Here is a 142,764-nt window from a genome sequence, read left to right on the forward strand (position 1 = left end):
ATCACGGAATCACGGCTCATTTTGCCGTTTTGTTCGGTGGCCCGATCCGAAACCAGACTCTGGTCGTTGGGCAAATTGTATTCCTCCTCCTTGGAATTCCGCTCACAGAGGCCTTCCCGGCGTGGCCGGCCCAGCAGGGACGCGCCGCCGCAGCTGAGGAGAGAACGCGGGCGGGGGGCTGCAGGCCGGCGCGGGGGGCGCGACGCCGCCGGCGGGGCGCGAGGGGGTGTGTCCGCGCCGCGGCCACCGCGGCCACCACGGCGGGCGTCCGGGTCCCTCGCGCGCCTCGGCCTCCCCGGGGGCTCCTCACGCCGCCCCTCGCCCGCCGGCGGCCGGGGCCTGCTCCCCTTGACGTCATGCGGGCCGAGGGCTCGCTCGGGCGGCGTTGCCGCGGGCGCCGAGAGGGGGCCCAACTTCGGGCTCCAGTCCGCCGCCGTGCGCCCCGCGCCGTGCGCCCGGCTCCCTGCGCGCCGCCGCCGCCACATCTGGAAGCGTTCAGCGCGTCTGCCTCCGGCGCGCCGGGCGGGCGGGCGGGCGGCGCGGGGCAGGGGCGGGCGCGGGCGCGGCGGGGCTGGGCCGGGGGGAGTGAGCGCGGCGCTCTCGCGCGCCCGGTGTCTCCCTCTCGCTGCCTCTGCAGAAACAGCTCCTGCCAGAGCGGCGCTCGGCGCGGCGCGGCGGGCCCGGAGCGGCGGCGGCGGCTCTTCCTGCCTCCGCGCCCAGGAGTTGCCGGCTCCCTTTGACAGCAGAGAGCCGGGCAGGGGCCTCAGGAGGACTCGCCGGCAGTGGGCAGAGGCGCCTCGGCCCCTGCCGGCCCAGGCGGGCCCCGCGCGCCCCCCGCCCCTCCTTTCCGCCTCTTCTCGCCCTGCCTCTCCCGATTTATTTTTTCAAATGGTGTAGCCGCCAGAGGTGCGGTGCTCAATTCTTGGAAGGGGCCCGGATGTACTGAGGATGCATTACAATTTCACTCGAGGAGGCAGTAGTGGAAAGGAGCAGTTTTTGGGGTTTGATGCCATAATGGGAATCAGGTAATCGTCGGCAGGGAAGAAGAAACACTGCAGACCACGGCTTCCTCGAATCTTGCACGAAAGCCGCCGGCCTCGGAGGAGGGATTAATCCAGACCCGCTGGGGGGTGTTTTCACATTTCTTCCTCTTCGTGGCTGCTCCTCCTTTGAAAACCATTTTTGGTCCATGGTCAATGAGAATACGAGGATGTACATTCCAGAGGAAAACCACCAAGGTAAGGCTGGACCCCGCCGCCTCGCCGGGGCTCCCTGCCTTCTCCACCGGGCTCCTGCTCTCCCCGCGCTCCCCGAGGCCCCGGGGTCGGTCCCTGCAGAGTGGCCCGGGGCCGCGTCCGCCAGGGGCGCCTCCGCCTCGTCGGAGCGCCCGGGAGCCCGGCGGGACCGGGGCCCGAACCGCCGCGCGAGACGGAGCGGAAAATTCCCGCCCCTCCCCCCCCGGGCCCCAGCTTCTCCAGAGCATGTGTTTCCTATGAAATTCCAGGCGAGGGGGGAAAAGTTCCCCAAGTGGCCGCCGCCGCCTCGCTTTCTCGCGTTCGCCTGGAGAGCCCGGCTGCCTGGCCAGCCGCGCGGGGGGCAGAGGGCGCCGGCGCCGCGGAGCCCAGAGGCCCGGGGTCCCTCGCCCGGCTCGGGGCGCGGCTGGGAGCGCGCGCGCGCGCACCCCGCGCCGGCAGAGCCCGGCGCCCACGGCCGCCCCTGGGGCGCCCTGGCGCTGCCCGGCGTCCACTCTGGTCCAGGCGCCCCTGCCCTGGGCGGCGCGCTCCAGGTGGCGGGTGGGGGCGGCGGTGCAGATGTGAGCCCCAGCGCGCCCCTCTCGCTCCCCCTCCGTCGGTCCCCTTCTTCCTCTCTCCCTCCCTCCTCCGCCGCTCACCTACACCCACCCACCTCTCCACTGCCGTTGACCCCGAGCGCGCCCACGCCGCGTGTGTTCTCATTCGCACCCATATGTGGGCTAGCACCTGAGGATGGAAGCGGCGAGGAGCCGGGCGGTGTGTGGGCTTTGCTGTTTCGTGTTTGAAGGGGATCATGGAAGGGTGTGCCTGGCTCACGCGGCTCCATACTATTGCCCAGTGTTTTCCGAGCATCTCCATCCTTGGCCGCAAGTGTCACCAGCTCCCCCTGTGATGGTGAAAGGCAGTCAGGTAACTCCCTACTTCCTGGAAACTTTCTCCCTCGCCGCTCTCCCCCCATATTAACAAGTTATTTTCTTTGACGTTGCTCAGCATTTAAGGTTTTGAGGCGGGGGAGTGCGGACAGGGTGGTCCCTCGGGGCTTTCTGGCAACCTCCAGGCGTGACATCTCTTTCTTCTCGCCACTGCTCTCTCTCTCTCTTTGGTGTAGTCTCGCCCTTTTCTCTCCCAGTTCCCGGAGCCTCCCTGTTTCCACTCTTCCTCTTCTCTTGCCCTGAAAGCCTGTCTGTCACTGCTGGTCTCTGTTCTTCCCTGGGTTCTTCCAAGTGATCCTCCGAAGACCAGCCTGGTGGAAGGAGTTGTCTCCAGGTCTTTCTGTCCAGCTTTTCCCCTCTGTTTGCTCCCAGCTCCACCTTCTGGGGACAGGGCCTTCACTCTTTAGAGCCAGAAGCTGCCAGCCGGCCTGCCTGGTCTCCATCTCTCCTGAGACTGATTTTGGGGCCAGTCTTCTCTGCTTTCCAGCATGGGTGGCAGCATGGGGATTTTGGCCTCCTTTGGAAGAAAGAATCTTGTCAAGGGTCATGGGTTCTGGGGTGAGACAGGACTTCGGGGTCACAAGGGCAGCGTCCATGTTTGGATTTCTCTACTGGTGACCCCATCCCTCACCTGCTCCCCTGTCCCTTCTGTAGCTGATGGGGTAGTGAATGGTTTAGGAGGGAGGGAGGGAGACACAAAAGAGAGTGGTATTTGTGAAGAGTGGGGATGCAAGATGACTCCCCTCCAGGTTCTGAGACTGCGTGCTTTACCCACCTCCTCAGTCTAAGCAGCATTGAAGAGGCGAGCTCTGTAGTATTGCCCTAAGTATCACTGTCAATGGCAATGTACTGTGGTAATAATAATGATTATTCACAGGATGATAATCGTAACTAGTTTACAAGGACTCCTCTTAGGGCAGGATTAAACCCCTTCTGATCCCATTTCCTTACTGTGGTTGTTTTCTTTTGCCCCTTTGCGTCTCAGCATCTCCCCGCCGTATGCTGGGAACCGACATTAAAAGTAGGAGTGCCAACCCCAGAGAGGTTCCTGAGAAAGGTAGAGGGGAAGGGAGCAAGGGAACCAGTGGCTGAGAGCTCTACCTTTCCAGCAACATGCCAACAAACACTATGGCAACCTGAATTCCAGTTCTCTCCCTTGAAGCTGCAGTGATTATATAATTCATGGGAGCAGTTTTGCCTCCATTTCTAGATGCGGTTCCCAGGTGGAAGAGCACCAAGATCCCTGTCCCCCCTCTGCTCTCCATCTTCTCTTCTTTAGTTGGTTGGCATTGCCCAGGTTTTTGGGGTAGGAGAGGGGAGGAGGGTGGTGGAGGCGGGGAAGGCAGACCTAGAAGAGGATGAACATTGACAAGGAAGAGGTTGCTGTGGCTAATCACTAAAGGGAGTGGGTGAGCTGTAATAGGGGTTAGAGTTTCAGGAGACAGAAGAGGAGTCTAGGACTGCCTCAGAAGATCAGTAATGGTGACGAACCAAAGAGTCGAGAACCAAAAAAGTTGCCAGTGGCCGGGGCTGTGCATCCGTCTCTTCCCAACATACTCCAAGACATGGAATGCACCAGTCCTTGCACCCTCACCTTTTCTGTGGAGTGTGTGCATGTGTGAGAGTGTGTGTGTGTGTGTGTGTGTGTGTGTGTGTGTGTTTTGAGGGTTGAATAGGAGACTGGAGGTCAGTGCCTGGGAACAGCCTGGAAGTTCATGGAAGGACGAGCTTCTGACCCTGGGTTTCAGGCTGGAGTGGCACACTCAAGCCTTGCCTCGCCTCTGGTGCCCTGTCTGCTCTGGGCCTGTGCCAGCCTCCCACTTTTCTGGGCTGATTTTCCATTGCAGGCTCCAGCTAGCAAATGAGTGTCTTAATAGTCAACCATTGAACAAATAAAACACCAGAATGTCCCTTATCTGCTAGAGACAAGGCAGAGGGGAGAAACATGTGTTCTCAGAGTGAAGACACACTGTGCTTTTCTTTTAACTACTTAGCAATTCAGTAGAGTAAGAATCGCTGTAATAAGGTAATAATAATAATGATCACAGTTAACTTTCTTTACAAATGGTCAGAGAACAATGTTGCTCGCACATCAGCTTGAGCAGGTTAAAGAAAGCTGTGGCGTTAGCTTTGCTTTTTCTTGATCCTGCATGGAGAACACTGGAGAAAAGGGGCTTTTGGAGTTCAGCATATGATTCCTACTATTGGTCAGGTACTTTTTAGTGTTTCAGAATATGACAGAATATATTAAAAAGAGTCAAGTTTTCATTATTTCCATAGAATACACACTAACAGTATTTATGTGTGTGTGTGTGTGTGTGTGTGTGTGTGTGTATACACGCATGGAATAAGGAAAAGCTGTTTAAAATAGATCACACAAGAGGCTAATGCCCTTCAGGGACCTGGGGTGTTGAGAGGGGAGTATTGATAACGCAGTCTCCTAAGACTGTTTAAACATTTCTTCTTCATAGTAAAGGGAGACTTGTTCTTACAGGTAGATGCTGCAGGCAAAGTGCTTTGCAAATGAAATGATGAGCCATTAGCCCCCTGGGACCATGTCTGGGTCTTGGCAATGACCTAGGACTCTTTAATTTTTTCCTCAACTAAAACTGCTTGAGTTGGGTTCTTCTGTAAGACCTACCAAAGGGGTCCAAGGAGCATACCGAATGGAGATTTCGAGGCCCAGCTAATCTTTGGATCCCTGCTTCCTAGGACTGGCCGCTGCTCAGTCCAGGGCCTTGATGCAAGGTTGAACAAATCAATGCCTGTGTGAATGAATGAATGCGACCTGGCCAGACCTGCAGTAGATGTGGCTTCTGCCTCTTCCAGTAGGTGGCGCCACAGGGCTTAGGAGTCAGGAAAGGGGCTTCAGGGTCCGGCTGGTGATGAAAGGTGTAGGGGGAGTTTGGAGCTTGTGACCTGTTGGAGCTGTGCTGCTTTCATCAGGCCCACACCTGCCCTGGCACAGGCAACCCAGAAGACCAGTGTGTCTCCACACTGGAGGCCCTCGCGGCATCACGGAGGGACCCAGGTCCCACAGTGACCTCTCCACCCTGTTGTGGTGAAAACCCCTTTGGAGACCCCCCAGTCCATTGCAGGCTCTTCCCACAGCCGTCTGTTTCCTCCCAGCACAGACTGCATCCCGCCGAGCCTGGAGGGAGCCTTTTGGGTAAATCGCCGAACTGGGTATGGCCGTATGTGAATTTTCTCCCTGATTTTTCGCTGATGGTTTAGTAACCGGAGGGCCCGGTGGTGCCCAAGCCCAGTGGAGCATGGGGTGACCTGAAGCCATGGGATCTGGGAACCCAAACCTGGGCAGTCACGAAGCTTGTCAGCCAAAGGCAGGAAGACGTTTTCCTAACTTTAATAGGGAAAAGAACACAGAAACAACCGGGTGCACTTCACAGTTGATTTCCGTTTGTGAGTCTGCCTGGGTCTCCTGCTGGGTAATGGCAGAAAAGCTCAGGAGATCCAGGTTAGGAAGTAACTGAGATTTGTTCTAATTTCCAGTGATGTTTTCCAGCGCCTGGCATTTTCTTTTCCGTTCCTTTCTTCACTTGGTTTTCTTAGTTGCGTGGCAAGTTCCATGAGGTCTGAGAAGCCCTTGGCACTGTATTAAGAAGGGGTGAGTGGCTGGCAGCACTTTCTTCCTTTTACAGTAATTCCTCCCGCCTGACACAGCAGCTACTTGTTCTGTAGGAGGTACAGGTCAGCCGGCGTCATCTCACCTCTTCCTTGCCGGGACCCTGAAATCAGTGCTCAGCATTCAAATTCAGCAGACAGTTGTATTCTCCAATATGGACTACAGAAAGCTGATAGACTGTTTGGGAAACACCTGGAGACTTAACAACAAGCCTAATGAACAAAATAATCACACTGATTTAGTCTGTTTCTAGATTCCATCCTCACAGTTGCCTAGGTTAATGTTGGGCACTGTGGAGGAGAACAGAAGATTGGTTAAAAAAAGGCATGGGGAATTGTTTTGCAACATATCAGGTGCTAAATATTTAGCGACATAAGTGCTAAACATTCTGATAATGAAATAACACTCTGAGCCGTGGCTGTCATTATTAAAATAATTTAGTAAACACCTGTTTACATGTACCTCAAGGTTAGATACCGCGTAAAACAAGGAAAAGTGACAGGATCCCTCGGGGAAGATGGAATGGAATGTTTTTCAGTGCCATTTCAAAGTGGGGTGTGTAGACTTAAACTGAGCCCCCTGTGGGAAAAGCAGAATGGAAGGCTGAAATAATGAATGCCATCATTTGAACCTAAACCTGGGCGTTCCAGAAGAGCTCTTCTCTGTTTTAGTTCCCAGACGGGGTGCTTATTTGTTCAAGACCAGGCTTTCCTGAGCCCATGTACACACGGGCCTGGACCAGGCGGGAGGACCCTCTTGGCTTCTGTAGTTGAGGAACCCCTGGAGGCAGCTGTTTATCACGGCAGGAAGGGAAGTGGGCGCATTCTCTACTGCCCCCTTTCCCCTGCCGAATTCAGGCAGGACCCGCGCAGGTCCCTGGAGAACCTTGCTTCCGTGTTCTGTGTGGACAGGACCCCAGCTGGGAGATGGGGAACCCGGGATGACCCCACAGAAAAGCAGAGCTGTGAGATGGCTGGAGCTTCCAAGAGCTGAGGTGCAGAAGATGAGGGGAAGCCAGAGGAGCCCCAACCCACTAGGGTGTCTGGGAGGGTTTGGGGAGCAAGGTCATTGGGGCAGTCATTTACTCGCTGTGGCACTGAACTGAATTTAAGTAGGGATTGTAGGGACTGTAGGAGAGAAGTTTGGGCCTGGAGCTCAGGAGTCAGACAGAGGTTGAACATAGACCCTTCCTTCCCCGGAAGCCGAGGGAACTAGAGGAAGGGTTCATCTGGCTGAAGCAGAGGGTGAGCAAAGCGAGGGTTAACTGGCAAGAAACCTGAACCTCTCAGCCCCTCCGCTCCCCAAAACCCCACAAAACAGTTCTCTCCAAAACACCCTCACTTTCAAATGGGCTTCTTGTGCTATATACCCTTTGTATATAGGGGGCGGGAGCTAGGCTCTGGTTCTTTAAAGGGTTTGTCAAACAGAGAATAAATGTAATGTGTCTTTGGGAATTTACTTTCTAGGATCAGGACATTTTATGGGTAAAGGAACCTTAGAGACAATCCTCATTTCCAGTCGAGAAAACGGAGGCCCCTAAAGGGTCACCGAGGCAGGGATGTAACTAAATACAAGCTCTTCAGTCTCTTTATCCTCCTGCTTTTACCACACTTGGTGCTGGCTCCCTGAGAGAGCCTTGTTAGTGCTTCTGGCTAAATTTTGCTTGGTAGATCTCTCAACCTCTCTATTCTTCCTCCCCCTGCCTCCACCTTTGTACTGCCTTAAAATAATTTCTGCGATGTTAGATTTAGGAATGGAGTTGGAAGGGTGGGGTGGGGGAAATCTATCATTGGAAAGGTTTAAAAATACTTTCTTAGACTACAGAGTAGAAGTTCATACATGTCCACAAGAAACTCCTGCAAAATTCAGATCACGATTTTGTCTGCAAACAGATCTGCCTCTAAGCCTTTTTTATTTGCTCACTTCCTCTCGGCCCCAATCTAGGCTTGTTTCAGCCCCTTTGCGAGAGTGGGATGGGGATGGGAAGCCAGGCTGTGCTGGTGAGCTGCTAGGGACTTCATGGACCAGCTGGCATTACCAGTAACCGGGGTACATGGACCAGCTGGCATTACCAGTAACCGGGGTACGGACACACAGATTAGCCCCAGGGTAGAGACTGTGAACAGGCTGCCACAGACTCCACCTGAGCTGGGCGAACAAGGGCATCTTTCTGTTCGCATGTCAGGGCTGGTCTCCTAGGACCCCCGGCCTACTCCCAGGAGACATTCTCAGCCCATGGAAGAGAATCACCAGGACCTGCTTCTGGCATTCCCATCTTCTTTGAAGTGTTCATTGGCTGACTTGTTTGATACTCTTTCAAGTCATCTCCAAGAAACTGGAAGGCCTCTGAGACTGACTCGATCTGGCTTGAAGACGGAGGCATGAGCCAGGCTCATGCGTAGAGATGTGGCCTTTGAGTTCCCTGGAGGAAGCCACCATTTCAGAACATAGTGTTGTGATAATTTCATGAAATATTCAAGCTGCCAATTTGCCAACAGGGGTTTCTTTTAATATACTCGGCTACACTTGGTGTTGCCCGCTTGAACCTAGCTGAAAGGAAAATAAAATAATCTTGTCTCCTGTCCTTTGGAGAACCAAGCCAAAATCTAGACAGTAAATGAATGTTCTTCTCCATATTGCCTGTGGGCAGAAATGTTGACTTGATTACTCAATTAAGCTCTGTTTACTTTATAACCATTGTGTCATGTTCAGTCATTTATATTCCTTTTTTTCTTCCAAAATAATCTAGGTTGGGCTAAAACCTTTCAAAGACATTAACAAAAGTAACAAAGTGAATAGCTAAAGAATAAATAAGGCTGTAGGCTAGAGAAATGACTTGGGTCTTGGGTCACATTCTTTGACTTGATCTCTTTCTCTGAGAGTTCAGAAGGAATCAAATCCCCCTTTTTTTTTTAATCTGTAAAGTGGAGATAATCATCCATATCCAATTCACTTCGTAGGGCAGCTGTGAGGATCCAAATGGGAGAATGAGTGTGTATCACTGTTCAAACATCAGCTAGTCTTTTTCTCCCCATCAGAGAGCAGAGCACCCGAGTTTGGAAAAGCAACACCATGAAGTAACATTCGCAGCATTTCGAACAACTTTGGAGGTGGTGTTGGAGGGCTGACATTATTCAATATTTTAAAGGTGAAAATGTAAAACAAAGAGAAACCAGAGTCTGAGGTGGTCTGACTGATACCAGAATAATCAAGGAGGAAGTGAACCATTGGTTGACATGGGCCTGGTATTTTGCCCTCCAGAGAGTCTAGAAGCCTGTGGCCAGTAGGCTCCCAGGACAGTGGAGCCAAGTGAACTGCTGCTGTTTCCAAGCTGAGGGTGAGGACGTGGGGATGCATGGTTCCCAATGCCCGGCAGCCGTCCCCCTGCCATGCTGCTGACCCCTCACTGCCACCACACATGGCTGCCTGCCTTCGGCCTCAAGTCCAAAGCCATGCTGGCTGGAAGTCCTCTGATGGCCTGAATATCTGAAAATAGGGCCATTGAGGGCGGGAAGGACACCACCTGGCAAACCAGTGTCTCCTCCCTTTTGAACGTGAATTCCCCAAACCGAAGCACAACTTCCCAGTACAGGAGGACGGGCTGGAAAATAAAACTTTGCTTCACAAGTAAACTTTGGGTTTGGAAAATAAACTTATTTATTTTTTCATAGCAGAAGTGCTGCAGGTTTGGAGATAGAGGGAACAGTTCTGTGCAGCTCCCTAAGACACTGATCAGAATAGGAAAGGGCTTTACAGTCTAAGTGACAGGATTAGTTTTAGTTCCCAAAGCAAAAATAATCCCATCATCAAAAAGTAAGCGTCTCTACTAAAAAATACAAAAAACTAGCCGGGCGAGGTGGCGGGCACCTGTAGTCCCAGCTATTTGGGAGGCTGAGGCAGAATGGCGTGAACCCGGGAGGAGCTTGCAGTGAGCCGAGATCCGGCCACTGCACTCCAGCCTGGGTGACAGAGCGAGACTCCGTCTCAAAAAAAAAAAAAAAAAAAAAAAAAAAAAAAAAAAAAGTAAGCTGGGAAACTTGCACATTTGTTTGCACCTTGCTCTACCCCCAGCTCTGGTCCTGTGATCTGTGGAGCCATATATGTTTTAATTTTTATCTAAAGAATAAAAGCTATATTGAGGTATAACATCTACCTTTTTATAACTTTAAAATGGAGCAAGAGTAATAGCCACCATTTATTGAATGCCTGGCATGTGTCAGGCAATATTCTTGGTGCTTCATGTGCTTAATATGTTTTATCTTTACACTAATCCTACCACGTGGGTATTAATTATATTTTTTAGATAAGGAAACTGAGGAACAAAGATCTTAAGCAATGTGGCCACAGCCACCCAGACAGTGTTGGGGCTGGAAATTAAATTCAGGTCTGTCAAAACATTTGTTCTTTCTGTTACTTCTCCCCATGGGGAAGAGCAGAAAGAGGAGCCCACTATCCATCTATCCTGGGAAAATGACCTTGTCCTCGCCTTCTGGAACCTTGGCTTAGATTTGCCTTGTGGAAGCTCAGAGCAGGAATCCTTGTTCTTACTTGATGGCTGTATGTGGTCCCGGTACCCCACCTCCCCTCCTGGTCCCATCCTCTGGCTTTCCCCTCATTCCCAGGGTTTCTGCCAGGGCCCTCCTTGAGTCTTCAGATGTCCTCATAGGCCTTCACAGACCACCTAGGTCAGTATATCTTGTCTCTCGGGGGACCCCTTTGTAGGATGGCCTTGCTTCACCACCCATTCTTGGCACATTTTCTCAGTCACTCCCGCCTGGAAAACAGACACTCTCCATTCTCCAGCGAGATTCCTGTGAGTCCCAGGGACCGTCCCTGTCTCTCCATTCTCAAACGGGATTCCTGTGAGTCCCAGGGACCGTCCCTGTCTCTCCATTCTCAAACGGGATTCCTGTGAGTCCCAGGGACCGTCCCTGTCTCTCCATTCTCAAACGGGATTCCTGTGAGTCCCAGGGACCGTCCCTGTCTCTCCATTCTCAAACGGGATTCCTGTGAGTCCCAGGGACCATCCATGTAAGCTGAGCTCTCCAGACTTCATGCATTATTTATTTACTTATTTTGAAATAGCAGCTTTGTTGAGGTATAATTCACATACTGTAAAATTTACCCCTTTTGATGTGTACGATTCAGTGGTCCACCTAGTTCCCCAATATTTTCATCACTCCCCCAAAAAAACCCTTTACCCATTGGTAGTCACTTTTCATTCCCCTCTCTCTCCAGCCCTTGGCAACCATGAATTTACTTTCGTCTTTATGGATTTTCATGCATTATTGACAGCAGTAGTAATTCCTTGTTTTTGTTTGTTTGAGGCATAGTCTCGCTCTGTCACCAGGCTGGAGTTCAGTGGCACGATCTCGGCTCACTGCAGCCTCCGACTCCCTGGTTCAAGCAATTCTCCTGCCTCAGTCTCCTGAGTAGCTGGGACTACAGGTACCCGCCACCACGCCTGGTTAATTTTTGTATTTTTAGTAGAGACGGGATTTCACCATGTTGGCCAGGATGGGTCTCGATCTCCTGACCTCTTGATCCACCTGCTTGGCCTCCCAGAGTGCTGGGTTTACAGGCGTGAGCCACTGGGCCCGGCCAACAGCAATAATAATTCTACAGTTGGAGTTTGCTGTGTAGTCTGACTGTTGGCAACATATCTCACAAATTTCAGACCTAGATAGGTCATAGCAATCTGCATGATAAATGATGAAATTGAAAGGAAGCACGTGAAATTGGTTAGGGAGCTGGCTGTCATTTGGAGGTGGGATTAAGCATTTTCTTTCAATTACACAAGAAAGTGGTTTTAGCATTTTTCAAAAGTATCTCAGCATAATGTCTTCAAGGTTCATCCATGTTGTACCATGTGTCAGGACTTCGTTTTTATGACTGAATAATATTTCATTGAAAGCACATGCCACATTTTGCTCATCCATTCTTCTGTTGATGGACATTTGGGTTTCCACCTTTTGGCTATTGTGAATGGTGCTGCAATGAACACCAGTATTCAAGGATCTATTTGAGTCCATTTTTAATTATTTTGGGTTTACCTAGGAGTGAAATTGCTGGCCCTGCAATATGACTTTTTAGCTTCAAGAGTCCACTTCCTTGTGTAGTGCCCCAAGTTTGAAGCCCGTGTAGATGAGACTACAGCGTTAGGAAATCCTATTGTGTCAGTAGTGAGGGTTTGGTATTTACTGTGGGCTCACAGTTCCTATATCAGAAATTTGACTTTAATTGGTGTTTCACAATCTGACAGCTGCCTTTTGATGAGGAGTGACTGATACTGCCTCTGTTCAAAACAAAACAAAACAAAAAAACAAAAAAACAAATACTGTCTCTGTACCACACAGTTCAGCGTTCACCTCGTTGCTGACCTGGCTTTGCAACTCAACAGGAAATTGGTATTTGGCAAGACAAAGCTATTTAGTCTGTCTCTGTCTCTCCCTCTGCCTGTGTGTCTTGTCCAGGAGCACCCATGCCTGTGGTTAGAGATGTGGGCCTGATAAGCCTGAGGACTGTGGTAGAGGGTGGCTCCCCCCATGTGTGGCTGGGCCGAGTCCTCCCTGGACTGTGTGGGGGAGGCTGCTCTGTGCTCTGTGCTGGCCAGGGGCTGCCTGCCCTGCCTCAGGCACGACTGATTAATGAGGGATCTTTGCCTTCAGCCTGAAAGTTGCCTTCAGGGGGGAAAAGCAGCTCCCCAGGGCTCTCACCTGCTCCTCACACATCTAAAGTCTAGGCAAGAAAGGCAAAAACGTGAGAAGAAAGGTAAATAGTCCGGGGAGAAAATCAGGAAAGGAGGAAGGAGAGAAGGAAGCGAGCAGCGGGTAGACAGCCAGGGGAAACAGCAGCACGTGGTAGGCTCTTGGCTGTGGATTGATGCCCCAGTTAAATGACTCTGGAAGCCTCTTCTCATTTGGGATGGGTGTTTTCTTGGTAATCATTTTACCTAAGAGTGGTAATATCATCAGCTGCATTTCTGTCTTAGCATGCTGAACTCTGCTAATCTGAGGAAGAAACAAACACAGACACGGATGCCTCGGCTGAACCCATTAATCAGAGACTGGGGTATGGGCAAAAAAGCACACAGGCTCACGGAGGTGTGTGAAGCTCAGAAGACTTTGCACTTTGAAGGCCAATGCACTTAATTTTTTTTTTTTTTTTTGAGATGAAGTCTCCGAGTCTCGCTCTGTCGCCCAGGCTGGAGTGCAGTGGCCGGATCTCAGCTCACTGCAAGCTCCGCCTCCCGGGTTTACGCCATTCTCCTGCCTCAGCCTCCCGAGGTAGCTGTGACTACAGGCGCCCGCCACTTCACCTGGCTAGTTTTTTGTATTTTTTAGTACAGACGAGGTTTCACCGTGTTAGCCAGAATGGTCTCGATCTCCTGACTTCGTAATCCGCCCGTCTCGGCCTCCCAAAGTGCTGGGATTACAGGCTTGAGCCACCACTCCCGGCCCAATGCACTTAATTTAATCCAACCTACTATGAGTAAATTCCTCTCCTGTGGGCTCTGCCCTCACACCCCCTCACTGGCCCTGTTCACAGGTCCATCTGGGCCACTGTCCAGAGCTGGAATGTTGCATTTCTCCAAGGTGGAAGCTTCTGTTGCCATATCTGGCTGCCTGAGACATCCTGGGGATTCGAGCTCTACATCCAAGTGGATTTCAGTGACTCAGAGCTCATATTTGGTCTGCCATGAATAGGATCTTGTGCCTCTGGTTTTTAAATTATTTAAAAGGCAAAAATTTTGACCTATGCCCAGCTGTCTGAAAGACCAGGAGATAAGAAGCCTTTTCTAGGATAAATTGACTGTGAAATATCTCTGAAGATGGAATGTCTCATGCCAGTTGTGATGAAAACAATTCTAGATAGTTTTTTTTTTTTTTTCCTCCAGAATAGGAATGGTTAGTCATTAACAAAAAGTGATTGAGCATCTGCTATCTGCAAGGCAGTTTGCTTATAGGATCTCTGGATTCAAGAGTACCTTCAAGGTTATAGCCCTCAACTATCCCTTCCTTCAAGGGAAGTATCTATTCTACTAGGAGGTGAGATGCATGCCTAGACACGCAGACACCCACAACTGTAACAAAAGGTGGAATCTGCTGGGTGTTACAAGGATATAAAGGTAAAGGCTCACAGATTTAAAGAAGAAGGGTGATATGGAAAGATGGAATAAATGGAGGACGTGTTACATGGAGGTTGTGACTGAGCTGAACCTTGAAGGGTGGACAGAAATGGGGTGGAGAGGAGAGGTGCACATTCCCAATAGAAAGGATGGGATGGCCTGTAATGTATTCACAGGGATGTGCATTGAATTTCAAAGGAGTAGTGAGTTGAGTTTGGCTGGAGCAAGGTTTTGCAAGGGGGGAGAAGTGAGAGAGAAGGTTGGAATGGCAGGAAGGGGATAATGCGTGGAGCACGCCGTATTGGGCTGAAGAGTTTGCGTGGCGTTTGGTAGGCAATGGAGGGCCGTTTGAAGTGTGTGAGTGGAGAGAGAGTGTACTCAGAGCAGCTCTTCCAGGCAGCAGAGGCTAGAGGATGAGGTAGGGGAGTCGAGGCTGCAGGTAGAGGGGCAGTTCTGAGGCTGTTGCCACTGTCCAGGCGAGAGAGGGAAGGAGTGATTTTCCCGGCAGAAAGCCAGAGACAAGGGAGCCCCGTGCTGTGATCTGGATGGGGAGGGTAGAGGTTGTCTTCGGAGGCAAGTAGAAGTTGCCCAGCATGCATGCAGAATTACAGTTCTGTCTAAGAAGGTGCTATTTGAAGCTGTGGAGATGGAGCCATTAGGGAGAGAGAGCAGAGGGAAGGAAGGATGGAGAGCTGAAGACAGACAGGAGGAGGGTAAAATGGAGGAGACTGTGACAGAGCAGTCAGGGAGGTGGGGGGAGAGCTACTACTGCAGGGTCTGGAGGATCAGGGCAGGAGAACGTTTCCAGGAAACTGTCATTGCTGAATGGGGTCGTGGAAGGGAAGATGGGAACTGAGAAGCCCACTGGATTGAATGATTGGCTTGGAGAGTGGGTTCAGATGACTGTTGTCCAGCCCAACTGTGCAATGCTGAGGTGTGATGGTTTTGAAGTCGGGGCAGCACATGGGGACCACTCTTTCAAGAATTTTGGCTGTGAATAAAAGGAGAAGGGAGGGATTTGTTGGCACATGAGAGATTGGAAATGCAAGAGAGGGGAGCAGATTGGGAAGCAGGCAGTAGGCAGTGGCATTGGGGATGGGAGTGGAAGCCCCAACCCCAGCAAAGGAGGTAGCGCTCTCTCTTCAGAGGCAGCCATGCAGTAAAGCAGGGGATGAGGAAATGGAGAGGGGTATGGGGGGAGCTGGAAAGGAGGACAGGAGAGGTCTCAGGCAGGGGTGCTGAATGCTGGGAGGGATGAGGCACCTGGAGTGGGGCCTGAGCTTGAGGAGACTGGAAGAGGGAACAGTCAGTGGGAAACACTGTGAGACACCCAGAGAAATCCGCAAGGGTGCGCAGGTTCCAGAGGGCACCGGCCAAGGTCTGGAAGCATGAGTTAGGGGCCAGGAGTGATTGGCGTTCCTAGAGAAAGCTTCCCCAGAAATGAGTTTGGCAAAGTGAGACAGCTGCTGAGTAGGTCTGGGGGCAAAGGGTTCTAGCTCTGTAAGGAGGCGTGCCAAGCTTGAGCCGGTGTGGGAGAATCGAGGTGGCCAATGGGATGCAGGAGCCAGGATGCATAATTTTAGTGGGAGTCAGGGAGTCTGAATCCCCCAGCCTACCTCCATCCCAGGTGGATTAGTCATCAGAATAGCCGGTGGGCCCCTTGAGCTCTGAGTGGATGCATAAAGGGCCAGGTGGGCTTCCTTTGGGGAGCATAACAGGAGGAAGATGGCAAAAGCCTGGGTGGTGGAGATGGTGGCAGTTTAAGGATGTGGGCTTAGGATTGTGGACTAGGATGCGTGTGTGTGTGTGTGTGTGTGCGCGCGCGCCTGTGTGTGTGTGTGTGTGCCTGTGTGTGTGTGTGCGCCTGTGTGTGTGTGTGCCTGTGTGTGTGTGTGTGCCTGTGTGTGTGTGTGTGTGCCTGTGTGTGTGTGTGTGCCTGTGTGTAACAGTAGGCACATGAAGACAAACTTTACTGCTTTCATGGTTTGGCCTCCAGAGGGTCTTCTGGGTGCTGACACCAAAGCAGAGAGAGAGCTCGTAGTGTGGAGCCCTGAGGTCATATTTGTAACATGGATGGAAGGAAGTAGGGGATGTGAGGACTGGTGGAGGTGGACCTGAGACACCAGGCTTCCCACAGACTGTCTTAGGCATCAAGGACAAGGAACCTGCACTGTTAACCCCAGTCAGGGCACAACAGTAGAGAGGAGGAGTGATAGGGCAATCGAGACCACAAGTGCCAACCTCAGTACACTCGCTGGGAGAACACTTACCTTCACACTCTTCCCACCCCTGTCTCTCCATACCCCTCCATCCAAACCAAGCCCAGCTTCCCAGCCTATGATACTGGCTCTCTGGAGAACCAGTTAGCCTTTGTGGAGTGTTAAGCCCTGCGATTTTATATCCTTATAATTATATCAGAATATCAAATTCCTGAGAACAGAACATTTTATTATTTTTTTCTTCATCCTCTCCCCTGTTATAATCCCACAAGAAAAATGTTACAAACCACTGGAAAGCCTCTGGTTGGATCCCATTTGAGCTTTGCAATGCCTAGATTTCCCTGTAATCAAGAAAAATATGATATCCTGAATGTTTCATGAAAGGATGTGAGTATTTGGTGCCAAGGACAATAACACTCTTTGAATGCCATGGAAATATGTTCTGCTGAGTGGCTCTGAGCTTACCGTGGGTGCAGGAAGGTGTGAATGACCAGGAGGTACCCCCTAGACTCTGCCTGAGTCCCTGTCACATATGTAGAGGACTCTGGTGGGGAGCGGTCTGGTGTGGGGGTTGTGAGTGGCCTGGAGGCCTTTCCGAGAGGCAGGCAGAGAGGCGGTGGCTGCAAAGGCCTAGTGTCTCTGATTTGGGGATGCTGGTCTTCTGCACCTCACTCAAATTCTCTGCAGCAGCCAGAGCCCCTGCATCCGTTCTTATATGTTGGCATTGTTCCCAAAGGAGGCACAGTTGTTGACTTCTCATAGATGCCAATTTGCATGATGTTTGGAGTATTAGCTTCTCATGGTGAAATGCATAGACAGTCCAGTGGCCCCAAGTCCTTGCCTTTGTTCTTCCATTTTTGGCTAGGGAAATAGCACTGGTCTTCTGTGTGCCTTGCCTGGAAACAGTGTGTTATGGCAGCCCTCATAGGAGTTGGCATGGCAGGCCCTGTGGCCACCATCTCACCCTGTCTGGCCTCATCTGGAAACCTACTTGCAGAGTTTGGCCTTATTCTGATGAACCTCGAGGGCAGCAGTGACCCCAGCTTGATCTCTTGCTGGGTCTGGGCAACAAAAGGCTTTGGGATTTTTCCTTTTTTCCACTCCAGTGAAACTTAGGCAGAATGCAGTGTTTTCCTCTGAGGGTATCAGTTGGGGAATGAACTCAGAGTCCAGATGGACAGGGTTCCACAGTTCCAGCTGCTGCCACATTCAGACAACTGGTCCTCTGCATTTCTTTGGAGTTTGACTTGGCTCTAATAAAATGAAGGAGAAAGAAAATTTTGAGGAAGAAAATGACCAGAAGAAGAATGTCCTTGAGTTGGGGGAAGCCATGGAATGGGCTGGTTTCTCGAGAAGTGGACTCAGCTCTTCTTCAGAGACCTGTAGACATCACAGCCTGCGGTCCCATGCATCCTTGGCCCTCAGACTGGCACAGCTAGCACTCCTCCTAATGATTTTTCCTGGGTCTGTCTGAAAGAGAAAAGATAAAATGGCAATCAGGGTCATCAGCTTACATCTTTCAGACCCAGAAGGAAATGAACAGAAAATTTAAACCAAAGATGGAACGTTATGGAAAGGTTCCTCTAACACTTGGGGGCCAAACCCTTATAAGTTATTTGACTTGCATGTAGTGGGTGTGCATGTACATGTGTGAATGTGCATTCGTGTGTGTCAGACAGAAGAAGCAGGGAGGAGGAGAGAGCAGTGTGACCGAGTTTGTAACCCCTGAAAGACAGCATGTTGTCACAAGATACAGCCATATCTGGGGGCAGGAATTTATGTTTAGATGTATTGTCATCTGTCACATTGACACTTTGATCAAACCATGTAATTTTCCCATGTCTAGGATTCTGCTTCTGACCTTCCCACCTTATGAATCTATTTATTCTTGTAACCCTATTTATAATGACTGTTGCTTGAGTATTTCAAAAGGATTGATGGAAATATGGCAGGAGAAAACTTTGTATCTGGTCCTTTTTGTACTATCAGCTGCATTGGGACATTATAGCATAGGCTTAAATGCTTAAAGAGTATTTATTTTCTTTTCTTTTTTTCTTGAAACATGGCATCACTCTGTTGCCCAGGCTGGAGTGCAGTCATCCAATAATGACTCACTGCAACCTCAAATTCCTGGACTCAAGCAATCCTCCCAAGTAGCTGGGACTGTAAGTGTCTGCCACTATGTCCGGATACATTTTAAATTTTTTGTAGAGGCAGGGTCTCACTATCTTTTCCAGGCTGGTCACAAACTCCTGGCCTCAAGTGATCCTCCTGCCTTGGCCTCCCAAAATGCTGGCATTATAGGCTTAAACCACCATGCCCAGCCTTAAAGAGCATTTCTGAGCTAAGTTCACACTAAGAAAGAATGTCTTGGGGGTGGAGCGGGAAGAATATAAAACAGTGCTGCTCCATGACTTCAAAAATAGTACCAGGGACAAAGGACTTTAGGTTTTAAAGGAATGGGGATGTCCCACATTTCCATAGCCTTGCATATGAAACTACTGAGAGAGTCTTGAATTGGGGACGCTTTATCTTACTTGTGGTAGATGTGACTAAGAAGTCACACCCATTTTCAAAAAAGTCTTTGAGAGGCAGCTTTATTGCATCTTGCATTCCTTTTCTTCTTTCTGGGTTTCTTTCCTTAGCACTGAAACATATATTTTGTAGTTCTTTCAGCAATGGTCTATGAGTGGTAAACTTCCTCAGTCTTTGTCTGAAATTTTCTTTTATTCCTTTTGGCTTCTCATTCTAGAATGATAGTTTAGTCACATACAGGATTCTGTGATAGCAGTCTGTCTTCAGTGGTTTAAAGATGTTCCATTATCTTCTGGGTTCTATTGTTGCTGATGAGAAGTCTGCTGTCAGTCTAAATGAATAATCAATATTCTGATTTTTGAAAAGATATATTAGTGTTATGCAGTTTTACAGTGGTGTGTTAATTACATAGACTAAAAAAATATTGCTGGGAGTTGGTGAGATACTTCAACTTGAGGATTCATATCACTCACTGGTTCTTAGTCATTATCTTTCTTTCTTTTTCTTTCTTTCTTTCTTTCTTTCTTTCTTTCTTTCTTTCTTTCTTTCTCTCTCTCTCTTTCTTTTTTCTTGTCTATTTCTTTCTTCTCTTCTCTCTTTTCGCTCCTTCCTTCCTTCCCTCCTTTCTTCCCTCTCCTTCCTTCCTTCTCTCTCCTTCCTTCCTTCTTCCTTCCTTCTCTCTCTCCTTCCTTCCTTCCTTCTTTCTTTCCTTTTCCTTCCTTCCTTCCCTCCTTCCTTCCCTCCTTCCTTCCCTCTCCTTCCTTCCTTCTCTCTCCTTCCTTCCTTCTTCCTTCCTTCTCTCTCTCCTTCCTTCCTTCTTCCTTTCCTTTTCCTTCTCTTCTCCTTCCTTCCTTCTCTCCTTCCTTCTCTCCTTCCTTCCCTCTCCTTCCTTCCTTCTCTCTCCTTCCTTCCTTCTCTCTCTCCTTCCTTCCTTCTTCCTTTCCCTTTCCCTTCCCTTCCTTCCTTCTTCCTTTCCCTTCCCTTCTCCTTCCTTCCTTCCTTCGTTCCTTCCTTCCTTCCTTCGTTCCTTCCTTCCTTCCTTCTTCCCTTCCCTTCCCTTGCCTTGCCTTCCCTTGCCTTCCCTTGCCTTCTACTGCCTGCCTGCCTTCCTGCCTTCCTCCTGCCTTCCTTCTTCCTTCTTCCCTTCCCTTCTTCTCCTTCTCCTTCTCCTTCTCCTTCTCCTTCTCCTTCTCCTTCTCCTTCTCCTTCTCCTTCTCCTTCTCCTTCTCCTTCCTTCCTTCCTTCCTTCCTTCCTTCCTTCCTTCCTTCCTTCCTTCCTTCCCTTTCCTTCCCTTTCCTTCCCTTTCCTTCCCTTTCCTTTCGACAGGGTCTCACTTTGTTGCCAAGGCTTGAGTACAGTGGCACAATCTTGGCTCACTGCAGCCTTGACCTCCCAGGCTCAAGCAATCCTCCCACCTCAGCCTCCTGAGTAGCTGGGACTACAGATATGCAGCACCATGCCCAACTAATTGTTTCATTTTTAGTAGAGATGAGATGAGGTCTTGCTCTGTTGCCAAGGCTGATCTTGAACTCCTAAGCTCCGGTGATCATACCACCTCGGCTTCTTAAAGTGCTGGGATTACAGGCATGAGCTACTACCGCTCCCAGCCTCATGATCTTTTCAAATATTATCTCTCCCCTAGTCACTCTATGTTATTCCCCCTGGAACTCTATTATTAAAACATGTATTGATCTTCCTCATTTTACTCTTTCTTTTAAATGTTCTTTCATATTCTATATTTTGTTTTCTATCCTCTGCTACATTCTGGATACTTTCTTCTGCTTTGCTTTCCAGTTCACCAGTTTCCTCTTCATTTGTATCTGCTGCTTAGTCTTTAAATGCATTTGCAATTTCAATGACATTTTATTCCTAGAATTTCTACTTTTTCAAATATTTTAGTTTTTACATAGAGTATCTTTTCCCCTTTATAATTTCTATTGTGAATGAATTCACAATATGTGCATGAATTCTCCATTCCTTGGTGCTCTGAGCATGGCCTGCCATAGTGCCAGAACTGGAAATTTGAACCTGTGTTTTAGAGACCACTAATAATACTTCTGCTACCATCCCAAGGATGTTGTGAAGACACATGAGATAATGGATGTGGACATGCTTTGAAAGTATTTGTATATTTACTGGAAAGGGGTTATAATTAATATACCTCTGCTTGGCTTGTTAAATAATTCTCTCTTGAATTTAATAAAGCTATATTTGTAAGGCGAAACTACAAATTTATGCAACAAGATTATATATATACACAAACATATATACACACACATATATACATATATGTATGTATATACGTATATATACACACACATATATGTATATGCGTGTGTGTGCGTGTATATATACGTGTATATGTATATGTATATATGTATTTGGAGACTGAGTCTCGCTCTGTCACCTAGGCTGGAGTGCAGTGATGCTATCATGGCTCACTGCAGCCTCCGCCTACTGGGTTCAAGCAATTCTCCTGCCTCAGCCTCCTGAGTAGCTGGAACTTTACAGGTGCACGCTGCCATGCCTGGCTAATTTTTTTGTATTTTAGTAGAGACGGGGTTTCACCGTGTTGCCCTGGCTGGTCTTGATCTCCTGAGCTCAGGCAGTCCGCCCACCTTGGCCTCCCAAAGTGCTAGGATTACAGGTGTGAGCCACTGCACCCGGCCTGACAAGATAATATTTAATAACTTACCTCATTTATTGCCTCCTGTTCATGGCACCTATTGATTTCTAGTCTGTTCGATGGAACTTACTTATTTACAGAGTGTTTTAAACATTCAAGATGTTAGTCCATGGTTTTTCCTTTTCAATGTTTTGGTATATAATTTGATATAAGAGGTATACATTAGATCTACATTAAAATATATTTTTGGTACATTAGGTATCTGTTAGGTAAATTAGGTTAGGTATATTGGGTATATGTCAGGTATATTAGGCTAACTCATTCTACTGCTTTCATTTAGGGAACCAAAGACAGGGCAGACTGTCAATCAACAATCAATCAATCCATGTTAAATGTGTGCTTACCGTGAGCTTGGCACTGCGATGGCCTTTGGCAGAGGGCATAACCAGGCATAACCAATTTTGACAGCCATGTATTAAGAGTCTACTAGATACCAGACAGACGCAGTGGTAGATATGTTGATGAATAAAACAGATGAGCATCTGCCGTGCTAGAGCTGACAGTGGGGCCACCGGCTGGAAGTGCATCACACGTTCTCTGTGGTGGCAACACAGGCCATTGTTAGACCAAACTTGTTTGAGAAGTGAGTGAATCTTTCAGCTCTGAAAGTCTTGTTCTGTTTTCTATGGAGCTCCAGTGCACAGGCAGATACCCTGATCCATCAAGGACTAAGTGCTTAAAAAAATGTAGTCCAAGAGATCAGCAGCTTTTGGTATAAGGGGGTCAAAGACAGGATGAAACATGGTATTTTGTGAGGTTGAGTGGCTATCTCTGTCACTGGAGTTTGTCTTTGGTTGTCATCTTACAACTTCTGTGCCCTTCCATTGCTGTGGAACGTTCTCACTTCACCCTCAGGGGTCTAGGGCTCTTCCCTTGTATCTCTCCTTCCCTCTGCCGAAACATGCCCACAGAGAAAGGGCCCTTGCTGCACTGTTCTTGCTCATCCTCGCAGTGCAGTGCTGGCTGTGTCTTGGAGGAGCTGGGCTGGCCCTCCAGGGCAACTTTGCCAGGAGAAAGCAGAGGTGGGAGGACAATGGTCTTTAGGATGCAGCCGAAAGCCCCGCCGGAGCAGAGCCACCTGGAACCTGCTCAGAGGGAGGCTGGAATCAACTGTTTACATTTTTGTATACATTTAAGTCATTTTGTCTTCCCTCTGAAGTATTTGCATGTTCAGCCTTTTCTCTAATTGTGAAATGAAAGACTTTGTCTCCTTTCCAGGAATTTCAGGCATCAGCAAATAAGTTCAGGAGGAATTAGTCAGATGAAAATCATTCTGTGGATGGTTTTGCCGAGTCTATGACTTCCAGTTACATCCGGCAAAGGAGAAATCTAAGATGACAAATAGATTTCAGACCCTGTGTGGATTCAGGACTGGTTGTGGCCACCTGGAGGGCTGTGTTGAAAGGATCCTGAACCATTGCGTAAGGAACTAGGGGAAAGTGTTCAGTGATGGATTAGTGATGTCTGCCATAGGCCTAGGCAGGAGTGAAGGCAAGTGGCACAACTGCATTTTTGGCCATTCCTCAAAGAGCCAGAGAGGTGCTTATCTCCATCAAATAGCCAATTCAATGAAAAAAAAATCTGCTGAAGTATGTGTTAGGATAATGTAGGAAAAAGCATCTACCCATTAAATAATTATATTCTTCCCTTTTTATTCAGCTAGGTTGGTAAATCATAGACATATTTTTAAAGGGGAATTAATCTGAGAGCTTCTAATTTCTGGTCTAGCTTTCCTGAAGAAGTCAGTAAATAGTACTTTATAGTTTTACTGCACCTTCATTCTAAGGATTTTTCAAAACATCTCACGCATGTTGTGTCATTGCATTGTTTACTTGACCCCATGACAGATTTATTTCCAGCATACAGGTGGGGAAACTGAGGCTCGGAGATGCTGTGACTTGCCGAAAGTTGAATGAGCGGGTGCGGGCGAAAGTCTGAGCAGGTGCAGGCTTGGCCCTGCTCTTCTTCCTTTGCACCATGAACTGGTTGTGACTCCTCTGGGGTCTCCTCTGGGGGTGGAAATTTCCATCCAGGGAATCCTGCTGTTGATAGGCTCTCTCAGGGGGAGGGGACCGTTAGCGCGGTGACTCAAAATAGCTGTCTCTTCCCTGCTGAAGATGTTGCCGTTCCCGCAGCAAATGGATGAATTAGACCCCCCTGCTTCGATAAAATACTTTAGGATTTGTAGGGTGGAAAATTTTGTTTGGAAATGAAAATAGCCCATAGCCATCTATACCCTGAAGCTGTCAGCTAATGCCGTCTGAGTCACCCCTCCCCATCTTCTGGCACCTGTGGGGGGCCTCCCTGTGGTCCACCTCGCGGGGTCTGAGCTTGGCCATATTTGGCATTCTAGAGCCTGCTGGCTTTGGAAGTGCCTTTCAACCTGCCAACACCCACATGGGGACCCGGATCAAGCCATGTGTTTAAATGACTGGGCTGTGGAGGGAGCTCCAGTGGAGACGTCCAAGGGATGTAGGGCCATTTACTTAACATAAATCAGTTTCCTGAGTGTGAGTGTCTTAATGCATTCCTTCAGTTATAAACAGTTTAGAGTCATGACAGCCAACATCTTTTCACCCCCACTCTCCTTAGCCCAGGCCTCCATTTGGATTTGTTTCTACAGCCAGAGACTTTGATGATTGCAAGGGATGATAGGGAGGCCATTCTGAAGACAAATAGCCATTGTTTATGGAGCCCTTACTCCTGGGGTGGCAGCCGCTCACTGGGTGCAGGCAGGAGCCCTGCTCATCAGCTCCTGGTAAGCACTACGCTAAGTGTGTCCCATGCACTGTCTCGTGTAATCTTCCCCTCCCATTGATGAGGTGGGGACCTCTTACATTTTACACTTTATGGAAAATTTTACATTTATGGAAACCCATTTGACAGAGGAGAAAACTGACGTTCCCAGGGCCTAAGTAATTTGCTCAAGGTCACAAAGCTAATGAATGGGAGAGCTGGAATTTGAACTTGGGCAGCTTGTTTTCTGAGCTCTGGCTTCTAAAACGCTCTGCCCTGTTTATGTTATTTCCTGTCTAATTTGGATGCTTTGTTGTTGGGCTTTTGAGATCTTTCTTGCTTGCTTAAATAGCAGTCCATAGGTTGGCAGAATAAGCCTGTGGATCCTACCCTGGCCTCCCCGAGTCAGGGGAAAGTTTGGGGCAGGAATGTTCACAGAAGTGGCGTCAGTGCCATGGATTTGTCCTTGTCCCAGCCTCCGATGTAGAACAGTGGAGCCAGGTTCCCAGAGTCCTGGCTTGTGCTATGCCCCAGGTTTCTCCTGGGAGCGGATGTGCCAGGGCTTGTTCTTGGGAGTCTGCCTGCACCCATGGAGAACTGACAGTCAGGGAACCCATTTTGGTATAAACAGGGGTTGGTATATTTAGAAATAATCTCTAGAGACTGTCATATGTGCTTATCTGCATGCTCAGAGATAAAAGTCAGGGAGGTGGGTCAGTAAGAAAATGCTGGGGTTGACATCCAGTTGACACATGGCTCTTTCCCAGGGACACAGGGCAGCCTGATACATAGGGCCTATTTTAGGGTCTTTCATTATCAGTTTGGAATTGTCGCTGTCTGCACTGCAGTAAAACAAGACTCGCCTGGATCTGCCTTTCCTGACTTGAGAAAAAGATCCTTACACAGGCTTCCCTTCGATTCCCATCTTTCTCCAACGTGCTCGCATGTGCTAGGGCTTTTTGTTTTCTCTCTGCAACCCACCCGCAGATGTAACCTTCTGATTCACTGTCTAATTTAGGGCAGAAACTTGCAGAGCAATGTCAAATGGGTCTGTTTTCACTTCTGGATATTACACATGCTTAATGTTCTTGCTTTGAAAACATTCCAAGAGGATACGATAAATAAAGGGGCTCGTACACATCCAGCTCAGTGGCCACGTGGCTCACATGGGTCTGCTGCTTTTGGGAGGGAGCCATGTTTCTTCTTCTCCCCTTGTTTCCCTTGCCTCCCTCCCTCCCTCCCTACCTGCCCCTCCTTCCTCCCTTCACTTTTCTCCCTCCTTTCTTTCTTTGTTAAGCAAAATAATTTTTTCATTCATGAGCAAAAACAGTTTTCCAAGGGATGTGAAAAGGCAACAGAGATGGCATCTCTAGCACCCTGTATTTTTCAGTCACAAAATTATTTGCCTCTGGCTTTTTTCCCAAGTTCGATTCCCATTTATTCTGTAGTCAACTACGCTTGTATCGGAACCACTGCTGTTTTCTGTGCGATGACACAGTTAAAATGAGCCTCTGCTTTATAGCAGGGGACTTGTCAGATGGGTCACCCTGTTTGGAAGGCCCAGGAGACCTCTGGCTCTTTGAACACGCAGTTGCTGTGGGTGAAGGACACTGGGTGCTGCTATGTGGTACTTTCTGCTGAGTGGGAAATTGAGAGATGGAACATGAACCAGCTACCCCTGGAATCCAGGAGAGGGCGGAAGCACTGGCTGGCACGTGGCCTGGGGCGGACACCATGCTGAGCTCACTAGCTGGGGCTTCATGTTTAGCAATGAGTTCGAGCAACATTCATGACAACACATTGCCCACTTAAGTTTGATTTAAGATGTGTACCGTTTATGATCAACTGGGAAATTTAATTTAGGTATAGCTAATAGCTGTATATGTGAGTATGTGTGTGTGTGGTAGGTTGGTGAGGGTTTCAGGCATTTTGTTTAAATTTGAACATTAGCTAACCTTCTAGGTAAGTGTTTCATAATGGGGTGTCTCACATACAAAAATGACATTAGGGTTCAGACTTTGCAATTGATTGCAGATCTCTCTTTTCTAAATGTTTTCTTCTGTCTTTTTCAAGAGAACGGGGAGATCTTAATGTATGGGTATTCCGAGGTACATAATGTTTTATATCACAGTTTTAAATTTGTATTACTTTTTAAAGAGGAAGTTGAAGTAGTATTGGCTAGACAGGGTTGAGTTGGGATTTGCAAGTAAAAATAGCCTTACTTTATTGAGTATCTAGTGTATGCCAGGCCTTATATCAGGAACTTTAGGTGAATTGTATAACTTAATTCTCACAACAACCCTGTGTTGTAGATATGAGTGTGAACAAAGGAGAGAATAGGTGCAAAGTAGCTAATGCTATGGCAGCCTGTAGAAGTTTGGAGCTGGATATAAGGTATAGGGTTTGGGGCTGGGGAGGTAAGCGTTATGGCCTCAGGCCTATAAGAATTTGGGGAGCTGGAATGGAGCCCTTGCATAAAGCCCAGAACCTTAAAGAGCTTCCTGTTCAGGGAAGGGAGATGAGAAGACTCTGTTTACTGCTCTGGAGTCAACAGCAAGGAAGTATTCTCTGTGTCCTGGGGGTTGTTGTGTCACCTTTGAGAAGGTGAAACTCTCAGGCTGTATCACTCACATGTGTGGCACCTGAATTCATACTACTTGCATACTATAGGAACTTTAGGGTAAAAATTAACATAGAAATGAAATCTAAGACATTGATAGATGAATGGATAGAGAAAATGTGGTGTATACATACTGCTGTGGACTGAAAAGTGTCCCTCCAAATTCATGTGTGGAAGCCCTAGCCTCCAATGTGATGGTATTTGGGGAGGGGGCCTTTGGAAGGTGATTAGGTTCAGATGAGGCCAGGAGGTGGGCCTTCATGATGGGATTAGTGCCCTTAGAAGAAGAAACACCAGAGAGCTTGCTCTCACTTTCTCCCTGCCACGTGAGGACACAGCAAGAAGGTGGCCATCTGCAAGCCAAAAGGAGAGTCCTCACAAGAAATCCATCGGCTGGCGCCTTGACCTTGGAGTTCCAGCCTCCAGAACTGTAAAGAAATTTTTGTTTCTTAAACCAGCTAGACTATGGTATTTTGCTATGACAGCCTGAGCTGATTAAGACACATACAGCGGAGTATTATTCAGCCTGAAAAAAAGAAGGAAATCCTGTCATATGCTACAGCGGGGATGAACCTTGAGAACATTGTGCTAAGTGAAATAAGCCAGTCACAAAAGGACGAATACTGCATGATCCCATTTATACAATGTATCTAAAGTAGTCAAACTCTTAGAAAGTAGAATGGTGGTTGCCAAGGGCTGGAGGAGGGGTAAAGAGGGGGTTGCTTAATGGATATAGAGTTTCAGTTACACAAGATGAAAAAGTTCTAGAGATCTGATCACAAAACAATGCACATAGAGTTAACACTAGTTTAACTGTACACTTAAAAATGGTTAAGATCGTTGTCTTAGTCAGTTTGGCTGCTATAACAATTTACCATAGACTGAGCGGTTTAAACAACAGGTATTTGTTGCTCACAATTCTGGAGGCTGGGAAGTCCAAGATCAAGGTGCTAGCAGATTTGATGTCTGGTGAGGAACTGCTTCCTGGACGACTGCCTTCTCACTGCCTCCTCACTGGCAGAGGATTGAGAACTGAAGAGCACTCTCATGGCTCTTTCTATAAGGGCACAAATCCCACTCATGAGGAACCATCTTTATGACCTAATTACCTCCCAAAGGCTGCACCTCATACTGTCACGTTGGGGGTCCGGTACTTCAACATATAAATTTTAGGGAGACACACATTTAGTCCACAACAATGGTAAATTTTATATTTTTTGCCTCAATAACAAGAACCCCACAAAACTAGATCTGGGATAACTGAGACACAGAGGACCCTTCAAAAATAATCACAAAAACTCTGAAGCCTTCTTCTACAGCTCAGGACCCTTTAGACTTTTATAAAATAAGCAGTCCAGGCTGAAGACAAGCTTACAATAAAAAATAATAGACACCTCACAACAGAGTTGCGGAAGAGTCAGCAGATATAACAGATAGAATTACTACCTTGAAAACTAAAGTCACAGGACAATTTGAGGAGAATATAAAATAACTTTGTTTAGGTTGGGTGCGGCTCACACCTGTAATCCCAGCATTTTGGGAGGCTGAGGCAGGCAGATCACTTGAGGTCAGGAGTTCGAGACCAGCCTGGCTAACACGGCGAAACCTTGTCTCTACTGAAAATACAAGAATTATCTGGGCATGGTGGCACACGCCTATAGTCTCAGCTCCCTGGGAGGCTGAGTGGGGAGAATGTCTTGAACCCAGGAGGCGGAGGTTACAGTGTCCCGAGATTGTGCCACTGCACTCCAGACTGGATGACAGAGTGAGACCCTGTCTCAAACAAAACAAAACAACAAAACAAAACAAATAAAATAACCTTGTTTAAAACAAAGATAAAGGAAGAAATAGAAAGCATAATAAAATATTAGTGCTGTATGAAAAAGGAGATTTTTAAAAAGGACCCAATTGTATTTTTAGAAATGAAAAACACATTTAAATAAATAACTTAATGGATGGGTTAAACATTAGGTTAGATATGGTAGAAAGTAATATCAGTGGATTGGAAGTTAGATCTGAAGAAATTGCATAGAATATAGCCTAGATATTAAAATATTGCATATATGAAGGAATTGAAAGAATTGGTGGAAAGAATGAAAAAGGTTAACTTACATCTAAATGGAGTTCTAGGAAACAGTGGAGAGAATGATGAAAAGGCATTACTTTAAAAGATCATGCCAAGAATGTTTCGAAATTTAAGAAAGCTATTGATTTTTAGATTATAATAGCACACTAAACATTGAGTAGGGTAATTAAAAATATATCCGATCTAGACACTCAATGTAGAAAACTGCTTAAATGTCAAAGAAAGTCTTAAAAGCAAGCAGGGAGAAAAGACAGATTATTTCTGTGCAAACATCAGACTTCATCAACCAACAGAGGCCAGAAGACAATAAAATAATATCTTCAAAGTGTTCAGTGAATATCAAACTAGAGTTTTATACAAAGCTAAATTATCATTCAAGAGTTAGGATGAAAAGACACTTTTCAGCCAGGCGCGGTGGCTCACGCCTATAATCCCAGCACTTTGGGAGGCCGAGGTGGGTGGATCATGAGGTCAGGAGATTGAGACCATCCTGGCTAACACAGTGAAACCCCATCTCTAGCAGAAAATACAAAAAATTAGCCAGGCATAGTGGCGGGCGCCTGTAGTCCCAGCTACTCGGGAAGCTGAGGCAGGAGAATGGCATGAACCCGGGAGGCAGAGCTTGCAGTGAGCCGAGATTGCGCCACTGCACTCCAGCCTGGGCAACAGAGCAAGACTGTCTCAAAAAAAAAAAGGAAAAAAGAAAAGACATTTTTCATATAAACAAAGGTTGAGAGTATTTACCTCTAAAGTGATCTGTGCAGAGAGAACTACCAAGGGACATGTTTAATAAAGAAGCATTATTTTTTTTTTCATGAACCTGGCATTGCAAATGTATTTTTTAAAAGAAGGTTAAGATTTAGGATGATTGAAAATTAAGGTGGTTTTAGACATTGAACAATAATAAGGTGGAAGGTTAGTGAGAGATGGGGTGGGTGCAAAGATTAGAATTTAATGTATTCTAAGGTCTTGGTATTTTTCAGAGGAATAATGAACTATTATTTGAAATATTTCATAATTCAAAAGAAAGAAGAGAGAAATACCCAGACATTGACCTTTGGGCACCATCATTATCACTAGAATAACAACTAATATATGCGGAGTTCTTACTGTGTGCCAAGATCTTTTATGATGTTATTCCATTTAATCTCACAGCAGCCATATGAAAAAGGCAATGCTGCCATTTTGAGAGGTAAGAAAACAGGGGGACGGGGGGATTTTCACTTCAGTGCTGCCATCACTGAGGGTAATAATGCACAGCAATAGTCTGTGTTCGGTGAATGTGGATGAACCAAACCAAGCTGAGGTTAAACTACAATAAGCACCTTGCTCGTGTCCCATGTTAGAAAAGTGATGAAACCGTGGTTCTAACTCGGGCCTGGCTAGCCTCAGACTCCCTGCTCTTCTCCACAGTGTCTGCCCCTTACCGTTTCCTTCTCTGAGTAGACGACTGCAGGATTGTCAGCCCCTGGCCCTGCACTTCTTGTGAGTTAATGCCCCGCTTTTCCCCTCTCACACATGCTGTGGTCTGTGTGACTTGTCCCATTCAGGCCCTGATGTCCTAGTGGTGTCTTTTCAGGTGTCACACAGCCTGGCAGAGTCTCCTGGATCCCTGCTTTGCTTTCAACAAGCCTGGGCCAGCTGTCGCTCCCCAGTTTCTATGTGGCAGTCAGACAACACCCCCAGCCTGGTGTTGCTAGGAAATGCAGGAGTGATCATAGCATTTGGAGAAGGGGCCCTCTCTCCTGCCTCCTGTACACACCTGCCTTTACCATCTGTTCAGGACGCTCCTGGCACCTTGACCCTGCCACACTGAGATGCTCCACTGTGTTCTAGACTGTGGACCTTAGAGCTTGGGTTTTCTTAATGGAGGAATTATCAGGGGGAAAACTGGAGTCTGGGGTTGCTAAGCTACAATGGACCCTGTTCTAGTCACACACTGGAGAAGAGGTGCCGAGAGTGGGATGTCTCGCGTTCGAGGAATTTTCATTCAGTTTCCTATATTTTCAACAAAACGCCTATCTCTGCCCAAGTCTACTTTATATCGTATATTTATATATAGATATGCACACACATATGTATACATACACACACTGAAGAGTTAACTTGTTACGTCTGTGAAAATAGTTTTTTGGTGGTGTTTGTGTTTTGCCCCTTTGGTTTGTTTAATCATGGACTGTGCTGTTTGGTTTCCTGAATTGCCAGTTAATTTCAGGCTAAGGCAGTTAATCAGGTAGTCCCACATGGCCTGGCTTGAACATAGAATGAACAGGGAGCTCTGAATGCATTTAGGTTCTGATTACTGGCTACTCACACACTGTCATCATTCTTTGGAGGGTTTTTCTTGACCTGAGCTCAAATCATTCCATACCAGAGGGATTCCTGATTTAAATTGTCAGTGTTAGCAGGCCTGGTGGACAGATGGTGTCTTAAAGGCAAACAGAGGCTCTTGGTTTGCTGCTCATGGAAGCCATGGACTCCTCCAATTTCTGCTTTTCCCCCACAGAGGCCCTGCCGTAGATCCCAGCATTGCCAGGGCAGCCTGTGTTGTTGAGGACTGTGTCCTGCGGTTTGGTGGCCAAGAGCATTTTGGCTCTCCCAGGGGTGTGCCAGAGGATCAGGCTATCCCTTTCTTAGGGGCACAGTCAAGGTGGCTGGAAACCGTTGCACCTTGCCGTCGGGGGAGCTGGGTTTATGCTGTGACTCACCCAACCATCTCAGGCTGTGCTCTTGGGAAAGTCTTTGATCCTCAGTTTCCCCAGCTGTCGATCGATGATATTTATCTCCACATTGTAAAGAGAATTTATGATACAGAAGAAAATGCCATGTAAACTTTAAAACAATACAAATGTAAGGCATTGCTACTCTTAGTGCTTGGAGGATGTTTTGTGGGAAGTTAATGGCCCTTGCTCTACCATATTTCAGTGCCAAGAACCACAAGAGCTGTCAATAAATATTGATGAATGATGAGGTGGAGAAGCCATTTGACTCTGTGGAAGCCCGTGCTTTATATATTAAATGCATTCATTCATTGAATCATTCATTGAGCAAATATTTATTGAGTTCCTATGAAACAGGAGGCACTGGGAATAAAACAGTGAGTAGAACAAGTGGAATCATGACGAATGTTTCCTCTGGCTTTCAAAGAGTTAGAAAAATTAGGTGTGTTGTTTTCGTAAAATTAAATTATTCTATATATATAAAGGATTTTAAAACGCTGATAGTGTATCTGTCCTCTTTGGTGTTAAGAAGCCTCTTCTTTTGTGTGATGATGGTGATGGTTGATTTTCTTTTTTTTTTTTTTTTTTGAGACGGAGTCTCGCTGTGTCGCCCAGGCTGGGGTGAGTGGCGCGATCTTGGCTCACTGCAAGCTCCGCCTCCTGGGTTCACGCCATTCTCCTGCCTCAGCCTCCCGAGTAGCTGGGACTATAGGCGCCCGCCACCTCGCCCGGCTAGTTTTTTGTATTTTTAGTAGACACGGGGTTTCACCGTGTTAGCCAGGGATGGTCTCGATCTCCTGACCTCGTGATCCGCCCGCCTCGGCCTCCCAAAGTGCTGGGATTACAGGCTTGAGCCACCGCGCCCGGCTGGTGATGGTTGATTTTCAAAAAACTTTTTACATAGTAAAATTTAAAAAGGTATTGTTACTTGTCCTTGAAATCCATCTCGGGGATGACTAATCCCGCCCAAATCCTCACCCAGGGAAGGCCTGTCTTTAGCATTCTTTTTTTTTTTTTTTTTTTGAGACAGAGTCTTGCTCTGTCACCCAGGCTGGAGTGCAGTGGCCAGATCTCAGCTCACTGCAAGCTCCGCCTCCCGGGTTTACGCCATTCTCCTGCCTCAGCCTCCGAGTAGCTGGGACTACAGGTGCTCGCCACCACGCCCAGCTAATTTTTTGTATTTTTGGTGGAGACGGGGTTTCACTGTGTTGGCCAGGATGGTCTCGATCTCCTGACCTCGTGATCCGCCTGCCTCGGCCTCCCAAAGTGCTGGGATTACAGGTGTGAGCCACCGCGCCCGGCCTGTCTTCAGCATTCTTAACAAGTGGTCATCTGGTTTCTACTTGGATAGTTCCAGGGAAGGGGGCCTCACTAACTTCAACACACAGCCGCTGGAATGTGAAATAGCCATGATCTTTTGAATGTTCTTTTTTATATTAAGTTGAAATCTGCCATCCTATAACTTCTGCCCATCAAGCTTGAATCCTCAGTCTGGAGCAAACAAAATGTATTTACTTCATTTTCTTAGAGCCCTCCAGGTTTTTGAAGCAGACTATTATGTTTCTTCCAAGCATATTTTCCAGACTTCTTGTCCCCACTTTCTTCACCCAAGTTCTCTCATGGCTTCGTTCCTCACCCTCTTGCCTCTGCTGGTCAGCCTCTACCTGCCAGAGTTCCTCTTGGAGTCTGTTCCCCAGAAGGGACACAGGGCTTCAGCTGTGTGCTGCCTTGGATGGAGTGCTCAGCCTGCTGCGTCCCTGATTCAGAGCCCTGAATGCAGATGAAGGAAGAAGTAAAGATTGCATTTGCCTTTTTGGCAGCTATGCTCTACTGTTGACTCATATTGAGTCGCAGCCTACTAAAATCCCTAGGGTCCTTGTCATATAAATTGCTGATAAGACAAGCCAGGGTTCCACCTACCCTATGTTTATGCAGTGAATTTTTTCATCTAAGTATAGTCCTTTACATTCGTGCTTATTATATTTCATCTCGTTAGTGTGGACCATAGTTTCAGCTTGTTGAGGTCATTTTGATTCTGACTCAAACTTCCAATTTACTAGCTATTCCTCCCAGATTTGTGTCAGCAGCACATTTGAAAAATTTGCCTTCATCCAACTTTTTAATTTAGTGTTTGAAAGGCTAGAGCCAAAGACAGAGCCTTGGGTCACATCAGTAGAGACCTCCCAGTGTAAACGTATCGGTGAGTCAATCCCTAGGCATCTGTGCATAGAACCAGTGCACCTACGCATGTGTCAATCATCAGTGCATCTATGCATGTGTCAATCATCAGTGCATCTCTGGATCAGCCAACTGCAGACCCTCCTGAGTGTATTAGCCACACTGGTGATGTGAGTTCTATTTTCAGACTCTTCTACTTCTCCTTTTTTTAGGCAATGTCCACCTTTCCCATTATTGTACCACCATTGGTAGGATTATGACTTTCAAATTTACCTTTTCAGCCTGGATATCTGTCTCAAGTTTCCATTTTTAATTTTTTAATTGGATAGCTGCAGAATGTTTTAATTTTTCAAAGTAAGTCCACTATCTCCATGTCCTCTGAAACCTTCTTCTCTTTCTGTGACCACTATTTCAGGGATGGTGCCACCAAGTTGGTCAAGTCAGGTACCTGGAAGCCGTTCTCAGTGCTTTTGCTTTCTTCTCACTTCGCAGCTAATTCAATTAAATAGGGTAATTAAAAATACCCCTAGCTGTTCTAAGAGATTCTACCTCCTTAATATATCGTAACACATCCCTCGGACTCTGATCTGTCTTGCCTATACAACTGTAAGAACTTTCTGACTAGGTTCTGTACTCCTGGCCTAACTCCTTCTAGCCCTCATCCTCTGCTATGTCACCAGGAAACAAAAGCACCACTCAGATTATGTCAGTGTACTGCACTGAGGCCTTCGCTGGTGCCCTGCCCACTGTAAATGATAGGTGGTCCTGCATCGTCTTACTGTTCTCAGCTTTTACTGTTTCTTCTACCAACCCTACACTTTAAATGTACTATCTACTGCTGGCTCCCAATTGTAGCATGTAAATTCATACTTGGGATATGCTGTTCCCTGTACCTGGGATGCCTTTCACTCCTTCTAGTCAACTGACTTCTCCTGCTTCTTTAGGATTCAGATCAAGCATCCCCTCCTTTGGGACTCCTTCCACAGATCCAGACTGAGTTGGGTATCCCTTTTCAGCATCACTGCAACACTCTAAGTGTGCCCATTGGATAACTCATCACTACATGCTAGATTGCTTGTCTGCCTTTCCCACTTGGTTGAAGGCCCTCGCAGGGCAATGCCTGTGCTCTATGTATCACTGGAGCCACAGCTCTTAGCACATAGTAGTAGGCACTTGGGATTTGTTGAAAAAATGGGAAAATGGATGATTTGACAAATCATTTCCAATTTGCGTTGGACTGAGTGACCATTACTTCCCTTTTAGCATTACTCTACGATTCTGCATCTGTGGCATCCCTTTGATGTACCGGCCATATAATTCCATTAAAAAAGTGAAAGTGTACTTTGACATTGATTAGGATTTTTCTCCATCGGTGTTCCACATCGTCTGATTTCTAATCTATTCTAGACTTGTTAAACTCCATTTTTACCACTTAGCTGCATGTTTGTTTCTCCGATCCTGTATTGGTTAGGAAAGGCTAGCAGCTGTTACAAGCAGCCCTAAATCTCACTGGCTTGATGCAATACAAGTTTAATTTTCAGTTATGTCATAGTCCAGTGCAGTTATTCCTGGTCAAGTGGCCTTCCACATGGTGGCTCAGTGACCATGGTCCATTTCGTTCTGCAGGGCTTCTCTCTTTGAGGTCTTTGACGTCTTCTCCATTCAGCTAACGTGTGGAGAAAGAGAAGCAATTGCAAGTGAGGAAACAGAGGGATGGTGCATGGGAGCTTCTCACCAGCCCAGCCTGGACTAGCACACCATCACTTCTGTGCACATTTCACTGGCCAGAACTTGGCCAAATGGTCATATCTAACTGCCACGGCAGCTGGAAAATGCAGTCTAGCTGTGACCCCAGGAAGGAAAAGAGAACACGGATATTTGTGAGCATGAACAGTTGCCATTGCATCCATTCTTAGATTCTGGACCTCTATGATTCCTAGGGCTGCCTTCCAGAGCTCTTCTTAGTAAGGGCATTTTCTGTGCTCCAAGCACTTTGATCTTCTATCTCCCAGGCTGCGTTTTTTATCTCTGCCCTTTGCCTCTCTGTTCTCTCAAGCCCTCTTGGCCATTGGTACCTCATTTCTCTTTTCTTGCTGGCCTGTCTGATCTTGACTCCTCATCGCTCCAGTTTCCCAGCAGCTGATCCTCGCTTGCTCACGTATCTGGGAGTAGACCATCTGATTCTTGGTACCTGCTTGCCATTGCCAGGTGGGTTCCTCAGGGACAGCCCATCCCATTCCAAATCCTGGCACAATCGGGGAGAGTCCTTTCACTGTGTCCCGTGCTTTGAAGTCCTTCCTATGAGTCCAGAGTATGGATTTGAACTCTGTTTTTAGAGATAATTACGGAACTTAGAGAGTTACAGTGAGAGCCATTGGGAGATGTGGGTTTTGGGAAGCCAAAAGAATCCATGCTGTATGTCCTGAAGCAGAGAAGCCTGAAGTGAATGGATAATCTTTACATATATGTAGAAAAATTGCAAAGGTAGTGATGCTAGAGGACATGTTCTTTTATTACTCTGAAAAAGAAGAAAGTGTCACATTTTAGTGTGAGAATGTTAGGTAAGAGACAACGAAAAAAATCACAAATTTCAGAATTTGGGATGCCATTATGGGTTCCTGAGAGAGGTTAAGTAATGTGCTTTCCTAGAAAAAAACAGGAGTGGAAGAGCCCACCTCAGAAGGCTTTGCAGTGACCTGCTGGGTGGCAGATGGATGAGCAAGCTCAAAATCTCTTGTTGTGCCATGATTCTTTGAAAAAAATAAAAAAGCTGGGTGTTCTGCTTTTGACTCTGACCTTGTTTGAGAGATGCTCATACTGAACGTGTTTGTCTCTGGGTAATGGTTCCGGATGATTTTGTAAGTGGAAGGGATGTTGCCTTGTAAGGTTTCAGAAACTATGATGCCTGAGTTCCATTACCTGTTTTGTCACCTACTCATTCTGCAGGTTACTCTCTTGGGCAGGCCACTTCTCCATTCTTTTGATGGTCTGCTTATCTATTAAGTGGGGATGGGAACAGGATGAATTTTCAGGAGGTTCGAATGAGAAGTAATTCATGTTTCTAACATGCTTCAGAATATATAAGTACAACATCCTATGGGAATTCAAAATACAATTATACTTTTGTTTGTTAGGTTTATTTCTCCGTATGCTGGTTCTTTGGTTCTTGCCTTGAGACATGCAGCTTTTTGCAAATGCTGTTTCCTAGAAATAGCTCTTTAAATGTGTATGCCTCTCCTAAGTGAGGGCTGAAATGGTACCCTCTGCTGGGTTGGAGGCTGGGGAGGAAGGAGAGGAGGCTGGAAGTCAACACCCTCAGGCCAGGGCCCTAACTCTAGAGGCCATGAACATGGTGGTTAAAGCGCATACTTTGCTGTCAGGCTGCTTGGTTTGCTGGAGGCTTTGCACAAGTTGGTTAGTCCCTCTGTGCCTCAGTGTTCTCATCTGTGAAGTGGGTGTCATAATAATGCCTACCTTATGGGGGTGCTGAGAGGATTAAATAAATCAATGTATGTAAAATCATGAGAACAGGATCTGGCCCACAGGAAGTACTCTGCAAATATTAACTCTTATTTTTTTTTTTTTGGAGACGGAGTCTCGCTCTGTCGCCCAGGCTGGAGTGCAGTGGCGCAATCTCAGCTCACTGCAAGCTCCGCCTCCCAGGTTTACGCCATTCTCCTGCCTCAGCCTCCCGAGTAGCTGGGACTACAGGCGCCCGCCACCTCGCTTGGCTAGTTTTTTGTATTTTTTAGTAGAGACGGGGTTTCACAGTGTTAGCCAGGATGGTCTCGATCTCCTGACCTCGTGATCTGCCCGTCTCGGCCTCCCAAAGTGCTGGGATTACAGGCTTGAGCCACCGTGCCCGGCCAACTCTTATTTTTAAACAGGTATTTTAGAAGGATGCTTTGCCTGTGATGTGTTCTCCTTGGTTACTTGCTGAATAAACAACCTCCTCCCATGTATTTGAAGGGCCTCAGATCTGCCTTCATGCTTGCAGACATGAGGAGAAGGACCTTTCCACTGTCCTCGTGCTGGCTCAGTTGATGTTAAGAGATGACCATCAACACATGGGGAAAGCAATGTTTCAGTTCACAGGATTTAGTTGGAGTGTTTATCGTATGTGACCGCAGCACGGATGGAATATCAGAGGACTCCACCGCACCAGGCAGGCTGGGCACTTGCTCGATGTTGATACTCTTAAATGAATCACAGTGTTAAATGTGGAGGGAGGGCTGTGCGTGCAGACCTATATTCTTACTTCTGGGAGACCCTGTGGGGCTCTGAGACTTTGTACTTCTTAGTCCAACCAACTTGAAGCAGTCCCTTGCTGCCAGTGACTCATTCTGCTTTTACTGCTGATTCTGTGTTCTTAAGGGATTCATGGTTCGTGCACACGTGGAAGGCTGGGGCAGTGGGTGAAGGAGGCACATTACGTGAGTGTGTAGACAGTAGCTGCACTGTGTCACTTACAGCTGGGCCTCTTCCATAAGCCCTAAGCCACCCCTGTCTGTCCCCCCACCCTTGAGGGAAGCCATGGATGTGGGGGCGCGTGGTAGACTAAGCCTCCCTTTGGAAGACAAGGATTAGTTTGCATGAAGCTAGGAACACACTTTTGAAAAATTAAATCTAACAAAGGTCTGCTGAGCACCTCCTATGTGTAAAGCCCCATGCTGGGTGCCGTGCGAGGCGCTTGGGGTAGTAAGACTCGACTCCTGTCCTCAACGAGCTCAGGATCTCTTGGGGGAGATGAACACAGGAATAAAACAGGTCGTGATGAACATGGCAACGGAGCGCAGTGACAGCAGTTCCGTAAGAATCCTGAGGCTCTGCTGGGCTCATCCGGGGCATGCTGTGTACCCAGAGACTTGACATTTTTTAATTTTTAAAAACTGCGGTAAAAAGTACGTAACACAGTTTTCAGTCTGAATCATTTCTAAGTGTTACAGTTCAGTAGTGTTAAGTATATTGTCGTGGAACACATCTCCAGAACGTTTTCATCTTGAAAAATCGTAACTGACCAGGTGCGGTGGCTCACGCCTGTAATCTCAGCACTTTGGGAGGCCGAGGCGGGCGGATCATGAGGTCAGGAGATCGAGACCAGCCTGGCTAACATACTGAAACCCCGTCTCTACTAAAAATACAAAAAATTAGCCGGGCGAGGTGGCGGCACCTGTAGTCCCAGCTACTTGGGAGACTGAGGCACAAGAATCACTTGAACCTGGGAGGCGGAGCTTGCAGTGAGCTGAGATGGCGCCACTGCACTCCAGCCTGGGCGACAGTGCCAGACTCTGTCTCAAAAAAAAAAAAGAAAAAGAAAAGAAAAATTGTAACTTTGTAACTATATACCCATTAAACAACTCCCCATTTCTCCCTGCCTCCAGCCCACCACCATTCTACTCTCTGTTTTTATGCATTTGACTACTTTAGATACCTCATGTTAAAGTGGAATCATTGAGTATTTGTCTCTTTGTGGCTGGCTTATTTCACATAACATAATGGACTGAAAGTTCATCTGTGTTGCAGTGTGTGTCAGAATTCCATTGCTTTTTGAGGCTGAATAAGATTCCATTTTATGGATAGACTGCATTTTTTTTTTTTTTTTTGAGACGGGGTCTTGCTCTGTCGCCCAGGCTGTAGTGCAGTGGTGTGATCTCGGGTCACTGCAACCTCAGTCTCTGGGGTTCAAGTGATTTTCCTGCCTCAGCCTCCTGAGTAGCTGGGATTACAGGTGTGCACTACCCCACCTGGCTAATTTTTGTATTTTTAGTAAAGATGGGGTTTCACTGTGTTGGCCAGGCTGGTCTTGAACTGCTGACCTCAAGTGATCTGCTCACCTCGGCCTCCCAAAGTGCTGGGATTACAGGCATGAGCCACCATGCCTGGCCAAGGATAGACTATATTTTGTTTGTCCATTCTTCTGCCAATGGACATTTGGACTTGTCATTGTGAATAGTGCTGCTATGAACCTGGGCATGCAAATATCTCTTGGAAATCCTGCTTTGAGTTCTTTTGGATACATATCCAGAAGTAGGATTGCTGGATCATATAGTAGTTCTATTTTTAATTTTCTGAGGAATCGCCATACTGTTTTCCACAGTGGCTGCTCCATTTTACTTTCCCGCCAACAGTGCATAACATTCTTATTCCTCCACATCCTCGCCAGCTCTTGCTAATTTCTATTTTTTGATAGCAGCTACCCTAATGAGTGTGAAGTGATAGCTCGTGATGGTTTGGATTTGTGTTTCTCTGATGATCGGTGATGTTGGCCATGTGTATATCATCTTGGAGAAAGAGCTGTTCAAGTCTTTTGCCCATTTTAACATCAATACTCAAGGACTGCTATTTCTGCTCTGCCTATACCCTCAGACATCGGGACTGGCCTGCTTCTGCAGAGGTGGCCAGATCAACCCTGAGCCAGCAGAGGCTTCTGCCTCTGGAAATCCCGAAAGTATGCGGGTTACTCGTCCCCACTGGCCATATAACTGGCACCCCCCTGGACTGCTTAGCTCTGCCCATCCTGCTGTTTCCACCTTGTGATGATTTACACGGATGAGAGGCTGGGTATGTTCATTTCTTCTCGCTTCAGTATAAATACGTTACCACGAACTTAGTGGCTGAAAACAACACAGTTTTATTATCTTCTGTTTTTGAAGGTCAGGTTTCTGAGATGGGTCTGCAGGGCTGCAGTCCTTCTGGAGGCACTTGGAAGACTGTTTCCTTGCCTTTCCAGCTCTAGAGAATGCCCACATTCCTTGGCTCCTGCCCCCCTCCTCTACCTGCAAAGCGAACAGTGTAGCATCTTTTGCTCTCCTCCCCTGCCTTCCTCTTCTGAGGACCCTTGTGGTGACCTCAGACCCACGTGAATAATCCCCCCATCTCAACATCCTTAACTTAATCACGTTGGCAAAGTTTCTTTTGCCACGTAAGGTAACTTACTCACAAGTACCAGGGAGGAGGACAAGCACATGTCTGGGGTTGATGGTCATTATTCAGCCCACACTGGGCCTCTGCTATATGGAAGGCAGGGGTAAGAGCAGCTTTTGTAGGGAGGGTTCTTATTCTGTGCCTTCTGGACTTAGGCTTTACCCTGGGTTAGTAGGAACAGCGTCCAGGGATCTGAAGGCTTGGGCTTGACTTTGGTTTGGCTTTGACTGGGCGGGAACCTAGGGGACAAGAGGCTTGCTTTCTCTGAGCTCCTGTGACCTCACCTTTTAAAGGAGGCGGGTGGGTCAGGTGCTCTTCAGGTCCCTCTGTCTCTGCCATATCCTCATCTGCTCTCATTTGTCATGTAGTGTCCTCACATTGCTTTTTCCCATTGGCTGTGGAGAGACTGAGGCTGCCTTGAAGGGTAGAAGAGGAAAGTCATGTGATGCTTTGGGGAAATGGCTCCTGGGTACCAACTAATTCAAAGAAGGACGGGAATAGCAGAAATGAAGGGCATGAAGGCACTGCTTTATTGCCCGCCTCTTCCTCCAGACCCTACATGAAGCATCCTTGGAACAAACAAATGGAACTACTGCCCACCCTGTATGCCTAATTGGGTCATACGTAACTTGTACAGTGATTTCCTATGAAACTTCAATTATCCGCCCTTTCCAGTTCAAACCTGATAAGCTCAAATATTTGTAAACTGCCAGCCAGATGGAAGATGTGTCTCCCTGTGGCTTGGATATCCTGTAACTCAATGTGTGTGGTGACTGGCATGGGCATCCGTATTCAAGAAGAGAAGAAGCCTTGCACCCTGGACATGGCATTAAGGGGCAAGAAAAGGTGTTGTGTGTTCTTTTTGGGACAGGTGGCCCGACTCTCCTCTGGAGCAGGCTGGGAGAAGTTGCCAAGGACAGCTGGCGTCCTTCAGAGGCTGGGGAAGGAGGGGGCGACTCTTGGGTCTCTTGTGTCATTCTTCATCACTTCCAACTCGAGGGAGAATGTTGATGTGAAATAGTTAACCTTTAGTTATGCATTAGTATTAATGCACCCTATTTAATCCTTATTATATTATCCCTGTTTTACCGATAAGAAAGCTGGGGATCAAAGAGGTTAAGTTAACTTAGGAAAGATCACATGGTCAACAAGTGGAGAGCTGAGACTCAAATGGAAGTGAGTCTAATGTCTAATTAAATGTCAGATTTCAAAATGCATCTCTTTCTGCTCTGCCACATCCTATCTTCTGGCCTCTTTCCTTCATCTAAAACCACTGCCCTTGGGTGTGGAGTGTGGAGCTGTGGGTGAAGGAGGAGGCACCGAGCCACAGCCTGGAGGAGGTGACGGCTGCAAACCCCGCACTCTGGCAGAGGCCAGTCCGGCGCTTTGGAATGCCAAGCTGCCTGGAGCCAACTGTGGGCCAATCTTGTGTTGGCCACTTTCGTTTCAGGCCCAAATTTAGTTACAGACTCAGAAAGAGCAAGGCCTCTAGCCGGGCAGAGTTACCAGAGAGTGTGCGTGGGTATGTGTCTGTGTGGGTGACTGTGCGGCGGGGCCTCTCCTTCCCAGGGAGGCTGGTGGCTTCTTGTGGCAGGGGAGTATCTTACACAGCCGTGCCTCCCACTCTCCTGTACCAATGGAGCCCCTGGTAGGCCTGTGCCCCGATGCTTCTTGACCACTTGTCCTATGCTAGGCACTGTGAGACCACATAGTGGAATGAGACAGGGCTCTGCTCTCAGGGTTACGTTTGATCTGGAGGAGACGTTACATGGATATAAGAAAGGCAGTGACCAAGGCCATGAACTGCACAGACGCAAGTAGCTATGCTTTGTGCCTCCGTGTCCCACGCCTGCAACATGCGTTCGTACATGTACTCGTGTACCTGCGTGCGTGTACTCAAGGATGACTGTGGGATCATGTGGGTCTTGCCTCCCGAGCCCCTTTCCCTGGGCAGGTGGTGGCTGCTCCTTTCCCCCATGGCTGAGCCCTTGACACAACTGTATGATCATGGATGATCTGGGGCCTGTGGGGGCAGCTTGGTAACTCTTTGGCTCAACTGGGAAGTTGGAGCAGGTATTTGCCACCCTGAGTGTGAGCCCTAAGACCATAGTTTTATGCAGGAAACCGCCCCTCTTTCATGATACTCGGTGCCCAGTGCCTGCAGTTGTAGGCTGCCAGGGGACCACCCAGTAACAAAGCTATGTTGAGGCCATCTGCGTTTCATGCTGAAAGGACATTTTTCTTCAGCAGCATACTGAGTGCGTAGAGCAGACCCAAGCAGACATCCCGTTTTCCCCAGTGACCTCCGCGTGTGTGAAAACGAGGCGGCTCTCACCTTGAGAAAGCTGCTGCAGGGTCACCCCAGAGATTCCACACACCTGCTGTTTGGTGCCTCCTTGTCTGTGTGTAGCTGCTATCAGCCCCATTTCACAGGTGGGAAAGGCAAAGGCAGGAAGGCTGCCAAAGAGCCTGGTATTCAAAGGAAGCGAATGAGCAGGCCGTTGTAATCCCAGTGGCCTCCCTTTCCACAATCTGAGTTCATCCCCAAGGGTTAGGGACAGCAGCTTAAGAAACCAGCAGACATTTCAGAAGCTGAGCCCTATAGGCGGTGAACATCCCATGCTCAAGGAGTTCCAGTGGTCTTAGCCCGTTAGCCACGTTTGTTGAGACTCAGGGGAGCACCCCCAGTAAGTGGCTGCCCTATTCAGGAGTACTTTTCAGATTCAAGTCTTTATCAACATTAAGGGAGGAAATTCAGGGGTAGAGGTGGGTGAGTGGGGGCCTCCTCTCTCTTGGGAAGCCTATTTCTTTGGCCAGCATGTCCTGAATGATAAACTTCTCCACCACCCAGTAGTGAATGCGAGAATCACTGAATGCCAGAAAAGTGCGTAGGACCTTAGAGATCATTTGGTGAACCCTCGTTTAACAGATGAGGTAACTGAAGCACAGAGAGGGAGATAAACTTGTCTAGAGTCACACAGCTGCTTAGTGGGAAAGGGAGGAAGAGACTCATGCATTTAGCCCCACTCAAAAAAGTGACTCAAGAGGGACAGCCGACCAGGAAGTAGGAGTGACTGGGACTGTCTGTGCTTCAGGGGAAATGGTGGGGGTTGTGAAATGCAGCCACTCTGGATGGGGCCGTGCTGGGGTGCCTACAAGGGCCTTCCAGGTGCTCAGCTCCTCCTGTGCCTCTCCTTCATTGCTGCGGGCCCCAGGGGCTCAACCCCCTTTAACAATAACAAAACGAGACCAATTAATGACTCCTTCCCCCTGAGAACTTAGTAGAAGGCTGCACCATGCTAAGTGCTTATAAATGTTTTAAGACTCTTGTCACAACTCAGAGATATTTAAGTCTCAGAAATGTAAATAAGTTGCCTGGGCTCACGGGGCTAGTAAATGGCAATACAGACGGGAACTTAGGGCTCCTGCTTTTGCTGTTAACCACCAGATCACGCTATCTCTTCGCGGAGGTGGCTGCTGTAATTCACTCAATGCCCTTGCAGTCCTGTCCCCCTAAAACTCAGGAGTTCTAGATCCTGCACTCCACCTGTCCACTTTTTCTTTCCTGTCTTCATAGACCAGAAGCAGGTCCAGTTTGTCTTAAAGGTTATGACCCTCCTAATTCCTATGGGGACATGGTCAAAGGAGAGGAACAGAGATAGGGAGGCAGAGTCACAGAGATGATCGAGTGTTACAATGTTTTTACAGCCCTGGGTTCTGCGCTGTGAGTCCTGACTCCATTCTGAGATGAAAAATGGTAGTGCCATTGACCTCTGCCTTCTGCTTTTGGGCTCTTAAAGATGGACTTCTCCTGACCTCCCCTTCTTCTCCCTTTTGGCCCAGACTTTCAATGCAGTTGAGGCTGCGGAAGAATCCAGGCAGCACCATAAGTGCCCTCGGCCTGAGTCAGGGCATCCGGTGTTTCCCCAGTCCTTCAAGGAGAAGAGGACCCTGGAGGAGAAGGGCTAGGCAGGGTTGGATACCACTGGCTCCAGAGAGTGTCAGAAAAACCTGAGCAGAAAGAAGAGAAGGGGGAGTGCAGGACACGGGAAGATGGTAAACAGATGCCCACAGAGGAGGAGAGTGCACGCGTCCTGTGGGGACGGAGCGTGGATTTATGATGCCAGAGAAATTGGAAGGTTTAGGAGTGGAGAGGTCAGTCTTAGCCTGGGTCCCACTGGATGGAGGCTGTGTGCTTCTCTCTGCCTTGGTTTCATCATACACCATCCTTGGGAATCATGTCATTTGTCTCTTTACTTAAAATGATCAGGCACTGAGTTGAAATCAGCGTTCCTTCAGCAAACACTTCTTTTCATCCTGGCTGTGTGCCAGGCTCTGGGCTAGGCACAGAGCCACAGAGATGAGCACGTCACGGCCTGCCCTGGACATACTCACAGGTGCCCAGAGTGGAGCTTTCGGACAGGAATGAAACTGTGCAGAGATGGGGGTTGATCTAACTTCCCATCAAACCAGCTCTCGCAGCCAAAGGTCCGATGCCTGATTGTTAACGGTGCTTGAGAAAACTGTTGATATATTTGGAGGTGGGTCTGGCTTTACTCAATTGTGAAGGCATGTTTTTGCGTGTGCATATGTGATTTATTTGATATTTGAAAACAATTTATGACCAGAATTCTTTGCATCCTTCTCTGGGCCTGTGTCCTGTGCTGAGGGCTCGCCGGAAGCACTTGTGTAGGGTAGAGACTTGTCCTGCCACATCTCTCTCCTCTGGACTGGCCTGAACTCTATCCTCCCATCTCCTTCCTGAAGGACAGCTTCCAAATGCCTTCCCCTCTGGTTCTCTTTTCCTGAGAAGGACAGACCTCCTTCTGTTTCCTCTTGGGATGTTCTTCCACGTATTCCGAGTCTCTTTGGCTTTCCAAAAAACATTAAATTGAGATAATTTTTTGGTATGGTGAAATATATGTAACATAAAAATGATCATTTTAACCATTTTAAGTGTACAATTTAGTGGCATTAAGTACATTCACCATGTTGTATGACCATCAGCCACTCTCTGTCTCTAGAACTTTTTGTCATTCCAAACCAACACTCTGTAACCATTAACTCCCATTTTCGCTTCCTCCCCGGTCCTGGCAAACTCTATTCTACTTTCTATCTTTACAACTCTGCTAGGTACCTCATGTAAGTAGAATTATCCAATACATGTTCTTGTGTGTATGGCTTACTTCACTTAGCACCGTGTCTTCAAGGCTCATCCATGTTGTAGACTGTAGCAGAATTTTATTCTTTTTGAGGCTGAGTAATGCTCCCTTGTGTGAGCAGACCACACTGTGTTTGCCCATCCATTTGCTGATGGACACCTGGGTTGTTTCCATAATACTGCTATGGACGTGGGTGTACAAGTATCTGTTCGAGTCCTTGCCTTCAGTTCTTTGGGGTATACACCCAGAACTGGAATTCCTGGTTCATATGGTAATTTTATGTTTAATTTTTAAATTTTTAATTATTTATTTATTTATTTATTTATTTTGAGACAGAGTCTTGCTCTGTCGCCCAGGCTAGAGGGCAGTGGCGCGATCTCGGCTCACTGCAAGCTCCGCCTCCCGGGTTTACGCCATTCTCCTGCCTCAGCCTCCCGAGTAGCTGGGACTACAGGCGCTGCCACCACGCCTGGCTAGTTTTTTGTATTTTTAGTAGAGACGGGGTTTCACCGTGTTAGCCAGGATGGTCTCGATTTCCTGACCTCGCGATCTGCCTGCTTTGGCCTCCCAAAGTGGGATTACAGGCGTGAGCCACTGCACCTGGCCATGCTTAATTTTTTTGAGGAACTTTCATCCTGTTTTCTGTAGTGGTTGCACCATTTTACATACCCAACCAGCAACACATGAAGTTTCCAATTTCTCCACGTGATTGCCAATACTTGTTATTTTCTGATTTTTTGGTAATAGCCATCCTAAGGGGTTTGAAGAGCCATCTCTGGCTTTCAGAATTTCCATGTAAATTATGGTGAACCGCCAGGGCTCTCTGTGTGGCTCTTCCTAGCCGGGGGCCTCTTGGGTGGAACTTGCCCTGTAAACACAGGCAGATTGGAGGCAGCCGCTCAGGATAGCTGAGCGTGCTCTCAGGCCACCTCTGCAGCCGGGAGAGCCCAGCCAGTGGGCAGAGCGGAGTGGCTGCTGGGCTGCACCTGGTTCAGTCCCTGCTTTGAGATCAGTAGGGGAGGAGATCCAGGCACCCAAACCACTGGGAGTGAGGGGGGTGAGGCCAGCTGGAGAGGCTGAGGCGAGCAGTGAGGTGTCTGGACCAATGAGTTCTGGAACCTGAGCTGTCTGAACTAGAAGGACCTCGTATGGTCTCTGGTCGAGCTTCCTCATTCTGTGGAAGAGATTGAGAGCCGGAGAAGGAACTTGATTTGCCTGAGTTCGCAGAGCAAATGAGTGATGAGCCTGGGGCTGGAATTCAGATTTACTGACTTCTGGCGTTGTTCTTTTCCCACCGAACTTGGGAAGGAGTCAAGATAACTTCATATCTATATGAAGTTCAATATTTACCAAGGAATGACAGCCTCAGGGAAGACTTGCATATTTTTTCATTACCTTCTACCTTCTTTTTTTTTTTTTTTTTTTTGAGACGGAGTCTCGCTTTGTCGCCCAGGCTGGAGTGCAGTGGCCGGATCTCAGCTCACTGCAAGCTCCGCCTCCCGGGTTTACGCCATTCTCCTGCCTCAGCCTCCCGAGTAGCTGGGACTACAGGCGCCCACCACCTCGCCCGGCTAGTTTTTTGTATTTTTAGTAGAGACGGGGTTTCACCATATTAGCCAGGATGGTCTCGATCTCCTGACCTCGTGATCTGCCCGTCTCGGCCTCCCAAAGTGCTGGGATTACAGGCTTGAGCCACCGCGCCCGGCTGCCTTCTACCTTCTTGTCTGCCTGCTGTCTGGTGGGGTTTTGTGGGGATCAGATAAATGGCTTTGACTTTTCTAAATGAAAGAAGCATTATGTTTTATACAAAGCATCATTATTAAACGGCCTGTGAGTATGTAGAAATAAGCTGGTGCTGTTTCTTTTGTCGTGCCTTAGTGAGAATTAGAGACTTCAGGAATGGCACAAATAGGCTGTGTGTGGGTACATTTGTGTGTGTAATGTGTTTAGTGTGTACATATGCAGGTGACCCACCTTCCCCATACAGTGCGATCCCCGGACAATGGAAGAATTTCAGGGCCTTTTAGTAACAGAGGATCCTTGGGAAATGCAGCACCATTTTCAAGGATCTCTGGAATTCTGTGTTCTGAATTATCTGGAGAGATCCATTAATATCTGTGTTTGGGATATAGCAATTATTTTTAAGAGTTGGTTGCTTAAAATGGAAAATGTGCTTCTGGGAAAAAGAGTTTTAAAAACCCGGCTTTCATGTTTTATTTTACTTCATTGAAATGACGTTCTTCTTGGGTGCCCGGAGGCTTTATCTGTGGAGTGATTTTGACTAAATAATTCTTCATATTCAGTCAGTACTTTCATAGACATCATCCCTCGTAGTCTTCACCATTGTTCTGTGAGGGATGTGGTATCATCTCAGTTTTACAGATGGGGAAACTGAGGCGTGGAGCGCATGCGTCACTTGGCACCGGTGGCACTGCTAGCACTGCTCAGGGTGTGAGGGGTGACCTCAGAGCTAGGGCCTGCGTGCTGAAGCCGCGAGGCTGTGTGGCTGGGGAAGCCTCCCTGGCTCCTGGCTCTGAGGTTATGTGCGTGGTGCACCCTGGCCCGGGGCTTAGTCTCGCGGCCGCTCACTCCGGCCGCCTAGCCCTGCTTGTGCTTCACGGAGCCGAACAGATAGGAAACGGAATGGTTTTTCCATAAGACGAAAAGAAAAAGGAAAAGATGAAGAGAAAAAGGAAAGGATCTTGCCCATGTTTCTCAGCTAATTTTCAAACCAACCGTCTTACTCTACCCTAAACCTAGATCCTTGTGTCTGCAGAGAGCCACGGCTGGAAACCCAGGAGTGCAGGTGGCCCTCTGTCCGGAGCTTAGGCTGAAGTCGAGAGGGCTGCTGAGAGGTACGCTGAGTTCTCCTGGGACTTCTCGCTTCTTTCTCTGCGGCTGCAGGGAGCTGCCCGTGTGTCCCAGCAGTGCTGGGGGTCAGGAGGAGGTGGCCTCAGGCAGGTTGCGAGACGGGCGGCCTGTCTGCCCCCTTCCAGAGGCAGGCATCTGGCACTGGGGTGGCCACAGTCATATTGGAAGTGTACTTAAGCAACCAAACCAAACTGTAACTGGGTTTTCTTTCTGATTACCAAATAATTACTTATTGCACAGAATTTTGGACAATTAATCACAAAAATACTAGTACTATTTATTGTGTATTATGTTTTCTCTTACTGTGGCCACGCCAGTGCCAGATTCTTGCCCAGCCACTGACAGTCCCACACTGGAAGGGCGCAAACAGGCTGCCTGCCTCCCAACCTGCCTGAGGCCATTTCCCCCTCGCCCCAGCACCACACTGGAAACACAAGCAGCTCCCTGCAGCTCTGTCTCGAGAGTTTTATGTTCATTAACTCATTTGATTGTCACACAGTGCTATGAGATAAGCAGTGTCATTATCTGCTTTTTATGAGTGAGGAAGCTGAGGCACAGAGAGGCTGTGTGCCTTTTCAAGTCTCACAGCTAGCAACCGACAGAGCTCAAATTTGGATCCATTCTGCCTGGTTTCCAGGTCCGTGCTCCTGAGTGCTAGGCTGTACCGCCTCTCAGCACGTGTATATTACCCTACACTTAAAAATAACACTAGTGTTTCCTTCTAGTCTTTCTTCTGTGAAAACAAACATAAAATTGGATGGGGGCAGGGTGCGGCGGCTCACACCTGTAATCCCAGCACTTTTGGAGGCTGAGGTGAGTGGATCACCTGAGGTCAGGACTTCGAGACCAGCCTGGCCAATATGGCAAAATCCCATCTCTAGTAAAAATACAAAAATTAGCTGGGTGTGGTGGCACGTAATCCCAGCCTGTAATCCCAGCTACTTGGGAGGCTGAGGAAGGAGAATTGCTTGAACCCGGGAGGCAGAAGATGCGGTGAGCCAAGATTGCGCCACTGCACTCCAGCTTGGGAGACAGAGCGAGACTCCATCTCAAAAAAAAAAGAAAAAAAAATTGCGGTCCCATTGTATATACTTTTGTGGACCCTGTTTTTGCTTAATATGATACTGTGGAGACAATTTCTATATTCTTTCATATTTTTCAAAATGTAGTTTTCATGGCTTCCTAAAATTCTGTCAGTGGATGTGCACTGATTTATCTCACCAGTTCTCCGGTGCTGGGCTTCTTGATTATCTCCAGTTTGGTACTGGTATCGTTCACACCGTCACGAGTACCCAGGCGCGGAGCGTTGCCAGAGTCTTGGATTACTTCTTTCAGGGGAGCTTCTGAGAAGCGTAGCGCATGTTGGAATTTCTTAACGACTCCCGCCAGAGTGCTGAACTGCTGTCCTGACGGGGGGAACAGACCATGCTTCCCCCGGGGAAAGTGCAGGAGGCTCTGGGAGGGGTCGGGGGCTCAGCCTCCCCCTCCCAGGTGGGGCTGTGGGAGCTACAGCTTCATCGTCCTCACAGTGCAGAACAGAAGGGCGCGCTGCACCTCCCTGAGGGTCAGGTCTGTGGGTCCGTGAGCTCCGAGCCTCAGGAGCAGGGACAGCTTCTGCTGCGGGGACCACTGTGCCATCCCACTGAGTCCCGTGACCCACGAGGCTGGGTGTTCAGAGGCACGAGGTGGAGTGCGAGCAGTTCCTACCGGTTCCCGAGGGTGCCCGCCCAGTTTGGGGGGTGACAGTGAATACGCAGGGTGAGTGAGCGTTAGCTGAGGGAGCCATTCTCTTGGATGGTGGCAGAAGGAGGCTGGGGCCACCGAGAATACTAAAAACTGCCCTCGCGAGGTCGCTGCCTCCTGTGTTCTAGTTCTGGTGCCCGGGAAAGCTGTCCTCACCCTCTGCCTCTGCCCTCCTACCAATAAAGTGGGCCAGAGCAACAGAACCCCTGCATCATGGGACCGAAGCCCAAGTAATTACTATTATGGGGAAAAAAGCCTTGGGACAGATACGTGTTGAGTCATCCTTTCATTCAGCACGTTGGTACGGTGCATGTACCACACTCGGGCTGCCCTGGGCTCTGCGAATACGGTGGTACAAAACAGACAAAGGCTCAGGCTTCCTGGGACTTCCCTCCTGTTGGGAACAAGGAACACATATTCATTTAACCAATGATAATAGATACATTGAACATATGGCAAACATACTGATTTAAAATAATGGAAGAGCATCTTCCCCATATACTTCTGCACAGAAACCTTTGAAGGCCAAATGAAAGTTCTGTAAAGGAGCTTCCATGCGGCCAATGTGTTTTGACTGCCTCCTGGCAACACTGTACTAGGATTTGAGGCCACAACGCTGTTTCCTGTTCTCAAGGAGCTTGTGAGTTGCTGGGGAAATAAGAGAAGGACCCAAATATTAGAGTTGAACTCATCTCAGGCGTTCAGCAGCCGAAGGAAAGGCTGAGCCAGTGGCTGGGTTCCCTCAGTGTGGTGCCTGGCTGCTGGGGCATTCTTCCCCACTGTCTGCACCCCATCCCTGCTCCCCAGACATCAGCAACCTGAAGGATTTCTCCTTTTTGTGGAGGGCTCTCTGTCTTCAGGCAGGCAGATTATGTTTTCTTTTTATTTTTTATTATACTTAAGTTCTGGGGTACATGTGCAGAATGTGCATGTTTGTAACATAGGTATAGACATGCCATGGTGGTTTGCAGCACCCATCAACCCGTCATCTACTTTAGGTATTTCTCCTAATGCTATCCCTCCCCTAGCCCCCATTCCCCAACAGGCCCCGGTGTGTGATGTTCCCCTCCCTGTGTCCATGTGTTCTCATCGTTCAGCTCTCACTTACGAGTGAGAACATGCGGTGTTTGGTTTTCTGTTCTTGCGATAGTTTGCTGAGAATGATGGTTTCCAGCATCATCCATGTCCCTGCAAAGGACATGATCTCTTCCTTTTTTATGGCTGCATAGTATTCCATGGTGTATATGTGCCACATTTTCTTTATCCAGTCTGTCTTTATGGGCATTTGGGTTGGTTCCAAGTCTTTGCTATTGTGAATGGCACCCCAGTAAACATACGTGTGCATGTGTGTTTATAGTAGAATGATTTATAATCCTTTGGCTATATACCTAGTAATAGGATTGCTGGGTCAAATGGTATTTCTAGTTCTAGTTCCTTGAGGAATCGCCACACTGTCTTCCACAATGGTTGAACTAATTTACACTCTCACCAACAGTGTAAAAGTGTTCCTATTTCTCCACATCCTCTCCAGCATCTGTTGTTTCCTGAGTTTTTAATGATCACCATTCTAACTGGCATGAGATGGTATCTCATTGTGGTTTTGATTTGCATTTCTCTAATGACCAGTGATGATGAGCCTTTTTTTTTTTTATAGTTGGTGCATAAATGTCTTCTTTTTTTTTTTTGAGACGGAGTCTCGCTCTGGCACCCAGGCTGGAGTGCAGTGGCCGGATCTCAGCTCACTGCAAGCTCCGCCTCCCGGGTTCACGCCATTCTCCGGCCTCAGCCTCCCGAGTAGCTGGGACTACAGGCGCCCGCCACCTCGCCCGGCTATTTTTTTTTTTTTTGTATTTCTTAGTAGAGACGGGGTTTCACCGTGTTAGCCAGGATGGTCTCGATCTCCTGACCTCGTGATCCGCCCATCTCGGCCTCCCAAAGTGCTGGGATTACAGGCTTGAGCCACCGCGCCCGGCCATAAATGTCTTCTTTTGAGAAGTGTCTGTTCATATCCTTTGCCCACTTTTTGATGGAGTTATTTGTTTTTTTCTTGTAAATCTGTTCAAGTTCTTTGTAGATTCTGGATATTAGCCCTTTGTCAGATGGGTAGATTGCAAAAATTTTCTTCCATTCTTTAGGTTGCCTGTTCACTCTGATGATAATTTTTTTTGCTATGCAGAAGCTCTTTAGTTTAATCAGATCCCATTTGTCTATTTTGGCTTTTGTTGCCATTGGTTTTGGTGTTTTAGTCATGAAGTCTTTGCCAATGCTAATGTCCTGAATAGTATTGCCTAAATTTTCTTCTAGGGTTTTTATGGTTTTAGGTCTTACGTTTAAGTCTTTAATCCATCTTGAGTTAATCTTTGTATAAAGTGTAAGGAAGGGATCCAGTTTCAGCTTTCCACATATGGCTAGCCAGTTTTCCCAACACCATTTATTAAATAGGGAATCCTTTCCCCATTGCTTGTTTTTGTCAGGTTTGTCAAAGATCTGAGGGTTGTGGATGTGTGGCATTATTTCTGAGGCCTCTGTTCTGTTCCATTGGTCTATATATCTGTTTTGGTACCAGTACCATGCTGTTTTGGTTACTGTAGCCTTGTAGTATAGTTTGAAGTCAGGTAGCATGATGGCTCCAGGCTTCTTCTTTCTACTTAGGATTGTCTTGGCTATACGGGCTCTTTTTTGGTTCCATATGAAATTTAAAGTAATTTTTTTCCAATTCTGTGAGGAAAGTCAATGGTAGCTTGATCGGGATAGCATTATATCTATAAATTACTTTGGGCAGTATGGCGATTTTGATGATATTGATTCTTCCTATCCATGAGCATGGAATGTTTTTCCATTTGTTTGTGTCCTCTCTTATTTCCTTGAGCAGTGATTTGTAGGTCTCCTTGAAGAGGTCCTTCACATCCCTTGTAAGTTGTACTCCTAGGTATTTTATTCTGTTTGCAATTGTGAATGGGAGTTCACACATGATTTGGCTCTCTGTTTGTCTATTATTGGTGTATAGGAATGGTTGTGATTTTTGCACACTGATATTGTATCCTGAGACTTTGCTGAAGTCGCTTATCAGCTTAAGGAGATTTTGGGCTGAGACAATGGGGTTTTCTAAATATACAATCATGTCATCTGCAAACAGAGACAATTTGATTTCCTCTGTTTCTATGTGAATACCCTTTATTTCCTTCTCTTGCCTGATTGCCCTGGCCAGAACTTCCAATACTATGTTGCATAGGAATGGTGAGAGAGGGCATCCTTGTCTTGTGCTGGTTTTCAAAGGGAATGCTTCCAGCTTTTGCCCATTCAGTAATCTCTCCTACCACACTAAAAGAGTTGAAATGCTGATTTTCAATAAATGTGAATTAACCCTCAACTAGGGCCTGTAATTTAGGTTTGCTATCACCAGGTGGTGATGGCTGCTTTAGTTCAAGTAGAAAGAGGTCGTGACTTCCCTCCTCTCCATGCTTGGAAATAAGTGGAAGAGGCATTTGGTTATTATGGCAAAAATTGTGGCAATTTGTCATCTTTAGTTGAAGGCCATGGCTTAGCTGTGTGTCTCTCAGTTTGTTTTCTTCCTTCTGGTCTCTGATGTCAATATGAGAGCCCTTGAGTGCCAAGGGTGTTACATCAGGGTCCTCTCGCCAAAGCGGTGTTGGCCTTGAGATCATCGCAGGTGATTTGCTTCTGGGGGTTCCTTACGAGGCTTCGTTTTCCTTTCTTTACCTTCTTTCGGCCAGCTGCCCTGTAAAGAACAGAGAGCAGGTGTGGTTTGCTGGATCACTAGCAGGTGTGAATGCTGTAGCTTTTCCCATTGGCTTGGGCCTCTGAAGTGCTCCAGGCTCTTTGCCTTCTGCCTTCATGCAGTTATCGGAGGCAGGTGGGAATTGTATTTGAGGGAGTACTGGTCAGTTGGGCTGGGGAGAGAGCCGCGGATGTCCTGGCGCCCTCACAGTCTCCTAGTTTTGCAGTACAGTTGACTGCTGTGGTCATGGGGCCTGTTCTGGGCACCCCACCTCTCATGAACTGTGTCTGTAGCAGGGCGGGGGAAAGGAAGGCGGGCAGAGTGACAGAACGCTGCTGGAGATGGTGTGAAAATAGTTCAGGTAGGAGGAAGCGCAGTCAGATGCGTCTCGGTGGCGGGTGCATCGGGAAACCACTGGGCGCCCACCCTGGAGCGGGTTTCCACCTCAGCTGGGCGTCCTGAAGCCACTGGGCGCCCACCCCGGAGAGGGTTTCCACCTCAGCTGGGCATCCTGAAGCCACTGGGTGCCCACCTTGGAGCGGGTTTTCACCTCAGCTGGGCGTCCTGAAGCCACGGGGCACCCACCCTGGAGCGGGTTTCCACCTCAGCTGGGCGTCCTGAAACCACTGGGCGCCCACCCCGGAGCGGGTTTCCACCTCAGCTGGGTGTCCTGAAGCCACGGGGCACCCACCCCGGAGCGGGTTTCCACCTCAGCTGGGCATCCTGAAGCCACTGGGGAGCGGGTTTTCACCTCAGCTGGGCATCCTGAAACCACTGGGCGCTCACCCCGGAGCGGGTTTCCACCTCAGCTGGGGTGTCCTGAGGATTTCTCTTGCTTAGGCTGGAGGGGAATGCCAGCTTCCTCATTTGCCCATTGAGAAGAAAGTCATCTCTCATTTATGTCATGAGAGTATTAGCTACTGAAAAAGGACTTTTGGTTTCTACATTGTTTGTTGGATCTTAGAATCTCTTATGCTTTGAAAATATGTCTTTTTGCATAGGGTGGTTAATTCCTGATCAGAAAATCCACCCACCCATCAACATCTGAATTCATTCTCGATTGCCTTTTTAAAAAGTTTTCCCACAATTTCGAATCCAGTGCTCTGCTCGTCATCTTCCTTCCCCTCACACTTCTTCGTCACCAGGCTCTTCCCACAGGGACTTCCTCTTGATACAGCACAACCTGTGTTGCCCAGTGTGGGAGCCTCTAGCCACATGTGACTATCTAAATGTACAGTAATTGAAAATTAAGTAAAATTCAAAATGCATTTTGCCAGATGTGCTAGCGGCAGTTCAGGTGCTCAGGAGCTGCGTGTGGCCGGTGGCTAGGGCTCTGTAATCCAGCCTGGGATGATAGAGCGTTTCCATCACTGTAAACATTGTATTGGACAGCGTTGCTGTAGACGGGTCTATATATCTCAGTCAGGGTTCAGGTCTGTCACAGAAACTTCTGCAGCCATTTTTGGAGGAAAGACACTCAGTACAGGAATTTAGGGGTTTATACAATAATTGGAAGTGCTTCAAGAGCAGGCTTTAGGCTGGGTCTGTGGGAACGATTCCCAAAACGACGCTGCACAACAGGCCCGCCGAGGAAACTGCAGCTCAGGTACAATTAGGAGGCTGGGGGACCTGGAAGCCACTGTGCCAAGGGCTGGCTCTGGGATCACACCACCTTATGAATGATCCAGGAATCAGGAAGCCACTGGCGTGGCCCTGCCAGCTTGTTCCCTGCAAGATAGACGCCTCCCCCACCTGACTTAGTTTTGATTCGGTTCTTGATTGGCGAACGTCGTGTCGGGATTTCTCGCTCCAAGGGAGGTTGGGAGCCGTTGTGTTTAGCCCTCTAGCCCCTGCGGTCCAGCGGGCACAGTAGGAGGAGGGTGAGACCGCCAAGTTTACCAGCCTCTCAGCCGCCACGTGGTGCCCAGCACACGCCATCCTTCCAGAGAGGCGTGCCACTGGGCTTCAGATGACAATTATAAAGCTGGGCCTCGGCTTATCGTCTGAGACCAAGAGACGGTGTCCTCTCTGTTCACGTCCTCCGGCTATCTTTGTACTGTAATAGATAGGGAAGATTAATGGCCCAGCTTTGTAGTCACTGGGCCTTTAGTGGGCAGAGAAAGTCCGGTTTCTGTTCCTTGTTGTCTGCTGTGCTCTTAAAGGGAATGTAGGCCCCTTGTCACTACAGCAAGACGACAGACGGCGAGAGCCAAGTGGGCTTCTAGGTGACGTGTTGGCCTGAGAGAAGGCATTTCCTTTGCCGTGCAGAGATTGCTCGGTGGTCAGGACTTCACGAGAAATTCATTGGCAGTTCTTCCCTTTCTGGGTGTGAGCGGCGGCTGCTTGCCCTCTGAATCAGTCTGGGTGTCTGTGTCTGTGGAGGTGGAGGAGTGACCTGCCTTTGTGCTCACAGAAGGCGCCAAGGCCAAGCAGGGGGACTGCTGCTGAAGCAGGCTGGTCGCCCCAGACCTTTTCCTACACACAGCTGACTGGGGGGTCCCTTTCCAATGCCAGGGCTGTTGGGCATGTTTATTTAAGGGTGGCATGGAGGCAGGGAAGTGGGGAGAACACTGGCAGCTGTTTGAGTTCTGCTTCTTTGGAGTAGAGGCTTGAAGAAGGGATCACCTGAGCCCAGACCTGAAATGTGAGAAGGGATTGCCTAGCAAAGGGCAGAGGGAAGAACATGGAGGACATCCTAAGTATGTGCAAAGGCACTGCGGCAGGCAAGAACTGAGCATATCTGAAGCATGAAATGAGCCACTGTGTCAGGAGTGCGTTGGACCAGGCCCAGAGGGGAGTGAGGTGAACTCAGGGAAGTGGGCCAGGGCCAGTCTGTGCAGGTGTTGTAAACTGTCACAAGGAGTTTGGATTCTGAAGGGATCTAACTAGGGGAATGACAGGGCCCAGTTTAGAAAAGTTCTGTTTCTAAAAGGTGACTTTGGCTGCTGCATGGAGATTGGCTTGGGGATGGCCAAGAGTGGAGTGAGGGAAATGGCAGGGGCTACTGCAGTACTTCTGGGCAAGAAATAGGTAGTGGCCTGGACGAGGATGGACATCTTCCTCACCGCCCCTTTCCTCAGAACTTCTTCCCCATGGTTACATCCAAGAAGTCAGTAGAAGAGCACGTGGCTTGAGAAGAAGCGCCTTCTTTAGAGATGGATGGACTGACTCAAGCAGTGTTCTTTCTACAGCGTCCCTGTAGTCCACCTTTATCTGTATCATGACAACAGTATGATTACAGTCGTTAGCAAACTGTGTTGAGCATTTTCTGGGATACGGCCCCAAATCAGGTGCAGAAACAGATGGATTAAAGAAAAAAAAAACAATTGTTTCATCACTGAACACTGTCCAAGTCCCCAGCACCAGGCCCCTCACTCACAGGGGACACCCAGGAAGCACATGCCGCTGACTCCTAACTTGGACTCCTCACTCGGACCCTTGCAGAGCAGAATGACACGAGGCTGGCCAGACCGTGCAGGGGTCCTGCCTTCCTCCTGGTCCCCAGCAGCAGCACCTGGGTGCAGGAGGAGGATGCAGAGGCTGTCTTCAGGGGAGCTGGGCCATCTGACAGGTGGGAGGCATTTTCTTATGTCTGGGGATTAGGTCACTGCTGGGGGGCACCTACCTATTGGTGTGTGGCCTGATCTTCCAGACAGCTGCTTGGGGCCTTGTTCAGGGGTAGGAGCATCGGTGGAGATAGCCCAGTCAGGCACAGCCAGAGCAGACTTAAATGGTGGCATCCTTTCAGCTGGCAGCCAGGAGCCTGAGCTTTGAATCAGCTTTCTAATTTGAAAATTGATCTCTTTGCATTGGGTGGTGATTTCGTGCTAACAAAAGCCATCAGGGACACAATGCTGCCTGCCCTACCTTCATGGCACCACTCTGGATTCAAAACATCGAGCCAGAGATGGGGATTTTCCACTCCTGGGAGCCTTGGGTAGTTGTGCCACCCTGTTGTGGGTGACCCGGAGATACTCATAGAGCATTTCAAGTGCTCAGGAGCCACATATGACTGCTGGCTAGGGTATCGGACAGCCTAGGATGATAGAACGTTTCCATGACTGTAAACATTGTATTAGACCGTGTTGCTATAGAATGGTCTCAAGTCAGGGTGGGGATCTACCACAGTGCGTGGGGAAAATTACTTGGAGAAGGGAGGCCCGGGCCCAGAGGTGGCCAGTCCCGAGAGGCCATACCTGTGTCACCTGTGTGTGGTTCTGCGTTCCTGTGCAGGGCCCTCGTCATGTCATAGGACCGCAGCAATGCTCAGAGCTGCCAGGACCAAAATAGTGTAGGCTGTTTTCGTGGCCTCTGGCTAGGGAGAGGTTGACATTCCATTTTTCCCCATGGGCTGGTTCCTATGTGCTTTCTCCAGATGGTGTGCACCAGAGAGGTCTTGCGCTCTGGGAATGGTTTACAATATAAATAAGGTCCCCCATGGAGTTTTGGGAGGGCTCAGAAGGCAGCTCACCAGGATGTGGTTTTCAGAGCTGCCCCGGGGCTCCGCACAGCCAGCTGCCATCTTGGAAGCTTCTACCTCGTGCCCGGGTGCAGGGAGGTGTCCCTCACGCAGCTTCTCTGGGTGGTGCATGTGTTCTCAGGCTGGGGCTTCCTGCCCTCTTTCCAAGTGTTGTCCCCAAACTCCTGGGACTCTTGGGACTGGTAGCCTGTATGAGAGGGGGAGATTAAGGGCAATGCGTGGGGGTGAGTACAAAGATTAAGGTCTGGGTACTGCCATCTCAGGGGAGGCGTGAGCTGAGGAGGGCTTATGATGAGTGACTTGGGGTCTGGGAATGCCAGCAGTTGGGGACAGGGCAGCTTCTATGTATCTGAGGGAAAAGGAGAAGTTAGTCTAGGAACTAAAATAGTCTATTAAATTTTGTCAGTGCCAAACAGAGAGTCTAGGAAGAAAAAAATTATATACCACAGATTGAATGGAGCAAAATTAGAGTTCCAGCCTTCCCTGGCAAGCCAAAGAGGCAGGAGCTCCGTGGCTCCAGTGCAGCAGATGGAAACAGAAGCGCTTTCCACTTTTGCCTAAGAGGCGCCCCAAGGTTACTGCGGGGGCAGGTGGCGTAGTGGATGCTGTCACGTGGAGATCATAGTAAACAGAAAGAATGTTCTTGGGGTCAGAAATCCAGCCCCTTGTATCTCGAGGCCTGGAGAAGCCCAGGAGGAGGTGTGCACCTTGTCTGTCACCATGTACACGAGCACGTGTGTGCGTGCATGTGGAGTGTGTGAGAGAGGGCTGAGGAGGCAGGAGTAGAGTCTAGCAGCTCACTGTGAGCCCTGTGCCTGCTGTAGCAACCCTCTGTCGCCCATTCTGTGACCTTTAGTGAGTCAGACACTCCTTTGTCTTCTTATGTGTTAAATGGAGACACGCATGCTTGCTGGGTGTTCAAGCAGTTCTCGTGCTTTGGGTGCCTTTATTAATTCAAATGCACTCTTTCTATCTTTTCCTGCTGGATCTTCTGAGAAAGGTTAAGGTCCCAGCTTTACTGGGGTCTTCCTCACTTTAGGCTTGGGATCTACACAGCGAGTGCAGGGAGGACAGGGACGAGTTACGGGAGCGATGAGACGTCTCCTGGTGGGGAGTGTCACGTCCTCCTTGAGCCTGATGTTCTGGTTAATGCAGTTTATCCCTGGGACAGAGAACAGGAGGAAAGTGAAGGGAATATATATGGTAAGGTGAGAGTCGATGTCACATTGAGAATGTGGCTATGAATTGGGTATGGCAGAGAGGCGATTTCCCAGGCCTTGAGGGGTGGAGGCGGAGCTGTAATGCTACAGGGGCCAGATGGAGGTAGAGCAGGTGGCAACTGTGGTGGGACAGGAGGCAGCTGACCAGCTGGTCTCCAAGAGGACCTGAAGGGTCTTCTTGCGATCATGCAGGAGTGGTAGCTATGTGGCATGAGTGATGCCATTCCCTGCCCTTTGTGCCCGAGGTGGACAACACTAATCTTTCATCCTCAGAGTCTTTTAAGTATATAGCATTTTGGACAGTGATGTCAATCAATTGGCATAAAAGTTGAAACTTATTGTCTGTCACTGGTGTGATGGAAAGGATATAGACTGGAGTCCAACAGAAATGACAGCCCCACCAGGTCCAAGCTTTGGGCACCGACCAAGCGTATTAGGTCGTTTTTTGGTTGCAAGGGACAGAGAGCCGTTTCACATTAGCTTTGGCTAAGTTATTTAAGTCACTTAAACATCACGGTGGGTGGGGGAGGCTCAGCCAGCCTTGCAGTACAGCCCTAATGGAGGTCAGCCCCAAGAGGCCACACCTGTCTCACCTTCGTGTGGCTCAGGGAAGGTCTAACTTCAGGTGTGGCTGGATGAGGAATCTGGTGAGGTTGCTGGGGCTCTGCCTCTGGGGCAGACTCTCTAGGTGAAAATGTTCACATGGCTAAGCCGAGTCGCGTGCTCTTCACAGGTTCCTGTGGGGACGGGATGGAGGGGGCGGTGATAGGTTCTAGAAAGCAGGTCACATGGGGAGCAAAGTTACCTTGGAGGTCAAACATAGAAGGATCAGTCCAAGATAAGAGTTGGGGAGGCGGCTGGGAGAGGCACCAAGTGTTCAGCTGTGTCTTAGTTACAGGTGAGGAGAGGGAGGGGATCAATCAGGTTGAACCAGCAACCTTCGGACCCAGCGGCTTCCCCGGAAGACCTTGTGCACGTGAAACACAGAAGGTCACTGTGGGCGGCCTCGGAGGTGGATGTGCAACTGGTCTGGCTCCTCCGGCCACAGTCTCCCGGGCAGCTGAAGTGGCCTCAGATGCCAACCTCGCCGCCCACAGTAGCACCCTCTTCTCTGTGGCTTTTCTTGATCCCGCGGCACCTGGCCAGTTGACTAGCGGTACCACATCTCAAGGTCACACCTGTGTTCTGGGAGATTCAGGTTTGGGCCAGGCTGAGCTGATCGCTTGGCAAACCTTACAGATTCTAGAGCGAGGCGTCCAGCCTAACAGGCCAAAGAGTGTTTGCCAAGCGGATGTGCTGTCTTAGGGACAGTCTCAGAGGCTTCGTTGCCTAGACACCAGAGCAGGGCAGCTGTCCCTGTGCAGGTTGGAGCCCTGGGTTGCACTGGTTCCAGTCAGGTTTCCTTCCTGACATTGTCCCTCTCCCCTACCCCATCAACCCCTGCCACTCACAGCTCCCTTTCCCAGATAGCAAATGCTGTCTAATGAATCACCCCAAAACAAAGTGGCTCACAACAGCAGACACCCTGCTATTGCTCAGTCTCTGTGGGTCAGGAATTCAAGAAGCTCTTGTGTGGGTCAGTAATTCAAAAAGTAACTGATTTGGGGCAGTCCTGACTTGGGGTCTCTCCTGGGGTGGCAGTCAGATGGTGACTGGAGCGGCTGGGGGCTGGCCAGGACTCTTCTCTTGCCACATGGCCTCTCTGTTGAGGCTAGTCTGGGCTTCCTTACAGCATGGGACTCAGGGCTGAATGGCTACCTTGTGTGGGGGCTGGCTTCCTCTAGGTCGACCATCCAGAGACAGTCAGGGGGGTGCAATGTGGCCTTTTTTTTTAACCTATCCTTGGAAGTCACATGGTGTCACTTTTGCTGTACTTCATTGGTAAAACAGTCACCAAAGGCTGACCTTATTTCAAGAGGAGGGCCTAGATCTTTCTCAGTGGAAGGGATATCAGATGTGAAGGGATTTGTTGACATGATTTAAAACCATCACAGCTCCCCTGGCCCCTTCTGGTCAACCAACACTTAAAGCCCAGATGACTTTGAGGTAGCTGGATGTGACCTTACTCTAGTGCAACCTTCTCACTTTATTATATTTATTTTTGTTTATTGGAACCCAGGTGCAGAGAGTTGAGTGAATCATACTCTAGTTCATTGTACCTTTTCATCATTGATTCATGCGATGACCTCTCACATTCACTCACTCATTCATTTATGCTTCCTCCTTGCCCCCATATCTTACTCTCATTTTCCTCCTCACCATCCTTAAACAGTCATTCTATTCGATTTCATGAATATCCTTTCGTTTGCATGTGTTCTTAAAATACGTATTTTAATTTGCAGGTAATATGTTGTGTTTTATCTGTTTCTGCTGAGGTCCACACGTGCTGTCATGCACGGATCTCATCTGTTGCCCACCTAAGGTGAGGCAAGGAGACCAGAGCGGAGTGACGCGCCCAAGGTCACCCAGCTGAACCGGGACCGGAAGGATCCTGGCCCTTTCCCTCAGCATCTCACACTCATGTTTCCACGTGCCACCTCCTAACCACCTGCAATAGCTTGAAATAAGGTTTTGAAAAAATTGTGAATCTGGGGTCCAGAGAGTGTCGGAAGTGCTCCCGTTTTCTGTCTGGTCACTGTTGTGTTCTTTTCTCTTTTGCCACAGGTTCCAACTATGGGAGCCCACGCCCCGCCCATGCCAACATGAATGCCAATGCGGCCGCGGGACTGGCCCCTGAGCACATCCCCACCCCGGGGGCCGCCCTGTCCTGGCAGGCGGCCATCGACGCAGCCCGGCAGGCGAAGCTGATGGGCAGCGCTGGCAACGCGACCATCTCCACAGTCAGCTCCACGCAGCGGAAGCGGCAGCAATATGGGAAACCCAAGAAGCAGGGCAGCACCACGGCCACACGCCCGCCCCGAGCCCTGCTCTGCCTGACCCTGAAGAACCCCATCCGGAGGGCCTGCATCAGCATTGTCGAATGGAAATATCCTTTGTTCACTGGGCTGGGCATGCTCCTGGGACCTGCACCCTGGGGCCAGCCCTCCGAGGCTCCCTGGGTCACGGGCTGTGTCAGCGGTGCTGGGCTACAAGTGGGGCCTTGGGCCTACTGCATCTGCATCACTGGGGTGCCATGAAATGCAGAGTTCTGGGCCCTGCCCTAGACTTGATGAATCAGAATCTCTGGGGACAAGGCCCAGCAATCTGCTTGTATAATAAGCTACCTGGGTTGGTTTTTTTTTTTCCATATAATAAGCAACATTTGAGAAAATGAGCCTAAGAAGTTATGAAATATCATCTCCTGTAGCTGAGCTTGCCCAGGGGCCCACTCATGCCTTGGGGTAACAGTCGTTAGTTACATGCTGCCTCATTCGCTTCTCTCCTCTCTGTGCCATGGCACTGGATGGTTTCATGGCCTTCCCTCTCTCTAGGGTGAAGGGGCTCAGGAGATGCAAGAGCGTGGTGGTCAGGACCCCTGGCTCTTGGCTCAAGGGCCCCGAAGCAGTGGTCCTCAGCCTTGACTGCATATTAGAGTCTCCTGGAAAGTTCTAACAAACTATAGACCACTCAGTTCCACGTAGGCATAAAAACAAACAAAAAACAACAACAGAAAACTCTCTGGGTAATTCTCATGTGCAGACGAAGTTGAGAACACTGTCTGGAAGTGCTCTGTTTGTCTGTATAGAAACAGGTGAGTGGGTCCCTCAGAGATGGGCTTTGAAGGGCTGGGCTCTCACTGGGGAGTTCCAAGCGCCTTACTTCATCAGGATCCTGGGGCTGTAGCAATTGGAAAGGAACTTTAAGCGGTGAAGTTCCACCCCCACTTCCACCAGTGATGAAACCGAGCTCCCCAGGAGAGGCTCTCTGGGGTCCGGTGGTCAGGAACAGATGGGACTAGAACCCTGGTACTGACTGTGGGAATTTTCTTAGTAAGAATTCATCCAGGCAGGACTGCTGTGTCTCTCAAGGGCCAGGATGGGAGCATTAGGCTTCATCAATGAGTTTCTATGGAAAGATTTAAAAGTCTTAGGTACTGGTTGAAAGAAGATAGCCCAGAGATAAAAGAAAGTTTCTGTTGAGACAGAAATGTTAGTTCTATAAATGTTTGAAGCCAGGTGCTGTGGCTCACGCCTGTAATCCCACCACTTTGAGGGGCCAAGGCAGGTGGATCACCTGAGGTCAGGAGTTCGAGACCAGCCTGGCCAACATGGTGAAACCTAGTCTCTGCTAATAATACAAAAATTAGCCAGGCATGAGGGCACATGCCAGTAATCCCAGCTACTCGGGAGGCTGAGGCAAGAGAATTGCTTGAACTCAGGATGAAGAGGTTGCAGTGAGCTGAGATCATGCCACTGCACTCCAGCCTGAGCATCAGAGTGAAATTCTGTCTCAAATAAATAAATTAATAATAATAAATAAATGTTTGAGCCCCTCAACTTAAAAGTATTTTAAGAAAATGCATTTTAAAACAAGTGGCTGCAGCTGCCTGACTGGCCTGCCTGAGTGGCCGGGCCTGGTTTTAGTCCCCAGGGGACTGGGTGGGAGTCTTGGTCTTGGTCAACCCCATAGGACTGCTTGCATAGCTGCTCATGGTGGAGTCAGGGAGTGGGAAAACTGAGGGCCCTGCAGGTCAGGCACCCCTGACAGAAGGGCAGCAAGGCCCAGAGAAGCCAAAGGACTTGCCCTAAATCACGCAGCTGGCGACTGACAGAGCTGGGTTTCAAATCCAGGTTCCCCTAACGCCAAGTCCATGCATATCCCACACCCTATGCATCCATAGTACTAGGTAGGACTAGGCAGGTACTAGTAGATACTAGGTAGAACCAGTTAGGTACTTGGGAGGATGTTCGGGAGCTGCAGTCCAGGTGCACTGGGACATGCTGGACCTGGATCTGGGCCTAAAACCTACTCCCTGGGTGCTGTGGCCACTCCTCTGGGGGAATGTGCCTTCCCACCTGGAGGAGAGGAAGGGGGCCCAGCCTTAGCAGTGCCAGGTGGGTGGCATTCCAAGATTGCTTGGGAAGAGTGGCTGGACAGGGAAGGAGAGAGCCTGGAGTACTAGCCAGCCAGTTCTTGAAAAAGTGGCATCTGACACTGTCATTAGGAAGGAAAAGCAGTTTAAAAAGTCATCTGGGCCTCAAAAGGTGACACAGAGCACTTCCCAGGGCTTACCTGGGTTCTCTGCTTTTTAGCCAGTGGCTTTTCTTCTCTGCCTGATTGGTTTTTACACGTGATCTTCTCTGGCATTAGCCCAGTGCCTTTAGCATAAAGTGAAGGATGGAGAGATGGATAGTCTGAATGAGGGGAGGAGAACTGATAGTGCCAGAAACCCCAAGCTCAGCTGTCCCCCACTGTGGTGGAGGCAGTGAGGCGACATTTTCTGGGTGTGTGTGCATGGGTCTGGCTTGGCTGGGTTGTTGCGTCCTTGTCCCGATGGGGACAGCACAGGCACCAACTGATGGGAATGAAATTGGCCAGCCTGTGGGCTCAGTGTCACTTTCCTAAGCAGGGGAGAAAAGGTTTGGGAGGCAAGAGGTGGTGCGGCAGGAGGACTAGAAGAACTGCCTACGAAGCCTTCAAGGTAACTTTAGAGTGGATCAGTATAGAGTAGTCCTTAACACTGAGACTGCCTGAGCTTGGATCCCATCCTACTACTTGCTCTGTGACCTGGCACAAGTTAACATCTGACCCTTCTGTGCCTCAGTTTTCTCGTTTAGAAAGTGGGGATCACAAACATACATTCTACACAGGACATTTCCATAGGGGCGTAAGAATGTGCCTGGCACTGAGCAAGCTCTTGGCAGAGGTCAGCTTCTGTCCTTAGTGTCACCGGCACCAGCATCAGCATCTGTCTCCCATCATCACCACTTGTGCCTCATCCAGCACAAGGACAGCAGAATGTAAAAGCTCAGTCAGTCGGTCTGGGTTCCGGTCCAGGTTCTGCTATGTGCCAGCTCGGGGTCTTGGACTGGCCGCTTTACTTTTCACACCTGCAAAGTTGGGAGATTGATGGGGCCACTGTGTGGCATCTTTTTTGATATCAAGGTGGACACAGAAAATGTTCTACAGGAAAATGGATCCTCACAAGTACCCACAGGGCTAGGGAGGCCAGTGCTAAGATAATCATCCGGGTTCCTCCCAGTTCGCAATTCTGTGACACTGGCCCAGGGTTGCCCGTGAACACGTCAGAAGGCCGTCTGTGGCAGGGGAGTGAACACTGGACTTGGTGATCGGGAAATCTGGGCTCTAGTCTCAGCTGGTCACTAACCTGCTGTGGGGCCTTGGGAAAGTTTCTCAGGCTCTCTGGGCCTCAGAGGGTCAGACTAGATAATCCCTAAGGTCTCTTTCTGCCTCAATATTCACTAACTTTGTGAGTATGGATTTCCCTGAGAGAATTATGGTGGTCCCCTCACCCCGGATCTCCACCCCTCTCTATCTTCCTCCTCCTGTGAGACTCCATGAACTGGGCTGCAAACTGGGCAATGGGAGCGGAGTAGGTGGGAGTGGAGCTGGAAGAGCATAGACGGGCCCTTCCATGGAGGGTGTGGGGTGGTCCCATTGGAAGGGGTGTTATCACATTAGCTGATTTTTCTCTTGAGAGCGTATCCTTCCCTGAATATGCGATGATGAAGTCAGGGCGTGGGAACCTCTGCCTGCACTGCTCCTGGTGAGGGAATCTCGGACTGTCCCGCTAGAGCCCAGCACACACCAAGGAAAAGTCAGGAGGCCTTGAAATTAAAGCTTTGCCTGCTGAAGCGGGACCTCCGCAGACCAAAGGGGTTTCTATGCTGTCTGTGAGACTCATCCTTAAAGAGGAGACAGCCTTCCTTCCCTGTACTCACTCAGGACGGACACCCTGCCGTGCCCTTGGGGGTCTTCAAGATCTCCGGATCCTGTCAGAGAATGAGAGAAGAAATGGAAACCACTCCTAACTTTAGTTTAAAAGATTAAAAATAAAATCTCCAAATGTCAATGAAACCCAGGGGTAGTCTCTCTGTCTTAGAATCCCGTTCCACCCATGTCCCCCGTTCCAGGTGGGCATGGGCCCACAGGCAGCTCGGCGTAAGCCGTGAAGAAACGGGGTGCTTGGCACAGGCCATGCTCTTTAGAGGCAACCCCAGGCACACATGGGGAAGAATGGAGACCAGTGCAATCCAAATAAATAAAAGGAGGGGAGAAAAGTTTTTAGAACTCTGTGTTTACTCTGGCACGCGACTGGCCTCCACCGCTTTTGACATATTAGGGAAAATGTTGGCGGGGACCCACTAGCCGTACTTAAAAAGGCATATGTTTCTTTTCAGAATACAAGGGGCTTGGAATGCATTGTTTAAACAAAATTCTTACGAATCTTTGATTCGTTTGAAAAAATACGTAGATGTATGTTTGTTTCACTTGTACTTTCCGTGGCATTAACTTCCTTAACTCCCTTTCTCAGACCATTTGAAATAATTATTTTACTGACTATTTTTGCCAATTGTGTGGCCTTAGCGATCTATATTCCCTTTCCAGAAGATGATTCCAACGCCACTAATTCCAACCTGGTAAGTCCACCGTCTTCAAGTCTCTGCTTTTTCACTCGATGGAGAACTGCGTTCAGATCACATAGATTCGTGAAATGTGGGAGAGAAGTGAGACATGTGTTTGGCATGTGCAGAACGCCTGCAGAGCTCACATCCCGCGTGCTATTTTACTCTTTATTCAAATCAGCACCTGTCTCATCCCCGCCTGTTTTCCAAAAGAATATTCCGGTTAGGTGGTGGTGAGCTCTGTGTGTGTGTGTGTGTGTGTGTGTGTGTGTGTGTGTGTGCATGTTTAGCAGTAAATCCCGTGACTGCTACAAAATGTGCTGCAAAAGTTGTGAGTGCAGGTGTTTGGTGCAGCAAACACCTATTCTTGGGTTGTGTCTTGTATTTACTTTGAATGTCTTTGTTCCATTGGTGGGGTTTTCTCAGGTGATATGGAGCGTTGCTGTTCGATAAATAATTTCTAGGAAGCTTTTAGGAACGTTTGCTTTTGCAGCCAAGATGTATTATTGAGTTGGAAAGGCTTTCGTTTATTAGGAAAGGCGGCTTTCCATTTGGATTGTTGAGGGGCCAGCTCTGGCAATTTGGGGTTAGAATTGGTCCATGGAAAAAGTGGAGAGTGTGTTTACTTTTGGCTGAGCTTGAAGTCATTACAAAGACTTTTGCTCCGTCTGGGCATGTGCGGAAAAGAGCTCTGGAATGCAGTTGGCAAAACTGGGGCACTCCAGGGTGCCTCTACGAAAGGCATACAGGGAACATCCTGTGTCTTTCTCCCCCTCCGTTGCAGAGACACCATCACTCTTCATGTGATTTCCACATGGCGTGTTTGGTCATCAGAGCCACCATCTTTCCCCCGCCGTGAGCACCTTCCTTTAATTACTGAGATGGGACCATCCAATGAGATGGTTTTCAAAAGAAGCAGGCAGCTTATAGGATTCTCCTTTCCACAACTGCTGGGCTGATGCCATCACACGGTTGTTCTTGTGTTTTGTAACCTTCGACATTTCCTTGGGCCCTTTCAGCAAAAACAATCTGATGCACATTTTAACTTCTCTGCTGTCACCCCAGTTTTTTCAGGTAGCCGCTGATGCATAGCAGGTAAGGTGTTCGCCGCCTGTGGGCTGTGGTGTCTTGTGGCTTGGCTTGGGGCCCTTTGTTGGGGACAGGCTCCAAAAATGTCAAAGCTGGGCACGGTACTGAGTGATGACATGGCCGGAGTCGGAAGGCAGAGCATCGGCCGCCGTCCATGAGGCCATCTGAAGCGTGACCTTGTCTCTTAAGGGGCAAGAAATCTTTACTGAGTCAAAATAAATACAAGCCAAAGTGTCTCCCTGAAGCAGGAGCTCCTTCCCTTGGTTCTGTTTCTTCCCTGTGCAGCCACCTCCTTCCCCTGCCATGGTCCTCCCAACCCTCCCACAGTTTAACATTTAATCTGCAATTTTAAAAGACGAGCCTTGGTTCCAAAGAGAATCTGTATCTTGTTCTTAAGCTGACGACGCTTTGGGCTGCCCAAGGCCCAAGCAGTGGTGAAAGTGGGTAGAGGAGTTTGGTTTTTCTTAGGTCCTAGAGATGGCCACATGTAGCCCCTTCACCCCTCGGTTCCCGGGAGGTTTAAGGGAGCCGCTTGGGTTGCTGAGCTAGAGGGAAGCCCTGGGCTGGCCGAGACCCCTCAACCTTGGACCTCCTGGAGGCAGAGGGGCTCGTAGGAGAGGACAGGAGGTCACCCTGGACTTATTCTGCAGCTGGAGTGAGGTTGCTGGGTACAGATGATGCGGGAGGGATGGCGGGTTTTTATCACACCACAGAGTGATGAGTATTCTACACGAGATGGTGGGGCTGCTTGCACGACTGTGTAACTTTACCAAACATCATCGAATTGCGTACTTACAATGGCTGAATTTTATGGTATGGCAATGATACCTCAGTAAAGCTGCGGATGACTCCTCATTCTCTGCGTTCCACAGTCACAGGGTCACACTCTCCCTGGGGCAGTGAATGCAGCCAGCTGAAGGGGGAGGGAGGGGGGACCGGTGGGGGGAGCATCAGAAAACCCCTAAAACAGACAAATAAACACTACCTCACATCAGCTAATAAATCAGAACATGATTCAGCCCCATGGAGAAACCCATCGCAAGTGCTGTGACCTCGCCTCCCGGTCCTTGCTCTCTACAGCATCTTCAAGCTGCAGCATCTCTGCAGATGCCCCCTTTTCAAAACACATTCTCCCCTTGCTTCCTCCAGCCTCTCTTCCTGTGTCTGCACGAACGTTTACTAGGCTTCTGTCCCGAGCCCTCTGATTTTCTTCTGCACTCTCCCCTTGGGGAGCTCCTCTGTGTCCACAGATTTTAGTTCCGTTTCCCGGTAAATTGTTGCTAAGACTGACATCTCCAGTGCTAAGCCTTTCCAAAGGCCTGGCCCAGTATTTCCTGCATTGGAGAGGCCTGTGGACAGGCGCAGCGACCCCAAAGCCTGCACATCATTACAACCCCAGAGAACTCCAACTGTGCATGGTCTGGGGATGTGCATTAAAAAGAATTCCTCATAAGGATGCCAGTGATTAGTCAACTTTGGGAAGAACTGGCCTCTTGGGCAGAGCAAAATTTGACTTGGACAGACCTGACTTCAAATCTTGGCTTCTCCACTTTAAGATTAAGTCTGGGCTGGGCGTAGCAGCTCATGCCTGCAACCCCAGCACTTTGGGAGGTCGAAGCAGGTGGATCAAGGTCAGGAGATTGAGGCAGTCCTGGCTAACATGGTAAAACCCTGTCTCTACTAAAAACACAAAAACAAAATTAGTCGGGCGTGGTGGCGGGTGCCTGTAGTCCCAGTTACTCGGGAAGCTGAGGCAGGAGAATGGCGTGAACCCGGGAGGCGGAGCTTGCAGTGAGCCGAGATCGCGCCACTCACTCCAGCCTGGGAGACAGAGCGAGACTCCGCCAAAAAAAAAAAAAAAAAAAAAAAAAATAGTCCGAATTTTAATCTGAGGTTATTTAATCTTTCCAAACCTCAGTTCCCCAGCTTGTAAAATGGAAGTGACCTCAGAGGGTCCTAGGGAAGAGTAGGATTGGCAGTGATAATTATATGTGCCAGGATGTCTTACCGATACCTCAAACAAGCCCCAAATAGAACTCATTCTCTCTCCCGCCACACGACCTGTCCCGCTGAAGAAAACAAAACATAGCCCAGGTGAATGCTGTTCCTTTTCTTTTCCCTTGGCCGCGTTGATGGCATTGCTGGCCTTGCTGTCACACAGAACCATCTCTGACATCTTCTTCCCCTTGCCGTGCCCATCTGAGCAGGAATGCAGTCTTGGAGATTGTAATTTGCAATGTATCACATTTAGCCTTCTTTCTATTCTCAAAGTCATTTGTTTAGACTTCGTGTGCCTTAGTTTCTTCATTTATGAAATGGAAATAACAGTAATGACAGTACCTACCTCAGAGGGTTGTTGTGAAGATTAAATGAGTCCAAATATGTAAAGCCCTTAAGGGCTCAGTGTTGGCTCTTGTTCATAGTGCTGGATACTATTGTTATTATTGTCATCGTCGTCATCCTTGTCACCCTAACCCAGGCCCTGTTGCCTTTTTCCTGGACTCTTACAGCCGCCTCCTTCCTGCTGTCCTCCCTCTAGTCTCTCCTTCCACTGGTCTAGCTCATGTGTGTGTGTGTGTGTAGTCATTTGCCAAACATCTATACCAACAGACAGACACTGCGATTAATAGGGAAGATAAACCTGTAAACATGTTTCAAATGGTGAAGGGTCTTATACGGGGCCAAGGTGTCAAGGTGGAAGAACTGATTCATTTTGCTGTAGAGAAAGGATTAATGGCAAGTTTCACATAGGTTGACATATTTGCATTGCGTCTCTCAAGAAGAGGATGCCATAGAGATACTTCAGGCTGAAGTATACTCATGTACAAAGGCCCTGTGGTCACGTTCTTTAGGACCAGAGGAAGGGGTGCTGGTTTTGAGGGAATGGGAAAAGCTGGGTGATGGAGGCTTGATGGCCCATGCAGACTGCTGGACTTAACTGCAGGTGAGGAGGAGGCTCGAAGGCTTTACCGGCAGAGGAGTGCTCTTGCAGCATGAGGAAGATGGTTCAGACGGAGGCCTCACTGTGAAGAGAAAAAGAAAGCTTGCTAGAGTCCAGATGATGGTGACAATAAGGATAGAGAGGGGGCAGTGGATTTAGGAGGCAAACTTGCCTGGACAAGTAACCAGATGGATATCATGGGTGGAAGAGAGAGCTGGCTCCCAGGATGGTGATATGAGGAGCCAGGTGCCCTTGGCCAGGAGAAAGACTTCAGGAGGAAGGTCATATTTGAGGGGCAGGGAATGACGCATACGATTGATGATTGTCAGGTGGAGGAGCCCGTGGAGCATGAGGTTGGAGATGTCCCATGGGCTGTCGACAGGGGCCTGCAGCCCAGGAGACTGTTTATGCTGAGGATGGAGACTTGGGGGCAACAGGAGGAGAGACACAAGGAGAAGCTATAGGTATGGCCTAGAGCACCTGCATCAGGGTGGAGCAGGAGGGTAGCAGTGACCACAGCTGGACCCCGGAGAACAGTGACGTTTGCAGAGGATGGAGGAAGAGGAGCAAAGTAAGGATGTACACCACGTGTCAGGAAGGCTTAGCCCGAGAGGTAGGAGGGGAACCTGCTGAGGGTGGAGTCTTAGAAGCTAAGGAAACAGAGAGTTTAAGATATCCAAGAGGGGCTGGTTGGTAGTTCAAAAGCGTGGCTCATGGCAACTCAAGGCCAATGACAAGAGCATTGGACTGACTGTGAGAAGAGCTGAGCTTAGGGCCGAAAGTAAGAGAAGAGGATATTGATCTGTGTCTGTACCCCTATGGAGGCCCTGAAGTACTAGGTGCATGACAACGGTTTGCTGAGGTTCAATGCTTGGAACATTCCCATTGTTGTGCCAGAGTGGGATGCCCCAAATCGTTTATGTACCCCAAAAACAAAGCTTGCGAAATCCTCCATTGGTTTCATAGCTTTTTAAAAAAAAATTAAAGAATTGCTATTTCAGAGCCCTGTTCTTTTTTTTTTTTTTTTTTTTTTTTTGAGGTGGAGTCTCACTCTGTCGCCCAGGCTGGAGTGCAGTGGCCGGATCTCAGCTCACTGCAAGCTCCGCCTCCCAGGTTTACGCCATTCTTCTACCTCAGCCTCCCGAGTAGCTGGGACTACAGGCGCCCGCCAACCCGCCCGGCTAGTTTTTTTGCATTTTTTAGTAGAGACGGGGTTTCACCGTGTTAGCGAGGATGGTCTCGATCTCCTGACCTTGTGATCCGCCCGTCTCGGCCTCCCAAAGTGCTGGGATTACAGGCTTGAGCCACCGCGCCCGGCCTGGAGCCCTGTTCTGAGAAATAGCAAAGAGATGCTGATGCACCTGCAGCAGTGGCTCTCAACCCCTGTGGCATAAGATCCTAGAGATGATTAAAATGTGTGTTCCCAGGCCCTGCTCCCAGGGATTCTGATTCTGGAGTGGGCCCTGGGAGTTTGAAGTTTTAATAAGCTCCCCTGGGGTTCTGATGCAAGTGGTCCTGGGCTGCTCTTTGAGAACAGTGACCTAGAATGTTCCTCATGGTGTGACTGGATCCACCTTCAGCTCCCTCCGCAATCAGCTCTGTCTACCCACAAGTTCCCTTTAGGATCCAAGCAGAAAGACGACACACGTCAACTGCTGAGAGCTTTCCCACTCCATTGGGTTCAAGAATAATCTGTTTAGCAAAGCACACTCACACTGTCACAGAATTAGAAAAGAGTCTTCTTTTCACACACACTTGCAAATTCACATCTGTGCTTGCTCCTGCTCTCAGATTCCCTCGCAAACTCATCGGCTTCCACCCATTCTCTCGCAGGCCCTTTCCTTTCTCCCACCTGCTTAATTTAATCTCCCCTTATTTTTCTAACACTTTGCTTTCTTCTGTTTCCAAGAGATGAAAAGTATTCCAGAATAGAGTTTTTTTTTTTTTTTAAGATCTCTCTTGCATTATTTAAAGTCTGTTTGTTGTAGGCTCCATCTAACATACACTTTTACACCAAAATCCATCATCTTTGTTATCTTTTCCTCATGCTAGTGAAGCATAATGAAAGCTGAACTGGGCCATGACATGACATTCTTTCTTTAGACTCAGTGCTGTTATTGGCAATGCCACCTCTATGTAGCACATGATTTATAATATAGCCGCTGTAACCCCCGTCTACCAAGAGCTGTCACCTGTTAGGTCGATTGTCTGATGTCTGTTGAATAAGCTCTGCAAGCAGAGCCGACTCACTGTGTGTGGAAAACTCCCTCTTCTGTGCGTACCCTGAGGTCCACAAAGACTTGGCTTGAGTTGAAATATTAAGAGAATATATTTGGCATTTGACCTTGTGCAAAGAACAGTGCGTGTACTTTCTGGAGCAAGAGAGCCTGAAGTGGAGGTGGAGAGAAGAGGGGATGAGGCCAGAAAAGGGATCATCCTTTGGCTGGGCTTTCTTCCTTCAGAGGCTGTGAAAGGAGAAGCCGTCCGCCAGAGGGGCTTGAGCTCGACTAGGAAGAAGGTTGAAATGTCAGATTTGCCCGTTTGTTGGTGTAAAATTGGGGCAACGAGAGTTGCATCATAACCTGGTTGACAGGATTGAGTGAGTTAACATAAGTAAACTTCATAGGACATGCCCAGCACAGGCGAATGTGTGTTGCTCTTTGGAACTCTAAACCAGGCTGAAGGCCCCTCCCCTCCACCTGGTCCCTGGGGGTAAGTCAGGGTCATTGGCACCTTGTGCTAGCTTTGGCCTCGGAACGGTGGGAGAGAGGAGACCAAAACGCTGTGCTTTTTGGCAGCTCTGACCCAGCAGGATTGGTGTCTGTGCTCACCCTTGCCTCTGACTACACAGGGAGAGAAGCGGGGATCCATTCATGGCCAAAGAAGAGTCCCAGAGGGAGAGCACTGGTGGGGGACCCCACTCCCCCACCCCCGGGCTTTGTGTGTCTCTTGCCAGTTCGCTCAGGAGGTGCCTGTCAGCCTGAGGTTCCCCCACTCCCACGCAGTGCTGGGTTGAATCTCGCGACCTGGGGCCCTGCACTTGGACCACCACCGTAAGGTCTGAGATGCCTCTGAGCCCTATCGCCCCCCCATGCTTTGAGAAGTGAATGAAAATGTTTGGGTTCCCCTCTTCTCCCTGCAGTGAACTGTGTTTTCTTTTATTATCAGGTTTGCCTAAGAGCGAGAAGGCTTTTTGTGGGGCTTTCATGCATCAGCAATAATGGTGATAATGACATGAGCTTTATTATTGCTATCTCATAGGTGTTGTCCTAATGCAGCGGGCGTTAGGGTTCGCAGAAATGCTAGGATTATAAAATACACTAATAGATAACTGCAAGGAGCAAACCACATAGCTACTGTATCATGTACCCACACCCTCTCCTGTGCTGTGCAGTGGGGTGTGGAAGGCAGGGTGGAGAGCCTGGTTTTGGATGAGAGAATGAACTTGACACAGTGCGTTGGGAAGGTGCTTCTACTGAGTCAGGTCTCCCCTCAGATTTTCCTGCTGAATGGGTCTGAGTAGGACCTGGGTGTGGGTGTGTCTTAAAAGCTATATCAGAGCCACAGTTGTAGGCACTGACCTAGGAGGAGAGATCTGAACTGTGTGGCCTTAGGTCAGTCACTCAACCTCTCTGTTGGTATCTCTTTTGTCACGTGGAGTAGTAACGCTTGCTTAGTCATTGTAATTGCCTTTGTTGAGTGACCACCAGGTGCCAGTGCTTTGCGTGCAATGTTTCTTTCTCTTTTCTTTTCTTTTTTCTTTTATTTTTGAGACGACGTCTTGCTTTGTCATCCAGGCTAGAGTACAGTGGCGCGATCTCGGCTCACTGCAAGCCCCGCCTCCTGGGTTCACGCCATTCTCCTGCCTCAGCCTCCCGAGTAGCTGGGACTACAGGTGCCACGCCCGGCTAACTTTTTTTTGTATTTTTAGTAGAGACGGGGTTTCACGGTGATCTCAATCTCCTGACCTCGTGATCCGCCCACCTTGGCCTCCCAAAGTGCTGGGATTACAGGAGTGAGCCACCGCGCCCGGCCGTGTGCAATGTTTCTAATCTCCACAACTGCAAATTATCCTATTTGTTTACTTGATAGAGAATGTATCCCTCTTGTTCACGGCTGTATCCCCGGTGCTTTGGCAATAATGGGCACGCGTAAGGCTCTGCATAAATATCTGCTGAGTGAACCCTGGGTGAATGAGTGGATCCTGTGAGGTGTTGTCCCTTTACTTCAGATAAGAAAGTAAAATCTCAGGGAAGTAAAGTGACTTGGTGAGGCAGTGGCAGGGCTGGAGTTGGAACTTAGGACTGTATGAAACCACAGCTTGGGTTATTTGCTGTGTTCCCTGGGATGTGTAGGGTCGCTGTGAGTATCCAATGAGGTATATGTGAAAATGTTTTAAAGATTAAACACTCTGTAGCAGTATGAACAGATTTTGTTAAAAAAAATCAAAACTTGGTTCTGTTGCAAAATAAATTCAGTAAGTACCAAGTTAGCCAAAGGGAAATACGTTATTATAAGACTTCTCCAAGCCTTTAACACAATAGCAACAGACACTACTCATGAGTTCACACCATGCAGATGCTGCTCTAAGTGCCTTGCGTAGAAATGCATTTAAACATGGTTATAGCACGATGAGATGTTATTATCCCATTCTATAGATGAGCACACAGAAGCTCAGAGAATGTAAATAATTCACCCTGTGAGATGTAGCCCTGAAGCGAAGTCATGGCCATGCAGATGTGGGCCAGGCGTCTCCTGGTCTGTGTTCTTAGCCATTCTGCTACAGCTGCCTCCTTACGTGGTAAGGTGCTCCGTGAGTCCCTGGACCAGCCAGCACATCACCTTTCCCACTCATACCGTCACAGACATCTTGAAGAATGGTGTTCCCGGGCTCACACCTTGGGGAAATGCCGCTCTGTTAAAACCACAGAGGAGAAAACTGTCGCCCCAAGAACCGATGCATTAGGAGAAAGGACGGAGCTGGAAACAGGATGAGACACGTTGCAAGGCTGGTGTAGGAAAGGAGCAAAGACCACAGGACTGTCTTCATCAGGAACATGGCATTTTAAAATAGATGGCAGCTTCTGGATGGGTTTGTGCTTAATCTCATGGTCATAAACCTGCAGAGAGCCTGGGGCAATTGTTTGACTCAGTGTTTACTCACTAAATATTTCAGAGAGAGAAGAAAGCATTGTCTGCTCTGTGTTTGCCAGCGGATGGGAAAAGAGAGATGATGATTTGAAGTCTAAATATGGTGACACCTCTTGCCCCAGTTTTATCCATCTTCATTCATTTTTTTTTTGGGGGGGGGGAATATTCCAAATAAATCCACTGTTTATGTAATAGAACCCCTTTCATGTACCAAACTTCTTGTAATTTAAGTACATTTGAAGGAAGTCTTTCCAGAATGTAAAATACAAATCCCTGGATCCTTAAAAGAAAAATCTGGACATATTTCATCCTTTTTCTGGGACTATACAATTCTTAGGAATTTCAATGATTGCACCTGTTGTAATGCTGGGAAGCTGTCGGGAGAACTAAGCAACCCCCAGAGGGTCCCAGAACGTCCTGACCTGGGGAAGATTTGGGGTGCGCCTTTCGTGCACCTCCCTGGTGGGGTGTCAGCCTCCTCCAGCACCAGCCGGATTAATTTGCTCCCCCCTCTCTCCTGCGGGTTTGGGAATCAGTTGATCAAGTCCATTACAGTTATGTGCAAAGTTAGAGTAAACAGATTCCGATTGAGGACCTGCGGGGCTTACTTATGAATAAAGTGCATTAGCTTTAATTTATGGGTTTTATAACATTGATTTTGGCTTCTTAGAAGCTATTTTTTTCCTTTATCCTCTTTGTTCTCTCTAGTTTCTGTATGATTGAAGTTGTTGGATTGGCGCCTTCTGACTAATAATAATAGCAGCAATAACGTCAGCCCTTAATGCTGCTGGCATTGCTCTGACTATGGTCCATGTGTTAACTCATTTAGTCCCCTCGGCTACCCCATGAGACCTTTCTTATAATCACCCCATTTTAAAGATGAGGAAGGGGCACAGGCCAATGAACTAACTTGCCCAAGGTTGCATAGCTATGAAGCAGTGGAGCTGGGATTCCAGCCTGGGTGTGTGGCTCCCAGGTCTGTGCTTTTAATTGCTGTGCTGTGTGGCCCCCAACTAAGGTGAAAATGGGAGAGGTATTTTGCTTTGAATATGGTGCCTTAATTATCAGGCTCTCACCTAGAGTTTATGCAGTGTGTGCACTTCTGTTTTTACCAAGAGGACCAGGGGAGGAGCAACAGTGAAGGAGGGAGTGAATGTCCCCAGGCTGGGTGGTGTCTGTGGGAGTCCTAGGGGCATGCCATGGAGCCCCCAGGCCATGCCATTTGGAAAGCAGAAGAGGTAGGCAAAGGGGAGGCTTTTTCATCTGCTGCCACCTGAGAGGTAGACTTGGCTTTGTGGCCATATTTTCCCAGGGATCGGTGATTCATGTTACGTGAGATCCTCAACCAAACAGGCCCCCAGACCTCCTCCTAAATAGATGAGGATCTCTCGTTGGGGTGAGGGAACCCGGAATCAGCTTGACTTTCTGAGACAAGCTTAAAACTTGAGGGACCCTTCTGGTGGACTAAGACCTTGGAAGCAGATCCTGGGAGCTGCCTGGGTCTGCATTTGAACTTGGGGCCTTCATGGGATCCCAGTCAGACTGGTGGTTGGCAGGGCTCAGAGCATAACATGTGGGGGACCCCTGTGGCGCCCCGCCCAGGTGACAGCAGTCCCCCTCTCGTGCTGAGAGACTCCACAGGTTCTGCCTGCGCACCCTGGGCCCTGCTGGAGATGTGGAGATCATAGAGCTACGGCCTGAACACCAGGATGTGGGATGGGTAGTAAGAGAGTGCTGAGCTGCAGGTCATAGCCCTGGGCTCTCGTTCCACTTCTACCCCTGCCTCGTGGCACGGCATTGGCACTTCACTTCTCTGAGTTTTAGGTTTCTCGGCTGTGAAATAAAGATAATAATTCCTACCTCACTGAGTCATGGCAAGGGCAAATGAGAATATAGATGGAAATGCTCCGCCCAGCTCTACCAAAAAAAATGTACATATATATGTACAGACACACACATTAGCTGGGCCTGGTGGCTTGTACCTGTAGTTTTAGCTGCTTGGGAGGCTGAGGTGGGAGGATTGCTTCAGCCCAGGAGTTCAAGGCAGCAGTGGGCTATGATTACACCAGGGTGATGGAGGGAGACCCCATCTTTATTTTTTTAAATGCTCTGGAAAAATGCAAAGTGCCATGTAAACGTAGAGGCATTATCACAATCATTATTACTGTTATAATTAGACAGATATATTTGTCTCTAAAATATGTACTGTTTTTTTTTCTGGCACATTCCTCTCTGAACCTTTTTCCTCAGCCTCCTCTCAAGATAACTCAGAGATGCAAAAGAACTAAAAGCCAAGTTCCAAATTTAGTTCTTGACCTTTCCAAGATGGATGGTGAGTGGTGTGGCCATAACCTGCCTGCTGCCAAGAGCCTGGCAGAGCTGCTGGGGTCCGGGAGCGCCAGGCCAGGGGACCCTGTCTTTGTGTGCAGTCCCGAAGCCAACACATTGCCTCATACAGGCGCCCCTGCCGGGAGCTCATACAGGCCACTCCTTGTTTTCTCACGGGGTCTAGCTGAACTCCAGCACAGCTGAGCGTAGCTGCTGAGTCGTTCGTTTGGTGCTGTCCTGCGACTTGCAGACCCCGTCCTCAAATGCATAGCAGAAATAATGGAAAAACCCCAGCGCTTTACTCTCTGGGCTCTCAGGCACGTAGTCAGAAACATGGGCTGGGGCAGCCTCTCTCCCCGGTGTCTTTGAGTCCTGAGGAACAGGGTCAGGCATCAAGAATAAGGAAGGCTGGGATATCCAGGAGGAGACCTCGTGTCTGCACCGAGGCTTCATCAGATCTGACTGGAAGTGCTGTGGTCCCTGTGGCCAGGCCAGCCTCACAGGGCCGGGGAGCACAAGCCTTGGTGCGGCCTGTGCTTGCGGATGGATCCTGGTTGTGTGGGGGAAGACAGGTGGCAGGTGGTGGAAGTTATGCTTGAGGACTGGGCTGTGTACACAGCTCACAATGTGGAGATGCTTGAACCCTGGCAGTTGGGCAGGGTTGATAGGGACGGGCCTTGTGGGAAAAGGTGTCGAAGGCCAGGACGTGGCTCCAAGTCCCACCTCTGACAGACCGACTAGAGAGAGCAGGTAAGAGAGTGACCAGCAGCAGGCCGGGGTCACTTCCACACTCCCTGCCCATCAGAGGAATGTTCCAGAGGTTATCCTGGAGAGAGGTGAAGCCCAACGTGGTCTTTCAGCCCTGTGATCTCTGCCCATGCTGGGCTCCCCTTCCCCTTCTGCCATGAGAGGAAGCAGCCTGAGGCTCTCATCAGAAGCAGATGCTGGAGGCATGCCTCTTGTGCAGTCTGCAGAACCGTGAGCCAAATACACCTCTTTTCTTTTTGAGTAACCCTGCCTCAGGTATTCCTTTATAGCAACACAAATGGGCTTAGACAATCCCCAAGGCCCAGACTTGGAGTCCCTTCTGGTAGGAGGTTTTCTCTGCTGCTCCGTGACTGGCTTTGGTGCTGCTCTCTCTGTTTCCGTAGCATTCTAGATGACCCCCATCTAAGCACTTTCAGCCTCCTTACTCATCTGTGTCTCTCATCGTATTCGTTTTCTAGCACTGCTGTGAAAATACCACACATTTGGTGGCTTAAAACAATAGAAATTTGTTGTCTTACAGTTCCAGAGGCCAGAGTTTCAAAATCCAGGTGTCAGTAGCATTGGTTCCTCTGGGCGCTCTGAGGAGCGTGTTCCATGCTCCTGCCCTGGCTCCGGTGTTGCTGGCAGTGCCTGGCATCCCTTGACTTCTAGGTGCCTCACTCCAGATCTCTGCCTCCAGCTTCACATGGTGCACTCCCCTGGGTGTTTTTCTGTCTGTGCCCAGCTTTCCCTCCTCTGATAAGGACGGCAGTCATTGGATTAGGGCTTCTTCACCTTAATCCAGTATAACCTCATTTTCACATAATTTCATCTGCAAACACTTTATTTCCAAATAAAGTCCGTCTGCAGCTCTCACCAGCAGCGAGCCCTGTGCAAGAAGGGATCACGTCTACACAGATCCAGTGCAGTACCTGGAGTACAGCTGGAGCCTTGCATGTGTCTGTGAGGGCCAGACCAGGCTGTTAGAGAGAGTGTTTCTTAAAGGAAGGTGTGCTTCAGTGTGGATGCTGGTCCTGACTGGGCCGCTGTCCTTGCCCGTTAGCTCCAGACAGTGTGGGCTTCTGTACCCGATTACGGCACAGCTGCCTGAGGGACAGTGGCATGCGTGGCAGAGGAGATCTCTTGCCCCATTGAAGTCCTCCAATTATAGCTTAGTCCTGCAGCTTAGCAGCAATGCCTCCTCATTCTCCGCCTCCGCTGCCTGCTGGCCTCAGATATGCCCCCTAAAGATGGGAGGATGCAGAGTGTGAACAGGAGGTGCCGGGGGGGGTAAGGCCGCTCCCAGGACACAGCAGGCCTCATGCAACATGCCCTGGCTTCTGGCTCCCTAAGCACCAAGGCCATCCAGGGAAGGGCTGGCCTCCTCCCTGGCTCTCAGGGTGCTGTGAATCAGGTTTGGCAGGGGTCTCAGCAGGGACTTATCTCTGCCACAGTTCAGTCCAAACAGGGTGAGCAGCTCTCGGTGGACCAGCGGTGACCCAGGCAGCTCCTGGTGCTGTGTACCAGGCTAGGAGCTTTGGAGGGCGTTCCCTCCCTGCAGACCCCTCTCTCACTGCCCATGCGGCTGTGTGTTGTCATCATATTTTGGCAGAGGACCTGTCCCATAACCAGAGAACCTCTGTCCTGGGACAGGGACAGGCCCCAGCTCACTCTGGGAACAGTCACGGCAGGTGGACGATTTGCAGAATGGGCAGAGACCCTCCAGCAAGAGGATCGGTTTTTCACGGCTGTGGGGTGATTTCTTTGGGATTGCAGACTAAGGGCCTTCCAGTCACTTTTGGTTTGGCCCATGTTCTTAACACAGTTCCCGAATCACAGAAGGCACTCGATGAGTATTCGCTGAATAAAGAACTGAATGAATATGTGAAGAAGAGAAGCTGCTCGTGGACTAGGGATTCTGGCAAGGTGTGGCATGGCTGAGAGAGCACCAGGCGAGAGGCCGGGAGGTTTCCATCCCAGACTTCTCTCTGCTCCTCCTCACCAGCTGAGTGACCTTGGGCAAGTGTCTTTGTCTCTCTTAACCTCTGTTTGTTCATTTTTCATAATCTAGGAGAGGAGTATATTTAGAGGATTCTTTTATGTTCTGTGCATCTGTGGTCTTTTGCCTGACAAGTAGACCATTTAACTTGATATGAGCACATTCCTTCACGCATTCATTCTGTCCTATTTATTAAATGCCTACTGTGTACCAGGCTAGGTGCTGGAAATGCAGGATGTGCAGAAACAAGGATGCGTGGGGTCTCTGCCCTCATGGAGCCTACATTCTTATGATGCCAGTCGGTAAACAACTGGCAACTTCATACACACAATGCTTTCAGAGCATTGTGAATATTAATAGTATGGAGAAAGTAAAGGAGATAATGAGATGGAGAGTTCCAGGGTGAGGGCCCACCTGGAGTGAGTAGGCAGGGAGGGTCTCTCTGAGGAGGTGGCACTGGGGCTGAGACGTGGTGACAAGATGGGCTGGCTGCGGGCAGACCTGGGGAGGAGCGTGCAGGCAGGGGACAGCAGGGCCAGGACCCCGAGGTGAGCAGGGCGCACTGTGGCTGCTGCTCAGGAGGGAGATGAAGGAGGATGTGAGTGGGGTTGGAGGGGCAGACAGGGCTGAATTATGTGGGCCAGCATGAGGAGTTTGTTCTGAGTGTGACGTTGGCAGGTCTGTGCACTTCCCAAGGCTCCAGAGGCGCAGGAAGGATCTGGAGGAGGGTTAGGAAGGTAGCAGAGATAGGTGAAGGTTACGGCCTTGACTTTAGCATTCCCAGAGCAGTTGATGTGGTTGCCAGAGGGCCTGGCCAGAGCTCACCGGGGAAGAAAGCCCTGGACGGTGCGAGCTGCCATTTCTTGAAGGGAAGTCGGTCATGGAAACATGTCAAAGGGACCTGCCAGAAGCTTCCGGGACACAAGGCTCCTGTGCGGTGTTTTCCTCTCTTTTCTGTACACTGTGGGCTTGGCCATCCAGTCTTCATTTCCCTGGCAACTTCTCTACATCCAGATCCACAAGAGAAACCTTTCTGGTCACCTCGTAAGGGGTGCAAGCTCCGTAATGAGCACTCACGCTCCTCGCCTGTGGGGGCTGCGAGGTTCCAGAGGGTTGGCCCACGCAGCCGGCCACTCCTTAGCGGGTCTGGCCCTGGGTAGACTTTGGCCTCAGGGGAAAGGAGTGTGGAGACAGAGCTGTGGACACCCAGATTGCTGTATATCTGAAAGCGCTTGGCCCCCATCTATCTGGAAGTGGGGTGAGGCAGACTGCATTTTCAAGCTCGACCCTTTCCTTTATGGCAGCTGGGGTGGTGACCAGTCCTGTGTGAGCCATAATAACCCAGCCTGCATGAGGATACCATAAAGCGGAAGCCAGGAGGCCCTTCGAAGGGATAATGTGGGAAGGGTATCCACTCCTTTCCAGCATTCCTTCATTTGGGGAGCACTGCCTCCTTGGGACAAGACTCCGTATAGAGGAGGCAGCACTGAGCTGGGAGGTCCCTGGTCTGGCAGGGTCAGCCACTACCTGGCACGTAATGGTGGTGAGGAAGCCTAATGCTTATGAGTGCTGCAGTGTGCAGCTCTGTGCCTTACACAGGCCACCTCCTGCCATCTCCCAAGGACCACGTGGGGTGGATCGTACAGTTAGGCACTGCATAACAAGGGTCTGTCACACCTGTAATCCCAGCACTTTGGGAGGCCGAGGCGGGTGGATCACAAGGTCAGGAGATGGAGACCATCCTGGCTAACTCAGTGAAACCCTGTCTCTACTAAAAATACAAAAATTAGCCAGGTGTGGTGGTGGGCGTGGCGCCTGTAGTCCCAGCTACTCGGGAGGCTGAGGCAGGAGAATGGCGTGAACCCGGGAGGCGGAGCTTGCAGTGAGCCAAGATCGCGCCACTGCACTCCAGCCTGGGCGACAGAGCGAGACTGTCTCAAACAAACAAACAAACAAACAAAGAACAAAGGTCTGATCAGCGACAGAGCACATGTACGATGGTAGTCCTATAAAACTAACATGGAACCGAGACCTCGCTATCTTCTTGCCGTCGTAATGGTGCAGTGGCACACATTACTTACGTGTGTGTGGTGCTGTTGTAAACAAACCCACTGCGCTAACAGTCTAATCAAAGTCTAGCACAGACAGTTCCGTACAGTACACAATAGTTGATAATAAAGGACTGTGTTACTGACTTATGTATTTACTACACTATACTTTTAACTGTTATTTTAGTGAATACTCCTACTTATTAAAACAAACGTTAACTGTAAAACAGCCTCGGGCAAGTCCTTCCGGAGGTAGCCATAAGAAGGTATTGTCGGCTGGGCGCGGTGGCTCAAGCCTGTAATCCCAGCACTTTGGGAGGCCGAGATGGGCGGATCATGAGGTCAGGAGATCGAGACCATCCTGGCTAACACAGTGAAACCCCGTCTCTACTAAAAAATACAAAAAACTAGCCGGGCGAGGTGGCGGGGCCTGTAATCCCAGCTACTCGGGAGGCTGAGGCAGGAGAATGACGTAAACCCGGGAGGCGGAGCTTGCAGTGAGCTGAGATCCGGCCACTGCACTCCAGCCTGGGCGACAGAGCGAGACTTCGTCTCAGAAAAAAAAAAAAAAAAAAAAAAAAAGGTATTGTCATCATAGGAGATTAGGAGATGCAGCTCCGTGTGTATTTTCCCTGAAGACCTTCCAGTGGGACAAGATGTGGAAGACAATGATATTGAGGATCCTGACCAAGGATCCTGATCCTTGATATTGACGATCCTGGCCTAGGCTAATGTGTACATTTGTGTCTTAGTTTTTAACAAAAACCTTAAAAGTTAAAAAATGTTACAAATAGAAAAAAGCTTATAGAATATGGATAAAAGAAAAGTATTTTTGTACAGCTATACAATGTGTTTTAAGGTTCAAGCGATTCTCCTGCTTCAGCTTCCTGAGTAGCTGGGATTACAGGTGCCCGCCATCACGCCCGGCTAAGTTTTGTATTTTTAGTAGCAACGGGGTTTCACTATGTTGGCCAGGCTGGTCTCGAACTCCTGACCTCAGGTGATCCACCCGCCTTGGCCTCCCAAAGTGCTGGGATTCCAGGCATGAGCCACTGCGCCTGGCCTAGAAAATCTTTAAAATACATGTAGTGTAGCCTAAGTGCACAATGTTTGTAATGTCTACAGTAGTGTCCTGTAATGTCCTAGGCCCTCACATTCACTCACCACTCACTCACTCACTCACACAGAGCAACCTCCAGTCCTGCAAGCACCATTCATGGTAAGTGCCCTATACAGGTATGCCATTTTTTGTCTTTTATAGATTATTTTTACCGTACCTCCTCTATGTTTAGACATGTTTAGATATACAAATACTTACCGTTGTGCGACCATTGCTACAATGTTCCATACAGTCACAGGCACGGTCCGTGGCCTGGGAGCACGAGGCTGTAGCGTGGGGCCTGCGTGTGTCGTGGGCTGTGCCATGCAGGTTAGTGTAAGTGCACTCTGTGATGTTCACACAACAACGAAATCACCTGATGACTCATATCTCAGAATGTATCCCCATCATCAGGAGATACAAGACTGTAATTAGGGGTAAATTTTAAGGACTTTGTTGAGAAGGTCATTCATGTGGGGTTTCCTGGATTTGGTTGGATCGTGGTACCTCCTCTAGTGATGTAGAGCCTTCCTATGATTTTTCTCTCCACCCCACCCCAATGCCCACCCTTTCGATTTGCTATTTCCTCGCTCCACCCCACCCCAACACCCAGTGCCATTTACCTGCTATCTGTATGATGTAAGTTGTGTCTTCAGTTTACTGTTTAGCTGCCTGAAGACATTTGACTGTGAGTTTATAATCACTGGTATTGGTTGCAGGAGGCTCATTAGTTGGTCCAGTCAAACGAAGATGAACTGATCCCTGCTCCCTTGCTTGTGGTCAGCACCATGTGGGCATACAGGAGAGCTCATCACTCCTCTGTAAACATTGGGAAAACAGAACTAAGACACATGAGAAAATTAGGAGCTTTCTGCAGGATTCTGACTGTAGTGCGATCATTAGAAAGCCAATAAGGCAGTGGTTAGCATGAATTGGAGTGGTAGAAATGATTTCTTGGAAGAAGCTGGGCTTGAGTGCCGTCTTGAAGGGTGTAGAGGAATTGTCTGGACCAATGGTAGGAGTGCTGGGATTCCAGGTAAGGAAAAGAAGAGACACCATTCCATGTGAAAGGTATCATTTTGACATATAAACACGGAACTTCCAAAGTTCAGTCTAAGATCATTCTTAGGGTGGTCTGCTTTCATCCATTCAGAAATTGTCTGTCGAGCACCTATCATATATGAAACACAACAGTGCTTAAAACACACACAGTTCCTGCCTTCATAGGGCATCCTTCTAAGGGAGACAGGTATTCAGTATCTATTTAAATAATTATTTATATCATGCGCGTCCGTGTGAAGAGACCACCAAACAGGCTTTATGTGAGCAATAAAGCTTTTTAATCACCTGGGTGCAGGCAGGCTGAGTCCGAAAAGAGAGTCAGCGAAGGGAGATAAGGGTGGGGCCGTTTTATAGGATTTGGGTAGGTAAAGGAAAATTACAGTAAAAGGGGGGTTGTTCTCTGGCCGGCAGCAGTGGGGGTCAAAAGGTGCTCAGTGGGGGAGCTCCTTGAGCCAGAATGAGCCAGGAAAAGGAATTTCACAAATAATGTCATTGCTTAAGGCAAGGACTGACCATTTTCACTTCTTTTGTGGTGGAATGTCATCGGTTAAGGCGGGGCAGGGCATTTTCACTTCTTTTGTGATTCTTCAGTTACTTCAGGCCATCTGGGCCTATACGTGCAAGTCACAGGGGATGCGATGGCTTGGCTTGGGCTCGGAGGCCTGACAATTTATTCATTTATAACTCACCTCTAAATTGTTTAGGTTTGGGGTGTGACTATATTTGTTTTAATATTTTACCCATGCTACTGAAAAAACAAAACCTAGACTAATGGTCACTGTATTTCATGGAAACGGGGGCTGTCTCAGGAAGATGACATTTGTCTTAAATTATGATTGAAAAAAATGTTTTAGGGTAGATTGTTTGTGGAGTTTTTCATCCTGCTAAAGTGATCCCTAAATCATAAAACTTGAGACTTGCTGAATGAAAGGGATGAAAGAGTGAGGAGGACCTACCGGTCTTCGTGGGGAGTAGATCGTGTCTGTCTGAAGTAAAGCCACACCTGTCATGAGGGACCAGGAGAGGGTTCTAGGAGGAAAGAGAACATAGCAGGGAAAGAACTGAGCAAATTTCCAACCCTCTGCTGTATTAGAGGTGGACAGGAGGTCAGCACTATATTGGAGAGATTGTTAAACTGAAAACTCAATTAGCATGCACAAAAAGTGTATGTGTTTAAGGCTGTTTTAACTGTTGGGGAGATGCTGAGCTGCTAAGAGCTGCCTGCTGTCATTACCTATTAGCAAGACTTTAAATTCTGACTTGCTGAAGTCCTATTTCTCCCTGTAGCTAGCCATTTCTAGTAAAGCTTGTTTATTTCTATTTTTGTAAAAAAAAAAAAAAAAAAAATGGTTATAGTTACTTTATCCTTTTGGAATTGGAAGAGCTTTCTGCCTGAATAACTTTTTTTTCTTTTCATTTTCTCCAATGTAGAATTCCTGGTTTTGGCCTTTTGGAGCTAAATAATAAAACTCTTTGTTTATTCTGCTGGGTCTTTGCTTGTGTTAGAGCTGTTTTATCTCAAACATTTGTAATTCTATAAATTGAAATCAGCTTTTCTTACACTTGTGGATTCCTCTAGAGTTGAAATCTATTCTTGGTTACGTTTATAGCTTCAACACGCCTCTCGTTGTAGGTTTATACATGTGTTTGCTTGCTCATTTATTTTGTGATCATTTGCTCATTTTATTACCATTTATTGAGTGCTTACTGTGTACTAGGCACTGGGCAAGGGGCATTCTGTGAGAGAAGGCATGGTACCTGTGGGCTTAAGTAGCCCATGGGCTTGTGGGGAAAACACTAGATTAAATCTTGATTACTGTAAATGTCAAGTATGGCCAAGTGTGGGATTTTGTGGCAGGAGTGAGCTTTCCTGGAATTTGTCTTTCTTGCCTCAATTTGCCTGATAGTCATTTCATGCTAGGGATGTTTTAAAGTCCCTGGAGAGGCCCTGCAGTGTAGAGGAAAATGCTGATCCCACACCAGAAATGCGAACCTGGCTCTCTGCCCTTGGGCAAGTCACTTAACCCTCCTGAGCCTCAGTTTCCATCTGTCACTTAGAGCTGATTATACCTACTTAACACCCAGGCTTTTTGTGAGGAGCATCATCTCACTAGAGATAATGTTTTTAAAAGCTCTTTGTAAATCGTGTCGCGTTCAAATGGAAGGTATTGTTATTTTTATTATTGAGTGCCTTCTAATTCAACACTGGGATGGTAACAAAACAAGAGAGGGGTTAGCATCACCCCTCTTCCCGGTCACTGTGGGGGTGTTGTGGGCGTGTTTGGATTGGGGCAAGGAAAGGTTCTCACCCTCGAGGAATTTATGATCAGACTGGGGAGACAAGAACCAGTTCGAGAAGCAGGTAATGGTAGTTGAGAGAAGGGAGAGAGGGCTCAAGAATCTCTCTGGGCCTTTCTGACTCCACAGTTCTACAGTGGGAGTCAGGAAAGGCTTCACTTGAGAAGTGGCACTTGAGTGAGGCTGTCGTCAGCATAAGAATCAGAATTATCTTTGTATGCTCATCATAGTCAAATAAATATTGATTGGGTAGCAGTATGTGGCAAGGGACTCAAAAATACCTTTTGGTTGAGGAATCAGGTTACTTGGATAAAAAAATGATAATGAATGGTACAAAATTCCCTCCACCGGTGCCAGAGGAGGGGCAGCCCCAGGCCTGAGGTCTTTGGGAAAGGTGTGGGAGAGGCGGTGGGCACAGGCCTAGGGAAGGGCAGGATTTAGACAAAAGCAGAGCCGGTTTTCCCATTCAGCTGGAAAAGATTGCTTTCTGCTCTCAATACCCCATTCTGTTTACCTGCTGGTGGGCAGAGCACCACACAACCAAACTCACATAGCCTTCTTCACCCTTTCCCCTCTCTTCTGCAGAATGGGTTTTGTTATGATTTGGCTGTGATTTTTCAGGCCCTTAATCATCCAAGGTGAATTGCTAAAGGGTTAATTGGACCCAAGCAGGGCAGAGAGTTGGGGGAAGCGGGGAAGAGACCGGAAGGACAGCCTGAGACCTTCCAGACACAGGCAAAGGAGGACAGACATATCCTCCCTGAGAGCTCTCCAGCCCCTCCAATTATCAAAGCAAATCAATGTCACTCTAAGTCATATCTCCATACGAGCTCTATCCTTTCTCCTGTCCCTATCTCTAGGTCTGTAAATTCAGGGCTTAAGGATAAGGATGGTATCTAGGGCAATTACAACAAACGAATCACTGAGAGAGGGTGGCAACCCCCAAAATGTTGTGATTTGCTTGTTTAATGTTTCAGGAGCTTGAAAGGAATTGAGCAATTTAGATTAAATTTCATGAAGTGGGGCTGTCTAGAGAGAGAGGAAAGTTAGAAACAGCGTGCTATAGAGGTTGACGGTGGAAGTGAACTCTGCTATTTTAGCCAGGCCAGGCTTCCTTCCAGACAGTGTGCTTCTGTATGATGTTAATAAATGGAAAAGTGATTGACAACTTCCTTGGGCAACTTTGGGGAGTGAAATGCCAAATTTGGGCAAAGCAGACATCTAGCTTTATTGGTATTGGGGCTTCACCAGAATTATCTGCTATTAAATACTTCCAGGGACCTGTTGCCTCTTTGTGACAAATGTTAGATAATTTCCATTAACTGCATTATTGATGGAGAAAGCAGAAAGGTGAGAGAGTGGAGAGAGTAAAGATTGAATGAGTGTCAGAACTAACTGGAGGAAGAGGGAAGATAAAGATGTGAAGAGGTATATATCTGAGGATAAAATGTAAAAGGAAGTTAATGAAAATACGATGGTCAGATTGGAAGGAGAGAAAATGTGAATTACAGAGTGAAAGAAGACTTCTTTCTACTCTCTCAAACGTTTTGGGGGAATTTTGGGGGGTAAACAGGCAGTAGGTTTTCACACAGGTGAAGCATTTTGAAAAACCCACCTCTTCACATTTTAGCTTTCATGTTCTTGGTTCATAATCCTAGGATTACCATTGTCAGTTGTGCAGAATCCCGTTGGAAAGCAATATACCATCGGTACATCTGGTAACAGGAGGATGCTAGGAATGGGAATACAGTATATTTATGCAACTTCTAGGCTTCTAAAAATTGTATGTTTACATGCATATATACACATACATGCACACTTACGTAAAACCTGTCAAATTTTTCAAAAATTTTTGAAAGGATTAGCATTATAATGTCATAAAGAAATCTCTGAAGGGACTGTAGAGAAAGATGTGGGAAAAAGCCTAAATATATCACTCTGCAGCAAACCAATCATTCACACAACCACAGACATCTCTGATAAATCTCCTGTGAACTAAACTCCCTGTTGCCTGACGGTTCTTTCTGGAAACTTTGTCTCTGTCTTTCATATTAAAATATTGCACTGAAAAGACCTGCCATGGAGATATTGATCCCACTTATGGGCAAGAAGGCATCTGAACTTGTCTTCCAGCCATGGCTTAAAGATTGCAGATGGAAATCCCTGCTGTTCACATTTGTATATTTAACTAAACTCTCTCCATGGCCTGACCAGGCTCCAGGGGTTTTGGGTCACATCTTCCCTCTAGCTGCCGTTTACTTTGATCATACTAGTGATGATTACCACTGTATTCTAGAGCATGTATTATGTGCCAGGAACTTTGAATTTGTCATCTTTTTGGTTTTCTTGAGACAGGGTCTCACTCTGTCACCCAGGCTGGAGGGCAGTCTGGCGTGATCTCGGCTCACTGCAACCTCTGCCTCCCGGGCTCAAGCCATCTTCCCACCTCAGCATCCTGAGTAGCTGGGACTACAAGGCATGTGACACTACACCCGGCAAACTTTTGTAATTTTGTTTTTTAAGAAACAGGGTCTTGCTGTCCTAAGCTGGTCTCGAACTCCTGGGCTCAAGCTGTCCTCCCACCTCGGCCTCCAAAGTGCCTTCCCTCCCCGCGGTCTGGAGGAGGTGCCTTGGGACCTGTGCTTCCTTGGCTCTATGCGCTACTAGATGCAGTCCAATAGGCAGCCTGTTGGATGTCCCTGGGACTCATTGCTTTGCAGCCTGTCCGGACCATCCCTAACAGTTTAGTTTTTTGACTTTTCCATTGGAGATTCCACAGAGAATTTGATTTTTCCTTGGGTCATCTGTAAAGACTTGGCAAGTGATGTCTTGCATCTGGGAAGATGTGGTCTTGGGGGTCACCTAAGCATCAGAAGAAACCTTGCAAGATGACATTTGGGGCTAATGTAGAATTAACTAACAGACGGATGAGTTTGCTTGATCTGAGAACTCACAAAGGGCATTGAGGAAGAAAGGGCAGCTATTACCCATCTTGGGGCTTTGCGTTTTGTTCTTGTGACCCTGTGGAAATGCTCAGTTGAGTGCACATGTTCAGCCTCATGCCAGGCCAGTGTGAAGAATCAAGCTGAGTGTGCATCCTTCCGGGGCTCGAAGCCAAGAGAAAGAAAGAGAGGGCTGGTGAAATATCACGGGAAATGTCATGGTCCTTTCTGGACTCACTTAAAAAGCCCAAGACCCGTTTAATGTTTCGATTGCAAGACTTATCTCTGCTGGATGGTGTTTTGGAAAGCTGGAGTTCAGGAAAATCCTGGCTGTAGGAATGCTCTACTGCTGTGAACAGTCCCGCTTTACAAATGCCAATAGCAGGACAGAGCAGGCTACTGACTTTTCTGGTTTTCAACAGTATCATTTTTCCTGAACATTTATTAACTGTCTGTCCTATCGGAGAACTCAGATTGGGACTTCCCTCGAGTAAGAGACAGTGACCTGAAATGCAGGGTGAGAGAAGTTTCTTTCAGTTGAGGGCAGAAGGAGGGACCCAGACTTAAGAGAGCCAACCCCAAGTAAGGAAGACCAGCTCTCACTGGGCATGTGTGGGGTCCAGGCTGGAGCACACCCCAGGAAAGGGCTGCTGGTTGTGTGGGGCCCAGGCTGGAGCACACCCCAGGAAACGCTGCTGCTGGAGCTGGAGGTCTGACCTGGGGCCCAGGCTGAAGTAGAACGTCAGCACCTCCAGTAGCCCGGGAATCTGGATAGCAGGCAGAGTTTAAATGACCAAACTGGAATTATGAGTCAAGACTGGTCAGGAAGCAGGAAGCAAGGGTGAGGATCCAGGTTATGATAACTAGTGACGGATGGGGTGTCCAGGCCCAGAGGCACTAGTAAGGGGTCAAGGACCCAGCATGGAGACTGGCTGTGCTCATGGAATCTGGGCAGCAAGAGCAGCATCTCCCAGAGGGGCTGGCTGGCAACCCTTTGTATCAGCTTAGGAATTTTCATGTTGGTCAGGAGCTGAGACACGGTCCCAGTTCTGGCTGGCCTGGAGCTTGCAGGTTGAGATAAGCCTGTGTCTGGCTGCACTGTAAAAATAACACGGAGAGTAGGATGGGTCTTGTCCTTGGGCTCTAGAAGAGCTACTGCATGGAAGAAAGAGGTAGAAGGCGGGTGTCTATCAAGTGACATCAGCGGAACTCAAGAGGACTGAATGTCACCTCCATTCCCCAGTCTCCCACCATTACCTGGGGAACAAGGCAGAGGGAAGACAGAGTAGGAGCATTCCAGGATAAGCTTCACGCTCCCAGAATGTGGAATGCTCACCAAGGAAGAACAAGAGCCCTGTTCACATCATGATATTCCGCCCTCTTAATTCCCTAACAGGGCTCCCAGGCTCCAAAGCAGCTTTGATAACAGCAGTGCACTCCCTCTCCTCTAGAAAGTTAGGTGGCTTTAAAATAGGTAAGGCTCATTTCATTGCTTCTGTGAGTTCTGATGAAAGGGGCATTTGGCGAAAAACGTGTGTGGGTTGGCATGCAACGAATACTTATTTACCTGGGTGTTTGGAAGACAATGACACGGAATCAACATTTAACCCACAAGTTTTCTTCTGCTTTTCTCCTTCTTTGAGAAGTCGAGATGGGAAACTGTCTCTACGGCTCTTATTTTCTCACTCTGATAACAATCTTTTCCATTAGTAGAGTGCTGTATAAGGTACAGTGCACTTGGGAAATGCCTCTTGGGAAGGTGACATGTAAAAATAGTGGTCAATGCCACTTCTGGGCAGGTGCCAAGGCCTGTAGCAGCCTGTGTCTTTGGGTCCTGCATGCTTTCCTTTGTGTTGGCTGGTTCCTCTCGCTGAGTTCACTGTTGGTCTGTCTTTGACAATTACGGAGAAGCATGGCAGTCACAGCTTCCCTGAGTTCTACTGGACTCATGAACTTTGTTCATAACAGACTTTACAAGTGGTACAGGATTCCTGTGGCCACAGCTCAACTCAACTCAGTAGCAATCAGTGTTTATGGATCATTGGAGCTAAAAGAAAACTTGCAGATCAGATCATCTCATCCAATTCCCTGACTTTACAGAAAGAGGAAACTGAGGCACAGTAAGATTTTTTTTTTTTTTTTTGCCCAATTTTTGTCTGAATAAAATTGAAGCCACCCTTACCATAGTCAGGATTCTTCGTATACACCACTGGTTGACCAGTGGTAGCTAAAAAAAAAAAAAAAAAGGGATTTGAGATGGCAGGATGGGTGTCTGACTGAGGAGCCATTTTTACAGGTTTTTATAGGCATTTGCATGGGTTTGGAGTAGCAGAACCAGAAATAGCCTTTCCCTTTTCAGAAGCAACTCTGCATAGAAGACTCACTGGTTTTGGACTCTGTCCCTATCATATACATTTCAGTAGCCAGGCCAAGGCATCTGGCTGGGAGGCTGGGTGCGTCTCAGCTAGAGAACAAGTGCTTGTCATAGAATGAGTTGCGAAGCTGGGCAGAGAGCCAGGCTTGCAGAAATGGCTTTGTATTGATGAAGAAGGGAGATTTTTACCTTGTCTTGGCCTCCATCATGATGAGAGTGCTACAAAAAAGTACGCATGGTAGCAAGCCACTCTCGGAGACACAAACGAAGCTTGTCTTCCTCCATCCCAAATACATAGGTCAGGGGACCCTCAGGAATCCATTCTGATGCACGGGTGGATGAGCCAAGGGCTGGGCAGAGGCCATTTCAATAGCTTAATGCTTGCCAGGCATATCTGAACTACCCCAGGGACAGAGTATGCCTCTGGGAGATCCGAACCAAGCAAAGGTGTGGCAGCCGGCGGATGATGTACAGTCAGCCTATCTGGGCAGATTTTAAACCCTGGTGTTTTTAGTGCCTTGACTAGTGTGAGAAACTTGGAACTCAGTCTCATTGCTATTTATGGTGATGGCCATTTAGTTTCAGGAAAACGTCAACTGTGCCTTTCCCTAGATAGCCACATTGCAATGGACCACATTATGGCATGCACATTAATGTAGGGGTTGTTCCTACAAAGGAGGGCACAGACACCACTTGTGACGGAAATGACTGTTATCCTGTGTTCGTTCTCTACCTCTTTCATAGTGATGGAATTTTCAGCTGGGCACATGACTGCCTAGAATGAAGACCTATGGTTCTCTTCCTCCCTTGTCGCTTAGTGAGGTTGTGTGACTAAGTTCTAGCTAGTAGGATGTCAGCAGAGGCGATGCGTGTGACTTCCGGTGTGTGCCCTTGAAGGGACAGGCACGCCTGCCCTTTCCCTTTCTCCCTCTGCAGGCGTGAGGCCGTCACGGTGAGGAGCCATTTCGTATCATGCAGACTAAAGACCCTTTCCAGGTGGTGGAGCAACCATTCAGAAGGCCGTGACGGCTGGGGGAGGGTTTCCATGGGCGACAGGAAGTAAATGTCTCTCATGGGGAATCCCTGTTGTTTTGGTCTCTGTCAACCACGGTTCAATTTATAACTTAAGTTATACCCTACTTATTGGGAACTTTGATTTTGGAAAACAAAGACATTTAAAAATTAAGAAATAAAAATAAAACAACACATAGCACTTGGATAAGATGGCCAAGTTCAAGCAACACAAAAAAGTCAGGACACGGAACCAGAAGGTGGAAGTGCCTCGTTTCTCATTTCTCCTCCTTCTCTTTCTGTTGCCCATCTCACCCATAGGACCGGTGTGCCCTGTAGGAAAGATTGGCAGGTCGCCCTGGTCCGGAGTGTCCTACAGCACTTTGTATTGGCTAATACTGGGACTGGATTATCCTAGAGATTGGGAATGGTGGCAGAAAAATTAAAATTGGGAAGTGAAGGCTCAAGGAGTTAGTTACAAAGCAAAGCAAAACAAGCAAACAGTTTTGGGCATCCAGCTGCCTTTCAGTGGTGGTCACTACGGCAGAGACCAGCAGAGAGAAGGGCTGGGAGACAGGCTCATTTCTGATCTAACTTTAATGATCAATTTTAATGACCTGAGTGAATGGAGCCGTTGATTTTCCTCTCAGTCCTCTCTGTCTGTATCTGTTGTTCCTGCAAAGCCTACTGGGACTTGCCTGAGGAATCGGCCCTTCTCCTTGAGGTTAACGAAAGACGACACTCATTTCATAGAAACTTCCCACTTACAGAGACTGTTTCTCCAATTTAGAGTGGAGGCTACTTTTTTTTTTTTTTTTTAAACTGTGGTAAAATATACATAAGATACCTTTCACATTGTAACCACTTTGAAGTGGCATTGAGCACATTCATGCTCTTGTGCCACCATCACATCCATCTCCAGGACTGTTTTCTTCCTGCAAAACTGAAACGTTCTACCTATGAAACAGTCAGTTCCCATCCCCCTTCCCCCAGCCCCTGGCACCTACCATTCTACTTTCTGTCTGTGAATTTGACCACTCTGGGAACCTCATGTAAGTGGAATCTCAGAGTATTTGTCCTTTTGTGACTGGAGCTGGTTTTGGCTAAGTCGTGGGAGAGGCGAGTGAATCCCTTGCTGGTAGGAAGGACAGGGCTGTGTTGACAGGGACCATGAGGCCTCCGCCCTGCAGTTTTCCTTTGTCCTCTGCGTGGGGTGGGGCAGCCCCCTGGGGGAAAAGGCTCTCCTCATTTCATCTTTACTTTTCCTTCCTGGTAGATGGAGAAAGTGGTGCCTGCCTTGTCTATTTGGAGCACACAGGCATAGATCATTAATAAGAGAGTTGGAATGTACTTGGCAAAATATGAAATATTAACGATCTTAGAGAAGCTAAATAATCACAGGGTCTCGCCCAGCTCTACCTCCACAGGGGCAGCTTTCGCCCGTCCTTGGACATTTATTTCCCTTTGTCCACACTCTGTTCTCTTTCTCCCAAAATGCTGGGTAGAAGTTCTTTAAAATGCAAGAAAAAAATAAGACTTCATCTTCTCCCCCATGACACTCCCGGCCTCTTCTCTCACTCGAGCGATTTCCTGTATAAAATCCAACAACAGGTCCACCCAGAGGATTTCTTTTTCCTCCAGCTTCTCTGTTTAAAAATCTTGGGTTCTTCCTGACAAAAGGAGGCTTAGTCATCTTCCCCCAGTGACAGGCCCTACTTAAAAACAAACAACGAAGAAATCCTACATCCCACTCCAGCCTATGCCGCAGAGCCTGGCCGGGGAGGGACAGGGGATGGTACACTTGGAAAGGCAATCAAAGAGTGGGCGGTCAGAAAACAAAACCTGCCAGGTTATCGAAAGGACACCACCTCCAAGGCACAGAGCTGCTTCCTTCCTGCACACACAGAATCTTCCTGCTCCCTGCCCCACTCACCATGGTCATGGCCAGCTGTGTCCAGCAGCCTGGCGCCCACTTAACAAACAGGGGCAATGAGGGAGACTCCTCAACCGGGCCAGTGTGGGTCAGGGAAGAGCGTGGGGTTAGGGCTCAGGAGTCTCAACCTGGAGTCCTGTGTTTGCAGCTACAACTCCAAGGCCTTGGGATTTGCCTAGTGGAGAGTCCTGGGCTCCAGGGCAGAAGTCACTGAAGGTTTACCAGGCAGACTCATAAACGGGGAGAAACTGAAGCCTAGAACGCCCCCCTCTCTGATGACTGCTGCCTACGCTGCCTCCTTCCTTCTCTCAGCTCCAAAGGCACAGAATGTCTGATCAGAGAGTTTAGTGTGCTGCTTTCTACTGTTTTCTCACAGTTTCATTTATCAGCCTTGTCTTGCCAATGATACAGAAGCTCCCCGCAGGACAGTGGGTAGGTGGGAGCTTCACGATGATCGTATGGGTGTCGACAAAGCTCCCCACAGTGGGGCATTCCCTCAGGCTGGTCTCCTGAGCCGGCTCTGTGCTCCGAAAGGGGTCCATCCTGCCTTCTTGGGGTATAGGTGCCGTCTCTCTCTGTTATCGGGAGATGAAAGAGTTTTTCACTTGGTGAATCCTGGCATTGTGGGAAGACTCTTCTAACGCAGACATAATTCTCTTGCAATCACATAGGCACGCACATACACAGAGTCACACCCCTGGTGTGTCATGGGTGTTGCTTTGCGTGGAGAACGTGGAGCGTGAAGAAACGTTTTCTACGACAGTGGTTCCCTCGGTGTGGGATTGATGGACCTGTGGACAACAGGAGTTTTGTTAGTGCTTTTCAGGGTCTCGGAGATCACGTACTGGAACACCTTTCCTCCACAGATGAAGAGACTGCAACCCGGAGAGCTTTGTCACTTAGACACACAATTTTACTTCGCTTGGGCTTCAGTTTCCCTATATGAAAAGAAAAAAAAAAAATAGAATTGCCCTAAAGGATCCTAAGGACTTTTTCAGAATTCTGTGCAAAATGAGTTTTTATTGTCATTTTTCTCACCATTCTTTGGGCTTTGTGGAACTGACTAGAATAACTCAATTGTTTGTCAAGGAATTTCTGACCTCAGTCAGTTTTCCTTATATAAGGAGTTACCAGTTTTAGAGCCTCATGTCACTTGGGGCTGTGCCTCACTTAGAAGTGCTATGCGAGAGAGCATATTGGATTGCTGAAAGGAGAAACTGACCACCTCTTAGAAGACATCACCAATTCAAATGAGGGTGTCCCCTTTCCCAGTGAAGATGGGCACTTAGACTAGCTTAGAGCCACCGGAGGTGGGAGGATGAGCCAGATGTCCCTGGAAAGCCAGTTTAGGGGTGCTTTTCTCGTGTTTTCAGAGTTTAATTATGCTCCGTGCTTGAGAGAAGTATTTTTGAATCTGAGGATTTTTCATCGTAATGTTGAATAAATTATTTATCTTTCTTTTCCTGTCTCCTCCATAGTTCCCCAATGCCTCTAATTTTTATTATTGTTATAAAGCATTTTTCCTTAAAGAGTAAAGATGCAAAAAAAAAAAAAAATCTGCAGCGTAGACACAACAAGAAGGAATCTGACAAAGCTAAGGTTGAGTGAAAGAAACACTGCAAAGGCTGCGTGTGTTCGGTAGGACTCCATTCCTATGAAGCTAAAAATGGGCCAAGTGAAGCTATCTTTTAAGATACACATACCTAAGTGGCAAAACCGTGAAGAAAGGTCAGGAAATGGTGATAGCAAAGTCAAGGTAGTGTTGTGTTTCTTGATTGATGGTAGTTACAGGAAAGTTTGCTTTATTATTCATTAAACTATAAAAATATGTCATATGTACCTTTTAAATAAAAATCGAATAAGGTGACATGGAAATCAGAAAAAAACTAGTAGCATAAAAACTGCAGATTAATATGGTGGATTGAATGTTCTCTTCCAAAACCACACTAGCGTGATGGTAAAGAAATTGTTAAAAAATGCATGAACCACAAAGACAAAATGAATCCAAAGAAGACATCACCAAGCATATGCATATACATATACACACATACACATATGCATACACATACATACATACACATATGTATACATATACATATATACATACACATATGTATACATATACATATATACATACACATAGGTACATACACATATGTATACATATACACATATATATGGAATCGTTTTTTATTTGTTCTTTTTTTTGTATTTGAAATACTCTTTGATGACATATTTGGCCTTGATTCTTTGGCAGTGTCCTTAACAACCATACAGCTGCAACACGTTGCTTATAGGGCTTTGCTTTTCTGCTGATTTTGCAGAGGCCTTACCCATTCCTTTAGTTTGACCAACCTCAGTTAAGCTGATGTGGGTGTCAACAGTTCCTCAAACAGGTTTTTCTGCATAGACCATGAGAGTCAGATGCAAGTACACATGAATTCCACAAGCTAAGCCATCGTGGACGAGGGTGGTCTTCAGCACCCTTTTGAAGCAGTGTGAATGTCCCTTTCTCCCCCAGCAGCAGTGCCTTTCTTGGCCATGGTGGAGGCTTAAAGTTGGAGCTGAATGTTGAACTCACTGGAGAAGTTCTGCCTTCACGCAGCCCAGTGGCGGCTGGGAAAGCTGGAAAGTAGATGGACACGTAGTAACAGACTTTGCATGTACTGTATGAGAGCTGAATCCTAAGCGGCAGTGGGGAAAATTGAGACACAATTAAACTTGCAGCTCACAACCTCCAAAAGGCTTGGAAATTGTGGTATCAGGTATTTTTGGAAGTGACTGTTGAAATGGGGCTAAAAACTGGAGAATTGGTTCCACATTTGTATTCTTAGAAAATGCTAAGAGTAGATGTAAAGTGTTCGCACCACAAAAATAATAACTATGTGAGGTAATGCATGTGTTAATTAGCTAGATTTAGTCATTCCACGATGTAAATATTCTTCAAAACATGTTGTACACAATAAATACATATAATTTTATCTGTCCGTTGAAAAAAAGTAATTAGACCTCAGACCCCTACTCCTATTCTTAGCAACTAATACTCTTCGCCATTTCCGCTGAGGACTGGAGGATAAAGCGGAATGTCCTCTAGTGGGGATGAAGTGGAAGCTGTCTGTTGGGGGCGCCACTGGCACAATTGAGGGCAGCACGCCCCAGGTGAATACAGGGCTGAGACTTCTGGAGTATCCCCCACTTGCTCTCAGAGGGCTGTCCCATAAGCCTGTACTCTCTGGGCAGGAGGTCTGAATGTCTTTCTCTGAGAGAGTGAAACAGCCTAAAGAAGACAGCCCTAGAGGGACCCCAAGATCTATCCAAGAAGGCTTTCCAGCCACGGGGCCCTAGAGCAAAGCCTAGTGCATCGTAAGCCACACCTGCGCTCAGAAAGTCCCATCAGGTTTTGGTGGTTCTCTCTTAAATAAGGTCCATCAGTTAAGGATCCCTAAATATCCCTAAATATCTTAGGAAGGCCTTGAAATTCGAAACCAAAGCAAACAAGCCAAGGATGCCTATTTAAATCAGAATATACAAGAAGAAAACTTAAAAAAAAAAAACAAAAAAACACCCAGCATTATTTTCTGTCTTTAGAGAGATAAGATATTATATCCCGGATACAGAAGCTGATTGGTATGTAAAGGGAAAAATTAAAAAATTGATAATTAAGAAATGTAATAACTGAGTGCTGTGAGTGGTTAGAAAACAAAATTGGAGAATATCCAAGAAAGTAGGGCAAAAAATCAGAGATGGAAAGTAGGAGTAAAAAAAATATGACAATTAGACAACCAGTCCAGGAAGTCCAATGTCTGAATACTAGGAGTTCCAGAAAGAGATAACTACAAAAACAGAGGGGAGGAAATCACCAATGAGACAGCTCTAGTACATTTCCTAGAACAGAAGGATATTAGTATCCAGATTGAAAGGGTTCATCAGGTGCCCTCACAAATAGATGAAATAGGCCTAGACCAAGGGTGCATCTTTGTGAAATCTCAGAAAAGTAGGGACAATTGGATCTAGGTTTCTAGGCTGGGTGCAGTGGCTCACGCCTGTAATCCCAGCACCAGAGGCAGAGGCGGGTGGATTGCTTGAGCTCAGGAGTTTGAGACCAGCCTGGGCAACATAGCGAAACCGTGTCTTTACCAAAGATACAAAAAATTAGCCAGGCATGGTGGCACGTGCCTGTAGTCCCAGCTACGAAGAAGGTTGAGGTGGGAGGATTGCTTGAGCCTGGGCGATGGAGCAAGACTGTGTCTCAAAAAAAAAAAAAAAAAAAAAGTTTCTAGCAAGAAGAAATGTATTACAAAAGGTCAGGAATCAGCCTGATTTCCCAGCAGCAGTGTGGGAAGCTAGAAGGCAATGGAGAATTGCCTTCAAAGTTCTGAAGAAAAATGATTTCCGGTTGACAATTTTATATCTGATGAAACTATCACTCGAGCAAAAAGGTAGAAGAGAAACATTTTCAGTTAGGTAAAAATATAAAACAAAAAGAAAAAAATAAAGCTTAGCCCTGATGCACCTTCTCTCAGGAGGCTACTGGAGTTCTTCACCATAAGGAGGGAGTAAACCAAGGGAAATGTAGGATCCTGGAAATGGGGGCCAACACAGAAGAGGGGCGGATGGAGAGTGTAAGAGGAGGCCCTTCGTAGTCGTGATAAAGTGGACACAGGAAATTGATCCAAACTAAATCATGACAGAACTATTGCAGAGAATAGGGAAGAGGTGAAAGAGGGCTAAACCCTTACCTTCTATAATGAAGAAAAAACCTTAAAAATCACTAAGGGGCTACATAAGCATATTATTAAAAATATGGAATGAAATACCAAAAGAAACAGCTAAGGAATTGAAAGAGGTTATTGCTGTTGAGGGGCAGGTTGGGGAGGAGGGGGTAAGAAGAGAACTGTGGATTTTTTTTCTTCAATGAACCTTTTGGAACAAATTGACTCTTTAAATTATGTGTATAGGCCAGGCATGGTGGCTCATGCCTGTAATCCCAGCGGTTTGGGAGGCCGAGGTGGGAGGATTGCTTGAGCGCAGGAGTTTGAGACCAGCCTAGACAACATGGCGAGACCCCGTCTCTACAGAAAATACAAAAATTAGCTGGACGTGGTAACGTGTGCCTGTGGTCCCAGCTACTCAGGAGGCTGAGGTGGGAGGATTGCTTGAGTCTGGGGGTTGAGTGCAGTGAGCTGTGATTATACCAGCCTTGAGGACAGAGTGAGACCCTGCCAATAAATAAATAAATTAATTAAATGTATGTATAAGAGGTAAAGATTAAAACTAGAAAAATTAATAGCTTATTATTGGTGTTTATCTCCTTTAGATTTCTTTTTTTTTTTTTTTTGAGATGGGAGTTTCGCTCTGTCGCCCAGGCTAGAGTGCAATGGCACAGTCTCGGCTCACTGCAACCTCCGCCTCCCGGGTTCAAGCCATTCTCCTGCCTCAGCCTCCCGAGGAGCTGGGACTACAGGCGTGTGCCATTACACCTGGCCAATCTTTTGCATTTAGTAGAGATGGGGTTTCACCATGTTGGCCAGGCTGGTGGTGAACTCCTGACCTCGGGTGATCCACCCTCCTCGGCCTCCCAAAGTGCTGGGATTATAGTTGTGAGCCACAGCACCCAGCCTAGACTTATTTCATGTAAGTAAAACAAGAGTCCTGTGTTGTCCATCCATTTATTCCACAAGTTTTGTTTTGAGTATCTGCTCTGTGCTGGGCATTGAGGCAGTTTCTTGTCTTGTTTCCTTTGTTTTCATTGCTTCTGTTCTGGACTGTCCTGCTGGGATCCTATTTAAGGAGCTCGTTACCACCCGCCCCATACGCCTCTCTCTGGATTTGTGCTGGGTGTGGCTGTGGCCCTAGTGTGATGTCAGGGAGATCTTAATGCTCTGTCATGCTCTTCAGTGGTGGGTTGCCAGAAGTGGTACGTTTTGCTTATTCTTCTGAGATGGGAGAAGCCTGCCCTATCCACAGATTCCTACATGGCACAGTTGATGGTTTATTTGCTTAGCACATGGCCTGACACGTAGCAGACACTCAGTGGATGAACGGACATGGTAACTGTGACATGTACTCACCTTCTCTCTCCTGTCTCCGATCCTCAAAGAGGACCAAACATCTGCCACCCTGCATCCTCGGACGGCTCATAGCTTTGGCAAAAAGGGGCCGCCATGAGGGCCTGCTGCAGCCTTCCCAGTTCCCTGATGTTTCCACTTTTGCTACCTGAAATCTAATGATTTGAGATCCAGTACTTTGCGTCTTGAAGAACATTAGGAAATTAAGGAAAATACAAGTGCCCCCTAAGAGGAAAAATACTATGACCCATTATCACAGTAATTTCCAGCCTGGAGTTCCCACACGCTGGGGTCTCATAATAGGTATAATGGTGGCCAGAGAGCACTTTTTAATATTTCAAAACACCTAATGGAAACTGCGCATTTAAGATAAGGCTGCAAAGAGTAACTAAAATGGCAAATTTCTTTGCTTTCCAGTGAAAGAGTATCGATTCGGTATGGTAGCAACAATTCAGTATGGTAGCTCTGGTTATGTTTTATTTTATTATTATTATTTTTGAGATGGAGTCTTGGTCTGTCTCCCAGGCTGGAGTGCAGTGGCTTGATCTTGGCTTACTGCAACCTCCGCCTCCCAGGTTCAAGTGATTCTCGTGCCTCAGCCTCCCGAGTAGCTGGGACTACAGGCGCCCGCCACCACACCTGACTAATTTGTATATTTTCAGTACAGACAGAGTTTTACCATGTTAGCCAGGCTGATCTCGAACTCCTGACCTTGTGATCCGCCCGCCTCAGCCTCCCAAAGTGTTGGGATAACAGGTGTGAGCTACCGCACCTGGCTAGCTCTGGTTATTCTATGCTGAATAGATGCTTGAGTTGGTAGCCATCTATCAGTGATAAACACAAGAATGGAAGGAGAGAATAATTACCAATAACAGCTTATGTGGTTGACAAGACCTTGCCAAAGGCAAGGATGTGGATGTGGTGGAATGGGAAAGGGGTCTTTGGGAGGGGAGAGACCGGGCAATGCATGCTACTTAGTTATTCCTGGAGTTTGTTGGTAGCTGCACAGAGGACAGAGGGCTCCAGACAGGGGCAGAGCAGGGGCATAGAGAGTGGTGTGAGGCTCTGAAGGCCAGTTTGGTTGGCCCACTTTGTCATTTTGCTGAAGGCTGGTGGAGGTGCCAGTGTGGCTGTGCCACGGGCCCCGCCTGTCACCTCTCCCTGCAATCCAGACCCTATATCACAGAGCCCATGGCAGCGGAGATAAATGCTTCAACAAGGCAAATGAATCTAGAGGGAATGGGAGCCTCAAGCCATGAAAAATGATGGGGACTGTGGCCTACTTTCTTGCTTTGTAAAAGTCACTTGCACTTTTCTGGGACACAGCCAAACTGACGGTGCTGTAGAACGGGATGTGCGAGAACGCTGTTTGGCAAACAAAGAGCGCTCTCTGGCCCCCAGCGGTTCTGGCTTTTGAGCCCAGACTAAAGAAAGCCAGGCTGGAGACCGTATATCAAACTTTGCAAGCCCATTTGTATACCTTGCTGGTGACTCGGGGCAGAAGTGGTGGTTGGGTATCTTTGTGTTTTGTTTTGAAAGAGTGATGTTTGGAAGCAGAAGCACTCAAAAATCCATCCTGACCAATGGCACTTAAAACTGCCACCAGAGCTTGGTTCTCGTGCTATGTTCTAATTTTCTGTTTCCAGCTAGATTGTAAGGTCAACAATGGCAGTTCATTTACCAGTAAGTCTTAGTTTTTTCGTCTGTAGAAATGGGGATAAAAATGAAGATTTACTGTGAGTGTTAGGGGTTCAGGGTTTAGTTTTGGGCCTAACTGCTCCTGTCTACCTGTCTTCCCTTCCAGCGCCTCTCAGGATACATCTCACTCCCACAGCACAATGTCCAAATGGCAGAGGGAGTCCCTTTCTTAGAGCTCCACAAGCAGCTGACCACCACCCCCTCCCATTTGAGGCCTCCCTGTCCCCTCCCGCTGAACATAAACCGCTCTGAAGAGCAGCTCACCAGCCGTCATTCCTGCCTGGATGAGGATGCTGATTTTGTGTGTAGGGAAACAGGTCTGCCCCGTTTGCTTTCCACATGGAGGCTGAGAGTACAAGAGAAAGTTGGGGGGAATAACAAGCAAAGTTCAGAGGGCAATGGTCTATTTCTTCTTATCGCCACAAAACAACAAATAAAGGAGGAGGAGGCCGTGTCTTTGAGGCACAGTAAGCCTGCCCACTGAATGTCCCTGAGTAACTAGTTATAATAGCTACTCCTTCTACAGGGAGACCTAGAGACGGGGCAGAGAGAGGAAAGGATGTGCCCCCGTGAATAGCAGAGGGGTGAACAAGAGGCCTGGGGGAGAAATTGCCTTCCTAACAAGGAGAGTTGGAGATGATGAGTACAAAACCCCTGGCACACTGCCTGGCCCATAGTGATGTTACCGTCAGTAGTGGCTTTGCCGTTTCCAGATTGACAGCCATGCCCTAAACAGAGAACTTTGCTGAGATGAAATTTCCTTGTTGGTATGCTTTTGTAGACTACTCCACTGAGAACCAGCACAAAGCCATTGCCTTCTTGAACGTCTTCATTAAAACTAGGATAATCTCTGCCCCTCATTTGCCCATGCACATGGAAAAACCCATGGATATGCCTTCCCTGATGAAAAATATGACCACTGATGGGAGTTCAAGACCAGCCTGACCAACATGGAGAAACCCCATCTTACTAAAAATACAAAATTAGCCAGGCGTGGTGGCGCACACTTGTAATCCCAGCTACTCGGGAGGCTGAGGCAGGAGAATCGCTTGAACCCGGGAGGCAGAGGCTACCGTGAGCCGAGATCACGCCATTGCACTTCAGCCTGGGCAACAAGAGTGAAATTCCATCTAAAAAAAAAAAAATAACCACTGAAATGTGTATAATGCTTTAAAATTGACAGTGAATTTTCTCATCCATCATTTGAGCCTTACAACAGCCTTGTGACGTAGGCAGTATTAGTATTCTCACTTCAAAGATAAAGAAGCAGATGCTGGAATGGCTTGGGCACCAGGCCAGGTTCATACAGTAAGTCAATGGCCAAGGCAGGGCATAAATCTTTGGACTCCACACCCAGCGCTTTTTTTTTTTTTTTTTTTTTTTGTCGTCTGATGCTGCTTCCACCCTGCTCTTGATAGCCTAGAAACAAGATGTGTGGCTTTTCTTATCACCCCCTTGTGGGTACCTCCTGGGTACACTTTTCTGTTTTCTAGTGGGGGTAAGGAAAATGGCTTTCGGTGGGGAAGGTTCGCAGAAAGAATGGGATCCAGAAGCGTCTTCCAGCGTGGTCCAGGTACCAGAAGACTTTGGCAGGCGAGCTTACCATGGCTGAGTCAGGCGCTCCTCCCCCGCTCGCTGGATTTTGGATCGATTTTGCAACAGCTCTGGCGGCTCCATGTGTTTCCCTTGGCCTCTGAGGCATTCCAGTGATGATGATGGCTCGGCGGGGTCACGGCCCTGTACAAAGCAAGGGCTATTTGTGGCTGATCTAAAACATAACTGGAGCCACCTGCATCCGAGGCTGGCTTCTCGGGCTCTGGGGCCCGTAACCCAGCCGGAGGAAAAAGTTCACGTTCCCGTGTGGAGCAGATATCAAAAGTGACGTCTTTTTTTTTTTTTAGGTTTGGCTGCGTAATTGGAAAACCAAGCTGCCCGTTACCTTGCCGTGGCTTCTTCTATCCCTAGGGCCTGGACTGGCCCTCCTCCCTCCCTCCCTCTATCTAAACCCTCCTTGCTGCAAGACCCTGCTCCTTCCATGGAGTCTCCATTCCCAGAATGTATGTGACCTGATTGTCATCCATGTGGGGGCTTTTAAAAATATCCCCTTGCGGCCGGGCGTGGTGGCTCAAGCCTGTAATCCCAGCACTTCGGGAGGCCGAGATGGGCGGATCACGAGGTCAGGAGATCGAGACCATCCTGGCTAACACGGTGAGACCCCGTCTCTACTAAAAATACAAAAAACTAGCCGGGCGAGGTGGCGGCGCCTGTGGTCCCAGCTGCTCTGGAGGCTGAGGCAGGAGAATGGCGGGAACCCGGGAGGCGGAGCTTGCAGTGAGCCGAGATCGCGCCACTGCACTCCAGCCTGGGCGACAGAGCCAGACTCCGTCTCAAAAAAAAAAAAATCCCCTTGCACCATTTTATGACTGCTTCATGGATGGTAATCCTGACTGTGTTCCTTGGGGCCAGACACTGGGTCTGCTTTCCTTCCTCTCTCACAGTGCCTGGCTGTGCTGGGTACACATGAAGGCTGATGGTTCACTGAATGAGGCATTGTGGAGGGTGTAGAAAACATGGAGACCTGGGAAGGCAGAAACCAGGTTTTGTTGCCAGGGCAAATCCCTTTGCCTTTCTGGGTTGCTCAGTCCGTGTCTGTAAAATGAGAGTTGAACTGGATGATCTCTAAGGTCCATTTCAAATTCAAAGTTCTAGAACTCTTTGTAGACTAAACAGGAGAGATGCTCATCGCCTTTACCTGTCTCTCTGTGCTCCTCGGTAAGCTGTTTTGGCGTTATCACCTGCACCTATGACTTGCCTGAATGTCGCTTAAAAACTTGTCTTCGTATCTCAGGAAAGTCACGGAAGAGAATGAGGGAGTGTTGAGTAGTGTTTAGAAGCAGAGACTGGGGAATCAGACAAAATTGGGTTTCAGTCTTAGCCCCACCACTTGTAAGATGTGTGGCCTTGGGCAAGTCACCTTGTTAAGTACCCCCTTTCTTTTCAGAAACATGGCAATGCCAATCTCACAAGGCAATGGAGGAATACGTGAGATAATGCAGGTATGGTGCACACAGAGTGTCAGAGCTCACTCGGTGGTAGCAATCGTCGTTATTAAAGTGGGGAGGGGCAAGAAGCAGAAGAGTGTGTTTTCCAGTCCTTTGGTGAGCACTTTCTGACTTGTAAACTGTTGGTTGCATTTGGAGACAATGCCTTTATCATTTTAATAAGCAATGTAATGATTTGAGGAAAACCACTTCAGTTCTAAGAAGAACACTAGCAGTACTAATTGTGCGCATGATAGCATTTTAATAGAATTCCATAATTTATGGAATTGGGAAGACTTACAAAAACATGGGTTGACTCTGTAGAGTCTTAGGTTTCTGGTGAGTGATTCAAACAGGCTGCTCTTGCTTCCTGCCAGTGCAAATAAATCAAGTGTAAACCTGCACTTTTAAACAAAATTGTGAAAAAGGAAACAAATCCAGTGATAAGAAACTATTTTAATGAGACACTTCATTCTTGAGGTGATTTACTAAGGAGAGATTTTCCAGATTGTCCCTAAACTACCCAAAGCAACAGACCCACCATGGTACTTGCTTCTCTTTTTCTAGCTGCTGTGGGTTTAAGTAACCGAAGCTTCCTCAAGTATTAAATTTGGAGGGTGGCTCACTGATCCAAGCAGCGAAGACTCAAGAAAGACTTTGGGTCTGAATCAAAGTTTTCTAACTGCCTTGCTGTGAGTGCTGAGAAAGTCACTTCCTAACCTTGGATACCTCAATCTTACCAACTAAAAGAGTGGTGAATGGCAGGATGAGCATTGCCCAGCTTTAGACAGTGAAACCTGGATGAACTTAACCTGGCTTAAGATGATCATTTTCTGTTTAAGTGGAAAATGCATGTTGAGTGAACATTACCTTTCAAGAAACTTCTGGACAGAGTCCAGATGTGTGTGTGTGTGTGTGTGTGTGTGCGCGCGCACGCACATTAGCCTGAAGTTCAAGTACTTGCAAAGGTTTCTAGCACACAGTGTGCGGTAGGTGAGCTAGACTCAGACTTAGGACTTCCAGATCTCCCATGTCTTATCTTGACAATTACGTTTAACTGAGTTTTAACATTGACTCTCAGAGTCAGAAAGAATTCCAGAAGATAAAGGAAAACCAGAAAGCCAAACTTTAATAAATACTCAGAGAGCAAAAAGAAATAATGGAAATGGCACACGTGCAGAGGGCACATAGTTAGTGAAGAAATAGCTTTTGATGAAACAGGACAGGCTGAAACTTCAAAGACTTGTCTTTTATCCATTAATCCCATTAGTGCTCCAGTGATTTCTCAAAGATTGATTATCTCTGGGGAAATGTGTTACATCAGCCCTCAGCTTTCCAGTCCCATTAGACCCAGCAAACATTCTGACCCAGCAGTGCTGCTGGGATGATGGGCTTCTGTGCCATGTTTACTGGTATTCCTCCAGCTTGGCCCCCTCCTCACCAGCTCCAGTTGGGAACAGCGAGAGGCCTCCACCCTAAGTAGTCATTCTTTGGCATTATCACTCACACCCCTTTGGAAGGGAAGAGAAACATAAAGAGAATGGGCAAGCAGCATGTGCTCAGGTTAACTTTACATTGCTTGATCAATTCTTCATATAGCCTTGGGCGTTTGTTAGGACTTCCATGGTGAATAGACACACTGTCCCCATTCAAAGTGCCTCTAAATTGGAAGTGAGATACCTAAGGAGTGTCAACAAGGAGGAACAATGGGCTTCTCTTGAAGTCTTGCTCTTTGTCTAGTACGGTGGGCAAAGGAATTTGTCAGTTACTAATTTTGTCAATAACCTTCTCACAGTCTCTGTTTTGTCATATATAAAATGGCAGCAATATAATGTATCCCTCATAGGGTTGTTAGGAGGACTAAATGGGTTAGTATATGTTAAATGCTTGGCACTGTGCCTGCCTCACACCATACAGACACTCAATAAAGGTTAGCTGAAATTATGTTAACTAGTCTAAAAGGATTAGTAGGCATGTTGGAACTGATGCTAAGAAGGAATAAGACTCACCCTGGGAAGAGTGGGGATCAGGGAGAAGACTAGGCAGCAGGCTTCTGAGTGTGGGAGTGTGCAGGATGTGAGCACATCTCTGCAGTGCCTGTGCCCTCCTTGCCACAGAAATAACCTACATCAGACGTAGTAACTGAAAAAGAACCCAAGCATTTTCAAGACAATGTGAGCAAGGTAGAAAAGGGCGACACATGAGTCAACAATACTCAAGCTTTTATCAGTCTCAGTTTCTTCATTCTTTGTTTCATTCATTCAACCCACGTTTATCATCAAACCTCTGCTGTTCATTGATGTTATAGATGAAAATGAACCACTCCCTACCCTCAAGAAAGCAGAAGAAGGAAGCAGGCAAGTAACTAGACAATTAGATAACAAGTTCCTGAGTGATCAGGAGGAATGAAGTGCCCTGGGAAGGCTTCCGAGAGGAGTTGATTCCTAAGATTAGATGAGTAAGAGTTATCTAGTGATGGGAAAGGCATGGATGACAGAGCACTGTGTGTGACAAATCCGTGTCTGCTAATTCTCACATCTAACTCACTCAGGGTCAGTCTCCACTGATTGCCTGTTCTTTTAAGTATGGGCCATATTTTTATGTCTAGTAATTTTTGATTATATTCTAGACATTGTTGATGGTCTAGTGTAGAGCCTATGGATTCTGTTATGTTTCTCTGGAGAGTGTTAACTTTTTATTTTAGCAGGCATTTAATTTGACTGAACTCAAACACCAAACTGTCTCCTCCATGGTGGGCAGAAGCTGAAATCTCTGATCAGTTCTATTAATTTTAGATGGGTTGTTTGGAATCTGCCCCATGCATGTATAGCTCAGGAGTCAGCCACACATTTGGATGGAGTTTATATGCAGAATTTGGAGCATCCCTTCTGAGGCTTTCTCCTTTTGGGGATTTCTCCTTCCATTTTCCAGCTGCCCCAACCATTTGCTCCTTCCATTTTCCAGCCTCCCTTCTGACCCTGCAGATTTCTATCTAGTTTCTAATCACTCTATATACTACAGATTAAGTTCTACTCTCAACCAAAAAAAATGTGAAACCCAGAAACTTATCCAATGCTCCCTTCTCCCAGGTTCTGCCTGCTTTGAGTTGCTCTCTAGTGCATGCAAATAGGTATTTTTAATTTTTTGTTAAGTAATAGTTATGTTCAGATGGTAGGTCCAATATACACTATTCTGAGATATTGGAAGCAAAACTCCCACAATGGATATTTCAAGAACTGCAGGTAGGTCAGTTTGTGTGTGTGTGTGGGGGGGTTGTTTGTGTACATGTGTGCATGGTTGTGTTACAGGGCCCTGGACAGATGCACAGCGTCAAGGAAGGCAGAGGTCAGATCATTAAAAGCCTTCTGGGTTATATTAAGGAATTTGAACTAGATCCTGAAGTCTGTGATGGAGAGCTTTAATCAGAAGAGTAAAACGATCACAATTGTTCTTAGAAATATTGCTGGGTATCTGTCTGAAGGATGAATCAAAAGAGGTAGAAAGATGGTTAGGGGATTGATGGGGACACAGAATTCGGTTTTTGTCCCCTGGAAGATGAGGGGTTGAACTAGCTGATTGTTCATGTCTCTTGTGGCTCTAGTATTCTGATCTTCCCATTAATGCCTTTACTTGGTCCTACTGTAGCCAGGAGTTCCTGCAAGGCTGTTTTTTGCAGGAACACAACCCTTAGAGCCCAGGCTTTAAAATATGCCATTTAGTGATATTTTATGGCTTGTGAACAGATTAAGGTAATGGAGGCACAAAACAACACACATGAATGCACCACGGGTGGGTAAACAGCCTTTGAATTTCTCCAACTCTCCCTTCAGACCTCGTGTATCACAACTGGTATTTGGTCATTTTATGTGATCTTAAATGGCCTACTATTAACCTGGCTTTGATTTTTTTCAGTCCTCAGAGAGATGGAGATGGGCCTAGCAGGAACCTGATGCTAGGGATTCATTGCAATAGGGGTACCCAAACTGGGAAGGGTGAGAAGCTATTCTTTGATGGTCTTATGAGAACCTCACGAGATGCTAGTGGCGATGTGATGGACATGTTGGTTTCATCTTTTCCTGTTGCTGAACCAATAGGAAAATGAGGCTTCCTGAGCCTCAGGATGCCCCGGCCTTTCTAAGGCTTCCTGGAGAGCAAAGAGTTCCTGCTCTGCCCTGGTATGAGTCAGAGATTGTGATGACACACTGAACAGCAACACCTGTCCTTGCTGGGGAGGGGATCCAAAGTCCAGCCGCTCGCCTTCAGCATGACACATTTTTCTGTGCTTTGCCTCGTTAAGAGCTCAGTTCCTTCAGTGCTTGAAAGTAGCTGAGTGCACCACCTCTATAAATCGATCCCACACTCAGTTCATGAAACGTCAGGTTTTAGAAATTGGAGAGGCAGCGATATAATTTTTGTGTGCTGTTGCTTGAGTGAACTGTAAACCAAGGCTTTCCACCCAGGATTGCACAGCTTTTTACTTTTGATGAATGTCATTTTACTCAGAGTTGACTAAATGATATTGTCTCATGTGGCTCTCAACTTTTTCTCTGATCTGTTCCCAATCTGAAACGTGTGAGTACATCACTTCAGATATTTGCTAGGCATCTGAGCTTGGCCTGAGGATATTCACAAGCATGATTGAGAAAACATGCTTGTCCTCAGGAAGGCCCAAGTCTAAGCACCTGCTCATGCCCCTTCCTTGGCTGTGTGGCTTTTCTGCGCTGCAAACCAAGCTTGTAGACATGGTGTACCTTTTCATAACAGGTCTCTTCTATCATGTTGTGGTCACCGAATTGGATTTGGCAGAAATACCAGGAAGTGGAGCATGTGGTTGCAGCATGTGACCTTCAAGTCAGGTCGCAGCTGGCATTTGCCAGCCTCCGTTTGTTGGTTCTGGCGGAATCAGGCCTATGTGTGGACTCTGCTCCTACTATTTGAGGGTACTGTGAGGCCTTTTCTGAGTGTGTCTCCTGCCTCCTGGACTCCGTGCTTGAAGTTTCTGCCATTGATGGAACTCATGTACAGCATTGCTTCTAGAATTCTGCTATTTATGAAGGCCTATTCTGTTAGAACAGGTTGATTGAGGAGCACGTTACCTACTTATGGTGCTCCATCTGGGGACTGTGGACAGCAGAAGGGGGGTGGGGTGAGCTTGAGGGGTTGAGGGAGAGTGACATAGAAGAGCAGGGCTGGTTCCCCTGAAACAGGAGGCTCCCCTGTTTCAGTCGTGGCCAGCTCTCTGCCTGGTTTTTTCCACTCCTTTATCCCCAGCACTTAACCTCATGTTTGGCTCATAGTAGATGCTTAGAAGATGAAAGCCTCAGGTCCAACCATGGCCGGCAGTTACATCTGTGAATCTGACTTGATTTCAGCTTGGCCAGGTCTGAGTCATTAAAGAACGTTTTGCATTTTTGGATAGTGGAACTTTTGCCATCTTCTTCTTTTTCCATGGTGTCATGGCTTTGGCATGATCAGGGTTATGAGAAAAGGGGGTTAAGCCCTCTGCTCTGCCGTGATTGAGATCAGACACTGGTTTGTAGAGGGAAATATCCATTTTGGAGCAAGAGAAAGAGGACCTTAAGCATGACCTAAAGAAAAGAGAGAGGCCCGGCTGTCCCACCACTTCGTGCTTGGTGGACGGAACCAAGTTTGACTGCAGGACAGGGTCTTGGCCCGTGATGGAGAATATTCACTAATGAGGCAAATGACTTCAAGAAGATCAAAATAATTAGTCAGTTTTCACTGCTATAGTGAGTCACCCTTGTGAAGACATTATGTTCCGACTGAAGAGTGAGTGAGTTGAGGTGGACGTCTCCTGGCTCCTGCTCCCTGGGGAGGGCAGAGTGTGTCCAGAAGCCTGGGCTGGCAGGCCATGGAGGGGGCACTGAGCTGTCTCCTGCCTGTGCTTTTGCTCTTTCCTCTCCCACGGTCACTGGGAAGCAAGGAAGATGAGGACACGTTACCTCAGTACGTACCACAATATGCCTTAGAGGTCTGCTTCCCAGGCCCCTGGATTCTAGGGAGGGCACTCCAGGCCTGCAGGGGTCCTGAGGTGGGGGTTGGTGGGCATGAGAATGGGCCCCCCCCCTGCTGCTTGGGAGGGTACGTGTTGCCCTTGGAGGCAGGCAGAAGGGCTGGACTGTCCCTGCACTTGGGCACTCCCATCTCCACAGTGCCCTGTGGCAGGGAGAAATGGCCTCAGAGCCTGTTTGGCTTTTCATGTGCCGAACTGGATTGCTGAGAACGTCTTTTCCCTGGGGGATCCCTGAATAGGTGAGGTGGACTTGGGTCTGGAAAGTTAATTGATATATTTTCTGAAGGCCAGGGAAGGGCAGGGGCAGCCTGACCTGTCAGGGCGATACAGTCTGTAGCTGTTGGGCCAGAGTGAGAGGAGTGTCTTATGGAACAGGACTTGCCTTGGAACTGAGCACATTGGCCCCACAGAGATTGAGCCTTGGACCTTTGTTCCCCTGAGTCCCCCACCCCAGCCAGCTCACAGATCGGAGGCTGGAGGAGGGAGTGGGGCGGATCACACGCCATCTCCACATGCTGTCTGTGGGCCTCTTCTCTCCACATGTGAGGAGGGATGAGCATTCTGCAGGGAGTCCGTCAGGATGAATCCATGGTGGAAAAGCTCACAGGTGGGGATGTGGGGACTCCACAAGGTTCCGCCATTTCCTGGGAAGGGAACCTTAGGAACATCACTTAGATTCTTTGAGTCTTCTTTCTCTTCTTTCCTCCCTCCCTTCCTTCTTCGTTTTCTCCCTCTCTTCCTTTTCCTCACAGATATTTTCTGAGTGCCCATCAGGGGTTGTCAGTGCTGGAAATGCAGTGAAGAATAGCATAGACAAGGCTGGTGCTATGGTGGGAAGAGAGAAAACAATGAAGCAAACAGCTAAGTCAGTCAGGTTTTCAAATACGGGTAAGTGCTTTCAAAAAGTAGGATAACAGGTGGAGAGGGGCGTGCAACGATCTCAGATAGCGGAGGAGAGGAAGGCCTCCCGGAGAGAATTCCACTTGGTCTGTGACCCTATGATAAAGAGCCCCTCGTGATAAGTCTGGGAGGATGGGCAATACGCACAGAGGCAGCGGGACACGGCACGGCGCATACACACAGAGGCAGCGGCACACGCCACGGTCAATACGCACAGAGGCAGCGGCACAGGGCACGGCCAGTAAGCACAGAGCCAGCAGCACATGCCATGGCCCTGAGGAGGGAAGACCCGTATGCAGATGACCGCAGGGCCCTATGGGAGGACAGAGACCAGTCTCTGAACTGAACTGTGGAAGAGCGTGAATGCAGGGTTGTTCCTGCTTTGGACTGTGGGCAATAAATAAACTCCTATTGTGCCCAGAAGCTGCCTCGGTGTTGGGGTGTGTTTGCTGCAGCAGCTAGTGCCACCCTAATGACTGCAGTCTAATCATTGTGTGTGGCAGTTCACAGGACCTGAAGCAACTGGGAGCTTGAGCACAGGGAAGTAAAGCTCATTATCACCTCAGCAGCAGGGGCCCTGGGAGAGCCAAAGACCTGCTCCTCTCTGCTGCTGGTTCTTCCTGCTAGTCTGAGCCAGAGGCTGTATCCTGCTGTAATGCCAGTTTAAAAGGCAGCCTTTCCAGACTCTTGTCACGTCACCAGGAGCTCTTGGTCCTCTAATTAAGTAGTAATGTGCTTGTCCAATAAGTGCCATATGGTTGCCATGAATCAAACCCAAATTCTTAGCTCTAAAAATTAATATTACTAATTATGATAATATAATTTCACAATTTTATGTCTGCTTTTCTTCTGAAGAGCTCAAAATGCAAGTATTAAAATAATATGTCCAACTATCCTACGTTAGGAAGAAAGGAGGACCGCAGAGAAGTTGGGAAGATGGCTTCCAACGTTAAGATGAGGCTCCCGTCTTTCCCTTGTCTTTATCTCTGACTCCATAAAGATAGCTACTCTTCCCTGGCAATAAGCCAGAATAGTGATAGGATTAGGGAAACGGGATTATCTTAACGTCACGGAAAGGAGATGAGGCACAAATGAGGGACTGAAGCTAATTAGATACTACAAAATGCCAAGATTGGAGAAAACTGGAATAGACTCCCCCTGATGGACCTTGTCTGTGGAGAACGGATGTAGGGTGGGGCCAGGGAGACTGGCCAGCCTTGGCTGGGGGCCTCCTGGGACCAGAAGTGGCAGCAGACAGCAGAGTTGGTGAGGAGCTGGGAGGGGATTCATCAGGAAGGACTGAGTTCTGAATGGCAGGGATATTTGCAGACAGGAAACTGGCGTCTGTCCAGGAGAGAGCAGGGCTTACTGTGAGCGAGGGAAGCAATGGGATTGGTGTGTCCGGGGGTGTCTCTGACTTACGAGTGACAAAGGAAGAGTGCAGGAGTTTCTGTGTTTGGCCCTAACCTAGGTCTACTTCACTGCCTCGAGAGATGCTGTGGGATGACGGAGGGGACTGGGTGCAGAGTGGATATTTAAGTCTGAGAGGAGAAGTTAGGAAAGGATTGTGGGTCACAGAATTAGAGAGTTACCAAGGAAACTGCAGAGACCATTACTTAGTTCTCCATTTCCAGGAAGGTTTGTCGCCATAGGAAAAAAATTCACTAACCTTTTATTCAACGGGTATTAATTGGCTATTATGTGCTTTTCTTACCCCACAAGAGCTTATGATGGAAGGTGATCATACAATTTATGATCCTAATTGGGACACAGTTGAGAAGGAAAGGTGGCATGATTATATGGGAACAAAGACTGGTCCGTGCCAGCTGGGACATGTGGTCACCTTATCATCCGTGAGATGTGTAATCACCGCATTTGTTGATAGCAGGTGCAATGAGATGCATGCTCTATGTGCAGTGTGTGTTTTCACCCTGTATCACCATCTTCTGCTGGGAGCAGGACTCCCTTTCTCCCCGCCTGAGCCCATTCCCCTCAGTGTCAGGATCCAGCTCAAGCGCTACCCCCACCTGCCCCACCACCGCTGCCCACCCCCCCCACCACTAGGCTTGCTACTTAACCTTTCTGTGCCTCGGTTCCCTGATCAGTAAAACAGGGCTAACTACAGTACCTACTACTAGAGCTGTGTCCGACTCAAAGTAGGCACCAGATACGTCCTGCTAGGATGACTGGGAACACTGTGATTTGGTAACTTCCCCAATCTCTCTGCACTTTCGTTTCCTCATGTGGGAATCAGGGACAATATTACCTGCCTTTTAAGGGCCTGGAATTCAAGAAAAATTAGCCTCCCTTTCCCCTTAGAATCAGCAGCAGACATCGAAGGGCGAGTTTTAATACTTTCCACACAAGTTCACAGATTTATTACATAATATGTTTAGTTGTGGTTAAAGGACATCTAAGGGGCCGAGGAGCTGCCCAAGGGGAAGGAGGCAGACGAGAGGGACATGTGTGGCCTTACATGGAAAAGGGAAGTGGTATCCCAGATAAAATGGTGGCTAGCCTTCCCAAGGTTCTCAGGCAAGAGAGAAAACTCTAGACGTCAGCAGTGCCTGGGCTTGGTTGCAGGCAGAGATGCGTTCTCTAGAAGGGAGGCAAGTCCCAATAGTCCTAAAATGACTGTCTGTTCAGCGTCTAGTACTTGACCTCCAGCCAGAATTGATGGGGTGCTCAGAACTATTCTAGGTACTTTGAATTTTTTTTTAACCTCATTAAGTTCATCTATAAGACAGGTAGTTGTACATTTTAAAATGGTTTTAGAATGGAAAATTTCAAATGTAATCAAAGAGACATAGATAACGAGTTCCCATGCTCCAGTTCGTTTGGAAGCAAATTCCAGCAATTATATAATCTCACCTGTAAGTATAGTTGATCCTTGAACAACATGGGGATTAGAGGTGCTGACCCTTTGGGTGGTTGAAAACCTGCACATAAATTTTGACTCCCCCAAAACCTAACTACTAACAACCTACTGTTTACCTGAAGCCTGACCGATAACACAAACAGTCAATGAACACATATTTTGTATGTTGTATGTATTATTTAGTGTATTCTTACAATAACGTAGGCTAGAGAAAAGAAAATGTCATTAAGAAAATCCTAAGGAAGATAAAATATATTTACTATTCATTAAGTGGAAGTGAACCATTGTAAAGGTGTTCATCCTCCTTGTCTTCACGTTGAGTAGACTGAGGAAGAGAAGTGGGAAGAGGAGGAGGAGGAGGGCGGCTAGATCTTGCCATCTCAGAGGTGGCAGAGGTGGAAGAAAATCCACATGTAAGTGACCCACGCTGGTCAAACCTGTGTTGTTCAAGGGTTGGCTATACTTTGGCATGCATCTCTAACAGACAAGATTTTTAAAAAATGTATAGCCAAATGCCTCTATCACTCCAGACAATAATAACAGTAAAACACAAGAGATCCTTAATATCATCTAATATTCAGTTCATGTGTAAATTTCCCTTATTATGTCAATAATATCTTTGCCGGTTGGTTTGAATCAGGGTTCTAATAAAGTCTACACATTACATTTGCTTGTATGTGTTGTAAATCCCTTTTTATCTATGATTGTTCCCCCTCCCATTTTGCATGTCATTTGTTTGTTGAAGAAACTAGGTCTGTTGTCCTGCAGAATGTCCTTCATTTTGATTTGGTTGGTTGCTTCCTTATTTTGTCCTTTAATTTGTTCCTTCATCCTCCATGTTTTCTGTGACCTCGGAGTTAGATTCAGGTTCCATTTGTTTTGAAGGGAGTGTCAAGGATGTGCCAGCTGTGGTTATGCCCCTTCCTGTTCTGATGCTGAGATGGGTGGGTGGGCTCCGGGATCGACAGCCTCATCCTTCATCTATTACTGGGGCCCCATCAGCCTTTCCCCTGATGGTTTTCACATCCATCGACAATTGTTGCCCAGATCCATTATTTCATTAGAGCTTGAAATGCTCATTTTCTGATTCTGTCATTCCTTTTGCATTGAGTAGCTGGAATTCTTCTATAAAGAAGAATGCTCTCTCATCAACAGTTTGGTTACCCTGAAACACCATGTGACAGAAAAAGCAGGACAGGTGCTTTCTCATCACTTACTGGCTTTCAAAGTAATGAGTTGGTCCCTTGCAAAGGAGGATAGGTCTTTAATTAATTGATTAAACAGATATGTATTGAGTTCCTGCTATATGCTGGGTATTGTTCAAACATCCTGATGGTTCAGCAGTGAACAAAACAGATAAAAATCCCTGCGTTCTTGGAATTTACATTCCAGTGGGGGAAGATGGATGGTGAACAAACTGGTGTGCTGTATATTTAGTTGGGGGATGATACGGGTTATGGAGGAAAGCAAAGCAGGACAGGGACATGAGGCTGCTAAAGGAATGGGATGCTAGAGGATGCTAGATATTTGGATTTGCAATCTTTAATAGGGTAAGAAGGCTCAGGAGGTGTCATTTAAGCAAACTCCTGAGAAGGTGAGAAATTGCTGGAGAGGAACCGGCCACGCAGAAGGCTGGAGTGTGTGAGGGAGGGTTGCTGGTGTGGAGCCTGTGCGGGGAAGATGGGAGGAGATGGCCCAGAGAGGCGGTTGCAGGGGCAGGCTAGGCAGAGTCTTAGAAACCATTTTCAGGGCCTTGATTTTCCCCTGAATGAGACGGGCAGCCCTGGAGGACTGTAAGCAGAGGTATAGTTGGACTCACGTTTGGTTTTTTTTTTTTTTTTTTTTTTTTTTTTGTTTTTTTTTGAGACGGAGTCTTGCTCTGTCGCCCAGGCTGGAGTGCAGTGGCACAATCTCCACTCACTGCAAGCTCTGCTTCCCGGGTTCACACCATTCTCCTGCCTCAGCCTCCCGTGTAGCTGGGACTACAGGCGCCGCCACCTCGCCCGGCTAGTTTTTTTAAATGTGTTTTTAGTAGAGACGGGATTTCACCGTGTTAGCCAGGATGGTCTCGATCTCCTGACCTTGTGATCTGCCCGTCTCGGCCTCCCAAAGTGCTGGGATTACAGGCGTGAGCCACTGCGCCCGGCCGGACTCACAGTTTTAAAGGGTCCTGCTGGCCGCTTGCGGAGAAGATGAAGTCAGGTAAGGGTAGCACTGAGTTTAGGCTTGAAAGCAGAAAGCCTTCAGCCCTGCTCAAGTTTCTTCCTTTTCAGCTAGTGCCTGGTGTTGGTGGGGGGCGGGGGGTGGAGCTGGGGGGCAGCAGGTGCTTCACGTGTTCCTAGGGGTCCTCTGTGCGTGTAGCATTACACGATATGCTTCCCGCTCAATCCCATCCTTTAAAATTCCTAGGCATAGCGTTCTCCTTGAGCACTTCAGGGCATAAAATCCCAGAGCAGAAACCTTCCTCCCCGAGTTTCTAAACAGAATGGCTACGTGTCCATCACCCCCGAGAACTGGAATTCCATTTTATACTGAAAGTGGGATACACGAGGACAATGCTATCACTTGACCCATCTTCTTTCACAGTTGGTGATGAGTCTTTTGGACCATCTTTACCATCACTGAACAATTGGCGTTGGCTAGCTAGACACATTCAGGGGGAACTTCTCATGATTCTAGAACTCAGTCAGCATTTGTGGTGGGATCGGCCATCCATCTATGGAGGGTGACCACTCTACCCATGGCCAGGTCAGCTTAATCAAGAGATGCCTGATGGCATAAGGTACAGTGCAACAGGGCACCTTTTCCTTTCCATCCAGATTTTCCCAGCCAGCTTGGAGAGCACTTTTTACCCAGGCTGCCTTCCCAATACCCAGAGAACCTTTCTGTGGATGAGCATCTCTCCTTGCCTATTACTCTCTCCTATCAAAGGCTGCTTGTGAATTTCTGGGTGCTTAGCAACCAGGAGAGGGGACGATACAAGCCGCCTCTATCCCTGCCAGGTAGCTGCTCCCGTTGTTTGTCTTCTCCTCTGGGTTTGTATATGCAGTGAAAGCAGCCAGAGAGACGCTCCACCTCAACTTAAATAGCAGCTTCTTAAATAAATAAAAAATACACAGAACCCAGTTCAAGCAGATCTTGCCTCAAAGACAGCTTGCAAGTATCGCTTGTCATCATTCCCTTCCTGATTTCCAGTGTTTCTCTCTCTTTCTCTCTCTCTCTCTCTCTCTCTCTCTCTCTCTCTCTGTCTGTCTGTCTGTCTCTCTCTCTCTCTCTCTCGACAGAGTCTTGCTCTGTCGCCCAGGCTGGAGTGCAGTGGTGTGATCTTGGCTCACTGCAACCTCCGCCTCCCAGGTTCAAGTGATTCTCCTGCCTCCGCCTCCTGAGTAGCTGGGATTACAGGCTCCCACCACCACACCCACCTAATTTTTGCATTTTTAGTAGAGATAGGATTTTGCCATGTTGGCCAGGCTGGTCTCAAACTCCTGACCTCAGGTGATCGATCTGCCTCGGCCTCCCAAAGTGCTGGGATTACAGGCATGAGCCACTGTCCCTGGCTGATTTCTAGTGTTTCGATGTAACCTTCTGAGATTCCCATAAGCCTAGCATGAAGATGAGACACATCAAGGGAGGTGAGGAGCTAGGAGAAGGGCACGCCTCTCCAAATTGCAGGTTTCTTCTCAAACTGCAGATCTGCAGAGAAAAAGGAAGGACACAGTGAACGACGAAGATTCTCCAAGGAAGGGGTATCAGGACTTAGGAATAGACTCTTTGCCTCTTATTAAATGGAAAGTTGCTTGCTGGGGAAGTAGCAAATTATTTCAAATGGGCATCAGTCCTTGGTAGCCACCAGTATCCCTCAGTTTAACAGGAGAGCAATTAGAGCTGTTATGCCAGGAGGATTTTGGAGGAGCCAGCGGCTGGCTGTCGAGAAGGGAAGAGAGCTAGCACTTGCTGAATTTCTTCAAGGGACCGTGCACTAACTGTAGGAATCATGGACTTCGCTTTTTGCATGGGATGAACCTAACTCAGAGTTGATGCTGCCTGTAGGATTATGCTTTTCAGACAGTCCAAGGATCTGCAGAAGGCTTGCTACAGGATCTGAGCGGGAGTCTAAGCAGTTGCCTTGTGGTAGCAATGCTCCTGTGTCTGGAGAGCTGGTTGCTAAGTCCTGGAGTCTGGGCCCCTTTTGGGCTGTCACAGAAGGCTGTGAACACCTCTCTGTTCCTGGAAAATGCCTTCCTTTCCTGGCCCCAGGACAGACTCTCCGACTTCCTTCATGACCGGGTTCCCACTGGGGAGCCTTTGGAACCGCTCGAGTACCAGATTATTAGCAGGATCCGTGTTTGTGCTTTTTTCCCCCATACATATTCACAGACCCTGAGAAGAAAAGGAGGAGATAGGCCGGGCATGGTGGCTCTTGCCTGTAATCTCAGCACTTTGAGAGGCCGAGGCGGGCAGATCTCCTGAGGTCAGGATTTCAAGACCAGCCTGGCCAACATGACAAAACCCCATCTGTGCTAAAGATACAAAAATTAGCTAGGTGAGGTGACAGGCGCTTGCAGTCCCAGTTATCCAGGAGGCTGAGGGAGGAGAACTGCTTGAACCCAGAAGGTGGAGGTTGCAGTGAGCCGTGATTGCACCACTGCACTGCAGCCTGGGTGACAGAGCAAGACTCTGTCCAAAAAAAAAAAAAAAAAAAAAAAAAAAGAGAAAGATGTGATGAGGGTCTTTTCTGTACTTAGAACAACCTAATACTTATTTAATGGATAAACAAGCATTAAAATGAATGTTTGATGACTTGGAATCCAGTCTTTTACAAAACTCTCAGTGTTTTGTGTCTGCAGACACTCATGGCTGTGGCAGGCATCCTGCCAGTTGGAGCCAGGCGTTCAGCACAGAAGTAAGTGGGGGAGGAGGTGTGCATTGCCACAGACGTAGGAAGCGTTCCCTGGACCTGCTGATGGTAGGTTAGTGAACTGATGGTCTTAGCCATGTTCCTGAACAAGCGAGTTGTCTAATGAAAGGAAAACATACACACCTGTTAGTGGAGTCAGCACCTTAGACCCATAGACTCTAAGGTTGAAAGGACTGTTGAAGTCATCTAGCCCCTTGCCCCACTCGATGCTTAATTAATAAGCACCACAAAAACCCTGGACTCTGCATACTGAACATTGACCCAGACCCCTGTTGCGTTAGAAAATATTATTGCAATTAGTGGAATGCTGCTAGAATATTGGCTCCAGACCTGAGTCCCCACTTTGGAAGAGATTTAGAAAGAAGGATGTCCAGAGGAAGGAACAGACATGAGTGAAGTTGGAAAATGGAGATTGGCAAAGAGTAGCTTGAAAAAGAACAGAGTTTCATAATAATGACCACAAATGAGTATTTGGCTGTTCAATGGAAATGTGCCTGCTCCACGCTCATTGGATGCTAGCCTGCCCTCTGGAAGAGTTCTTGCCTTCCTGCCTCCAAACCACCGTACACACTGTTGCTGGACTGATCTCCCAAGAAGCACCTTCTACCATGCCCCTTCTCTGCTTCCAATGAAATTTTGATCATTTCTCTTCATCTGACAGGTGAAAATCAGAATTTTCTGAGCTTGGTCCTCAAGGCCCTTCCTTTCTTTCTCCACTCATCCTTTGGCCGGGCAGGCCCTCCGACTGCCTGCTGAGCAGTCTCACTCAGGTCTTTGCTCATATTTGCTAGAACGGAGAGCACGTCCTCTCGTTCCCTGTAACCCCAACCGTGTCTGTTGTAATGTTAAGCACACGGTAGATGGATGGATGAAGCCTTCATTCTGAGTAAACACGCCTGCAACTATAAACACATACCTACACACAGAAACACCAACACACTTAAGTGTAGATGAAGAGAAAGAACCCTTTCTTTCTTCCCTGGTGTCCGGCAAATGCCAAAGGGGTGGTGGGGAAAACATTAGGATACAGAGGCTCTGGTTCTTGTTCCTCCCTGGAACTGGCTTCTGCTAGGAAGCCCAGCAGGGCCTGAGTGCTGGCAAGCCTGGCATGGAGCCCTCCTGCTTTGGAGGAAGCGAAATGTCCCAGCAGGATGAGTCAGTGAGAGAATGGAACCAGAAAGTGAGTCATTTTGGGAGGAGAGGCTAAAGGATCTTCTCTGCTCAAAGATATTTTAGGTCTTGGTAGGTTTTCCCCACTTCTCTTGTTTAGATATAAGTTTGGGGCATGTGACTAGAGTGGCTCAGTTCCCAGATGGAATGCCGAGAGACTGTCCAGTGCGCCGCGTTCTAGAACATTGTTGCTGATAGGGAGGCTGCAAAGTGAGGGGCTGGTTTTGGAGCCAGGCAGATTGGGTTCTAATCACACCATGTCCCAGAATCAGCTGGGGACCTCGAGTGAGTTGTTTAATCTCTTAAAGTCTAGTTTTTCTCATTTTCAAAATGAGAGTTGTCGGAAATGTCCAATGTTTGTTCGGCGAGTGTTTGTTGAGTCCTTAGTGTGTGTCTGGCATAGAGCTGGGTGCGGAGTACAGGGTGCTGAATGCGGCAGCCTCGCATCCTGCCCTCGGGGGATGGGTGCAGCTTGGGATTGTGTTACATTTGTAGCAGTTCTGATGACAACAAGAAAAAAATAAAACACCCGGATTTGTTTCATGGACATAACCCTCATATCTGCACTCCCCTATTACGTGTTTGGGCAACTGAATTTTGGAATCTACATATCAGACTCAACTGTTTTCCTCTGGGGGGTTATAGTCTGGGGGAGACCCTGCGTAAAGCATGTAGCATCGTGCCCGTGGACAGGAGTGCCCAGTCCGTGACGGCAGTAACGATCATTACTACCTCTGTTATTTCCTGTAGCCAACTCACCTCTTAGCACCTCTGTTTCCTCATCCAGAAAATGTTCAGCTGAATTGCAGTCCTCTCACAGAGGCAGTTCCTGAGTCTCTAGTCCTTGGGCTCATGCTTGAAGTTATTTTTTTATTTTTTATTTTTTTGAGACGGAGTCTCGCTCTGTCGCCCAGGCTGGAGTGCAGTGGCCGGATCTCAGCTCACTGCAAGCTCCACCTCCCGGGTTTACGCCATTCTCCTGCCTCAGCCTCCCGAGTAGCTGGGACTACAGGCGCCTGCCACCTCACCCGGCTAGTTTTTTTTTTTATTTCTTAGTAGAGACGGGGTTTCGCCGTGTTAGCCAGCATGGTCTCGATCTCCTGACCTTGTGATCCGCCTGTCTCGGCCTCCCAAAGTGCTGGGATTACAGGCTTGAGCCACCGCGCCTGGCCTGAAGTTATTTAGAGAATCTGTAAGATACAAGTGGAGAGACAGCTGGAAGGGGCAGCACCCAGGCCTTCGGTGTGGGGACAGAGTTAAGATCCACATGATCACAGCAGACTGATACGGGGAGCTGAAACAAACAGGAAAACATTTGAGCCTGATATTCGGTTCCAAAACTCAGTCGCTGAAAGGCGTAATAGGGGAGTGCAGATTGGAGGGTCATGCCCATGAAAACACATACAGGTGTTTCATTTTGTTCTTGTTGCCATCAGAAATGCTACATACAAATATGACACCATCCCAAACTGCACTCACAGAATAGTGAGTAGTGTGTCGGCCAGGGCAAGAAAAATAAGAGCAATACTAGTTATTTTAGTTATTGTAGGCCAAGGGACCCACATCCACAATATCGTTTGTTTACAGCTCATTACTAAATCCTCACAATAACCCCGTGGGTAGATGTTAGTGTTATTACCATTTTATAGATGCGCACACTGGAGCTTAGCGAGGGTAAGTAGTGGACTGCAAGGACGCTCTGCCCCTGGCCCGGAGGAACAGCTGGAGGATGCCGGCAAGATGTGTGTGAAGGGGGTCGTGCAGAGCGGAAGTAAACTGATTCAGGATTACTCATTAATGTAGAACTCCAACCAGTGAGTGGAGGGTATGGGTTCAGTAGGGAGCTCTTCAGAAATGGAACACGTTGAGAGGCCAGGAGTTCTCTATCCCTGAAAGCATTTAAGGAGAGGTTGGGTGGCTGTGGGAGGTATTGGAGAAGGGATTTTAACATGGGGAGGGAACTGGGGAGATGATGTGTGAGTTTCTGTCTGGAAAAAAAAAGATGGTACCAGCCTTGAACCTGTGTAATCTTCTTTAGTAATATTCAAGCAAGAACAGCCATCATAAAATTGTGTGAGCAAATCAGGTAATACTGGTGAAAGCCAAACACAGGCTCCCCGTTGTGGGAGTGAGAACATGGCATTGTTAGGGTGATGGATTCATGCACCCTGGGGTGGGTGTGCTGATGGCTTCTTTTGCTTCTGCTTCTACTTCTACAGGCCCCTCTCCCAATGACTTTCCCAAATCTCTCCTTATGGGGATTTTTTCCCCCTCCTAAACCACCTTAACTTGAAATCCACTCACATTTGTAGCCATTTCACAGTCTCTTTGCATATTGGTGAGCCCTGTGGGGGTCACTGGTATCTTATAGTATTGAGGTTACAAAATGTAAAGTTATTCTGGGGAAATTCCTTCTCTTCTGAAGTTTTAATAGGGAGAAGGTGGTGAGCTTAACCCTACACACTGTCCTTTCCTTTGTCTAATTCCTCCACAGGACATTTGTCCAGTGCCCACTGTGGACTGGAAGTGTGCTAGGGACTGTATACTGCAAGGCGACTGGGATGTGCCCCTGAACATCCCTGAGTCCAAGGTAGGGGAAAGAGGAAGTGGTCGACGATCACACTGTGATGATGGCCATCCTGATGAAGGCACACCCCACCCTGCAGCGGCTCGGGGAAGGGGCACATGTCCAGACATCTTGCAGGCAGGTTTTCGATGGTGCTGTCCTCAGAAGAGAGGACTTTGGAAGCAGGTGGTCTTGGTTTCAGTCCTTAGTCCACCGGATGCCAGGTAACCCTTAACCTTTCTGAGCCTCTGTTCTTCACCTCTTAAATGGGGACAATATTACTTCCCCCACATGATCTTTTATTTTTTAAAAAATTATTATTTTTAGTATTTTTAATAGAAATGGGGTCTCACTATGTTGACCAGGCTTGTCTCCAACTGCTGGCCTTAAACAGTCCTCCCATCTCGGCTTCCCAAAGTGCTGAGATTACAGGCGTGAGCCACCATGCCCAGCCCCCCGACATGATTTCTATGAAAATCAAATTAAATGAGTTAATTTAGGGAAGCCACTTAACATAATTCCTGGCTCAAAAAAAGAGAAGGTTTTCTTCCCTTCCTGATCTTGGAGGAGAACAGAGCTCCTTCCCCTGAGGTGCTTGAGTCCCTGTGCAGAGGATCCCTAACACCTGATCGTAGGTCAATGTCCCGCTGTCTGGTGAGCACCGGGAATGGTCTCTTAAACACAAAGTTTGGGTTGCCGCCTCTAGAGATTCTGGTTCCACAAGTGTGGGAAGGGGCTGCACGGGAATCAGAAAAGTTGCCCCGGTGATTCTGATGCATAGTTCGGTTTGGAGACCTGCTAACAAATACATACCAACAAAAGTTGTGTGTGCCTTTTTCTGGAGACAGACCCCCACCGGCTTTCATCAGAACGTCATGGTCCCACACAAATGAAGATGCACCCTCGCATGGTATGCGCTAGTGGGCACAGAGAGTGGGGCTGGAGAACGAGGGCCTGGGAGGCGAAAGGCCCCAGGACCAGCCCTGCTCTGCCCTCCTCTCTTGCCCTCCCGCCAAGTGGTTCTGGAAATAGGAACAGGTGGTTAGTCACGGGGCTCTCCAGCAGGTAGGGCAGTGGCTGGGGAAACAGGGGTATCTCATCAGCTCTGTCTCTAGAGGTTCTTAAGATACTTACTTGTCACCAGCCTGAAAAGTCAACATGGAAAATGTTCCAGTCTGGTTCCTGTAAACGTAAAATCTGTTATGAATTATGTCCATCCGCGTGGAAGAGGGAGACAGAGAGTGATCTGGTGTGTGCAGGAGGGCCAGCCTCTGCCTGGTCTGAAAGCTTTTGCAATTGTTCCTAATTGGCCCAGTCCTTTTCTGTAGGAATCTCCTCTCTCTTGTCTCCATCCCATCCCCTACTGCCTGCAGCTTCCGATTTCTTGGCAAGGCAAGCAGGCGCCAGAGCTGGGGCTGTGGTGGTTCTGAAGGACTTCCAGGTGTGCGTGTTGAAAGCCGGCAGGAAGAGAATGCTGGCTCTGTGTTTGGCAGCCTAGGGGACGTGTTATTTAATGTGTCTTCTGAAGCCGCGAGGCCTCGGCTTTGTAACTCGCTTTCTTTATTCTTATAAATCTTCTAGGATGCTCCATGGACTGTAGGAGGAGCTCTGACTTCCCGACCATGCCCTTGTGTTTACCACTACAGGGACAGAGGTTCACAGCTGCTTCTGGTTGCTGTGGATGATCTGGTCCCCTCCTGATAACTTGAGATAAGTTTGTGTTCGTTTGGAGTCTTTGGTGAAGACTTTAGGGTACGTGTTTCTTCGTCGTTCCTGGCAGGGCTGATCATAGACCACGTCAACCCAAGAATGTGATTATCTCTCCGATGAGGCTACATCTAGAATATGAAATTGTCGAGTGCTTAAGTATCTTTCTACATAGTTTGTTCATTAGTCTGTTCATTTATCTGTTCAACAACTATTTCTTGCTTGTCTACCATGTTCTAGACATGCCACGGGTTCTGGAAGCAGGGTGAGAAGCAAGGCTGAGTCCTGCGCTCACAGAACTTAGGTTCTAGTGAGGAAGACAGGCAAACGGGGCACCGCGGAGAGAAAGGCAGAGGACCTTGCTTTCCAACCCTGCTCAGAGGTGCATCTCTTTATATTCCCACTTCCGCTATCCCTAAACATGCCCATCAGCACTGACATCTAAAGGGCTCATGGTGAATTAAAATGTGACCCCACCTCTGGGTATTTAGTCATTTAGTATTTAACTAGGGTTAAAGTCCTAAGGAAAGGCATGTAGAGCTAATATTTTTGCAGGGACAGGCCCTACTGGAAGTCGTGGGATCTCACTGCGTGGCTCATTGTTCCTGGGCTTTACAACTCAATGCAGCTGCAGCTCATTCACCGTGCCATGGCCAAGCAGCGGGAGTTCACATGTCCCCACTGCCATCCTCCAAGTTGTCTCTCTCTTGGGTTTCTATTTTCCCGGACGTTGTCACTCCCACTTCACCTGTGGCCCAAATTCTTCTCTATTTTAATGTGCGGCAGGCAGGCGAGATGGACAATGGGGAGGAGTTGTTCTGCGGGAGGGAAGGGGACAGTCCTTCCTCCAGCCTGGAGCAACTTCCTGCACCTGCTCCCCACCCCTGTCTACTCTCCATATCCCACCACACCCTCAGGGCCTTTCCCTAACCCCAGGAAGCCCACCTATCTCTTGGCTGACTCCTATGGGCTGAGTTGGGTCCCCTCAAAACTCATGTGTTGAAGCCCTGTCTCCTGTACTTCTACAATGTGACTGCATTTGGAGACAGGGTCTTTAAAGAGGTGATTAAGTTAGCATGAGACCATTAGGGTGGACCTACTCTAATATGATCGGATTTATAAAAAGAAGAAACTTGGACACAGACACATGGACGCAGACACACATGGAAGGAAAAGCATGTGAAGACATGGGGAGAAGAGGGGCAACTGCAAGCCATTGGGGGAGGCCTCATGAGACAGCCACCCTGCTGGCACCTTGATCTTGGACTTCCAGCCTTCAGGAAGTTCATTTCTGTTGTGTAAGCTGCCCTGTCTGTGGCACTTGGTCAGGGCCGTCCCAGCACCACCTCCTGCCCTGTCGGTGTGGCCCTGGGTGGAAGTGGCCTGGGAGCATCACTCACCCTCCCCCCGTACCACGTGTCTTTGCCGGGTGGGTTCAAGCAATGCCTGGGCAGCAGTGTAGACTTCCTGCAGTGTCTCAGGCTTCTCTGTGGCTGTCCCGTGCCAAGTGCCCAATGCACACTTGTAGCCTGATTGATTGGTTTTCTCAGCCAGGGCACCGATCATTTCCCGGCCACCGTCTGGCTCCTCTTTCAGGCGCCTCACCCAGTTCCCTACTCCGAGATGGCTACGGCCAGACTCGCGTCAGCAGCTGCCTCTACTACGGGCTGTGGTTTTTGGTAAGCTGCTTTCAGTCCTTTCATCATTATGGGAAAACTGCCCAGCCCAGCACCGATTAGAGTGGGATGGTTGCAATAAAGGTCTCCCTTCCTGACATGTGGCCAGCACGGAGCCTTCCCTGGTTCCCTCCCGGCATTCAGTCACAGTCCCCAGCTCTGTGGTGGGGCCGCTCAGCTCATGATATGGGTGGCCGGCAAGGCAGGCTCTCTTGAGGTCTAGGCCCAAGTGACTGGGTGAGGCAAGGTGGCTGCCTCTGCATCCTCCTGGGGACGTCCTGAAGCGGCTGTGGGTCATGGGCAGGTGGCCACTGATGGGGTAAAGGTTCCTTTCAGTGAGAAATGTGCCTCTACCCAAGAGAACTTGCATTCACTTTTTTTATTATTATTATTTTAAAGAAATGAAGGGAGAAAAAGAGACTAAAATCCCTGGAGGTCAGGGTCTGAGAGACAGAAACTGAGATGCGCTGGGGACATTGTTTATGGATTTATTGATCCCTGATTTGTTCATATCTTGTGCCTGGAATTCAGTACTCACACGTTTCCATAGCATAATGGATGTCAGTTTAATAATAATAGGATTTCTTAAGTGATTACTGTGGGCCAGGTACTATGCTAAGTCAGTAATCAACACGACCTCCTTTAGTCCTTTCGACAATCCAATGGGAAAGCTCTCATTAGCCCCATTTGCCAGAAGAGGAAACTGAGGCTCAGAGCAGGTCACATGACTAAAAGAGCAGGGGCTCTGCGTTCAGGTCTGCCTGACCCAGAGTGTATTATCTTAAACATATGTGACACTTCTTGCTTGCCTTCCTGGTGCTGCACCATCTGCTTTTTTCCTGTGAGACCCCCTTTCCTCCCACACTGGCTGTGAGCACACCCGACCCCTTGCCTGTCCTGCTGCCCCCAGCACTCGGTGCTTTGCTTGTTGCCGTCAGAGTCAAACACACAGACTCATGGTAAAATGTTGTCTTACATCTGTGTACCGTTTCATGTATTCAGAACCTTTTCCAGGCAGTATCTAATTTAATTTTTACCATCATTCTGTGAGTGGATATTATTTTCTGTCTTGTGGTTGGGGAAACTGAGGTCAGAGAGGTTAAATCATTGCCTGGGGTGGCACTGCACAGCCTCTGTGGGGTGGAGCTAGGACCCAGTCCAGGCTCAGAGTTCTAATCCACCACTCTACCCTGCTAGGAACCTCTTTGCAAAGCCAGCCCCCACAGCAGCCTCTCTAGCTTGGGTCGAAAATACAAATCACCAATGGCCAGGACATTATTTGCATGAGGGACTGAGGTGGGGCAGTGGGCAGGAGAGAGGCTGAGGGCAGCAAGGGACGGAGTGGGCACATAGAAACTTCCCTCTGGAGGCCTCAGCCTCTTCCCAAGGCTGAGCGTCCGTGCAGTGGCTTAGTTTGTTCATTCCTGGGAGCTCCGGGTAAGTCTCCCCTCTCAGAGGGAAAAGCTGGTTCTTCCAGGCAAGGGTGAAGAGACCCGCCTTTCTGAGTCAGTGACTGACGGGCCAGAGGGCTGAAGGTGTGGGCACTGCGGTGAGAAGCGGAGTAGCCAGGGAAGCAGGGTGGTCCCCACAGGGGCGGTGATTGGTTTGTGGAGAACCTGCCTATCCTCCAGAGAAAGATTACTAAGGAGCAAAAGCCGACTTTGCTCGGTGACCCCTCCTGGTGCCACATCCCTCACGCCTGCAGCAGAAGGTGGGGAGCTCCAGGCCCCTGACAGGTCATCCTGATCTCAGAGAAGAGTCTGCTGCCCCCAGGACGGGGACTGAGCTGAGGGCGAGGAGGATGCCGGGGGAGGCACCTTGTCCCCTGCTGTGGTATTGGCCGCAGGTTGGGAGCTGCTTTTCCCCGAAGCCCTGGCTCTGCTTCTGTCAGAAGCAGGCACCTAACAGCCTAAGCAGCCTGCCTAGGAGGCTTTTCACTGGGACTTAAAAACACAAAAAGGAACTTCTTATCAGCATGTACCCTGGGGCCACATGGAATATGATCAGTGGTGTCTTCCCAGTGGTCTCCTAAGACCTTCGAAGGCCCAGACCCTCAGTTGGTAACTTCGCCTTTCCGCATCTCAAACATCTGAAAATGTATCTACCTCCCACATCAAATAGAATGTATTCGCTATAACAAACTTGGAAAGAATGGTTGTAGTTTTTATAATATTGAGTTTTATTAAGAATAAATCATTCATTTTAGTCTTGCAACATAAACTATTATTCTGATCGATAACTCTGTGGATTGAGATGCATTTGACTAGTTGACACAATGTTAATTTTTGTAGATGTTGTATTAAATATTTATTTTGATTTGGTAGTTTTATATTTTGGACCCAATCTAGTTTTGTTTTTGATTTTCACAGTTTTTTTCAGGACAGTGAAAAGCTTATAGGGCATAAGAGTTGAACCTAATGGATGAAATATCTTCTGTCCCTCCCCATCCCCAGAGAGAGAGAAAAAATAAAAATAAAAAGAGAAAGACACTGTTTCAGCAAATTGATACTCAGTTTTTAGGCCTATATTATACTTGTGTCTCAGGTCCTCTACTGTCCTATTTGGTGGTGTCCTTATAAAATATAAGAAGTGTTCTCTGAGAAATGTGGAAAATTTCCGACTATTCCAGATGATACTAAATCAATTGCCCCGAATCCTTTAGAAGAAAGAAGAATACGGCTCGGCACAGTGGCTCACGCCTGTTATCCCAGCACTTTGGGAGGCCAAGGTGGGTGGATCACGAGGTCAGGAGATCAAGACCAGCCTGGCCAACACCATGAAACCCCATCTCTACTAAAAATACAAAAAAATTAGCCAGGTGTGGTGGCGGCGCCCGTAGTCTCAGCTACTCGGGAGGCTGAGGCAGGAGAATGGCGTGAATCTGGGAGGCGGAGCTTGCAGTGAGCCGAGATGGCGCCACTGCACTCCAGCCTGGGCGAGAGTGAGAGACTCTGTCTCAAAAAAAAGAAAAAAAAAAAAAAAAGAAGAAGGAAGAATGCAAATTCCCAATGTGAAGCATCAAACAGCTCAGCTTTTCTGAGTGTTGGAAGAAGAAGTGGAGAACACTGGTTCTCCTGGGATGGTGCCTTGGTTAGCACCATTGTGTGGATCTGGTGTAACCTGGATGCAGGATTTCTCCCTTTGCCCGGTAAGAGAGCCTTGTGCTAGATGCAGTGAGGACAGAGGCCCCTTGCTGGCTGTGTGTGCAAATATAGAGCACCAAATGGCTACCAGAGGAATGGGGAAGAACTGACTCAGGATAAGAGTGGGATGTGTACAAGGAGAGACGGCTGGAGAAAACCTTGCACACTGCGGGAGCAGGCTACCCAGGACGTGTCAGAAGGGCTCAGCCCATGGAAACAGGGAGACTTGCCATATGGACCATCATGGCTGCCTGTGTGGGGACTGAAGCTGGGCACTGGCTGCTGCCTGAGATGAGGAGTCCAGGTCCAGCTTCTAAAGGGCAGCTTCCAGGCAGAGGGCTGCTAACGAGCTGGAAAACTATCAGCGCATGGAGTGGGAACCTGTAGGGCTAGGGAAATGAAGGAACCTTTGGCCATCTTCCGCCATTATGATTTACCTGCCATAAGAGAAACTAAAGTAAAGCAGCATGAAGTTGTGGCCAGCTCCATTAAAATAACATGCTCATTGAGGGCTCTTATAACTAGTGATAGTTAAAGAAGAGGAAAAAAAAACTCAACAAAAGTACTTGAGGCAATTATCTATGGCAAAAGAAGATACAGATCTCTTGAGATCACTGATGCAAGAGAACAAAGGAGGTCCCAAAAGAGGCTGCCTGTGATCCAGGTGAGAGCCGAAACCTTCAAGGCCGGGTACCAGGGCTTCTTACCCCTGAGTGAAGCATCTCCGGTCACGCCTTGTGGTTCTCCGTCAAAGGACGAACACAGCCAACCAGAACCTGCTCTTCGTTAATGGAGTGGAATCCTCTTTCCGCACTAAAAATGAGATGATGTGAAATCCTTTACAGTTTATCGGAAGGAGGGAGAGCTTTTTTGTGCATGATGCGTTGCCATGAAATGACACTGTCTCACTCCCTATTGCCTAATTAGCAATATTGTACTTCTGTGTGAAATGGCGTGTTTAAACATTGCCAATCGATTTAAACAAAAGATTTCAAAATACTGTAGGATGGAGCACAGTGAAAAACTCCTTGCCAGCCAGCGTTCTCCTAGGTAAGGTTTTTGTCATTCAAAGTGTGGCTGCACAGCGGCAACTGTGCAGCAGGGAAGGCTTTGCTCGTCCCTGCCCCCCAGTGCCCCATTCCCTCCATTGGGGGCTTATCTAGCATTGGGTCTGGTTTTCTGTTTTTTGTTTGTTTGTTGTTTGTTTTAATTTTTTCAGGGTATCGTAGACACGTTGGGTTCCTCTGGGCCCTGCCAGCCATTCACTTATTTATTCATGACACACTTAATGAAGACATAAGCTGTGCATTCTAGGTGCAAAAGATGTAGAAATGAGTATAATACAGTTCCTTTCCTCAAGGAGTCAATCCAGTGGGAAACAGGCGTTTTTGTGGAAAATGGAAACATAGCCTGGCAGGCGAGGAGGCTGTAGAGGGAGGAGCACCACGGGCGAGGAGGCTGTAGAGGGAGGAGCACCACGCTGTGAGGAGGCTGTAGAGGGAGGAGCACCACGCTGTGAGGAGGGTGTAGAGGGAGGAGCACCACGCTGTGAGGAGGCTGTAGAGGGAGGAGCACCACGCTGTGAGGAGGCTGTAGAGGGAGGAGCACCACGGGCGAGGAGGCTGTAGAGGGAGGAGCACCACGGGTGAGGAGGCTGTAGAGGGAGGAGCACCACGGGCGAGGAGGCTGTAGAGGGAGGAGCACCACGCTGTGAGGAGGCTGTAGAGGAGGAGCACCACGGGCGAGGAGGCTGTAGAGGGAGGAGCACCACGCTGTGAGGAGGCTGTAGAGGGAGGAGCACCACGGGCGAGGAGGCTGTAGAGGGAGGAGCACCACGCTGTGAGGAGGCTGTAGAGGAGCACCACGGGCGAGGAGGCTGTAGAGGGAGGAGCACCACGGGCGAGGAGGCTGTAGAGGGAGGAGCACCACGCTGTGAGGAGGCTGTAGAGAGAGGAGCACCACGCTGTGAGGAGGCTGTAGAGAGAGGAGCACCACGGGCGAGGAGGCTGTAGAGGGAGGAGCACCACGCTGTGAGGAGGCTGTAGAGAGAGGAGCACCACGGGCGAGGAGGCTGTAGAGGGAGGAGCACCACGGGCGAGGAGGCTGTAGAGGGAGGAGCACCACGCTGTGAGGAGGCTGTAGAGGGAGGAGCACCACGCTGTGAGGAGGCTGTAGAGGGAGGAGCACCACGCTGTGAGGAGGCTGTAGAGGGAGGAGCACCACGCTGTGAGGAGGCTGGAGAGGGAGGAGCACCACGCTGTGAGGAGGCTGTAGAGGGAGGAGCACCACGGGCGAGGAGGCTGTAGAGGGAGGAGCACCACGCTGTGAGGAGGCTGTAGAGGGAGGAGCACCACGCTGTGAGGAGGCTGTAGAGGGAGGAGCACCACGGGCGAGGAGGCTGTAGAGGGAGGAGCACCACGGGCGAGGAGGCTGTAGAGGGAGGAGCACCACGCTGTGAGGAGGCTGTAGAGGGAGGAGCACCACGCTGTGAGGAGGCTGTAGAGAGAGGAGCACCACGCTGTGAGGAGGCTGTAGAGAGAGGAGCACCACGGGCGAGGAGGCTGTAGAGGGAGGAGCACCACGGGCGAGGAGGCTGTAGAGGGAGGAGCACCACGGGCGAGGAGGCTGTAGAGGGAGGAGCACCACGCTGTGAGGAGGCTGTAGAGAGAGGAGCACCACGCTGTGAGGAGGCTGTAGAGGGAGGAGCACCACGGGCGAGGAGGCTGTAGAGAGAGGAGCACCACGCTGTGAGGAGGCTGTAGAGGGAGGAGCACCACGGGCGAGGAGGCTGTAGAGGGAGGAGCACCACGCTGTGAGGAGGCTGTAGAGGGAGGAGCACACCACGGGCGAGGAGGCTGTAGAGGGAGGAGCACCACGCTGTGAGGAGGCTGTAGAGGGAGGAGCACCACGCTGTGAGGAGGCTGTAGAGGGAGGAGCACCACGCTGTGAGGAGGCTGTAGAGGGAGGAGCACCACGCTGTGAGGAGGCTGTAGAGGGAGGAGCACCACGCTGTGAGGAGGCTGTAGAGGGAGGAGCACCACGCTGTGAGGAGGCTGTAGAGGGAGGAGCACCACGCTGTGAGGAGGCTGTAGAGGGAGGAGCACCACGGGCGAGGAGGCTGTAGAGGGAGGAGCACCACGCTGTGAGGAGGCTGTAGAGGGAGGAGCACCACGCTGTGAGGAGGCTGTAGAGGGAGGAGCACCACGCTGTGAGGAGGCTGTAGAGGGAGGAGCACCACGCTGTGAGGAGGCTGTAGAGGGAGGAGCACCACGCTGTGAGGAGGCTGTAGAGGGAGGAGCACCACGCTGTGAGGAGGCTGTAGAGGGAGGAGCACCACGCTGTGAGGAGGCTGTAGAGGGAGGAGCACCACGCTGTGAGGAGGCTGTAGAGGGAGGAGCACCACGGGCGAGGAGGCTGTAGAGGGAGGAGCACCACGCTGTGAGGAGGCTGTAGAGGGAGGAGCACCACGCTGTGAGGAGGCTGTAAAGGGAGAAGCACCACGGGCAAGGAGGCTGTAGAGGGAGGAGCACCACGGGCGAGGAGGCTGTAGAGGGAGGAGCACCAAGCTGTGAGGAGCCTGTCTGCTGCAGTCAGTCAGCCCCAGCACCTGGTGGCTTCATAGAGTAAAGGATAGTTTCTTGCTCACATCACAGCCCAGCCTGGATCGGTGGGGTGGCCATAAGGGTTATTCAGGGTCTCAGAATCCTTCTGCCTACAGGCTGTGCCATCCTCTCGGGCCTTGGAACCCCCCTTTTAAACCCCTGAGTCTAGCTGACAGATAAGGGCTCAAGTCACACCCATGTTTTAGGGTCTAGGCCTAGAAAGGGTGCCCGTCGTTTCCTGCAAGTCCCATTGGCTGGGATGCAGCCTATGGCCCTGCCTTGTCCAGGGATACTGGGAAGTGTGGTCCAGTGCCGTGCCCAGATGTGGTGCACATCAGCCATGTCCCCACTCCACGGAGCAGCTCGTTCACCCTGGGGCGGTCAGGTGGGGCTCTGTCAGAGAGGATTTTGCCAGGGAGACGTGTGGTGTGGGGTGCCGGATGCTGCGTCCAGGAGAGCAGGGGCATGAGAAGAGCGACCCAAGCAAGGAAGAGGAGAAGGCCTGGGTGTGTCTTCAGATAGAAACAGATAGAAGCGCCAGCCACACTCACCAGCCCCGTGGCTTTGGGCCTGGTCCTTAGGTGTCCCAGTTGTCAGCCTCAGCGCATCTTCCCAGGCCTTCTCCAGCATAGTGGCATCACCTGGGGACTGGCCCTCTGCAGTCACGCTGGCTCCAGGCTCACCACGAGTCACTTTCTCTGGCTATGACTTTCCTTTTGCTGTGGATTAACCCAGACATGGGCCTGATGCTTTTTCTTTCATGTATACACACACATACACTCTCACACACACACGCACTCACACATACACACATGCACTCACACACACATACACATACACGCACACATACATGCACTCACGCACACACACGTGCACTCACACACATGCACTCACAGACACACATACACACAGATGCACTCACACATGCACACATGTACTCACATACACACAGGCACACATACACATAGGCACACACACATTCACACATGGTCTCATACACACAGGTACACAAGTACACATGCGCACTCATACATACACATAGGCACAGGCACACGTACACACAGGCACACACACATGCACACATGGTCTCACACAGGCACACACGTACACATGCGTACTCATACACACATACACTCACATGCAGGCACATGTACACACACGCACACACATGCATTAACACACATACACACGCAGGCACACACATGCAGTCTCACACACATGCACGCACATGCGCGCGCACACATCCCTCTCTCCCTCTCTCCCTCTCAAGGGTTTTGGTTCAGCCTGCACTCCAGTTTTTGGGAAGATGGAGCTGACATCACGGTAATGTGAATGTTGACTGTCTGAAACTTCTGTGCTGAGAAATCCCCTCCGGCCTTTTTGCCAGGTTGGCTGCTGTGTCTTCCTATATTTCTTGCCCTTTCCACCTCTCCCCCTTTGCTGCTCCCAAGCAGCTCTAACACCCACCGCCCTCTGTTTTTGTTATACAGAGCAAAAACAGTCCCCACCCCTGAGCTCAGCTCCAGGCCTCCTTCTGTGCATGGATTCCCGTGCCTGCGGACTCACGGCAGGCCGGGCCGGCTCATGTGGGGTGGACCCTGTCTCCTTCCATAGGGAGACGGGCAGTAAAGACGTCCATTTTCCATGCTTTGAAGGATGTCACTGTCTCAGAAGGCAGAAGCTAATTGTGTCAGTTTTTAAGTACTTTTTCCTTTCATGTGTAATTTCATTAAAGTTAATTTTCCTTTATGTAAAATGGGAATGCTGCCACCACAATTGCAAAGTTGTCGTGAGAATTAAAACGATAATGGATGAAAGTGTGTAACACGGTACCTGGCACTGTCCCCACTCTCCCCCTCCTCCACAGAGCCCTGGAAGACCTGGTGGGTTGGGTGGTGCTGTGACAAGTGCAGTGTGTGACGGGGAGCGGGGAGGGACAGCTGGAGAGGGTACACGGACCCAAGTTTCATGCTGTGTATTTTTCCAAGGAGATGGGCCTTTGTCTTCTGCATTCAGAGTCAGAAGAGAGCTCATCAGGTACAAATGGGAAGAGAACCTTTTAAATAGCTGTCTGTTTGAGCAGATTTCCCCCCCTCAGATTCAAGACGTCATGCCATGTCGGTTTCCATTTGCAGGGCACATCCAGGAGAAGCTGTTAGTTGCTGTGATTCCATACCTGGAGTGAGGGGAGGAAAACATCATTGTTTCCTGCCAGGTGTGCTGGGCCTTACTGGCCCTGCCAGGAGCATCTGGTTGAAACCTGTCACCTCAAGACCTGGTGCAGAGGCCCATACCTGAAATCCCAGTACTTTGGGATGCTGAGGCGGGTGGATCACTTGAACCCAGGAGTTTGAGATCAGCCTAGGCAACATGGCGAAACCCTGTCTCTACAAAAAGTATAGAAATTAGCCAGGCCTGGTGGTGTATGCCTGTAATCCTGGCTACTTGGGAGGCTGAGGTGAGAGGATGGCTTGAGCCCAGGAGGCAGAGGTTGCTGTGAGCTGAGATTACACCAGTGAACTCCAGCCTGGTCAACAGAGTTAGACCCTGTCTCAAAAAAAAAAAAAAAAAAAAAAAAAAAAAAAAGAAAAGAAAAGAAAAAAGAAACTTGTGAAGGTTCCATGCACTCCTTCCCTGCAGAGGCAGGTGTTGAGACCCTTTCCTTCTGTTTAGAGGTAGGAAGAGAACTCAGGCAAGTGGTGAGCAAGCTGTCTGAATTGAACAAGGGCCCTGGGTTGGAACCCTTCTCTCCCCTGCTTTCCTGGTATCACATGCTAGACTGGGCCTCTGCTGCCCACCCAGCCAAGGTGTCCCTTCTCCTACAGCAGCCTTGACAGGTCTGTCTGGCCTCTGCCCTGACACTTCCGGGACTGGCCATCTATGTGGGGAAGATTATGATTGGAAGGAAGGTTTTTCTTAGAGCTGCCAGTCTTTATTTTCTACCTGCTGCTCTTCATTTTGTCCTCAGAGGAGGAACGTGTCCTCTCTTCCCTGGGACGTCTGTCTTGGTGTTGAAGACAGTGCTCCTGTGCTTCTTACTTATCTTCCTTGAGGTTAGCCATCCTTGTCCCTGCACCCTCTCCCTCAGTCCTGGCCGCTCCCATATGAACCTTGGTGTTTATTCCTGACCCAGGATACCTCAGCTCCAACTGGACCCCAGGCAGTAAGAGGCTTCCTGTTAGAGTCAGTGGATTCCCATCGATGCAGCCCAAGATTACCTGCCCCATCCTCCTCCTCCTGCTCCTCCTCTGGCTCCTCCCACTCTCCCTCCTCCTCCTCCTCCTTCTAGTGCTTTTCCTCCTGCTCCCCTCCTCTTCTTCCCTTCCTGCTTCCCTTCTGTATTCCTCCTCCTTCTATTCCTTGTCCTCCTCCTCCTCCTCCCCCTCCTGCCCCATCCCTCCTCCTCCTACACCTCCTCCTCCTCCTCTTCCTCCTACTCTGTGCTCTTTCTCCCCCTCCTCCTCTTGGTCCTCCTCCTCCCTGCTCTTCCCCTTCCCCCTCCTGCTCCCCCTCCTCTTCCTGATTGTCCCCTCCTCCCCTCCTCTGAGCAGCCACATTACAGAGCTTACTCACGTTCAATGTGTGCTGCCCGTGAGCTTGGTTCCTCCCTTTCTGTCCGCGTACCGTTGTTTCTCTTGGATGTTTGCTGCCAAATGTTTTTCATTGATGACTTTGCTCTTTGGGTCTCCTTGCCTGTCTTCCTTCCCCCTTCCTGCTCTGTGACGTTCTTGTTTACATACCCTCTCCGCCCTGGGCCTGGTATTTCAGTGGCTGGAGAAGTTTTGGGCCTCATCTGAGCTTCTTTCCTTGTTGTCACTTATGTTCCCACAGCTCGATCCATTTTCCCGTGCAGGAATGTTTCTCCCCAAAGTCCTGACCCTGCCGTGGAGCACCTGAGGGGAGGAGTCACAGGTTTCTGGCCTCAGAGGAGCACAATGTTCCCCAGGACTTACCCTGCGTCCTATACTGGAATATCTGAAAATTTCATCACTGTTGAAAATAGGAATGTTTTCTGAACTAAGGTCTTCTGAGGACATTGGGGACACTTTATTCCCAAGAGCAAACACTGACTAGGATGTCTTTGTGGCTATGATGGGATCTGGTAGAAAGTTTCAAGTTACTAAAATAGGGAATGGATTCTAATGTTGTCTTGAAATGCACCAAATACACTTCCCTGAATGAAAGAAGTGAGGTGTGTGTGTGTTTAAGTCACCGATAGCAACCGTGATGATGGTGACGGTCACCCATGCCATACCTGGCACCTTGCTAAGCGCTTGCACACATCGTCAGTTGGTCCAGGCGGTAAGTCATGAGGAGTGGGTGTTAGTATCCCAAAGCCTCAGGGAGGTTAAGGCCTGTCCTGATCACAGCTGGAGGACCTCACCACGCCCCTCCCTGTGGAAGTGGGGATTCTTCAGCAGGAAACGGAGTTTTCCCACAGAACACAGGACAGCAGGGAGGAACTCACTGGGGCGCACGGCTGTACCGCTGCTACTGCCACTGGGCAATCTCCGGGCCTCAGTTTCTCCTGTTGTAAAGTGGTGGGATTGAATTAGATGCACTTAAGTAGGTTTCTAGCTCTAAAGATCTATGATTTGATGTTCCCCTTATTTCAGTGACAGATGCCTTTGGAAAACATCGCTGTCACAAGAAAAAATGCCATCATCAGAATATCTTCTGATGTTGGACAAACTGAATGGGGGTTAGGAAACCACTTCTATAGGAAGCAGGGGTAGGGATGAAGGCGAGGAGGGCAGATGGACGAGCATCCTAAACAGAATAGGGAAATCATTTTAGAACTGATTTTTTCAGGGCGTCGCGAGATTATATTAATCTAGCTCTAGCTCTGCCCCTGGAATTCGACAGTGCTCGGATAGGGAATGTCTAAACCAGAAAGGGGCTTCCCCTCAGCCCCGAACTCCGAATTCATATGTCAGGTCTGGAGAGGGACCACCGTGACCACTTAGTCCACTCCTTCATTTTATGTCAGCATCCCTGGAGACCTCAGCCTTTGGGAGAAAGACAGCCCCGAGGCCACGTGGTCCAAGCTCCTGGAGCATCTCTGGCAGAGGAGTCTGCAGATCAGTTGTCCCCCCAGCCTGTACCCACCAAGTGTACCATTCCTGCTAAGGAGATCTTAGTGGAGTGGGGCTTACTTCAGGGTTGTGGAGCTTATTGGGATCCTTCAGCCTCTCTTCCAATAACTTCTGCTTTAGAGATTATGAGGCAACTGATGAGAAGTGTCTGGAGACTTCCTTCTGTACTTAGAGTGGATGGGACAGGCTGGTTCAGTGCAGTGTACCTGGGGCAAGGAGTCTGGCATCCTTCTGTTGGTTTAGGAAGCTCCTCTTCTCTGTCTGGCCTGGATACTTGGGATTTGCCAGCTTAGTCTAACAGTTAACCACCTCTTAGTGGTAAGTAATGAATCCAGGATTCCCTGCTACTTCTCAGGTGATAAATTGTGATAAAGTCAAGTCAGAATTTCCCAGCTTAGGGGTTGTGAAAGCCCGAATGAGGCCTGATTGATAAGATATTTTGAGTTTTTCACACAGAAGTAATGTATAGATGATTCCCAACTTTTGAACTGCTCTTTTATTTATTATTAAGTTGGTGTTTCAAACTTAGAAAACTGCACATGGCATTCAGTTTTCCAGGCTGGCCTGTTTAATGCATAACACAGCTGACACACTATATGGTTGCCATAAATCATAATGGAAAATAGTATTTTTGCAAATGGATAATGTAGAATTGCAGTTGCAGACTCCCTGAAGGCTTTCAGCGGTTCCAGCCAGCACATGAACACATTTACATCGAAGCGTAAAGACAGTTGCTTTATGCATCTTTACGCTGCTGTGAGGGCCGTGAGGAGCAAGAAGTCACTGAGTGTCTTCAGGCAGTCCCGGGCAAGCAGCAACCGGAGCAGCAGGGTTTAGCCTTCTTATGGCCATGGCTGTGTGCAGCCACACGACCTCCTGAAACACCACTCCTGGGCTTTTCAGAACTGCCCCAGACCAACCAGAGCTGTTAGGAGCCAGGTGGGCTGGGGAGAGCAAAGGCTCTAGAGCTGCTCAGGTTTGGAGCAGGATAGAACCTGTTAGCCACCTGCCTTTTGCTCAGAAAAGGTGGGCTGGAGCTGCCCAGCAAAGTAAATGCTGACCCTTTCTAGGTCAGCAATCCAATGCCCAGTTCTACCTCCAGAGCCTGGCTTTCCACGAGGTACAGGCTGACCCTGAACACCTGCCTCCTTCCAGGCTCTGTGCTGTGCTTCTGAGATCAGGAGTGGAAGCTGGCAGAACCAGGGGCATGCAGTGCACTGGCCTCTACCTTGGCCCAGAACATACCCACCACGCCCTCGGGAAGTTTAAATCCCATCCCTCTCTCTGATGCTTTTCCCTGTCACAGCGTGTAAACTGAGATTCCACACTTGGAAATTCATGTGTTCCTCTCTGGGGAGACCTTGCCGCCCCCATCTCCCTGCATCTTGTGTCCACTGGATCCTCTCACTGACCGTTGAGAATGCGCAGTTTAATGCCAGGCAGTGCACATTCAGATTGTACCCCAGGCAGTTTAATGCCAGGCAGCGCACACTCAGACTGTGGGCAGTTTAATGCCAGGCAGCGCACACTCAGACTGTACCCCGGGCAGTTTAATGCCGGGCAGCGCACACTCAGACTGTACCCCGGGCAGTTTAATGCCAGGCAGCGCACACTCAGACTGTACCCCGGGCAGTTTAATGCCGGGCAGCGCACACTCAGACTGTACCCCGGGCAGTTTAATGCCGGGCAGCGCACACTCAGATTGTACCCCGGGCAGTTTAATGCCGGGCAGCGCACACTCAGACTGTACCCCGGGCAGTTTAATGCCGGGCAGCGCACACTCAGACTGTACCCCGGGCAGTTTAATGCCGGGCAGTGCACACTCAGACTGTACCCCGGGCAG

The 142,764-nt window shown here is 48.5% G+C and overlaps 1 protein-coding gene and 1 long non-coding RNA gene across 3 annotated transcripts; both read left to right on the forward strand.

Moving 5' to 3' along the window:
- The first annotated feature begins 558 nt into the window (after positions 1–558).
- On the forward strand, positions 559–63,013 carry LOC126930353 (voltage-dependent L-type calcium channel subunit alpha-1C-like). The gene is made up of 2 exons (XM_050747226.1): positions 559–1,238; positions 62,541–63,013. Exons 1-2 carry the CDS (start codon positions 1,190–1,192, stop codon positions 63,011–63,013), a joined length of 522 nt encoding a protein of 173 aa, XP_050603183.1. The 5' UTR covers positions 559–1,189.
- Positions 63,014–106,585: 43,572 nt separating this feature from the next.
- Positions 106,586–134,864, forward strand: LOC126930263 (uncharacterized). 2 transcript variants are annotated; one of them, XR_007717542.1, is made up of 3 exons: positions 106,586–133,683; positions 134,197–134,655; positions 134,752–134,864. It is a non-coding gene; the product is annotated as an uncharacterized LOC126930263 (long non-coding RNA). The 2 variants fall into 2 exon arrangements; XR_007717543.1 differs by having other exon boundaries at positions 134,262–134,655.
- Positions 134,865–142,764: the final 7,900 nt, after the last annotated feature.

Source organism: Macaca thibetana, chromosome 11, assembly GCF_024542745.1.
Source record: "Macaca thibetana thibetana isolate TM-01 chromosome 11, ASM2454274v1, whole genome shotgun sequence".
In the NCBI taxonomy this organism is placed as follows: Eukaryota; Metazoa; Chordata; class Mammalia; order Primates; family Cercopithecidae; genus Macaca; species Macaca thibetana.

What these genes read in the sequence shown, in the direction of transcription:
- LOC126930353 (XM_050747226.1), top strand. Translation starts at nt 1,190, where the DNA reads ATGGTCAATGAGAATACGAGGATGTACATTCCAGAGGAAAACCACCAA. An exon ending in TCCAGAGGAAAACCACCAAG is followed by an intron (nt 1,239 to 62,540) that starts GTAAGGCTGGAC and finishes CTTTTGCCACAG; the next exon opens with GTTCCAACTATGGGAGCCCA.